Consider the following 144,179-nt stretch of genomic DNA (forward strand, 5'->3'; position numbering starts at 1 on the left):
AGCTCTCTACCACCGCTGTGCTGCCACATCAGGGCCATTACCCTTTCGCCAACATGCCTGAGCCATCACCACTGTGCCGCCACATCAGAGCCACTACCCTTGTGTCGACACGCCTGAGCCTTCACTGCTGTGCTGCCACATCTGTCATGACCTCTCTGCCACCATCTTTGTGCTGCTGCAACTATGTACTCCAATATTGGACATTAAGAAACTCTACCCGTCCTTAAGAGACTAGCTCCTCAGGTCCCTGGCTGCCGTGTATTTAGGCCTTCCGTTGGTGCACCACACAGTCCCTGTATAGGGGTTTGCTGCGGGTTGCACCTTCGGGGAGTCCAGTGCACAATCCAGTGGGTCCACCCCTGGACGCTCGTGGCCCCTCGATGACCATAACAGTTACTAAATAACATTTCCCACATGTCTATTTTACATCAGCAACATCTTTGAAACATCATTTTTTTTAGTTAGGAAGTTTAAAGGGTTCAAAGTTCATCAGCAATTTCTCATTTTTCCAACAAAATTTACAAAACCATTTTTTATAGACTATGAGAGGTCTAGGTGACAGAAAATACCCAAAAGTGACACCATTCTAAAAACTGCACCCCTCCCAGTGCTCAAAACCACTTCCAGGCAGTTTATTAACCCTTCAGGTGCTTCACAGGAAGTAATGCAAATTGGATTTAAAAAAAAATACATTTTACCTAAAAATGTTGCTATAGCCCAAATTTATTCACTTTTACAAAAAAAAGCATGATGAAATGGAAGCCAAAATTTGTTACCCGGTGTCATTTGAGAGTGTGGATACCCCACATGTGGTCAGAAACCTCTGTTTGGACAAACGGCGAAGTTCAGAAGGGAAGGAGTGTGGCGCCCCTGCGGTTTCAGTTGCCACAGGGTACTGCACCTCACTTACGGTGCAGAATTCATGTTGAGTAAAGGCTACTTTACACACTGCGATATCGGTCCCGATATCGCTAGTGTGGGTACCCGCCCCCATCTGTTGCGCGACACGGGCATATCGCTGCCCGTGCCGCACAACATCGCCCAGAGCCGTCACACATACTTACCTGTCCGGCGACGTCGCTGTGACCGGCGAACCGCCTCCTTTCTAAGGGGGCGGTCTGTGCGGCGTCACAGCGACGTCACTGAAACGTCACTGAACCGCCGCCCAATAGCAGCGGAGGGGCGGAGATGAGCGGGACGTAACATCCCGCCCACCTCATTCCTTCCGCATAGCGGCCGGGAGGCAGGTAAGGGGAGCTTCCTCGTTCCTGCGGCGTCAAACGCAGCGATGTGTGCTGCCGCAGGAACGAGGAACAACTTCGTTACTGCTGCAGTAACGATTTTTAAGAATGGACCCCCGTGTCGCCGATTAGCGATTTCGCACGTTTTTGCAACGATGCAAAATCGCTTATCGGTGTCACACGCAACGGCATCGCTAATGCGGCCGGATGTGCGTCACAAATTCCGTGACCCCAACGACTCCGCATTAGCGATGTCGCAGCGTGTAAAGCCCGCTTAAGGAGGAGGTACACCACCGATGTTTTCACATTTCACCTTACATACAGCTTAGGCACCCTCCCACTGGGGACTGGACTAGGGTAGGCTGGGGGGTGGCCATCCTGATGCATGGGACTTTCCCGGTCACTAGGACAACCACCTGGGGGGCGGGCACCACTTGGGGTAGAAGTAGGAGCAACTCTTTACACAAACTTCAGTCAAGTCAGGACTTCAGTTCTGGCAGCACGACACCACTTTCTTCTTTTTTCTTCACGGAGCCTGTGGCTTGGAACAGGAAGCTCAGCCCAGGTTCCTCACTTCTGGAGTGACATCCCTTGGGAGAGGACACTTTCAAATACCGGTGGCTACCTCTATCTTATCCGGGATCGGCTGGTGCCCAACACGACAGAGGCTGGTACTCCCGGGCAACCAAAGGACAGTGAGTAAAGACCTGGTACCGCAACTGCCATGTCCGTCCTTCATCGCCGGAGCTGGTGTCCCGCGCTTCGGCGCCAACGGCCATTACCATCCCTTATCATCTTTCCCAGGGCCCGCTCCACCTGTGGGGAGCAGAACCATCTTTGCTGCGACACCATCAGCCCCAGAGGCCATCACCTGCACCGGCGGCTAATCCCTGGGCGCATACCACAGGTGGCATCACGAGACAAACTTCGATCCCATTCTCAATCATCTTCCCCCTTTTATTGTACACCTTAGAGCCACGAAGCCGGGCAGGGCCACCTGTGACATCCCCAGATCCGACTTCACCGGCACAGCGATGAGTATATTTAACCCCTTGCCCCATGGGTGCTACAGGAGCACCAATTGAATTTTGGAACACAAATTTAGCTGAAATAGATAGCGGGCACCATGTCGCATTTGCAGGGCATGTAAGGTATCTAAATCACAGAAATTGCCCCACATGTGACCTCATTTTGGAAATTAGATATGTCAAGAATTTTATCAAGAGGTATAGTGAGCCTTTTGAATCTTCAGGTGCTTCACAGAATTTGATAAAATTAGGTTGTCTAATTAAAAATTTTAATTTTTTTTTTTACAAAAATGTTGCTTTAGCACCAAATTTCTCACTTTTCCAACAGGTATCAGCATAAAAGATCTCCACAGTTTGTAACCGTTTTTTTTATGAGCGCTTCAATAAATGGGATAAATGGGAAGGTATGGAACGGAAGAAGCAATATTTGGATTTTGGCAAGCAAATTTGGCTGAAATAGATTGCGGTCACCATGTTGCATTTGCAGGGCCCCTAAGATACCTAAACTGCAGAAACCCCCCATAAGTGACCCATAAGTGACCCCATTTTGTAAATTAAATCCTTAAAGATCTTTATCCAGGGGTATAGTGAGCATTTTGAGCCGATAGATACTTCAAAGAATTTGATAGCATTAGGTGCTGTCAGGCATGCCGCCGGCCGACATTGAGGAGCGGGGGGGGGGGGGGGAGGCAGGCAGTCTGTTCAGCACGTGAGAATTTAGAAGGCTGCAGTCACAGAGTGACACACAGGGTGACTGCAGACTCATCACAAATTTGGACAACCCCTTTAATGCTCCTAGCAACATAAATAAAAATATAGTAACCCTTAACTTGTCAGACGGCACAAGACTTTATTAAAGAGATTGTCCACAACTTTAACATTAATGACCTTTCCTTAGGATAGGTCACCAATGTCTGACTGGTCAGGGTCCGGCACCTGGCAACCCCGCCAATTCCATACTCCAGGTGCCGGTGGTGGCAGGTGGCCGGAAGTGCTCAGTTCTGGACTTGCTCCGTCTTCTGATAGTGGCAGCAGTCTCCTGTTAAAATCAAAGAGGCGGATGTGCAGTACCCGGCCTCGGACACCATCAGAGGACGGAGCAGATCCAGAAATAAGCATTTCCGGACACTTGCACCAAGAACAGCTGATCAGTGAGGGTCCCATTGCACTCACATCAGAAGCAATGGGCAAGTGGGATCAAGACCTAATGATAAGACATTGTCAGTATCACAAATAAACATTTACATTCAGGTACCTTATAGATGATATCATAACAGATTTCCAGAAAACCATACTAGTCATATACCCGGCGTCCCTGTCTATCCAGGGATCACACAGGTGGCACAAACTCCTAATTAAATCCAGGAAAGGAGAAACACGAGTTTTTGTAGTGCAAACAATACATAATTTATTTAGTGAATATGGTGACAAGGGCTTGAAAGAGTTAAGATGAACACTAAAAGCCGGATCAAAAATTAGATTTTACATGTACCGAATACAGTAGGTCCAATACATCCATAAGAAATGTCCCTCTGTTTACAACATATAAAAGTATACAAAACCGTATTCATATATAATCCAGAGGGAACATTAGTATACCCAAATCAATAATGGCTGTATCAGGGCCAATGGCAGGCAAGAGGGCATACAGTCAGATGGATGGGTCCAATACATCCCCAGGGAATGTCCCTCTGTTTAGGGCTATTTGGGGCCTCCTTTCCGGACCAAAAATCTTACTACAGTACCTGTTATCGGACGTGGGCCTGGCAGATAAGGGGTATGAGTTGTGGTCGGATATGTTTCCTGCATTTTGCTTATCACAACCCTGGACTTACTAGGAACGCTAATGATTGAATGTTATGAATGATCTGACTGCATGCTCCTGCATTTGTCATGGGCTCTGGTACATCCACTCTCTATTAGGGTATAATAATGTTCCCTCTGTACCATATGTGAATATGTTTTTGTACACTCTCATCTATATGTTGTAAACAGAGGGACATTCCCTGGGGATGTATTGGACCCATCCATCTGACTGTATGCCCTCTTGCCTGCCATTGGCCCTGATACAGCCATTATTGATTTGGGTATACTAATGTTCCCTCTGGATTATATATGAATACGGTTTTGTATACTTTTATATGTTGTAAACAGAGGGACATTTCTTATGGATGTATTGGACCTACTGTATTCGGTACATGTAAAATCTAATTTTTGATCCGGCTTTTAGTGTTCATCTTAACTCTTTCAAGCCCTTGTCACCATATTCACTAAATAAATTATGTATTGTTTGCACTACAAAAACTCGTGTTTCTCCTTTCCTGGACCTTATAGATGATGTTGTCTCTGGTCATTTCTTTCTATTCTTCATCTTGTCCTGACGCAATGATGACTTTTCACATTCACATCTCGTCTCTGCAGATTTCGCACTTCTCCGGTCTTCTGTAACACATCCCGACATGATGCCCCTAAAAGAAGCAGAATGATTATAATACTTCTACTTGAAAATATCTGCCCTACACTGTGCCCCAGAATACATAATGGCCCCTCACAGTATTCTCTGCACAAAATATGACCCACACTGTCCCTCTTATGGTACATGGCCTACATATTCCCTCTTTCCAAAGTGAGCCTACTGTTTACTGTGTCCCCTTATACTTCACAGTCTTTATACTGTGCCTTCATCACACTCCCCCTCCTTGCTATAACCTCAAACTGTCCTCCCATTCTGCCCTCTCTCCATACCACCCCCCTCCACTACCCAGTCTTTATTCTGTGCCCCTCACATTCTTCTCATCCCTTACTATCTCCTCACTACCTCCTGTGTGTCCATATACTTTTCTACCTCACTCCCCATCCTGCACACTTGCTCCTCATACCATGTCACTCTTTATTCTGTGTCCTCAAAATTTCTTTCCAGTTCGCTCCACATACTCTCTGTCCCCATGCATGAAACCTCATTCTCTCTGTCCCCATGCATCACCCCTCATCCTCTTTGTCCCCATTCATGAAACCTCATCCTCTCTGTCCCCATGCATCACCCCTCATCCTCTCTGTCCCCATGCATCACCCCTCATTCTCTCTGTCCCCATGCATGAAACCTCATCCTCTCTGTCCCCATGCAGGAAACCTCATCCTCTCTGTCCCCATGCATGAAACCTCATCCTCTTTGTCCCCATGCATCACCCCTCATCCTCTCTGTCCCCATGCATCACCCCTCATCCTTTCTGTCCCCATGCATCACCCCTCATCCTCTCTGTCCCCATGCATCACCCCTCATCCTCTCTGTCCACATGCATCACCTCTCATCCTCTCTGTCCCCATGCATGAAACCTCATCCTCTCTCTCTCCATGCATGAAATCTCATCCTCTCTCTCCCCATACATCACCCCTCATCATTTCTCTCCCCATGTATGAAACCTCATCCTCTCTCTCCCCATGCACGAAACCTCATCCTCTCTCTCCCCATGCATGAACCTCATCCTCTCTCTCCCCATGCATGAAACCTCATCCTCTGTCCCCATGGATCACCCCTCATCCTCTCAGTCCCCATGCATGAAACCTTATCCTCTCTCTCCCCATTCATGAAACCTCATCCTTTCTCTCCCCATAATGTGTCCAAAGATACTTCCCCCTCTCCATCCTCTCTTCCCACCATACTCTGTCCACAGATAGTTCCCTCCCCCACCCATACTGTGTATATACATATTGCCCCCTCCACACCCTCTGTCGCTATGTGTGTCCACAGATGGTTCCCATTCCCCAACCTTTGTCCCCCCCATAGTGTGTCCACAGATAGTTCCCTCCCCACCCTCTCTCCCCCATACTGTTTCATAAATACTCCCCTCTTACCCCATAATGTTCCTCCTCCATGTCTTCTTCAGCTCCACAATGGAGCACTTATCAGCGTGTCTCTGCCGCCTCCGCGCTGCAGCGCTGGCTTCCGGGTCAGCAGTCTGATCAGTTGACCTGATCACATGACAGCCGTTGTTCTGACTCGGAAGTCAGCGCCGGCGTCACCGCTTCAATTGTCCTCGCGTCTGACAGATGCAAGGACAACTGAGCAGTGGGAGCCGCGCGCTGCAGATTCTATGAGTGCGGCTGTCAGCGTGACAACCACGCTCAGAGAATAGCGGCTCCCACCCCGGCAGACTTCCACACCGCCGCATCAGGCAGCCCGACAGTGCCCCCTAGAGACGCCTATGGCTTGTGCCTCCGCTCCACATGGCTAATTTGTATAGTTTACAAATTAGCCATGTGGACAGAGCCAGAGGCGCTCTTCAGATTTTCTGGTACGCCGTATCGGCACGTTCCCCCGCAAAAAAAGCACTGCATAAAATGATAGGACACCGCTGGAACAGAGACCAAATGGAGTCCAAAGTGCCTCTCTCTGATTCCAAAGAGGGTCTTGTCCCAATTGAGTTTTTGGGGATTTACATGGAAACCTTGATGTCAATGCTCAGCAGAGAGTGCAGGATAAATGTCATCTGAGCCTTATTTTGATCTTTGTTTCTTCAACTCCCATTTATTCACTTAGGTATCGCTGTTGCGATTAAATCGGCCCCAAACGGTTACAAATCTGTTACCGGATAATGCATACAGATTTCAGCTGTCATGTCGATCTTTCACCAGCGGGATTTTCACTCATGGGGTGGCGCTATTTACTTATTCCTCAGCGCCACTTTTCAAGAGGCCCCTGAATGACTGCTTATTGACTAGAGTTTGGGAGGCTGAACCAACAGCTGATTGCTGGCTGATTTCTTTTTGAATCAGAGTTGTGTTTGAGAGACAATCACTTTACCCCTCATTGAGACCTCCATCAATTTACTGGAGTAGATTGCAACTATCGAGTTTGTTGTAATAGGACATTATAAATAATTATGCAAGTTGTCTCATTAGAGAAAAGAGGATTTTAACACTAGCGCCACCTATTGGAAGCAGCAATTCTAAAACTTGATATAGACTTAGAAATCAGTCTTACCACATGACTCAGGATAAAAGCACAACTACATTTGTAGACACAGTGTTTTGGGATGTTTACCGCTCATCAGTGCAAAGTAGGAGATCTGATTTGGCTAGGTGCTAAAAGATTATCACATAATACATAAAACAGCTATACAGCTTTGAATCAGTAGATAGTGGTAGTAGCTATATAGCTTTGAATCAGTGGATCAGTAGATTTTTTCTCCCCATTTTACAGAAGTGATAACAAGACATACAGACATATTGACTGTCATATGCATTAGCTTCTCATTGGGCCAGGATTGATTGTAAAGTGAATTCAAATATGGCTGCAATTCTTGTTGTCAGTTTTGCAGACATGGCAATATCGCTGTAAATAAAAAGAGCAAAAAACCAAAGTTTGTTTAGTGACAACCTCTGATTGACTAATATATGGCTAATTTATTATAATTCAGTGTAAAAAAGTCCAAAACATTTGATGTTTAAAATTTGAAGCAGAAAACTAGATGTCTACCACATTACATAATAATATTAAAGGGGTTATCCAGCTTATTTAGCTTATTTTACTTATTTTTTCTTATTTCACTATTTGGCTACATTGGGGCAGATAAGTAGATAGCATCTACCTACTTACCCTGCTGTCAGCCCCTCGCCTCCAGCTCAGAGCGGTCATGTGACTGCTCCTTCCGTGATTTTGCTGCTTCCTGTGATGATATGTCAACAGGGGCTGGACCTTGTTGACAGCATCACAGCCGACCTGGTTCAGTGTGATGAGCCCCCGCCCCTCTCATCCTTCCCCGCCCCCTCCCCACATTCCTACTCTCTCCCGCTCCCTGTACGCTGCTATCTGTGCCATGTATGTGCCCGGGTCCTGGACAAACAGGGCTGCCCTCTCTGTCTAGGACACTGTCAGCGATGTTTGCCACAGCTCATTGTGATCTATGAAGTCCAGGTCACTCTGTCCCCCCTCCCCTGTGTGCTGTCTCTCTCCTCACACTATGATGAATACAGCCAGGAGCAGAGAGCAGGGACGTCACCTGACACTAGCGAACAACAGCACTGAGCTCTGCATCACCTAACTGTAAGCAGGCTACTTATCACAGCACGGAGGAGAGGATAAAGCATGGGTGAGAGGGGGGGCAGAGAAGACAGTGCAGGGGGAGAGATGACAGTGCACGGGTGAGAGACAGAGGGGGCGGCAGAGAAGAGAGTGCAGGGGGAGAGAAGACAGTGCACGGGTGAGAGACAGAGCAGGGGGGAAGAGAATAGAGTGCATGGGGAGAAAACAGAGTGCACGGGTGAGAGACAGGGCGGAGGGAGGTGAGCGGCAGAGAAGAGAGTGCAGGGGGAGAGAAGAAGTGCACAGGTGAGAGACAGAGCGGGGGGGGGAGGGCTGAGAAGAGAGTGCAGGAGGAGAGAACAGATTGGACCGGTGAGACACAGAGCGGGGGAAGGGGCAGAGAAGAGAGTGCAGGGGGAGAGAAGATAGTGCACGGGTGAGAGACAGAGCGGGGGAGCAAAGAAGAGAGTGCAGGGGGAGAGAAGAGAGTGCACGGGTGAGAGAGAGCGGGGGGAGGGCAGAGAAGAGAGTGCAGGAGGAGAGAGCTGCTTGGACTGGTGAGAGACAGAGCGGGGGAGGGGGGCAGAGAAGAGAGTGCAGGGGGGAGAGAAGACAGTGCATGGGTGAGAGACAGAGCGGGGGGAGGGTGGAGAAGAGAGTGCAAGGGGAGACAGAGTGCACGGGTGAGAGAGAGGGGGTAGCAGACAGAGAAGAGAGTGCATGGGTGAGAGACAAAGCGGGGGGAGGGGGTGCAGCAGAGAAGAGTGCAGGGGGAGAGAACTGAATGCACGGGTGAGAGACAGAATGGGGGAAGGGGAGCAGAGAAGAGAGTGCAGGGGGAGAGAGAGTGAATGGGTGAGAGACAGGGTTGGGGGGGGGCAGCAGAGAAGAGAGTGCAGGGGGAGAGAAGACAGTGCACAGGTGAGATACAGAGCCGGGGCGGCAGAGAAGAGAGTGCGGGGGAGAGAAGACAGTGCACAGGTGAGAGACAGAATGGGGGGAGGGGGGGCGGCAGAGAAAAGAGTGCAGGGGCAGAGAAGACAGTGCACGGGTGAGAGACAGAGTGGGGGGCAGAGAACAGAGTGCACAGGTGAGAGACAGAGCTGAGAGAGGGGGCAGCAGAAAAGAGTGCAGGGGGAGAAAGAGTACACAGGTGAGAGAGCGGGGGGCAGCAGAGAAGAGAGTGCAGGGAGAGAGAAGACAGTACACGGGTGAGAGACAGAGCAGGGGGAGGGTGGCGGCAGAGGAGAGAGTGCAGGGGGAGAGTAGACAGTGCACAGGTGACAGATAGAGCGGGGTTAGGGCGGAGAAGAGAGTGCAGGGGAAGAAAGAGTGCACGGGTGAGAGACAGATCAGGGGCGCAGCAGAGAAGAGAGTGCAGGGGGAGAGAAGACAGTGCACGGGTGAGAGACAGAGCGGGGGGAGGGGGCGGCAGAGAAGAGAGTGCAGGGGGAGAGAAGACAGTGCACAGGTGAGATACAGAGCAGGGGGAGGGGGGGAGGCAGAGATGAGAGTGCAGGGGGAGAGAACAGAGTGTACGGGTGAGAGACAGAGCAGGGGGGCAGCAGAGAAGAGAGTGCAGGGGGAGACAACAGAGTGCATGGGTGAGAGACAGAGCAGGGAGGCAGAGAAGAGAGTTCAGGGCGAGAGAAGACAGTGTGTAGTGCCCCTGAAACCATCAGGGTGCTACAAGGTTCTGTATCCCCACAAGGATGCAGGGCCTACTCCCTTAGGGACCCAGAACCCCAGTGCCGGTACCAATAAAAACCCAGGTAATCCCAGTTTTCCCCTACAATCCCCTATACAATGGTACCCAGCTAGGGTGGGACCAATGGATGGCCGTCTAGAGGTGGAGCCAATCCAGTCCACTAGTTGACCATGAGAGAGGGGCAGACTGTGGAGAGTAGTCAGAACACATGAAGACAGTAGAGAGTACAGAGTACAGAGTACAGTGTAGAGTGAGAGAGGTGACAGAGGAGACGGTCTGACGCGTGTTAACGGTGACCTGGTACACAGGAGAAGTGGTTGCCGGTGGAGTACTCCCAGAACTACACACTGACGGGGTACAGGACTCTAGGACAGGAAAGAGTTCCAGGCCGACCTGTTAACACCTGCAGAGCAAGAGGACCATCAAGGACCTTGCTAATCCTAAAGAATCCGAATACTCAGTAGCAATGGGAGAACCAGGGACAGGACCAGAGACTCCAACCCCACAGAGTTCACGCTACCGTCAGGCGGACAGAAGTAGACAAACTACACAACAGGGACCCCCCCGTTGTTCCAAACCACGGGGACCCACTTAACAGAGACAGGTGTAGGGGAAGAAGGTACTATAGAACCAAACTGGCACTGGGATGAATGGGACCTGGAGGCAAATCCAGCTGGCCTTGGGCAACCAGTCAACATCTACCAGCAGTGAGTAAACCAGTTGCACTGAACACCTGTGTGGACTACCTTCTTTCGACGCCCACTGCAGCATACACCCTCTGGGGCAAAACCCTACTTGCGTATAGTCTACCACTCTAGCTGCCAATACCACCAGCCCCAGTAGAGACATTCTGCAGCGTCGGCTCCCTACACTCAGCTGCAACACCACAAGTGGCATCACTTGTGTACATTATCGTATTCTTCCCTGTAAATATCCCCATTACAAAAAGGGCCCAGGGCATGGAACTGGGTTACGGCCAACACCTGTACTGCCCAGAACCGAGTACACCATATCCCTGGGTGCTAAAAGTGCACGGGTGAGATGCAGAGCGGGGGGCAGGGGGCAGCAGAGAAGAGAGTGCAGGGAGAGAAAGAGTGCACAAGTGAGAAACTGAGCGGAAGGGCAGAGAAGAGAGTGCAGGTGGAGAGAAAACAGCGCATGGGTGAGAGACAGAGCGAGGGGGGAGGCAGAGAAGAGTGCAGGGGGAGAGAAGACAGTGCACGAGTGAGAGACAGAGCGGGGAGGGCGGCAGAGAAGAGAGTGCAGGGGGAGAAAGAGTGGACGGGTGAGAGACAGAGCGGAGGGGGTGGCAGAAAAGAGAGTGCAGTTGGAGAGAACAGAGTGTATGGGTAAGAGACAGAGCGGGGGGAGGGGGGCGGCAGAGAACAGAGTGTACGGGTGAGAGACAGAGAGGGGGAGGGGTGCTGGGGGTGCAGAGAAGAGAGTGCAAGGGGAGTGAACAGAGTGGATGGGTAAGAGACAGACCGGGGGGTGAGGGGGGGGCAGAGAAGAGACTGCAGGGGGAGAGAAAACAGTGCATGGGTGAGAGACAGATCGGGGGGAGGGGGGCGCTGGGGGCAGAGGAGACAGAGTCTATGAGGGGGGATTATATATATTATATAACTCTAGGTGTGTGGGTGTATGTGCGTGAGTATATGTGTATGTGTGTATATATCCTATAGACTCACATTGGGGGCTATGTATAGTCTTCATTACATGATATGCATTTTATCTGTCAGTTGCTGGGGCAGAATATTGACTGCCAATGGGTGTGCAGAGGGTGGGGCTGGACAGTGAGGTCGGGTGGTGCTAGTTTTGACTGTGAGGTTTGGCACAGGAAAATTTCATGTTTGGTTGAACTGCATGTAAACAAAGCTGCAGAGAATAAAGTGATAATTCAAAAGGAACAAAAGTTAGAAAACAAAAAAAAAATAATGTAGGGGTGATTTATATGACAATACAGCACAGATTAGCTTGAATTTTTTTTTGGCGTTTATGTGGGACAACGCCTTTCAGTATTGTAGTTTAAAGGCAGCATTCCTGACCATGACAGGTATTTGTCATATTTTGAAAAGATGAGTTTCAGAGGCGCCAGCTCTATGGCAGGATAAGGCAATATCGAGGTTATGCATTTATACCGCCATCTGCTGGACATTACACATCATAACATTTGCCATTTGTGAAGAGAAACCTTTTAATACTATTTCTGGCTCTCATCAATAATAGGCATCAATATGAAGTGTATGCAAATTATTGTGTCTCTAGTATTAGTTAACAGGTTCCCTTTACTTTAAAATAAATGTTAAAATATCTAATATAAAATATGTCAAACCTACATACAATCTTATCTAAATTTGTTGTAGAGGTAAAAAAATGAACATCTAGCAATGGTAAATAAATGATGTAGTTTTATTTAGATGACCTTAATGTGATGCTTAAATGGGTTGTCAACAAAAGCCTATAGTAACTCTCTGTGACTGCAGATTGTAAATTCTCACAGCGCGCACAGTGCTTGCTGTCAGGATTCTCTGTGGAGACCGTGTAGTCATGTGACCTTACGTTTTCACATGTATTGAGTGAGTCTGCGTACGTCTAGTCAGAATGTGTCAGAGAGTATGCATATTGTATACTTGTGGACATGTGACTGCCTGTTTAAGGCATCGGCACTGGACAATCCTGACAAAGCACACTGTGCACACTCTGAGGATTCATAAGTCTGGACTCCCATAAAGTGACTGTAGTCTTTCGTGAATGCCACTTTAATAAAGGGGTATTCAGTAAAAAAAAAAAACTCCTGTAAATGCTAGTTTACTAACATTAGCACTGAGTCATGATAGCAGAGATATGGTACGGTACCACAATGACCACTCACTGCCTGCACTGGTCACATGTTGACATCTTAGAAAAATGGCCAGAGTCCATCCAAACCTGGATCGGCAAGAGATTAAAGAACTGAGTACTTTTTGGGTTTGTTTTAAAGTATTTGCAGGACTTTTTTTTTAAATCTGGATTTAACCATTATTTGGAAAGGTACAGCTAGGTTCACACTTCTCTAAGATCCTCTGACAGGAGACTATCTCAACAGTTATCATTTTCACCAGCTAAAAAAGTAGAATGCTGTGCTTTTTTTTTATTACAATGAGGAATACTCTTAAGAGAAACCAACCTGACCCTATTATGATCAGTGGGGTCTGTAAGGCGCAGTTGTGTCTCTTATTTCGAGGATCCATTTTCCTTCATTAGTTTCTGTTCACGGTTTGTATAATGAAACAGAAGAATGGAACTGAGAACGCCACGGTATCCATAGCCAAAATTGATTAATATTGACTATAATTCAGATAGAACTTTTCATGAGTTGTCCCATATGGGGGAGACCTTGGGCGAAGTAGGTCACAGCGCCTTGCTTCTGGCAGATCCACTGCTGTTACTTGAATAACATCTTTTTGCTAGTAGTGCTGTAAGGGTTAATCAACCTTTCCTGCCTGGCTGCTGGCTGTAGTTTTCAATCTCAGGTGCTGTTCTTTGAGCTCACTCCCCTTCACTATTTAAGGTCATGTGCCTGACCAGCTGATGCCTGTGATAGAAACTGCATACTCATTTCTATGTGGTCCTCTTTGGAAGGAGCCTGCTCTGGAAGACATTTGTTGTGTTGTGTGCAGTCAGGGCCAGGGTCAGCACCCAGCACACCCGGGCAAATTCCGGGGCCCTCAAGAGCTGGGGGGCCCACTCGCCTTAGTCAGTTCTGCTGCCCCCAGTCCTCGGCAGGAATCTGCAGCTGCCATCCCTTTAAGGCGCACAGACAACAACGTTCGCTGCGTCCTCCTGGTTTGAACTTCATCTGTTGTCGGATTACCATGCGGCGTCTTGCTCAGTCCCACAGATGAAGGAGGCGCAGTGCCAGCAAGCGACCCCCAGCACAGCGCTTCCCTCCAGCGCTGTATGGACCCCCTCTCCACCGTGACCTGAGCGGTATGTGGTACACCCCTCCCCCTCCACTCGATCTGTATGTGCCCTCCCCGCCCCCCGATTTATGGGCCCTGGTGAGCTGTATGGGCTTCTCCCCCCGAGATGTATGCCCTGGCCCTCCCCCCCAGAGCCGTATATACTGGCCCCCCAGAGCCGCGTGTGTGGGCCCCCCTGAGCCGCGTGTGTGGGCCCCCCTGAGCCGCGTGTGTGGGCCCCCCTGAGCCGCGTGTGTGGGCCCCCCTGAGCCGCGTGTGTGGGCCCCCCTGAGCCGCGTGTGTGGGCCCCCCTGAGCCGCGTGTGTGGGCCCCCCTGAGCCGCGTGTGTGGGCCCCCCTGAGCCGCGTGTGTGGGCCCCCCTGAGCCGCGTGTGTGGGCCCCCAGAGCCGCGTGTGTGTGTCTGTATGTATGCAGCAGAGCAGTGTGTGTGTCTGTCTGTATGCATGCAGCAGAGCAGTGTGTGTTTGTATGTATGCAGCAGAGCAGTGTGTGTGTCTGTATGTATGCAGCAGAGCAGTGTGTGTGTCTGTATGTATGCAGCAGAGCAGTGTGTGTCTGTCTGTATGTATGCAGCAGAGCAGTGTGTGTTTGTCTGTATGTATGCAGCAGAGCAGTGTGTGTCTGTATGTATGCAGCAGAGCAGTGTGTGTCTGTCTGTATGTATGCAGCAGAGCAGTGTGTGTCTGTCTGTATGTATGCAGCAGGGCAGTGTGTGTCTGTATGTATGCAGCAGAGCAGTGTGTGTCTGTCTGTATGTATGCAGCAGAGCAGTGTGTGTCTGTCTATATGTATCTAGCAGAGCTGTGTGTGTCTGTATGTATGCAGCAGAGAAGTGTGTGTCTGTATGTATGCAGCAGAGCAGTGTGTGTGTCTGTCTGTATGTATGCAGCAGAGCAGTGTGTCTGTATGTATGCAGCAGAGCAGTGTGTGTCTGTATGTATCCAGCAGAGTTGTGTGTGTCTGCCTGTATGCATGTATGATGTGTATCTATGTATGTCAGTGTATATGACTGTATAGATTTGTCTGTTTATATATATATTTTTGTGAGTTTGTCTTTAAATATGTATATGTACATATCTGTGTATGTGTGTGTCTGCGTGTGGAGGTGGCCCACTGGGACTCTTCCGCCCGGGGCCCACAAAAACCTGGAGCCGGCCCTGTGTGCAGTGGTGGTGTTTGCTGCACTGAAGCTGTGTAGAGTGTTTTCCATTTTCTTATCTGTTTCCCCTGTTCGTTTTCCTACTGTTGTGTTTCTGTATTGTCGGCCTGCTCACTAGCCAGGGTGAGTTTAGAGCAAATGAGGGCTTAGAAATGTTGCCGGTGACGGGGTGAAAGAACCCGTATAGGGACGTCAGGGAGTGCAGGGTTCGGCCACGGGTGGGTGCAGGTGGTGACCCCGCTCTCTGGTGTCAGGGACCTCCCTAGCGCCAAGACTGTAACCCTTTTTGTTCAAATTAAGAAATTATGACTTATGTCATTTTACTTCACATCCTTTTAGTATTTGTAAGGTTAGGTGTCTTTATTCAGTGGGCTCATGCCCACAGCCCTGCTTTGTGGTTACCACTTTTGACTTGCAGCTCTGGGGTCCTGGATTCTAAACTGAGGAAAGGACATATCAATATGAAATTTGTAGGAATGTTCTCATCATAAAATTTTATCTGGATACTCCGGCTTACTACAAAACTTTAAAAACTATCTGAACACACTGGAGTATATATGTGTTGAAAGCTATTTGAAGACACTGACCCCTATTCATCAAGAATGTAATTTTTTTGTGTTTTTTAATGCATGACCAGAACACAAGAATTCTTACTCCAGTCTGGAAAAAGAGTAAAGGGTACTTTACACGCTGCGATCTCGCTAGCGAGCGTACCCGCCCCCGTCGGTTGTGCGTCACGGGCAAATTGCTGCCCATGGCGCACAACATCGCTAGGAACAGTCACATGTACTTACCTGCCTAGCGACGTCGCTGTGACCGGCGAACCGCCTCCTTTCTAAGGGGGTGGTTCGTTCGGCGTCATAGCGACGTCACTAAGCGGCAGCCCAATAGAAGCGGATGGGTGGAGATGAGCGAGACGTAACATCCCGCCCACCTCCTTTCTTCCTCATTGGCGGCGGTCGAAGGTACGAGGTTGTTCCTCGTTCCTGCGGTGTCACACATAGCGATGTGTGCTGCTGCAGGAACGACAAACAACCGCGTTACTGCACATACAACGATTTTTGGAAAATGAACGACCTCTCCAAAACGAACGATTTTTACCTCTTTTGCGATCGTTGAAGGTCGCTCCTTGGTGTCACATGCTGCGATCTCGCTAACGACGCCGGATGTGCGTCACAAACACCGTGACCCCGACGATAAATTGTTAGCGATGTCGCAGCGTGTAAATGGCCCTTAAGATCTCTAGCACATAAAACACTTTAGCTCGTCCTGAAATAGACATGATGAGGTGTCACCCCCATTCTCCTCCCGCCCCAACTTCTCCCATTTTGGTGGAGCTGAGATAAACTGGCATTAAAGCCCCAGAATTTAAAACATTTTTACGCATCTGCAAGTTTCACAAAATATGTTAACACTTTTCAAAGCAATTTATGCCAGAATTCTGGCTTTGATGAATCAGAGCAGCGCTGTTTAAAAAAAAAATGATCACTTAAAAACAAAATATAGACAATATTTTCAATAGAAAAAATAATTTTATTCGTAGTCAATACGTATGAGAACGGCTTTTTGGAAGACCAAGCAAGTTTTGAAGAATACATCATTCATGACATACATTATATACAGTTCTTTTCCCCTCCTCTACCAGCATCTATACATGCTGTCATCAATCAACGTGGCACATTGAAGTTTGGGGTATGAAATCTTGAATAAAACAATGGCATCCATACAACAGCGGACTGATTCTGCCATATGAAAGACCTGTATTCAGTAACATGTTTTAGGGGCAGAGTCTGCTAAAATATAAAAGTGTAAACACAAAGAAAATTATAAAGACATTAAAGTAGGTCATAACCACCATAATGTGTATAGTGGCCTCACAATGTGATCTTTTGGGGCACTTTGAATTTAACCACCCCTCATCCCCCACCCCTTGATTTTTGTGTTCTTATTGTTTGTCAGAGGAGTTGTCCTGGTGTGACCGAGCGTTCATGTGTATCAGTGAGGCAGAAAAAATGTCTGTTGGTTGAGTGAACATTACTCCGACAGCGATCCCTGGGTTATGCACACTTATTATTTTCTATTTTTACTATGGAGGTTGCTGTGAGGCCCCAGAGGTCCTATATCACACTCTATCCATCACATCAGTCATATTTGATAATATGGAAAGTAGTAAAGGGATTAAGTAGAGTTGCATATTTGTAGGATCCTGGTACAGCAGCCACAATGGAGACCATAGCCCAGAAAATATCCTCCTAACTGCAGATGTCCCTAGTGACCCTTCTGATTAGAAGGTCTGCCAACATCATGGGTGCGTTACTCTACGATTGCAAATCAGTAGAGGTTCTGAGGATGCTGGCAGATAGGAGGAGGTTTACAGGGCTCTGGATCACCAAATCTTTATGTGCTCCCTCAGTATCATCACGGTCTGCCATAAAGGTTGCGGTCACACGAATGTGTGACTCGCACAATTATCGGATCGCATCACCGGTACGGCTAGCTTCTCTCCTGACAGGATCAGGTCTGCTGCATGTATTTCTATGCAGCTGAAACGCTCCTGTTCAGAGAGTGTGCGGCCATTCCGGGTGATACTGATGCGAGACTCACCGAGTCACTTGCAAGTGTGACTCCGGCCAAAAAGTGATAATCAAGCTTGGCATGAGTGATTTTGTGGTAGTAATGTTAGGGCTTCAAGGGGATGTGCAGCCAGACAGCAAATTTCGACCAATCTCGTGGTCAAAAACACTTGCGCAACTTGTCTCTGACTTTCCTGTCGTGAGACTATTTAAAATTTATGCTTTGGCTGTTAAAAACAACAACAAAAAAAAGCAAAATCACAGACATGTCACCTGCAAGTTGCAGTCACATGCAGCTTATATTTATAGTGCATCCGTCATTTTAATTTTTATTTCAGAAATGAATAGTACACATGAAAATAAGGAACTTTGTAATATTTCTTATCAGACAAATCTGCTTCTTTCTCTGCCAGAATTGATCAGTCATTACCAAAATTCTCAATTCTGCGGTAAAATGTGTAGTTGGTGAAGACTTTCCCATTGCTGAGATAGGAGATGGAGGCTGTTACTGAGGAAATTCCTTGATGACAGGAGGAGGGAGGAGCTAGAGGGAGGAGCTAGAGGAAAAGGGAGGTGCTATATACAGGTGGAGGAGCTAGAGGAAAATGGAGGTGCTATATACAGAGGGAGGAGCTAGAGGAAAAGGGAGGTGCTATATACAGAGGGAGGAGCTAGAGGAAAAGGGAGGTGCTATATACAGAGGGAGGAGCTAGAGGAAAAGGGAGGTGCTATATACAGAGGGAGGAGCTAAAGTAAAAGTGAGGAGCTAGATGCAGAGGGAGGGGATAGAGGAAAATGGAGGAGCTAGATGCAGAAGGGGGGCTAGATGAAAAGGGAGGAGCTAGAGGCAAAGGGAGGAGCTAGAGGCAGAGCTGCACCCCTTCCTTCCTCTTCTATCTACATAGAATCTCATCAGCACCAACTGCCATCTCCCATCTCAGTAATGGGAAAGTCTTCACTGAATACAGATTGTACCTCAGAATTGAGAATTTTGATAATTCTCAATTCTCACAGAGACAGAAGGGAAATTGATAACAGACATGCGTGCATGAATAGTATAATATATATATATATTTATTATATTATGTGTGTGTGTAATGTGTGTATACAGTGCTAAGCATAAATATGTAAAATATAATCAACATCTTACTGAACACAAGAACAATTTTCAAAACTTTCACAAGACTGAGTTTCATAGAACATTTTTGTAACTCATAACATTAATATAAGATTAATAATAATATTTTCATTACAAAATCTTCAGTTTTACTCAAATTATTTGATGAAATAATGAATACACTCAACATCAAAAGCTACTACATTTAGTATTTTGTATGACTTCCATGATTTTTACGGAGAGCACATACTGTAAGTACAGCACAGCCACCACCATGTTTCACTGTAGGCACCAAGTATTTTGAAAAATGTAATTTGGAAATATTCCTCATGCCTACAGTGAAACATGGTAGTGTCAGTATCCTTAATGGGGTGCATAAGTGCTGCTGGTGTCGGGGAGCTACATTTAATTAATGGAATCATGAATTCACAGATGTACTGCTCTATATTGCAGGAGAAGATGCTGCCTTCACTCTGTGCCCTTGGTAGACGTGCACTTTTCCAACATGATAATAATCCAGAACATATATCTGGCATTTCTGAGGAAGAATAGGGTAAAAGTAATTCAGTGGCCAAGTGTCTCCTGACCTGAACTCCATCGAACACCTACGGGAAATCCTAAAGAGACAAGTTTAACATCACTCTCCAATCAACATCCAGGCTCTAAATGTGGTCGGTCTTGAAGAATTGAAAAAGATAGCTGTTGCAATATGTTGCCAGCCTGTTCACTCCATACCTAGAAGACTTGGTGCTCTCCTTAAAAATCATGACAGTCATGCAAAATACTTGATGTAGTAGTTTTCTATGTGGGTTGTAGTGATTTTTGCTCCAACTAATTTGAGTAAAACTGAAGATTTTGTAACAGAAATTACATTATTGACCTTACTTCCATGTCATGTGTTAAAAAATATTTTAAGAAAATCAGTCTTGTGAAAATGTTAGAAATAGTTCTTGTCTTCAGTGAGATATTGATTAAAGTCTAACTTTTCAATGGGTGTACTCATTTATGCTGAACACTGTATATATTTCCTGTTTAGCATCTTATTTTGTAGATGTTCTTCCTCTCAGTGTTGCTTACAAAACGTTTAAATGTTCTGCACAGAATTGGATGCTAGTAAAATGGGTCTGAAATTAGATAAAAGTTTTTGTTATTTTTGTTGCGTTAAAGAGGCAGACTACTTTTTTTTATTGATATCTATCCTTTGGATAGACTATTAATATCTGATTGATGGTGGTGAAACCCACTGATCAGCTGTTACCAATGCCGCTGGTGGCCAGACGTTCTTTGATACTGTCATGATCCAGGAGTGGTATTCTCCGCTCCAGAGTTTCTCAGATCCGGCCTGGTCATGTCAGGGGTAAACTCCCATCAGCCAGGTTTCAGGAGACATTATATCTGGTCTCTGCACTTGCATTTCTGTGCTGGTTATAGCTTTGCTCTGCAGCCGGTGATTGGCTTTAGTGAGATTTGCTGTTTGATCTGACTCCTTGTTACCATGCCCTGACCTGTACCCTCCCCCATTCATCTGTCTGTCCCGGTCCCTGACTTCCCGCTCTTGTCAATTGTTTGTGTTTCCCTCTGCATTCCTGATCTCCTGGCTTTCGACTCGGTTCTGTTTTCTGACTTGCTTTTGATCCTCCCTTTGCAGTGACTTGACTTTCCTGGCTAGACCTTGACTGTTTGACTACTCTATTGCCCCCTGGTGGTTCGTCTGTTATCTGCCTGCTGAAGTTACTCTGCTCGACTTCAGCTGCCTTTCTGTTACAGTGTTACTTTGACTCTCCTTCACTACTCTGCTGCCACCTAGTGGCGAATACACTGTACTACGTCTTACTAGCCCTTTGTACAGCGTGACAGATACTGCCAGAACACAGCCTTGGACAGGTACTACAGATCCATCCCCTGTTAATTTGAATAAGGAGTGGATCTGCAGTTCATTTAATTGGGTGTGAATTTGCAGTTAATTTAAATAAGAGGGGGGATCTGCAGTCATATCCACTGTCTAGTTAGGGGTCATGGCCGAAATAGAGGTGACGTAAATGCTCCGGCAACTTCTGGTGTTGGTAACAGCTGATTATTGGCGGTCCCGGTGTTCCACTCCAACTGATCAGACGTTGATGGCCTATCCTGACAGAAGTGTTCACGTATAGTACGGTAGAACAAACAGATTCTATGAGACAGAATCAGGGCTCATTACATGTAGGCCATTAGCACCAAGATACATAGTCCTTAGCTAGGGGTGAATCTCCATTACTTTACTTTTGGCCGAGGTTTGAATTTTAATGTGTTAAATGCTCCTTCTACAGCTTTCGGCAGGTAGATTGGATACCGCTCTATTCTCTTAATACTTGAGTTCCCCATGCTGCACCTCCAGGACTGGCTGTATATGGATGCTCTTAGGACTTCCTCCGTGCTTCTCCTTGGTGCTCTTAGAATCCAGTTTGAATGTAAACTATGTTCTCTGCTGCTGGTGGCCACTGAGGAGAAGGAGAAAATGAAGAATAGAGTGCAATGAAATGATGAAACAACTCTAAACACTAATAGGCTTAATAATACCTTTGCCAAGGAACAGATCTATATGTAATGATAAGAAACAGGTAGGTAAGGTTGTAACATCCATAAATCTGGCAAGTTTCATCTCAATAATCATAAAGCATAATTATATAATTACACATTAATCATACTGTGATAGATGCTCTTCTTTATGTCATATGGCCATGTTGCCTCATAATTACTCTCTGAATTTATGTAAATCCATTTAAGAAACAAGTTTTACATTACAATAAGGAAATCAATTGTTAAATGAAACCAAACCTCTAGTTTCTGCCTTCAAACTGATAGTGATTAAAGTGTTGTTTGAATTGTCTCTGTATTGTAATGGTGATACAATTAATACATAGCTACTTGTTTAAAGCAGACAGATGGTACTTGGATTTTTTTTGCTGTTTCTTTTTTGTGCAGAACATCTGAAATGGAAAAATAGCAGCTTTGTAGCCTGGATTAATAGTGCTAGGGACCTATGGAGTCTCGTTCTAAGATTGTCCTGAGAACGAGGCTCCTGAGGTCACTACCATGCAGAAAAACCACAAAGAACTATATCAAAAAAACACCAAAAAGGAGCCAAGACAAATGATATGTGCACACACAGAATCTGGTGAGCCTTCCTCATAAAGATGGCTGCAGCCAAGGTGCAAGATGCTGATGTCACAGCCACTCAACCTCCACACTAGAGGGGAGGGGCGGCTGCTTCGCATAAGACATGCACACTAATAAGGCTTGCACTGGGAGCCCATCATATAATGAGTGAAATGCACAGTGTCTGAACTGTAACCTATAAATGACGCCAGAAACCCAGGTCAGGCGGGCTAAACAGCACTATATAGGTGCATCTCGCACGGATACACGAGTCGCACAGTGTCTGAATAATGGCCTATAAATGACGCACAACACCAGGTCCAGGTGGGTCAGTTAGCACTATGAGTACATAACACATGACAGGCTCACCATTTAACCACCTGAATTCAAAAGGTCCACACACATCCTGCAAAAATGGATAAAATGTGCCATACCTCAAATAGTGAGATATTAGTTTATATTTTGGCCCAAAATATGTAAGCTCGCAATCCGTTCGTCAAGGATTCTCACACTTGTGAGTCCCTACACTGAATTAGTTAGAAAAACCACAAAGAACGGAAATTCTGGGTCTGCCACTGACCAGAAGTGACCTATGGAGCCTTGTTCTCAAAACAAAGCTCCATAAGAATCGATGGACGTCATGGGACATTACACTTTGGATTATGCTGAAACTTTCATACAGGTAAAATATATCTTTGTACCGTGTTAGCCAGTAGAGATAAAAAAATAGTTTAAAAGAACTGAGAGTCCTCAGTAGTTGATACTTTTTAATGGCTAACTGAAAAGATGGTAATAATAGCAAGCTTTTGAGACTACACAGGTCTCTTCTTCAGGCTCAGTGTAACACAAAATCTGAAGAGTCACATATTTATACACAACAGGACATAGAATGTCCTGTCTCCCCTAAATACAGACCCCAGTTGGACAACAGCTCATGACAAGGATGAATTCTCACCGCCACACAATTAAGGAAAAAAGAATAGATCTACCTGTGGCCAAACATTTTTGTAACCCAGGCCACAACATCATGGACATGAAATTGCTGGTATTGAAAGGAAATTTCAAGTTCCAGAGAGACAGAAGAGTATGGGAGTACAAACATATGATGACCTTTGACACATTCAGAGCAGGAATGAATGTGTCACATGGATTTATGTCTTTTTACATCAATTAAGAAGAGTTCTCCTCAGACCATCTGGGGGCATCCTAGCTCTGGACGAGACCCCAATCAGAAGACAATAAAACTTAAACACTGCTTATCTATAAACTGCAGCAATATTTATGGCCACAACAGTTTGTCCTCTTGCCATAGTGATAGTTCTGCTTCACATAACTTGTCTTATTTACTGCACTATTCTATAGGGTGCTTTACATGCTGCGACATCGCTAGCGATTGCTAGCGATGTCGCGAGCGATAGCACCCGCCCCCGTCGTTGATGCGATATGTGGTGATGGCTGCCGTAGCGAACATTATTGCTACGGCAGCGTCACACGCACACACCTGTTCTGCGACGTCGCTGTGCCCGCCGAACAATCCCTCCCTCAAGGGGGAGGTGCGTTCGGCGTCATAGCGATGTCACTAAGCGGCCGGCCAATAGAAGCGGATGGGCGGAGATGAGCGGGACGTAACATCCTGCCCACCTTCTTTCTTCCGCATTGCCAGTGGACGCAGGTAAGGAGATGTTCGTCGTTCCTGCGGTGTCACACATAGCGATGTGTGCTGCCGCAGGAAAGACGAACAACATCGTACCTGTGGCAGCAGCGATATTAAGGAAAGGAGCGACGTGTCAACGTGAACAATTTTGCGATCATTGATCGTCGCTCCTTGGTGTCACACGCTGCGATGTCGCTTCCGGCGCCGGATGTGCGTCACTAACGACGTGACCCCGACGATATATCGGTAGTGATGTTGCAGCGTGTAAAGTACCCTTAAGTCCTGTTGTGTATAAATATGTGACTCTTCAGATTTTGTGTTATACGGAGCCTGAAGAAAAGAGCAAGTCAAATGGTAATGAATGAACAAAAAAATCTTCAGCTCACCTGCTGCCCGGACTGATCAGCCTTGCGGGTGCCTGGGATCCTACGGTCTATCCTGACCGGTAGTAGAGATGTGGAAAAGGGAAAAAGAGGGAGCGATCCAGCACAATTCCTCCTTGGTTTAAAACATTCAGATCTTTATTGATACATCTTTAAAAACATGGTGAAGACCGAAAAATAACTAGCATGGTAAAGGCACAATTCATGAGGGCTTTACGCGTTTCGGACTGAAAATAAAACCAACTAGTCCTTAGTCACAGACGGACGGACGGATGTCTTCCGCTCTCCCACCCAAGCAACCTAGCCCTGATGCTGCCCCTAAGAAGTGGGCAGCACCCCTTTACCCCAGTCCAGGTTCAGGCTGCCCGAGCGGGAAGGGGTACGTCACTCGCACCCAACTGTCACTTCAGGGGACCCCACGTCCAAGGGGGACCCCTGACCCCCGGAGGATCGCCACCGGTTACGGTAGTGGCGGGCCTGGGCCATCACTTTCCTCCAGGCCCATCCTCCAAATCAGCCTCTCTGGAGGCAGCAACGGGATCCATCCCACAACATATTTACAAGCCCACAAGTTCGTGGGTGGCCTGCTAGTTCTCGGCCATGTTCATGAGTAGTTTCTCATGTGGGTATGGAGGTGGTTAACTGAACAGGGACAACTCCAGTCCCAACAGGGACGGTCTTCTTCTCGGACGGAATCAGGTGAATTTTCGGTCAGATTAGTTTTTTAACAGGAACAACGGTGCTGGGGGTCCCAACGGGGACAACTGTATGTAACGGCGGACCGCTGCCTATTCCACCTCTTCTTCTGAGGTGGCCTCGCCCTCCGCTGTCAATATTGCAAACATCCGGTGGCAGGCCTGGTGGGAGAGGGCCGCCCGGTATCCGTTCCCACTGCCGCGCGGGACATAGAAAGCTACTGGCGCACTGCCATTGAGACGACTCTCACCCGCTTCCTCGGACTCCGAGACCGGTTCTGTATCGGGGCCAGAGCTATCACTACCGGTCTCCACCCGATCAGACATCTCCTCTTGGGCCAGGCAGACTGCCGGGGCTCTCCTTCCCTCCGTGGCAGGCGGGTCAACACTAGCTGCAGCAGCATCCGGGCCTGCGGTCTCCTCAATCTCTCCGACCTTTGGACCTTCTGAAGTCAGCACTTCGGGTCCCGCCGCCATAGTACGGGACAGCGGGCCAGGCAGGTCAGCGCTGGCGGCTCCCATGGGTAACGGCAGGGACAGTACAAGGGCCAGGATCAGACCGGGTCTCCCAGCCGCAGCGGCTGGTCCCTGTGGGACATGGAGGCGTGGGTCACTCACCAGCTCCGTCACGTCGGCTCCCATTTCGTGCATCTGGGCAATCGCAGCCAGCGCCTCCACCTCGGCGGTCCACTGCTCCGCGAGGAGACGTATCTCATTCCGATGGCGTTGGTTAGACTCGGTTACTCAGGCCCTCATCCACACCGCAGTTCCGGGCGCGGGCTGCTGGGCGTCGGGCGGTGCAGGCGGGGTTGACATGGTGCTGCGGCTTCGGGGTTCCAGGAACCAGATGGTTTCCAGAGTCCTGGCGTCCCTGCTTTTATGGCCTCGGCTACATGCGGCCGGACGCCATCCTTCCCCCCTTGGTATTCCTCTGACACTCCCTCTTCAGGGGCGGGGCCCTGCTTTTCGCGCCTCCTCTGCTCGGAGGAGACACTCGAGCGGGAAAATCTTCGCGCCCAAGATGGCGGAATCTGAAATTTTTCGGCCAGACGCCGCCGGCGGGGACTGCAAGCTGCATTTCTACTGGTAAGTAGATCGGCACAATCCTGTTTGTGACGCCAAGTAGTCGCGGGTGGCGGGGCGCGGTGCTCGCCAACGCTCGGGTCCGGCACTGCTGCTGCTGCTCGGTGGCTCGAGCGGTGGGCCGGATCTGGGGACTCGAGCGGCGCTCCTCGCCCGTGAGTGAAAAGGGGGTTGTTTGTTTGGGGATTTAGTCCGTGACGCCACCCACGGGTTGTGGTGAAGATCGGCACCACCGCTGCTGGTGACAGGGATCCCAGGAGCAATGGTGGGGAGCAGTTGGGATGTTGTTTTCCCCCTCCGTGGGTAGGGGTTGGTGGTCCCGGGGCCCGGTGGTGTGACGGAGAGGCAGGGTTGGTGAGGTGCAGGGTTGCAGGGACAGCGCGGCGCGGTGCCGGATGGCACTGGTGTACTCACTCAGCATCAGATGCACACAGTCTCCGGTAAACCAAACGGCTGGATGGATGGGTCCCGCAGCCGGCTGCAGTGTCTCCCCCGGACAGGTGATAGCGGCTGTCTTTCCCTGCACCTTAGTACTGTGTTGGCTCCGATGGCTTCCCAACAGTAGCCCGCTCCCCGGTGTATGGATGCCGGAGGAGCCCGTTTTGCCCGCAGGCGCTGGCCCTTGGATCTCTAGCTTGTGGCGGTAGCTGTATATCCTTATGGTGCGGACGGTTGCCTTCCAACGGGACTTGATTGTTAGGAAACCCCTGGGGTTCCGGTCACTATCGGATTTGACCTTTGTCGGCGGCTCCAAGCCTGGTCGGGGTCCGAAGGCCCTGCCTGAGTTTGCTGGCTTCACTTCGCTCCCCGGTTTGGTACCGGCGGGCCACCGCCCGACCCCGGTCCTACGGTTCCGCGTTGATCCACCACTTTTGCAGACGGCCACCACCGTCTGCCAACCTTGCTGTCAGTGCCTGGGCCACAAACCCAGACACGGTCAGTTCACGTCTTTACACTTTCAGTTCCTAACCCTGTCTGCTCCTTTTCCCACCTCCAGGCCTGTGAACTCCTCTGTGGGCGGGGCCAACTGCCTGGCTCCGCCCCACCTGGTGTGGACATCAGACCCTGGAGTGAGGCAACAAGGATTTTGTGTCTGGCTAATGTAACTGTTCGGAGGTGGGGGTGTGTGAGTGTCTTACCTGTGACGACCTGGCTAGTCCAGGGCGCCACATACAGATTGTCAAATAAAACATTTATACTCAAGCATTAACACTTTATTCTTCTTGCATTTTTATACATTTTCTAGTTGCCTGTAGCCAGTAATGGGCAATTTGCTCTACCCTGGCTTCTGTCATATTTTCAATTGATAAAGTATATATATTCTATTCTAGTCCCTGTTAATACTGCTCTTATGTTGTGAAACTGAAATGACAAAGAAGGGGGGCACAAATGGTGTCTTATCCTGTGGTACCAGAAAGGATTTTAAGGGTGCACTAACCTGGTGTGGTTGTGTTAAAGACACAACCACTATAACCACGTGTTGAGGAAGGCTGCTGCAGAACCCAGGAAGATGGCGTTGGAGTAGATGGAAGAAAGGGATCTATCCTCTCTTAGCTGCATACCTCATTTAAAATGTGCAAGGCATGTGGTAAGGAACAGGGAAGTGAATGTCCCATTGATGGTGATGCACAGAGAGGCCATGGGCATGGGCCAGGGCCAAATGTGCCTGCTGCGGGAACAAAACAAACTGATCTAGACTTAGTTCCTTTCCAACTTTACAGGGAGGCGCAGAATACCACTGTTGAAGCCAAAATACTGCAAACAGGTGGTGGGGTGGATAACAGATGATGCTTCCAGTCTGCTTCCTATCACCACTAGAGATGAGCCACCCCCCCTGGCGTTCGAGTTTGATTTGGTTCGTCGAACGGAGGCTCTGTTCGACGAACGTTCGACAAACCGTTCGACGAACCACTCGAACCCCATTGAAAACAATGGCAGGCAAACACAAACATATACAAACACATAGAAAACACCTTCAAAGGTGTCCAAAAGGTGACAAACAACTCCCAAGACACCACAAACACATGGGAAAGTGACAAGGACATATACTCATGCGAAAACAAAAGAGCTGGACAAGTAAAAAGAGGAGGAGACACAGATATAGTCATGTCATGCCCTTCTAAAATCATGTAAAACACAGCAGAGGGGAGTCCAAGCAGAGTCACCCTTTTTTCCAAAAATTGGGCCACACACACCACTTAAGTGGCATCACTTGTGCCCCAGTTGCAAACTGGATGTGTTGATTTGCATCAAGCACATTCAAAAATACACCAGCCTTAACTGTCCCCAGGATGACACCGGGGTAGGAAACAAAGTCCTTGCTGAACCATGACTTGTTCATCTTGGCTCATTGTTAAAAACACAGCAAGGGGACTCCAAGCAGAGTCTCCCTTTTTTCTAAAAATTTGGCCACACAGACACCCCATCAGTGGCAGCACTTGTCCCCCAGTTGCAAACTTGACAGGTTGATTTGTATCAAGCACATTCCAAAATACGCCAGCCTTTACTCTCCCCAGGATGACACAGGGGTAGTAAAGTCCTTGCGGATCCATGACTTGTTCATCTTGCGCTCATCTGTCAGCACGCACCCAGAAGCACTGAAGACATGTTCCGAGACAACGCTGGCTGCGGGACACGACAAGATCTCCAAGGCGTAAGTGGCGAGCTCAGGCCATTTTTCAAGATTTGAAGCCCAAAATGAGCAAGGCTCCAGTTGCAGTCATGGCATCGATGTTCATTTGGAGATACTCCTGTATCATCCTCTCTAGCCGTTGACTATGTGTCAGACTTCTTGTCTCTTGTGGCCTTGCATTGGATGGTCTAAAAAAATTATGAAACTATTCCATAAAATTGCTGTTACCAGCACCAGATACGGTGTTGCTGGTACAGTTTGACTGATAATGACAAGACAGTCCCATGTTTGGCAAGTTACAACTGGGAGATTCACTCTGTGCACCACTGGTGTTTGGTGGAAAAGCCGAGCTAAGATTGCATAGCAGCTTCTGCTGATACTCCTGCATACGTGCGTCCCTTTCTATGGCTGGAATTATTTCGCCAAATTTGGACTTGTACCGGGGATCTAAGAGTGTGGCAACCCAGTAGTCATCATTACTTCTAATTCGGACAATCCGAGGGTCATGTTGTAGGTAGTGCAGCAAGAAGGCGCTCATGTGTCTTGTGCATCCCTGCGGACCAAGTCCTTGCTGTGTTTGTGGCGGCGAGGTGATAACCGTGCTTTCTTCCTATGACATCTCCCCCCAACCTCGAACAACCGAAATTTGACCAAGGTCTCCCTCATCTGCTGAGTCTTCCATGCCCATCGCTAGTTCATCCTCCATTTCTTCCTGGGCTCCTGCACCTTCCTCAACAGTTTGGCTGCTACCATGCGCCCTTGTTAATCCCTCTCCCCCACTGTCCCATGCCTGCCACCTTGGTGATGCAGAACGTCTAGACCTTACAGATTTTGGTAGCCCTTCCGCATATGAATCCTCCTGTGCTTCCTCCCCTTCCTCTTGTCCCACCCCCTGACTCCGAATAGTGTTTAGAGTGTGCTTCAGTATGTAAATGATTGGAATTGTCATAATGATAATGGCATTGTCAGCGCTAAACATATTCGTTGCCATTTCGAAACTGTGCAGAAAGGTGCATAGGTTTTGGATCTGAGACCACTCCAGCAGCATGATCTGCCCCACCTCTGCATCTCGTTGGCCCAGGCTATACATCATAACGTATTGCACCAGGGCTCGGCGATGCTGCCACAGTTGCTGCAACATGTGGAGAGTCGAATTCCAGCATGTCGGCATATCGCATTTTAGGCGATGAACCAGCAGGCCGAAAGACTTCTGAAGCAATGCAAGTCGGTCAGCTGCGCCGGTTGAACAGCGGAAGTGAGCAGAGAGTGACCATGCCCTGTGCAGAAGCCAATCTAGGCCGGGATAGTGGGTTAAAAATTGCTGGACAACAAGGTTCAACACGTGAGCCATACAAGGCACGTGTGTCACCTTACCCCGGCGTAGGGCCGCACCCAGGTTTTCAGCATTGTCGCTCACGGCCTTCCCTGGCTGCAGGTTGAGTGGAGACAACCATTTACTAAACTCGCTCTCCAGAGCTGACCACAACTCCTCAGCTGTGTGACTCTTATTTCCCAGACATTTCAACGTAAAGACCGCCTGATGCCGTTGAGCTCTGCTGCCAGCATAGTAAGGAGGTGTGCGGGATTCCTTGTGCGCAGTTAAAACGCAGGTGGCCTGACCAGGCAGGCTTGGGGCGGAGGTGGAGGACCCAGATGAGGTTGAGGAGGCAGAAGCAGTGGAGGAACTTCCACATACAGAGGATTGACGCACAAGTCGTGGGGACGACAAGACTTGTACAGCAGACCCTTCTCCACTTCGCCATCTCGCACCATAGTTACCCAGTGCCCAGTCAGTGACATGTAACGCCCCTGTCCATGCTTACTGGTCCAAGTATCATGGTGAAATGCACCCTGTCACACACAGAGTTTCTCAAGGAAGCGGTGATGTTGTGTGCGACATGCTGGTGTAGCGCAGGCACGCCTTTCTTGCAGAAGTAGTGGCGACTGGACATCTGGTACTGGGGCACTGCAATGGACATAAGGTCTGGAAAATCCTCTGTGTCCACCAGGCGGAAAGGCAGCATTTCTGTAGCCAACAGCTTGCAGAGGGTGAAAGTCAACCTTTTAGCTTTGTCATGGCTCGGAGGAAATAGCCTTTTAATTGTCCACATCTGAGGGACCGAGATCTGGCTGCTGTGCGGAGACGGTGTGGAGTAGGGTGTCCCTGGAAAACTGCTGGTCTGTGAGTAAAGTGCAGGCGGAGACATGATATTGCCTTCATCCAAAATTGGTGTTCTCGATGTCTGAGAGAGCTCTACAACAGCACCTATTTCCCCTCCCAAAACAACTGATGATGATCTGCCAAGCAAACTGCTTGTTGTGGTTAAAGAGGTGGAAGGTCTGTGTAGAAACACATGTGTGACAGCTGTCCCCACAGTCATAGAGGATGAAGAGCGCGCGAATGCACTTGAAGGGGCAGACAGTTTTTGACCCGCTCCGCTAGGCCGCATTGTAGCACACTGAGCTTCCCACTGGGACTTATGCTTGTTATTCATGTGACGGTTCATGAATGAAGTAGTCAAACTAGTGAGTTTTTGGCCTTTACTTACAGATTGGCGACAAAGCCTACAGATCACATGAGTTGGGTGATCCTTTGCGATGTCAAAAAAAGACCAGGCAATGCAACTATTAGAGCCCATGTGACCTGCAGAGCCACCCCGACTTGTGCTCAGAGGCAGAGGTGTGGCTGAGGATGCAGTTGTTGACGTGCTTCCAGTACTCCGTCTTTGTCCAGGAAGGCGCAAGCTAACCTCGTTGTCAGTCTCATCCTCCTCCACCGCCTCTGCTGACCTCCTCGAGTGCCTGACTGTGGGTTGACAGTAAGTGGGATCTAGAACTTCATCATCAACCGTTGTATTTGCACTACCCTCGCCCTCAGACCTAACCTCTTCCTGCCCTGACTGAATAGTTAAGTTGTCATTCCAATCAGTATCTGAGTCTCATCGTCATCAGTATGTTCCTCATTGTCTCCACCAAGAGGTGTTACAGTTTGTGAATAAGGGTCTACATTATGCTCAGAAACTTGGTCATCAGGGCCTGAATCAGACTCACAAAGCTTCTGGGCATCACTGCAGACCATTTCCTGGTCTGTACTCACTGTAGCTTTGGAGCAGACCTCTGATTCCCAGGCTAGAGTGTGACTGAACAGCTCTGCAGACTCACCCACCTCTGTTACACCATACTCTGCAGGGCGGGTGGAGACTTGAGAGCTGGGAGAAAGCAAGTGCGATTGGGGTGACAACTAAGAGGACTGTTGTTTTTTGGATGTTGAAGTTGAGGTGGAGGAGAGGCCACTTGTTGGAGCACTTGAGATCCATTCAAGCATGTTCTTTTTTTGTGCATCATCTACCTTTGTTACAGTAGTTCGGTTCCGTAAAAAAGGGAGCACATCAGATTGTCCACGAAAGTAGTAGACATCTTACTTTTGCTTGAAGATGGCCTTTCTTCAGCAGATGTTACTGTAGCTTTACCACCTCCCCCACGGACAAAAACTTTTTTCCCTTTCCAACACACCTTTTCCCCTTTCCAACAGCATCTGTTCTTTTGCCACTCATTTTGTTTGTGAGCAGATTGGACACTTAAAATGTCGTAGCAAAAATGGAGAGGTGGTGTACAATGCAGAGGTGGTCTAGCTTTATTGACAGCTGAAGAACCAACACTGACTATCCCAGACAATTTTAGTATGCTCCTAAAAGTGGCAGCACTGTTTGCTATAAAAATTGCGTAGTAAAAATGGGCAGGTGTGTACAATGCAGAGGTGGTGTACCTTTCTTGGCACTAGAGGAACACTAAGTTAGTATCCCAGACACTTTTAGCATGCCACTAAGTGTCAGCACTGTTTGCTATAAAAATTGCATAGCAAAAATGGGCAGGTGTGTAGAATGCAGAGGTGGTGTACCTTGCGTGGCACCAGAGGAACACTAAGTTAGTATCCTAGACACTTTTAGTATGCCACTAAGTGTCAGCACTGTTTGCTATAAAAATTGCGTAGCAAAAATGGGCAGGTGTGTACAATGCAGAGGTGGTGTACCTTGCTTGGCACCAGAGGAACACTAAGTTAGTATCCCTGACACTTTTAGTATGCCACTAAGTGTCAGCACTGTTTGCTATAAAAATTGCGTAGCAAAAATGGGTAGGTGTATAGAATGCAGAGGTGCTGTAGGTAGCAGGACAGCAAAGGAAACCTCAGTTTCCATCCCTGCCAATGAAAAAATGCAGCAAGGAATTGCCTGAGCTGATGTAGCCAGACGCTGTTATCTAAAGCCCTGCACAGCGTTGCACGGACCTGCCTAGCAACAATGCCTATGAACGGCTGTAATGCAGCCCTGAAAAGGGCTGAAATTACAAGTAGTCCCTAATCCCTAAAGCGCTGTGTAGATTGCACTGTATGTCTATAGCGCACACAGCAGCAGCAGCGGGAGCAGGAGCAGTGACTGTCACCCACCCGCAGCAGACAGATAATGGCGGTGACGGGGAAAATGGCCGGATCTTATAGAGCAAAGATGTGGGACATGCACAGCCTATGACAAATGCCGTTGCTTGTCTGGCAAAAATCCACTTTGCTGTGTGTGTGTCTGTGATTTGCTGACAGCCTGGCCCGCCCCACTGTACGCGCGGTTAAAAAAAAAAATGGTGATCGGCATTCTTTCAGCACTCTGCAGCAGCACTGATCTAAACCCTGTCCCCCCCGCACACTATATGCTGAGATTTGATAATATCATGATTCACAGTGACTCACACTATTACAGTGAGAAGCCAGCTAGTAACTAGCTATGTTTTTTGTTGATCGAACCGTTCTTGAACGTAACTCGAACTACCGAACTTTTGCCAAATCGTTCGAGTTCGTCGAACGACTCGAACACCCCCCAAATTCACTCAAACATGAAATTGGTGAACCTCGAACATCGCTCATCTCTAATCACCACTTTGTCTACCACAACGTCCAGTTTCACTAGCCAAGAATCTGGACCACATAATCCTCATCCTGATCCTCTTTCCTGTCATCATGGCAAGTTTCAGGAGACAAGTGATCCCACACTGGGACTCTCTGAGGAGCTCTTCACATGTATTGATTGTGGCCTCACACTCAGCACAATTCAACAGGGAGATGAGGAGATCATGTGCGGTGATGCCCAAATATGTGAGCATCCATGGTAAGAAAAAGATGATGGTGGGGAGCCAGGTGGATGATGATGAGACTCCATTGTTAAATGAACAAGTCAGGAGGAGGACTAAACTCCAGAAGTGGACTATAAAGTCACTGACCCAACTTGAGAAGGTGACATGGAGAGTGAGAACAGCATTGCAGAGGGGGTAGCAGGCAAGTAGAGGCTGTGGGGTGGACAGAAGGAGTAGGCGTTATACTGTTACCTATAGCGTACACACGCGGAAAGTTCCGTGGTTAATGGGTAGGTGTTTCCCAGTCTGGTGCTTTTTTTAAGAAACGTGTGGATAATAAAAAAATTATAATTTGCAACCTGTGCCATACTGTGCTACCTCATCACACCACTGTGGGTAACACAAAGCCACAGAGTTGGCAAAGACGCAATGGGGAATGGTAAGTGCTCCTTGGAGGAGCTGAAGACTGGGGTGGGACAATCACAGGGACTCCTGCCTTAGCTGGATGTGTGTCCAAGGGGCAGAAAGGACACTGCATAGGGTGGGAGCCTGGGAGGGTGAGTAAAATGATTTCTGTTTTTGTTTTTGTGTTAGAGACAAATCGGAGACATATTTACCAGGATAGGGACATGTATACCAAGAGGGGGACATTTATACCAAAAAGGAGACATATATATATATATATATATATATATATATATATATCAGGAAGAGCCCAGGGGGGGACATATATACCAGGAAAGGTCCAGGGTAGGGGGACATATATACCAGGAGGGGATATATACTAGGAGGGGGACATATATACCAGAAGGGGGACATATGTATCAAAAGGGGCCCTGGAGGCGCCATATATACCAAGAGGGGAACCTATATAATAGGAGGGGAACAAATAAACCAGGATGTGAAATATATAACAGGAGGAAGATATATATACCCCAAGGGGTCCAGGATGGAGACATATATACCAGGTGGAGGACATATATTCCAGGAGGGGCCCAGGATGGGGACATATATATATCAGGAGGGGGACATGTATACCAAAAAGGGACAGATAAACCAGGATGGGGACAGATGGGTCATACATACCAGGAGGGGCCCAGGAAGGGTACATACATATACAAGGAGTAGGACATATATACCAGAAAGGGGACAAATAAATCATTATAGGGACACATATACCAGGAAGAGCAAAGGAAGGGGGGGAATATACAGTATATACCACTAGGAACACATATATACCAGGAAGGGGACAAATAATTAAGGATGGGGACATACATACCAGGAGGGGCCCAGGAAGGAGACATATATACCAGGAGCAGGACATATATACTATATATACTAGGAAGGGTCAAACAAACCAGGATGGGAACATATATAACAGTATGGGCCCAGAAAGGGACATATATACCAGGAGGGGCCCAGGATGGAGACATATATTCCAGGAGGGGGACATATATACCAGAATGGGGACAAATAAACCAGTATGTGGATATATATATATATATATATATATATATTTCAGGAGGGGCCCAGGAGAGGGATATATATACCAGGATTGCACATATATACCAAAAGAGGCCCAGGATGGGAACATATATACCAGGAGGGGGACATATATACAAGAAGGGGCCAAGGATGGGGACATCTATACTAAGAAGTGGACACATATATCAGGATGGGGACATATGTACCAGGAGGGGAACATATATACTAGGAGGGGCCCAGGAAGGGGACATATAGACCAGATTGGGGAAATAGATTTCAGGAATGGGACAAATATTCAAGAAAGAGAACATATATACCAGTAGGGGAACAGAATGGGGACATTTATACCAGGAGGGGACATATATATTTATATATAAACTTGTCTTTTATTGATACAAAACATATAAAGCTGACATAAACAAAGGTTGAAAACATGACAAGAGAAAAAGAATGAATGAAATAGGGGAATGGATATAGTAATCCTGTACTTATCCCCAATTAAGTATCAGGGCACTGAAAATAGAATGCACAATAAGTATATAAACAAGGCAGTGGCCACAGATAAATAATATAATCCCAAAACACAATACCTGGCTGTAGAGCCTCACCTTAAAGGTAATGAGGCAGTAGGTCAAACTAATTATTAATATAATTGGAGTGAAAATTTTTCATTGCAACAGTAGGGCTGCATAACAACTTCCCATACAAAATGGTAAAATATTATTTTTATCAAGAATATATGCAATATTGCTGCAATTTTTACTTAGCCCCTTCCCTTTCATGCATTTTAGACCCAGTTATGTTGCACATTTATTTAACATGTTCTTGCTTTGTCAAAATATATGTATCTCCATGAATTTAATATTGGTTTTCAGAAGAAGCAGGGTATTGTTTGGATGATATCTGTTTTAGGTATTCTTTTTTTCCCCATAAATCTTACAAAAAAAGTACTAAAGTTATTTTCCGCATTTGCACATGCGACTTCTGCAACTACGTCTTCTTCCATAGTATCACAAGTAGTACAAAAGATTTTTAACTTTTTTTATTACATTTTTGTGTTTTTATATAGCTGCTACCCAGTCCAATGTCTAACCCTAATCCTTATCTTAGCAAGGGTTACAATAAGAGTGTACAAAACGCCAAAATTCATATATTGTGTGTTTTTGTTTTATTTTTTTTACAGTTGATACTTTTTTACACGTTCCACTGCACTCTTAGAAAGTCTGTGTCTCTAAGGTCACAAAATCTCAAGTGTAAAATAATGAAGAGAGCTGCTTCTTCATGTAAACTCAGCAAGACCAGCTGTAAAATAGTAATAGTAATAAGCTTATCACAGTGAAGACACCTACATACTCGTACATGCTAGACTCCATTCATTCTCTATGGGAATTCCAGAAAAATTAGTGCTGGTCTCAGGTATCTTCTCCTATCCCATAGAAAATGAGTGAAGAGCAAGTGCACACTCTGATGGAGAATTTCAAATAACCACTCTTGGGATAGGTTGCATCAGTCGGAGTTCCACCGATCTGCAGGTTATTCACCAGTCATTGGGAAAAGGGAAAACTTTTAATTTGCAAATAACTGTTTCATTGAACTAGTAATAATACTGTAAAAACACAAACCATCAAAGTCAACATCTGCATGCTTGAAATCACTTGGTACCGTCCTTATTCTCCTCTCCGTGTCTAGATCTGCAATTACTGAATCAAAATAAGCGATAGCGTCCATGATGTCTGAGTTGGTACTTGGCTTTTCATTATCCTTTGAAACCTGTGTAAACACAATGAACAAAATATTTCTAAAGTATTTGGACAACCCCTTCTCATTCCCCATATTTGGCGCCATTAAAATAACAAAGCTTATACTCACCACCAGTGCCTGTGCTTTTCCAGAAGTGTCGACGCAAGCATTCCCGAGGCTCACGGGAGGTTAGGCAATAGGCAATACAGGAGTACAAGGCAAAAGAAATCAAATAGCAGTTGACACATTTCACAGTGACACTTGACTGATCAAGTACATGCAATCACTGAAGGTTATTACTAAGGATAATCGAATACCTCAAATATTCGATTTCTTGAATTTCTGACGAATAGGTTGCCGCTATGCAAATATTCGATACGCAGTGTAAGTCTATGGGAAGCCCGAATAGTTCCGAACAGTTGTTATTCAGATTTCCCATAAACTTACATTGCGCACCGAATATTCGCAAATACTCGAATAGCGGCGACCTATTCGGCAAATATTCGCAAAGCCGAATATTTGAGGTAGTTGATCATTCCTAGTTATTACGAACAAATTCTCTTAACAATAAACCAACCAACCAGCTCTCAGCCATGTGAGACAGGAAGTGAGTCATGTGAGCTACAGGAGTCATCACATGACCCTGTGCTACCATGACAACCACCGGATCCATGTGATGACGTCACATAACTTCCGGTGTAGGGCGCTGAGTAAACGAACACCACGAACACTATTATAATCCAGCTGGGACAGTTTCACAGTAGCATTTAAGGGGTTAACAGGTGCGGGCAAATTGCGGATCTACTCGTAATTGATAGGCACACATGTCAGCTGTATAAATCAGCTAACGTGTGCGGATCCCCCTCCCCCTAACTGCTAGGATGTATCTTTACTGCTCCCGGTCTTTAAGGGGCTGGATTATGTGCCACCCCCGTGCCAGCAGCCAGGCTGCTGCTGCTCGGATCCGGATCCGCGGTGGCTCGAGGGGTCTCCGGACCCGGGGGTTGCATGGCCACTCGAATGAAAAAGGTGGAGTGTTATGCTCCGGAACCATGGAAGACCACCAAAAATCATTGGTAAAAGGTGACAAGAGCATTGGCAACTAATCTGGCCGCCATCCCCTTACTAACCATCAACACTAGAAGTAGCCGAGGGGTGAACTAACATACTGTGCACCGCGAACCCAGCCGGAGAACAAGCTATCCTAAAGGAAGGAAAGATGAATAACTCTCTGCCTCAGAAAATAGATAAAGAATAGCAAGCCCCCCACATTCAAAGACTGCGGTGATATAGGAAAACACAATACACAGATAGATGATAGGATGAGCAAAGGTGAGGCCCCCAATAACTAAATAGAACAGGATAGGAAAGGGACTGATGGTGGCCAGAGAAAAATCCTACAACAATCCAAGAACCTGATAGTACAAAAAGCCCTCAGATTGCTGGATCTGAACTCTGTCCTATACCAGGCGCTCTTGTCATACCAATGAACAGAAAGCAGGAAGAATCACAAATTCAAGAAGCAACAAACACAAGGACTAATAGGAGCAATACTCCAAACATAGCAGCAGGGAGTTTCCTAGCTAAGCAACAGAGAGGGAAGATCCCTGCATGCAAATAAACTGAAAACAACCACAGTGAATGACAAACTCAGATAAGAGTAAAATGAACCAAACAACAAATAAAGAGCCAAGCACTTATCTGGGGTAGATGTGGTCTGGAGCAGGAAGAAGCAGGCTGGTGAACAAAGAACAACTGACATCCGGCATAGCCTGCTATCAGACCAGGATTTAAATAGGCAGAGAGTTAGCAATGGAAACGCCCATTGCTCAACACACCTCTGTCTAAATCATTCCTGGCCACAAGAGGGAGCCTCACAGCAGCAAAAGCACAACTGACATTCACAACAGGGGGGATTATGTACAGGGGATTAGGAAAGTTCGTGACACCACCCACAGTGGTGGTAATGTGAGGGACCACCGCTGCCGCTGGGGAGCCCGGTGATGATGGTGTGGCAGCCTAATGTTTAACCCCTCCGTGGGTAGGGGGTTTGTGTCTCGGGGCCCGTTGTTGGTGAGATGGTAGTTGGGTGCCGTTGGGGATAGGAACAGGGGTTTTCAATGTACTCACTCAGCCCTGGAATAACTAAACTGACAGCTTGTAAACCAGAATTCTGAGCACCACTGTAGCTTGTAGGGCTCACGCTTGGGTCCGTGCCCTTAGTGTTGCTGTTAGTCTGTGGCCCTGTCCTTGGCACCTTCATCTCTGTTGGACCCGTGGGTATAAAACTCTTCGGGTCCTGCTCACCCGTATGGCTAACGGAGTGAGCTTGCTCTCAGGGTTCACGTGTAGGATTTCTTTGGACTGTAGTGGGAAAGTCCTATGCCGATTTTGGAGTGGGTTGGGGATGATACTTGAAGTCTTCACCCCCATCGGGTAAATTACCGGAACGCATGAAGCTACTTTCCGGCCTGGGGTCCACGTACGCCATTGTGCCCTGGCCCCTGCCCGGTGATAGCTCCTACCAGGCCCAGACCAACGTCTGCCACCTAGTACACAGGAGCTCTCCTCCGTGACCTCTCCCTCTCGGAGAGTCACTTCACCTCCTCTCCTTTCACTTTACTCGACTCGACTGTCTCTACTCAACTGTCACTTTCCTCACTTTCCCCTCACCAACCCCCCATGTGGGCAGCCCTATTCCCTTCAGGTCCCCCAATGGTGTGTCTGGTAGGTTAAAGTGGGAAGTGTTCCTAGGATTTTGATTGGCTAAGCTGTTAGCAACACCAAAGGACCAGGACCCGTAACCAAGGAGGGTGGATACTGTGCAGAAGGGCAGATTGCAGAATACCCTGTGACGACCTGATAGGCCAGGGCGTCACAATTATCCTTAGCAAGGCTAAATTCCCAGAAACGTATTGTCGGTCCCTATGCTGTCCGTATGTGGTCCATTTTACATACGGAATGAAAATACGTCAGGCTGTCAGTCTGTGTACCTATATGAGGGCTTATGTTTGCGATATGAGTTGTAGTTTTGAATGACATCATTAATTTTATCATACATTGTAACAGAAAACCTGGCAATAGGATTCTCCAAGACAGTACAATTACGGCGATATCAAAGTTGTCCAGTTTTTTATTGTTTTAGAGTTAAAAAAAATTCTGAAATAAAAAATAGTTTTTGACACCATTTTATGAGACAAGTACCTTTTTTTCCATTGGTAGAGCTGTGTGAGATTTTGTTTTTTTGTGCCTAGAGCTGGTGTTTTTATTGGTACCATTTTGGGCTACGTATGACATTGTGATTGCTTTTTGTTTCACTTGTTTGAGAACGCACAGCAACTGAAAAATGGCAATTCTCAAATAATTTAATATTTTGACACATTGGACTTTTTTCAGAAACGCTGCTATCAAATATAGTTTGTTATTTTTTTATTTTGTTTTCATAACTTTATTTTTGAAGGGTGATAAGGGGGGGTGATTTCAACTTTTACATATTTTTTTAAAGAAAAATTTGAAAAACTTTTTATTTCTTTCATCACTACTCCCCTAAGAGGACTTGAACTATACCACAATATTGCAGTGTATAGTGAAACTGTAGTTCTCCAGTTGAGCACAGCCAATGGCCGAGCTGCAAAGGATAACCAAGATGGCACATAAATAGAGCTTTAGCAGGCCTTCAGCTAGCATAGTAAACCAGTTGTTTCCCACAATCAGCTTGCAAAGGGTTGATGGGGGCCAATATACACACGTGGCGGCAATGGAAACATTTAAATGCTACTATCAGAGACTGAAAGGGAAATTTAATGAGAACCTAAGAGCTGATGAATGGTGTCCGAACCACAGGAAGACTGTATCAGACACTGGCTAAATTGTTTCAGCCATGTACAGTGGTGTGAAAATGTGTTTGCCCCTTTTCTGATTTCTTACTCCTTTGCATGTTTGTCACATTTAAATGTTTCAGATCACCAAAGAAATTTAAATATTAGATAAAGATAACTCAAGTAAACACAAAATGTAGTTTATAAATGAAGGTATTTATTATTGAGGGAAAATGAAATCCAAACCTATACGGCCATGTGTGAAAACATAATTGCCCCCTTAAAACATAAATTAACTGTGGTTTATCCCATCTTTGGAAAGTTGAGTTCATTTTCCCTAGCCACACTCAGGCCTGATTACTGCCACACCTGTTCTCAATCAAGAAATCACTTAAATAGGACATGGCTGACAAAGTGACATGTACAAAAGATCCTCAAAAGCTAGCCATCCTGCTGCAGTCCAAAGAAAATCAGGAACAAATGAGAGAAAAAAATAATTGAGATCTGTCAATCTGGAAAAGATTATAAATCCATTTCTAAAGTGTTGGGGCTCCAGCAAACCACAGTGAGAACCATTATTCACAAATAGCGTTAACATGGAACAATGGTGAACCTTCCCAGGAGAGGCTGGCTGACCAAAATTACCCCAAGAGTGCAACAATGACTCATCAAAGAGATCACAAAAGACCCCACAACAACATCCAAAGAAGTGCAGGCCTCACTTTTCTCAGCTAAGGTGAGTTTTCATGACTCTAAGAAAGAAAGTGGACAAAAATGGCCTGCAAGGAAGAGTTCAAAGATGAAAACCACTGCTGAGGAAAAAGAACATAAAGGCTCATCTCAGTTTTGCCAGAAAACATCTTAATGATCCCCAACACTTTTGGGAGAATACTCTGTGGACTGACAAGACAAAAGTAGAACTTTTTGGAAGGTGTATGTCCCATTACATCTGACATAGAAGTAACACAGCATTCCAAAAAAGGAACATCATACCAACAGTAAAATATGGTGGTGGTAGTGTAATTGTCTGGGCTGTTTTGCTGCTTCAGGACCTGGAAGACTTGCTATGGTAAATGGGACAATGAATTCTGGTGTCTACCAAAAAATCCTAAAGGAGAGCATCCAGCCATCGGTTCATGACCTCAAGCTGAAGAGCATTTAGATTATGCAGCAAGTCCACTTCTGCAACACACCAGCAAGTCCACCTCTGAATAGCTTAAGAAAATCAAAATTAAGACTTTGGAGTGGCCTAGTCAAAGTCCTGTTCTTACTCCAATTGAGATGCTGTGGCATGACATTAAAAAGGTGGTTCATGTTTGGAACCCCTCCAATGAAGTAGAATTACAACAATTATGCAAGGTGAATAAGCCAAAATTGCTCGAGTGTTGTAAAAGACTGATTGCCAGTTATTGCAAACTCTTGATTGCAGTGGTTGCTGCTAGAGGTGGCCCAATCAGTTATTAAGTTTAGGGGGCAATCACTTTTTCACACAGGGCCCTGAAGGTTTGGATTTATTTTTCACCTAAAGGATAGAGATCTTCATTTATAAACTGCATTTTTTGCTTACCTTTCTAATCTTTGTCTAATATTTAAATTTGTTTGGTGATCTACAACATTTAAGTGTGCCAAACATGCAAAAGAATAAGAAATCAAAAAGTGGCAAACACTTTTTCATACCACTGTATGTTTGACTCTGAAACACTGCACCATATTTTAAAACAGTGTTCCCCAACTCCGGTCTTCAAGAGCCTCCAACAGTGCATATTTTTAGGATTTCTGTAGTATTGCTCAAGTGATGGAATGTTCACGTGGGAATACTTAGGAAATACTAAAAACATGCACTGTTGATGGCTCCTGATGACTGGAGTAGGTCATGCTCTATATGCTTTTGCCCGCCTGCTGACAATGAATGACAGGTGTATCTATATACATGCTCAAATGGAGCTGGTGGGAAAAAGCCGCCAAGGGGCCAGAGTTTTCATCTACTCTCCCATGCAGATTGGTTCCCTGTGGCTTTGAAAGTTTTTTCTTTTTTGATACACTGCAGAAATTTTCAGCATCTGCCTGGTATGAAGCAGTGTCAATTCCTGAGCTGTGATCATACTTTGCTTAAAGAACTACAGTGGAACCTTGGATTAAGAGTAACTTAATTTGAGAGCGTTTTGCAAGACAAGCAAAGCTTTCTAAAAATGTGTAACTTGGTTTAAGATCAATGCTTTGCAATAAGAGTGTAGTGCCCCTAAGACTGGTCGCTATAGGGTATATCATTATATCCTTCCCTGGCAGGTCAAGATGCTAATCTAGTAAGTTCTACACACACCTCACACCACCATACAGCAGGGAGAAGCACTCACTAGGAAAGGGTTAATAATGTTTCTACAGACACAGGAAGTTACTCAGTCAGTTCTTAGCCAGCCCAGGTTGCCATAGCAACTTGAGAAAGTGGTGGGGGCATGAGTAGTTAGGGGTAGAAAATAGATAGTTTCACTTTAGCTAGGCAGAATAGCTTGGACACAAGACAGAGCAGATATGTGCTGCTCCCTGAAGGGAAGCTATCAGGCCTTCAGGGAGGCAGAGCAGAGCTGTCTGGATTTAACACCGAGCAGATAGCACTACCAAGCTGGGGGCCAGTAACATCTATAGAGACAGAACCCGGTACCTGTAATCATGGAAAAGAAGAGACTAGTCGCCAGAGAAAGGGACTGAGCACAAGAGAGAGCTACAGAGCCCTAGTCATGGTGGCCGCGGCAAAAGGGATAGGAGTAGAGTTGAGCGCGGTTCGCGGTTCGAGGTTCTCCAGTTCTAGGCTCGAGTGATTTTGGGGCCTGTTCTAGATCGAACTAGAACTCGAGCTTTTTGCAAAAGCTCGATAGTTCTAGATACGTTCGAGAACGGTTCTAGCAGCAAAAAAACAGCTAATTCCTAGCTGGATTTCCGCTGTAATAGTGTAAGTCACTCTGTGACTCACACTATTATGAAATTTCAGTGTATAGTGTGCGGGAACAGCGCATTCAGATCACTGCTGTTTGTATAATGGCGATCGCCATTTTTTTTTTTCCTTGTCTTCCTTCCCTAAGCGCGCGCGTGTAGTGGGGCGGGCCAGCATGTCAGCCAATCCTAGACACACACACAGCTAAGTGGACTTTTAGCCAGAGAAGCAACGGCATGTGTGATAGGATGTCCATGTCACATGTCCCTGCATTATAAAACCGGACATTTTCCTCCAGCACGCCATTATCTGCCTTCTGCGTCCTTGGTGTCAGACATCACTGGCGCAGCTCCTATCGCCGATATTGCTATATTACGCTCCATACACAGCGCTGTACAGCATAGGGATAGCACTTTCTATCAGTCCTTTTAAGGGCTCGTACCGGCAGGGTCAGAGCCATAGGTGACAGGTCCTGAAAACAGAGACAGCGTCTGTGTAGCTAAGGTCAGGGATTTCCTCGCTGCATTTCCCCATTAGGAGGGAATAGAAAGGCAGGCTTCCTTTCCTCTACCCAGAGCCCCACAATCCTGGCACTGTACCCTCCTGTCCTCTGCACACTCCAACTCATTATAACTAAGCCATTATACTAGCAAACACTGAGTGTACCTAGTGGCATCCTAAACGTGGCTATTGGACTTTTGTCTAGTCCCACTAGTGCAAAGATATTTGCAGCACGTCTGCCTGCATTGCACACTCAAACTCATTATAACTAAGCCATTATACTAGCAAACACTGAGTGTACCTAGTGGCATCCTAAACGTGGCTATTGGACTTTTGTATAGTCCCACTAGTGCAAAGATATTTGCAGCACGTCCGCCTGCATTGCACACTCAAACTTATTGTTACTAAGCCCTTATACTAGCAAACACTGAGCGTACCTAGTGGCATCCTAAACGTGGCTATTGGACTTTTGTATAGTCCCACTAGTGCAAAGATATTTGCAGCACGTCTGCCTGCATTGCACAGTCAAACTCATTGTTACTTACTAAGACGTTATAATACCAAAAATTGAGTAAACTTAGTGGCATCATAGAACTGGCTGTTGTATTCCATTAGTGCCCCACTGGTGGCAAGCTATTTCTAGCACCTGTGCAGGACACCCTCCTGCTCTGTTTTTAATAAGCTATAATGATAGCAAAAAATACTGCCATTTAGTGGCATCATAGAACTGTTTGTTGTATTCCATTAGTGCCCCACTGGTGCCAAGCTATGTGCAGCACCTCTGCATGACACCCTCCTGCTCTGTTTTTAATAAGCTATAATGATAGCAAAAAATACTGCCATTTAGTGGCATACAAAAAATGGCTGTAGGACTCCTTTATTGTGCCACTTGTGCCAAGCAATCTCAAGCACCTCTGCATTCTACCCTCATGCACATTTTGCTATGCTAATTTTATAGCAAACTCAGGGAATTCCTTGCTGCATTTGATCATTAGGAGGGATAGAAAGTGATGCTTCCTTTACTGTCCTGGTACCCACAGAACACGGCCACTGTACCCATCTGTCCACTTTTGCCACGCTATTTAATTTTCCCAAAGAGCTGACTCTTTTTCTGCCATCCTAAAATTGTCTGGAATACTAAGTTAGTGTTCCTTTGCTGCCAAGCAAGGTGCAACACATGTGCATTCTACACTCCTTTCCATTTCTGGAATGCAATTATTAACTGCAGGTAGTCCAGCCAATCTGTGACGAAGGTGCAGGCGTGGATATAATGTAGCCTGCATCCAATGATGGTTCTCAACAATACCTTCTGTTTCCACTTCCAAAACAAGTGATGACCTGCCAATCACATTCCCTGTTGCGGGTAAAGGAGTGGAAAACCATGTGTGACTGCTGTCCCCACAGTCACAGAGGATGAAAAGCACGCAGATGCACTTGATGGGGCAGGCGGTGGTTGCACAGGCACGCTAGGCTGCATTGTAGCACAGTGAAATTCACATTGCGACTTATGCTTCATTTTAAGTTGTGTACAGGGTGGGCTCCCCAGTATGCAGCAAAACCAGGCAACAGGAAAAGGACTCTAGGCAGTTGGGTTGATAAATGATTGTTTAACTTTACCAAAACAAACAATAAGAACCATGCATACAATTTAAATAATTGAACAATCTATTCTGTTGCCTACTACCTGCTAATCCCTCTGCGTAGCAGTAATTGTGTGTTTGTGCGTGTGTGTGTGTGTGTGTGTGTGTGTGAACACGACTTACCAGTGGTGCATCACAAGAGCTTCCAAGTTATCTACCTAAACATAGTCAAAACACATTACCCCCCCTGAATACCCTTGTTAGCTGAAGCCTCACAGATAATGCAGATGATAACAGTGTGAATGCAAACCACACAGCTCTGCAACACAGTCATGGAAATCTTGAAAAGCAACAGTCAATGCAAACATGTGTTGCTGTCCCTCTATGATTTAAACTGTATGTGACAATTTGACAGTGCAGAGGCAGCAAGTCTTATTGTCTATATAGTTGGCCTACCCAGAACAGATATGTGTTTTGCTAATAAAACAAAGTGTTGCGTGCCCGCATTATTGTCTGGGCACAGCCTACCGTACCCGGGTACTGTGATGTCCAGTTTCCAGAAATACAGACTTTACGCTCCTCTCACGGTAAACAGTATAGACAGCACTGTAAGAATGTTGGTCTGTGGCTCAGGATGCTGCTCACTGGCATTACGGGGCTCATCATCAAAGTACAACATGACTCCCCTCACAATTCAACAAAGTGTTTCCGCGGTGGCTCCTTGCTGTAACACACATCTTTAGCTTTTCCTTCTGTTCATAGACAGCATCTCCAAGTCCACATCCGAAGAGCAATTTGATATTGCTATAGTGACCAAACCAAGGCAGATCCAAAAAAACAGCAGCCCCTTGTGTGTAGTCTGCAACAATGCATGCAATGGCAAATAAGCATGTTGCATTGACAGTGGCTAAAGCTGAGCAATACACCTTCACGCTATCAATTCATATCCATGTGACACTTCAAGGAGGAACAACTCAAAGGTGTGAGTTTTTGCCTTCTACTTACAGATTGTTGACAAATCTTACAGATTCCATGACTTGGGTGATCCTTTGCGATGTCCATAAATTCACAGGCTAGGCAAGGCTTACAGCCCATGCGACCTGCATAGCCAACACGACTTCTGCTCAGAGTCAAAGTTGTGGTCCAGAATTCAGTTGTTGACTTGCTTCCAGTACTTTGTCTCTGGCCAGGAAGACGCAACGTAACCTCGTCGTCAGTAGCATCCTCCTCCACCTCGTCCGCTGACCTCATCGACTGGCTGACTTTGGTTTGACAGTAAGTGTGGTCTCCAACCTCATCAATAACCCTGTGTGTTTTCATTCCCCTCGTCCTGAGTCCTCCGAGAAAACCTCTTCCTGCCCTGACCGAATAGTAAAGTTGTCATTCCAATCAGGTATCTGTGCTCCTCATCATGTTCCCCATTGTCTCCACCAGGAGGATTGACTTTTTGGAAATGAGGGTGTAGATTAGGCTCAGCACCTTCTTCATCGGGGCCTGGATCCCACTCACAAAGCTTCTGGCCATCTGCGCAGATCATTTCCCCTGTCTCATGGAACTCGCTACCTCAACACGTCAGATTATCTGCTACACCCGCAAGCTTCAAACTGAATCTGAAAACTCATCTGTTCAGAAATGACTATAACCTTCAATGAAACCACCACCATACGTACTTGACGCTCAACCTACACCACTCCTACTGTCTCCTCCCAAAAATCCTTTAGAATGTAATCCCGCAAGCGCAGGTCCCTCTTCCCTCTGTACCAGTCTGTCTATAGTTACTTGTATATGTATTCTGCATGTAACCCCCTTCTCATGTACAGCACCATGGAATCAATGGTGCTCTATAAATCAATCTATAATAATAATTATACTATAAATCAATAATAATAAAAATAATAACTTCCTTGTCTGTACTCATTGCAGCTTTGGAGCTGACCTCTGATTCGCAGGCTATAGTGCGACTGAACAGCTATGCAAACTCAACCATCTCTGTTACCCCATACTCAGCAGGGCTGGTGGAAACTTGAGAGCTGGTAGGAAGCAAGTGCGATTGGATTGACACCACAGAGGAATGGAGTATTTGGGATCTTGAAATTGGGGTGGAGGAGAGGCCACTTTATGGAGCACTTCAGATCCATTGAAGCAGCTGCTGTTTTGGCCTCATCTACATTTGTTAGCGATGGTTGTGTCCGTGAAAAAAAGGATCATATCAGATTATCCATGGGAAGAAGTACACCTGTTCTTTTGGATGGTATTTGTTGTTACAAAACCTGTAACCTGAAGCCTGCTGCGGTTTCATTTGTGCCCAGGCGTCAGCTGCCATTTAGGGCTGGGCCTTGGGTTGTCCAGCTGGCTGCTTTCTCCTCTACGTCTAAGTGTGGAGAGGCAGCTAGTGCGCATGCGTGTGCCGATTTACCCCAGCCGCAGCCTAACTACAGTGTTTCGCCTAGTGAGTATGCTCAGCCTGACTGTGCCATTGCTGAGGCTAAGTCTTCATTTCGGGATACAGCGCATGCTCCCACACTTAGTGCGAAAAGCCTCTTTGCACAGGTACTTGCACTCCGTGCCGGGTCTAGGTCCTGTGTTGTGCCTAGACACCATAAAGCTGATAGTCTTTTTTCAGACACTGTATTTCATGCTACTGAGCATGCTCAGGCACTTACTGCATCAGAGACGATGTCCGGTAATGAACTCTTTGGCCCTGCCCCTGATGTGGGGGTCCCATATAGACCACAGGGCATCAGGTGTCCTGACAATGTGGCCAGGCCACTCCCAAATGGCTTGCAGAGGCCCGCCCCTATGACTTGTCACCGCATTATTGATGGTCAGACGATGACTGGTGAGGTGTTTGGGTCATGGCAGCCATGAGGTCATCATTGAAGTTGCGGTTCCAAATAGGACGCTAGTTATGCCATTCATGACATGTCACTCTGCTTTTGTCTCCAGGAGGTGCATTGTGGTCCACCCTGGTTTGGGGCAGACCCAGGTTATAAAACGGGCTGGAGCCAACAAGGAGGTGCGCAGTCTTCTATTATGCTCCAAAAGAGCACACCTCCATGTGTTGAACCCATTGCGGCTTTAGGCCAGAGGTAGGCAGGGATAGGGTGTCGATGCAGGCCACCACCACAGTTGGTAACGCAGAACGGTTAAGACCAGCTCCTGTCCTACCAGTCCTGCTTGTGCAGCCCAGTGGCATTAACAGGCCTGCTGCTGCTGATGCACCTGCTGTCCACAGGTGTGGCCCCTACACACACGGTCAGCGGTACTCAATGGCCCCTGTGTTGTTAACAGGGAGTTCCTGGGCTGGGTGGGCATGTGGACCCTGTGACGCTAACAGGGCTCCCAGTCTCCAGATCCGAATGGCGTCTAACTCGGTTCAGGCTACTATTAGTTTCATAGCCACACAGCTCTGTATCCTCCACCAAACCTTCCAGTTGCCAACCTCTCCTTTTCCATCTGGGAGCACGGTGGACACTGACTGCTGATGGGGATATATACCTTTCTCTTTCTTTTCTTAATAATTTTCGGTATATAGCGGTAACATAGTATATACCACCTTATCCAAATCTGCCAGTCCCACTGTAACAGATGGTGTTTCTTCAGCAAATGTTACTGTTGCTTAACCACCAAATCCACGGACAAAAACTTTTTTCCCCTTTCCAACACACCAGTTCCCCTTTCCACCAGCATCTGTCCTTTTTCAACTCATTTTGTATATGACCAAAAGTGCAACTCTGCAGGGACACCGTACTCAACGCCATCTCAGCACAGCAGCCAGCCCTCGGTCCCTCAGATGTGGACAAGTAAAAGACCATTTCCTCCTATCCATGACAAAGCGTTGAGATTCACTCTGTGCAGCACTGGTGTTTAGTGGAAAAGCAGATCTAAGATTGCGTACCACCTTCTGCAGATACTCCTGTATACATGTGTGAAGCCCCACAGGTGTTGTGTCGGTGCATTACCTTCAGGGACTCCACTCGGCTGGATCTGGTCACAGGTAGGAGATCTTCTTCTCGTCGTGACGCCACTCTCAGTATTGCGGCCAGTAGGGACCGCCACTGCAGGTTGAGGGACGCCTGGGGCTGATGGTGAGTGCAGTTAGTTGGAATAGCCTCCTGAGAGTGAGGCAAGCCCCAGGGCCCTGTGTAGGTGCGTAGAACCACAAGGCGCAGAATAACTCCACACAGGCAGAATGTCTTTCAGGGTTTTTACTCACTTCAGGTGGCAGGGTGAGTAACCCGGGCGTAGCTGGGATGAACCAGGCGGGAACCAGGTATCCTTCAGGCTGACTTCTGATGGTGACTACCAACTCGCCTTCCTTAGCCCTTGGTGGTTTGGGGTGACCCCGACTTTTAGTCCCTATGGGGGTCACCCAGGGAAGTTGCTGAAGCCTCACTCCCCTTCGTTTGCCGTTTGCTTGTGGCCTGGACCAGCTCACACCAGCTGCTTGCCTCCTGTGAGCTATGGGCCCTAACTGTGGCTACGTGGCTGCGGCTTTTGTGGTGTTGTGGTGTGGGCTTTGAGGGCCCCACACCGGCAGGTTTAGCAGGGAAAGGTGGATCTATCCCCACTCCGGGATCTGCCGCCCGTTTGGGCCTGGTTCTCCCTAGCAGTCTTCTTACTTCCCACTCTGTGCTCTCTCTCTAGCTGGAGATGGGTTTCGGATAGCCCTCCTAGGTGACCGTTCTCCCCCGTCGGTAGCCACTGCGCGGACGCTGTCAGACTACAGCAGCCCAGGGGAAGGGGTCAGCTCCTCTCGGAGCTCCCTGGACTCTGCTCTGAACCGGCTCACATCTGGGACCTTCACTGCTGCTCCTGTCAGAGCTTCACTTTCCTGCTCCTCACTCCTCCACACTCTGCTGCAGACTGTTTACTCCTCCTTCTCTTTTCCCTTTTGTGCCTGCCTACGCCACCTAGCAACCAGATTCTCTTACCACACCCCTTGAGAGGAGATGGAGGCTTTTGGCCCCCTCCACTATTCCAGTGGAGGTGAAGGCTTTTCCCCCTCCTGGGATCCCCAGGGGTCCTCTCAAAGGTACATGTGTGAGACCTGATCACTATGCGCCTGTGTAGTCACACCTCGGTCAGCCTTCTGGATTACCTGTATTGTACTGTCCCCAGCATGGGTGCAGTACTCAGTGGTGCCTGACCAGGTCAGGGGCGCCACACATGCGTCCATTTCTATGGCAGGAATTATTTTGCCAAATTTTGTCTTGTACCGGGGATCTAACAGTGTGGCAACCCAGTAGTCAGGATTACTTTGAATTCGTACAATCCGAGGGTCATAGTATATATAATCAAAAAATATATTGTCCAAGTGGATTCAATATCACTTTTATTAATTTAATTATTTTTTATTATTTTTTTGGATACACAAAGTGCAAAAAGTGCAGCATAAAAACAAAATATACGTTTGGCTAAACAGAAAAACAGGACAGTGCGACCCAAGGAACAGGCAATAATCAACATAATTTGTATAATGATCTTTTGCGCAGCATTCACAAGAGCAATATAAATATATATACATATAGATGTACCCAGGAGATATGCAACCCCAGATTAAAGTGCTTATTTATAGTGCTGAATTGTCAAATGACATATTTCATCTTATTGCACTTCAATCATATTGCACATATCCCATCATGTGCAATATACAAAACATATATAGAGGAATGGTTTGGATACAACACTTAACTATAGTATACGTATAGCTATTATGAACATATTGCACATTTCCCATTGATCAAAAGGTAGATCTTCATTGGGCAAAACCCATGGTACAAAATTGTACTGTACACCATGCTCATTATAAATGGTAAACACTGTGGCTGAAAAAAACAGCAGGGTGGAAAGATTATATATGGTTGCACAGCACTGTTAACATTTTATGCCTGGCCCACCAATCATATTGCACATATCCCATCATGTGCAATATACAAAACATATATAGAGGAATGGTTTGGATACAACACTTAACTATAGTATACGTATAGCTATTATGAACATATTGCACATTTACCATTGATCAAAAGGTAGATCTTCATTGGGCAAAACCCATGGTACAAAATTGTATAAACAGCAGGGTGGAAAGATTATATATGGTTGCACAGCACTGTTAACATTTTATGCCTGGCCCACCAAGTGGTGGGCCAGGCATAAAATGTTAACAGTGCTGTGCAACCATATATAATCTTTCCACCCTGCTGTTTTTTTCAGCCACAGTGTTTACCATTTATAATGAGCATGGTGTACAGTACAATTTTGTACCATGGGTTTTGCCCAATGAAGATCTACCTTTTGATCAATGGTAAATGTGCAATATGTTCATAATAGCTATACGTATACTATAGTTAAGTGTTGTATCCAAACCATTCCTCTATATATGTTTTGTATATTGCACATGATGGGATATGTGCAATATGATTGAAGTGCAATAAGATGAAATATGTCATTTGACAATTCAGCACTATAAATAAGCACTTTAATCTGGGGTTGCATATCTCCTGGGTACATCTATATGTATATATATTTATATTGCTCTTGTGAATGCTGCGCAAAAGATCATTATACAAATTATGTTGATTATTGCCTGTTCCTTGGGTCGCACTGTCCTGTTTTTCTGTTTACCCAAACGTATATTTTGTTTTTATGCTGCACTTTTTGCACTTTGTGTATCCAAAAAAATAATAAAAAATAATTAAATTAATAAAAGTGATATTGAATCCACTTGGACAATATATTTTTTGATTATATATACTATGAGTCGTTTGTAGGATTATTGTAAGTTTTGGGAACCATAGTATAGAAATAGCAATGTTATAAAAACGGTATGGATCTGTTAATTCTAATTCTGAGGTTTTTGTTTTTTAATCCGAGGGTCATGTTGTAGGTAATGCAGCAAGAAGGCGCTCATGTGTCTTGTGCATCCAGGAGGACCAAGTCCTTGGTGTGTTGGTGGCAGAATGGTGAGAATCGTGCCTCCTTCCTCTGCCCTCTCCCCACAACCTCGCACAACCAAAATGTGAGCAATCTCTCACTCATCTGCTGAGTCTTCCATGCCCATCGCCAGTTCGTCCTCCATTTCTTCATGGGCTCCTGCACCTTCCTCAACACTTTTTGCTGATACTATGCGCCCTTGTTAATCCCTCTCCCTCACCATGACTGCCGTCTAGGTGCCGCTGACCATCTGGACCTCGTAGATCTTGTTATCACTTCCGCATATGACTCCTCCTGTACTTCCTCCCCTTCCTCTTGTCCCAACACCTGACTCCGAATAATAATTACAGTGTGCTCCATCATGTAGATGACCAGAATTGTCATGCTGAGAATGGCATCGCCAGTGCTAAACATCTTCGTCGACATTTGTAAACTGTGTAGAAGGGTGCATAGGTCCTTGATCTGACACCACTCCAGCAGCGTGATCTGCACCACCTCTGGATCAAGTTATCCCAGGCTATATGTCATAACGTATTGCAGCAGGGTTCGGCGGTGCTGCCACAAACGCTGCAACATGTGCAGATTCCAATTCCTGCGTGTCGGAACATCGCATTTCAGGCGTTTAACCACCAGACCTAAAGACTTCTGTAGCGACGAAAGTTGTTGAGCTGCTGTGTGCGCACGATGGAAGTGAGCACATAGCGAGCGTGCCCGCTGCACAAGGCCATGTAGGCCGGGATGGTGTTTTAAAAATTGCTGGAGAATTAGGTTCAACACGTGAGCCATACAAGGCACGTGTCTCACATTGCCCTGACGATGGCCCGCAGCCAGGTTTGCATCATTGCCGCACACGGCTGTTAAGTCACCAACGGAGTCCGCTCCGTCAATTTGTACTCCGGTCGCCAGGCGACAACGTGTTCCTTTCATGCATAGTGCTGATGATGGGAGAGGAGTCGATGCCAGCGGCGCAGGTGGACGCAGGTTATGCTCACCCACTGGGCTGCATTATCTTGACAGATGCAGAATCTCTGGCTGAATGTAGCTGGTGGGTATCTCACAGATGAAGTACCATCATTCAGCTACAACCAATGGGAAGACACCACACCGTTTTTTATGCCCATCCTGTCTGCAGACCACTGCCAGACATAGCTATGAACCTCTGGTTACTTTTACCCCCAGTTCAGTTTTATGATTTTGTGTGCTTGTTACCTGACTACTTTTCCTGCTTGCTGTTTATGTACCTTGTTGGCCGATCCGCATTTCACCTCTGCTTGTTTTCTGATTAAGTCCTGGCCGTCCCATTCTGTTCCTGCTACTCAATTAATGTTTTGACCCTGCCTGACTATTATTCTCTGGAACTGCAGCCTTCCACAGGTATCGATCACCTTGGGCCCTGTGTAATTCCTAATCCCTGTATAGGGTGTGAGGTAGCACGGTCGGCTGCGCAGCAGAAGACACGGGATCCAGGCATTAAGGTTCACAGCACACGGTTTAATGTCCAAACAAAAGTCCACAACAATATACATGTGCCTCTCCAGCAGAGAACTCAGGGAGTTCTGTTCACTCCCTCACACCCGGCACACCTGCCCTCGTTCCTGTTTCCATTTAATCCTTCCTTCAGCCTGTAGGGAAACAGCATTAACCCTGGAGTGGATCTACTTTCTATCATGGAGTGAGCACAACCGGGGCGAGACATACCGGCCGTCATAGATAACCCCGGTCACAGTCTCACATACCCCCCCCCCTCAGTTCAAGCGTGCGGGGTTGAACTCCTGCCATCAAACACGGGCCGCGGGACAAGACATCGGCGTTGCCCTGCAACCTACCGGCCCGGTGTTCAACCGTAAACCGGAAGTTCTGCAGAGAAAGGAACCACCGGGTAACCCGGGCATTCCGTTCCTTGGCGGACCTCATCCAGACCAGTGGAGAGTGATCCGTCACCAAGCGAAACTGACGTCCCAGCAGGTAATAGCGTAGGGACTCCAAGGCCCACTTGATCGCCAGGCACTCCTTTTCCACTACGCTATAATTCCGCTCAGGAGGGGTGAGCTTCCTACTCAAGAAGGTGACGGGGTGTTCCTCCCCCTGAACCACCTGAGACAGCACTGCCCCCAGGCCGACCTCCGAGTCGTCAGTCTGTACTATGAACTCCTTCCGGAAATCAGGGTTGACCAGAACGGGCTGTCCGCACAGGACCCCCTTCAGGGCCCGGAAGGAGTCCTCGGCTTGCGGAGTCCAGCGCACCATGACGGACTTCTTGCCTTTGAGAAGGTCCGTCAAGGGGGCTGATAGTCCCTCAAAATCTTTTACAAACCTCCTGTAGTACCCCACGATACCCAGGAAGGCCCTAACCTGCTTCGTGGTCAGGGGTCTAGGCCACTTCTGGATCGCCTCAACCTTGTTAATTTGGGGCTTAATCACTCCTTGGCCTATTACGTAGCCCAAGTAGCGGGCTTCCGTGAGCCCCAACGCACATTTCTTTGGATTGGCTGTCAATCCAGCTGTTCGAAGCGCGTCCACCACCGCTTGTACCTGTTCCAAGTGGGTCTGCCAATCGGAGCTGTAAATAATGATGTCATCAAGGTACGCTGATGCATACGCCTGGTGGGGTTCCAGCACTAAGTCCATCAACCTCTGGAACGTGGCTGGAGCGCCATGTAACCCAAAAGGCAAGACAACATAGTGGAAGAGACCCTCCGGCGTAACAAAAGCGGTTTTCTCCTTGGCGGACTCCGTCAGTGGCACCTGCCAGTACCCCTTGGTCAGGTCGAGCGTGGTAAAATATTGCGCCTGTCCCAGCCTATCAATCAGCTCATCCACCCGGGGCATGGGGTAGAGATCGAACTTGGATATTTCGTTCAATCTCCTAAAGTCATTGCAGAACCTTAAGGAGCCATCGGGTTTTGGTATTAGGACAATCGGACTAGCCCATTCACTCCGGGATTTTTCGATGACCCCCAGGCGTAACATTGTCTTTACTTCCTCCGATATGGCTTGTCGTCGAGCCTCCGGTACCCGGTATGACTTCAGGCGTACCTTCAGGTGGGGCTCGGTGACAATATCATGTCGTATCAGACTGGTCCTACCGGGCAGCTCGGAGAAGACATCGGGGTTCTGCTGAACCAACCGTCTGGCCTCTCGCCTCTGAGTCTTGGTGAGAGCTTCTCCAATCCTTACTTCCGGTTCGTCCTCTCCGGAGTTCGCTGGAGCCGGATGTGAACGACCCGAAGAGGAGGGAGATGGGGAAAAAACAGCCATCAGGCTTTCCCGTTCCTGCCAAGGTTTTAATAGGTTGACATGGTATATTTGTTCAGGTTTCCGCCTACCGGTATCTCGTAGGGGCCTTGCCACTGAGCCAGGAATTTACTCTCCGCCGTGGGAATTAATACCAACACCCGATCCCCGGGTTTAAAGGTCCGCACGGTGGCTTGTCTATTGTAGTGGCCGCTTTGCGTGGCCTGAGCCTCCTGTAAATGCTCCTTCACAATTGGCATGACCGCGCTTATGCGGTTCTGCATACCCAAAATGTGTTCAATCACACTTTTATGGGGGGTGGGCTCTTGCTCCCATGTTTCCTTTGCCAGGTCCAACAATCCCCGGGGATGTCGCCCGTATAACAATTCAAAAGGCGAAAACCCCGTGGATGCCTGTGGCACCTCTCGTATGGCAAACATCAAATAGGGAAGCATCATATCCCAGTCTTTCCCGTCTTTTGAAATCACCCTTTTGAGCATGGTTTTCAGGGTTTTATTGAAACGCTCGACTAAACCGTCCGTTTGAGGATGATACACAGACGTACGCAACTGCTTGATCTGGAGTAGCCGGCATAGCTCTTTGGTCACTTTAGACATGAACGGGGTCCCCTGATCCGTAAGGATCTCCTTGGGCAACCCCACCCGGCAGAACACAGCAAACAACTCCCGAGCTATAAGCTTTGCTGCAGTATGTCTGAGAGGTATCGCCTCGGGATACCGGGTGGCATAGTCAACGATCACTAGGATGTGTTGGTGCCCTCGAGCGGACTTTACGAGGGGCCCCACCAGATCCATCCCTATCCGTTCAAAAGGGACTTCTATAATGGGTAACGGTACCAACGGACTGCGAAAATGGGTCAGGGGTGCAGTAAGCTGACACTCCGGGCAGGTTTCGCAGAACCATTTTACCTCCCCAAAGACCCCGGGCCAATAGAACCTTTGCAATATTCACTCCTGCGTTTTCTTGACCCCTAGGTGGCCACTCATCAGGTGTTTATGAGCCAAGTCGAGGACCCGCCGGCGATGCGGCTGGGGCACCACCAACTGTTCTACCCCCACGCCCCGTATTTCATCTACCCGGTAGAGTAAATCTTGCTTAAGAGCGAAATGGGGGTACCTTACCTGGGCACCGGGCAGCTGTGCCACCCCGTCAACTACTGTCACCCGACTCCGGGCATGTATTAACGTAGGGTCCTGGAGTTGGGCTGTCCCAAACGTATCCGGGGACGCCTCCAACTCCGGGATGGGCTCGACCATCTCAGCCTCTCCTGCCAATACCTCTAGGGGTAACCTATCGGGTTCACACTCTGTCCCTATCATGGTGACCCCTACGGCAGGCGTCCCGGATTCAGGATTGTAGGGCTCAGGTCCCGGACTGACCAATATCTGAGGGGACTTAGGGGGTCCCCTCCATAAAGTCCAAAAATAGGGCAGGATCACGTCATAAGGAAGAGTGTTAAGAAGTCCCACCTCATGTTGCACCTGACCGCAAGGTGCTGTGATGGTGACAATCCCCGTGGGATAGTCTCGGCGGTCCCCATGTATGCAAACCACCCCCACGGTACGTCCGGTGGCCTTTATTTTAGCCCTTAGGGTTGATCGCACAAGGGTCACTAAGCTTCCGGAATCCAACAATCCTGTAACCGGACATCCATTCACCTGTATTTGACACAAGTGGGGCTCTGTCTCTGGGGAGACCAGGTCAGCGGTACACACCACCTGAGCATACATTGAACCCCGCCGGGTAACCCCACAATCTATGGGCTCCGTGGTGAGTGGACACTGGGCTTCCATATGTCCCACCCGCTGGCACCGCCAACATCTAATGGGGACGGAAACCCCCTTGACGGGTTGTCGTTTAGGGTACAGAACCTTCCGGACCTCAGGAATGGCGGGCGCGGCCTCAGACGGGACGGTAGGGGACTCCTGCACCGTTGTCAGCGGTGGGTCCTTGGCCCTAGGCTTGGAGGGGCTGGACCGACGGGCGGTACGCAAAGTCTCAGTGTCCCGTATCAAGTCCTGCGTAGCCACATGCCGCTCTACCAGGGACACTAATTGGTCGAGGGTACTCGGGTCACCCTGTTCTACCCACCGTTGAACGGTGATGGGTAAAGTGCGCACAAAACGATCCACTACTACCCTTTTCACCATTTGCGCCGGGCTCAGAGTGTCAGGCTGCAACCACTTTTTTACAAGATGCAACAAGTCATAGGCCTGGGAGCGTACGGGTTTGGCTTCGTCATAGAACCACTGATTTACCCGCTGAGCCCGTACATAGGTATTCACCCCCAACCGAGCCAGTATTTCGGCTTTCAGGGTCACATAGTCAATGGCGTCCTCAGTACAGAGGTCCAGGTACGCTTTTTGGGGTTCCCCCGTCAGATAGGGTGACAATACCTCAGCCCACTGGGGGGTCGGCAGCTTTTCCCGCTCGGCCACTCGCTCAAACACCGCCAGGAACGCTTCCACATCATCCCCCGGGGTCATCTTTTGCAACGCTTGTCTCACCGCTTTCCGGACGCTGCCGTCGTCACCCGGTCCCGGGGTTGTTGCTGCCGGTCCGGCACGGATCGACTTGGCCAGGAGGACCATCTGTTCTTGGTGCCTCTGTTCCTGCAATTTCAAGGATTGCTGGTGCTGTTGCTGCTGACGATCCAACTTCCGGATCAGGTGTGTATTCATCTGTTGTTGCTGTGCAGTAGCCTGAGCCAGCTGCTTTAGTATGTCCTCCATGGCGTCACCGGGTTTGGGCTGTAGTATAGCCGCTCGAATCCAGGACATGTGCTGCTGGGTCACCAGGGATGGATGCTACAGCTCACCGGTTGTCATGCCCGCTGATTCTCCACCATATGTGAGGTAGCACGGTCGGCTGCGCAGCAGAAGACACGGGATCCAGGCATTAAGGTTCACAGCACACGGTTTAATGTCCAAACAAAAGTCCACAACAATATACATGTGCCTCTCCAGCAGAGAACTCAGGGATTTCTGTTCACTCCCTCACACCCGGCACACCTGCCCTCGTTCCTGTTTCCATTTAACCCTTCCTTCAGCCTGTAGGGAAACAGCATTAACCCTGGAGTGGATCTACTTTCTATCATGGAGTGAGCACAACCGGGGCGAGACATACCGGCCGTCATAGATAACCCCGGTCACAGTCTCACAAGGGGTTAAAGGGTTTCAGGGTTCTAGGGGTCCTGCTTGGTGAGTGGCTTCCCTCTAGCCTATCATTTACAGCCCATCTGAGTGTGTGGATCAAGGAAGGCGTTACACCGTGCTCTCTGCAGAAGGCCATGTGGGCCAGGATAGTGCTTTAAAAATTGCTGGACAACCAGGTTCAACACGTGAGCCACACAAGGCACGTGTGTCACATTGTCACAGCGAAGGGCCGCACCCTTGTTTGCATCATTGTCGCACCCGGCCTTCCCTGGCTGCTGGTTGAGTGGAGACAACCATTGATGAAACTCGGTCTCCAGAGCTAACCGTCCACAACTTCTCAGCGGTGTGACTCACATTTCCCATACATTTCAAAGTAAACCTTTGACCGCCTGATGGCATTGAGCTCTGCTGCCAGCATAGTAAGGAGGTGTGTGGTATTCCTTGTGCGCAGTTACAAGGAAGGGTGGCCTGACCACACAGGGTTTGGGCCAAGGTGGAGGACCCACACGAGGTTGAAGAGGCAGAAGCAGTGTATTAACTTCTACATACAGAAGGATTGACACAACTCGTGGGGACGGCAAGACTTGTACAGCAGACCCTTCTCCATCTCTCCCCACAGTAACCCATTGCCCAGTCAGTGACATGTAATGCCCCTGTCCATGCTTACTGGGCCAATTATCTGTGGTGAAATGCTCCCTGTCACACACAGTTTCTCAAGGAATCAGTGATGTTTAGTGCGACATGCTGGTGTAGCGCGTGCACGCCTTTGTTGGAGAAGGAGTGGCGCCTGGGCATCGACTCTTGGGGCACTGCGATAAGCATAAGGTCTCGAAAATCCTCGGTTAAAAAGGTTGGAAAGGCAGCCTTTTGGTAGCCAACAGTTTGCAGATGCTGAAAGTCAACCTCCAAGCCACGTCATGCCCTTCTAAAAGCATGTAAAACACAGCGAGGGGACTCCAACCACAGTCTCCCTCGTTTCCACTAACTGGGCCACACACACCCCACTTGACTGGCATCGGTTGACCCAATTTTCAAGATGAAAAAGATGCTTTGCATGAAGCACTCTCAAAAATACGCGTGCCTTTCCCGTCCCCTGGCTGACCCAGGGAAAGAAAACTCCTCTTAGAGCCATGACTTGTTCATCTTGGTTTTTTTAGAAACACAGCGAGGGGACTCCAACCACAGTCTCCCTCGTTGCCACTAATTGGGCCACACACACCCCACTTGACTGGCATCGGTTGACCCCCCTTTTGAAAAAGAAAAAGATGCTTTGCATGAAGCACTCTCAAAAATACGCGTACCTTTCCCGTCCCCTGGCTGACCCAGGGGAAGAAAAGTCCTCTGAGAGCCATGTCCACATTGTCAGTGGACAGACACGTGTGCTTATCTGCCAGCAGACCCCCAGCAGCACTGAAGACAGGTTCCGAGAGAACGCTGGCTGCAGGACACGACAAGATCCCCAAGGCGTACGTGTCGAGCTCAGGCAATTTATCCAGATTGGAAGCCTAAAATGAGCAGGGCTCAAGTTGCACAGTAATGGCATCGATGTTTCCTTGCATATACTCATATATCTGTGTGTCCTCCTCTTTTTCCTTGTCCAGCTCTTTTGTTTTCGCATGAGTATATGTCCTTGTCACTTTCCCATGTGTTTGTGTTGTGTTGTGAGTTGTTTATCACCTTTTGGACACATTTGAGGGTGTTTTCTAGGTGTTTTTATGTGTTTGTGATTGCCTGCCATTGTTTCCTATGCAGTTCGAGTTCGGTTCGTCGAACGTTCGACGAGCCGAACTCGAACGGGAGCTCCGTTCGGCGAACCGACCTCGAGCCGAACCGGGACCGGTTCGCTCATCTCTAGATAGGAGTCCGACCCACGAGAGGCCCAGGCTGCCTGCCGTTTGGGCCAGGACAGGGGGAGAGTACAGAGTTGTGCATGGAGGAGAGAGGTCACAGATTATCAACCCGGATCCAGCCTCTGACCTGCCCGGGAAGCGACCGGAGTCTCTGATGGCGAGGAGCAGCACCCGGGGTGCGATACCACCTGAGCCAGTAAATAAAGTGACTGGAACCCGCATCTGGTGACTCTGTGAGTAACTGCTGCTGCCCTGTGCTCCGGCGCTCCTGAGTACTGCAGCCCCCATTCTCATCAACCTCCCGGGGTACCCCACTCCGTCCATGGGGAGCGATACCATCCCGGCTGCACATAACACCTGCCCCGGAGAGAGACTGTCCAGCGACTGCTAGTTTCTGGCCGCATACCGTGGGTGGCGCTGCAAAGCATCCCCATTCCCCATCCAGTACTGCCCCTGGGAGAGGACTAGTCGCAGGAAGGGTCGACGGGGGAGGAGGTCGAGACCCCAGTCACCGCTGAAACCGGTGACACGCTTCCCAGGGGCCCGTCACCCTACTTCCATCCCCATCTGTATTTGACACTTGTCCGTTTGCCGTTCTTATTTAACATGTAGCCGATGGGGTCACGGAACCGGGTCAGGCCAGTCACAGCTACCCCAAGGAACCACTGGCCCAGTGACGAGTACCCTAAGGCATGGTGGTACGCTACAAGAGCAAATACTCACCGTGCACACTTCCGGTTCCGTCCTTTCACCGCGCTCTGACCCGCTCTAGAGGTAACTTTCTGTACATATGTACTGTATACTGTACACAGTATACCATTCTACAGTACAGTATATACTATATAACATGATTATGAATTTGCATTTGTGCATGCAGTATTGTACTTTCTTTCTGCTAACCAGTAGGGCACATTGCTTATACTGTACCTCAAGCACACCAACAATTCTATTGTAAGCTAATGTGCAGTTGAATTTGTGTTATATGTTTTTTTACTGTACTGCACAGTATTTTGTATTAGTATATGGTAATAATTTTATATGAATACAGTACATTATTTTGTATTACTGTAATAAGTTTGTATAAATACAGTAAATATTTTTGGGTTGTGGAGTGAATTGTCTGTGTTTCAATTATTTACTATGGAAAAATTTGCTTTGACTCCTGGAACCAATTATGCTCGTATTCCAAGGTTCCATTGTATAGTGAAAATGTAAGTTATAGGTTGTTAACCAGATAAAATAGCATTTTCCACTCTCTGGGTGGGACCATGGATAGGCATCGTTACAAAATAAGGTGAATTTGTCACTCAAGAGTCTAAGTGGCCATACCTGTGGAAACTGATATGCAGTTATAAAATCCTCAAAGTATCTATCACCCAGACCTCTTTCACACGTCCATGCAAAACACAAACATTTTGCACGGTCTGTGGTGTAGGTGCGTATGTGTGTGTGTTTGTGTGTCCGTGTGTGTGTTCAGTGTGTGCTGTCAGTATGCTATCCGTGTGACATCCACATAGCACACGGACAGCATGAACTTCGATACTCACCTGTTCCCACTGCTGCTGTCTCCGGCGGCGCTGCTGCTTCATGGTCCACAGTGTAATGAATATGCATGAGCATAATGAGCGGGCCCAGAAGCAAGTGACAGTAGCCCAGGAAAAAGCATTGCTGGAGACAGGTGAGTATAGAAGATAATTTTATTTCAAAGACACCTGTTTTTTCCAGTACATGTCTCACTGATGTCACACGGATCACATCAGTGCATGGTCAGTATGACATCAGTGCTGCCAGAGAAAAACGGACATGTCGCTGTGTGGAGCATGTAAAAACACGGAGTGCACACCCATTGATTTTAATGGATCTACGTGTACTCCGGTACATTTGAAAACGAAAGTCCCACGTACCGAAAACACGGACGTGGGAAAGAGGCCTAAGGCTGCATTCACACATTCTTTGTACACGTCCATATTCTGTCTATTTTTTTTAAACAGACAGCACACTGACCCATAGACTTTTATTGATCCATACACACATCAGATTTAAAAATGGATCTGCGTCTCCGGTTTGTGAGATTTATGTCTTATCCATTTGGCAGACCAAATGTGGCGATTAAAGTTCAAACTAATCAGTCAGATTAAAATGTAAACATGGAAGACATACTTTGTATTTCAGAGTTCCATTTATGTTCCATCTGTTTTTAACTAATCAATTGATAAGGGTCAATGGATAAATTAAGGGGGCTTTACACGGTAGCGATATCGCTAGCAAATTCTAGTGATAGCGAGCGTGTAAGTACCCGCCCCTGTCGCGCATGTGAATGTTAGTGATCGCTGCCGTAACGAACATTATCGCTACGCAGCGTCACACATACTTACCTGGTCGGCGGCGTTGCTGTGACTGCCGAACAATCCCTCCTTCAAGGGGGAGGGACGTTCGGCATCACAGCGACGTCACTGCAACGTCACTAAGTGGTTGGCCAATGAAAGCGGAGGGGCGGAGCTGAGCGTGATGTAAACATCCCGCCCACCTCTTCCTTCTGCATTGCGGCCGGCGGCAGGTAAGGAGACGTTCCTCGCTCATGCTCGTGTCACACATAGCGATGTGTGCTGCCGCATGAGCGATGAACCACAACGCTCAACAACCCTTACCGATTTTTGAGTTTGGGACGACCTCTCCATGGTGAACGATTTTCACCATTTTTGAGGTCGCCTAAGGTCGCTGGTAAGTATTACACGCTGCGATATTGGTAATGACCCCGGATATGCGTCACTAACAATGTGACCCCGACGATAAAACATTAACGATATGGTAGCGTGTAAAGCCCCCTTAAGAGTTTGGACAGTCTACCTGCTTCAGTTTTTTAAAGGACATGAGGAATAGCGGATGAAACACAGAGGGAACTATGGTCTCTTTTACATGGCTGTATGATGATAATGTCTGTAAAGCATTGGGCAATATGATGGCACTATATAAGTAATCAAAACAGAAAAATAATATAGACATGGATGTGTGAATGTAGCCTAAGAAAGACTAACTATGTTTGTTAATTACTTGACTTATGTCAGCATCCTCTTACCTTTCCGTCACCCGTCTCGTGTGGTGATGATTTTTTTCCGGTTTTGGATGACTTGGTTGATACTGGTGAATATTCAGCTGCTCCCGTTATGCACCTTAAATTATGTAGACTAGCCAGATATTTTTTCCTGAGAGCTAATAGATCCTGGAGGTATTGGAGAAAATCCTGGGTCTTGGCAAACAACCACGCAGAGTCCTCGTCTTTGTAGTAGCAGCATCCTGACGACTCAATATTTGTGGTGCTTTTATACTTTTTTAAAGACTCACCATTAGTTGGTCTTCCTCCTCCAACTACATACATTGAGGTGCTGCGGACCAGACGAACAGGCGAAATTGTGCCATTATAAGTGCTGCTGCTCTCTGTAAGGTCGTGACTGCAAGAGTTTGGATGAAGAGCCGACTGAAGTTTTCTCAGCATGATTTCTTCTGAACAAATATGCTTAACAACTTCAATATACATGTGAATTGTTGTGTCCTCGATAAGGTAAGACCCAAAGCCTCGTAGACCAGAACTTTCTTGGACTTCCGACTGACTTTCGATAATGAGATTGACCTTGGACCAAGAACTTCTTGCAGAGAACTTAATTTTTAACGCTAAATATTTCGATGTACCAGCATTTTACAAAAGAAAATTTCTTCATTCTTTATCCCAGCCTTCAGGTCTGGACACAAAGCCTCATCACCGATACAGACGGTAACAGAGGATCTCATGTGTTTTCCCCATGGTAACAGAAAAGCATATGGGTATCTGGTGTCTGTTCATTGTTAAGAAAATGGAGGAGTCCGATAACCAGATGCCATGTATACTGCATGAAGGAGTCTGGACAGGAAATGGTCGACAACAGCTAATTTATTCTACACAAATATTGGAATCACTTGTAGGAAAATTAAGTCTTCATATTGCAGTTTTATTTTTTTTTTCCGTAAAAGCAAAATTACTTCTTAGTTGAGGAGCTTCTAGACACTGCCAAGGAACAAAATCAAATACAGTGCCGTGAAAAAGTTTTCATACCACATGAATAGTGATGGGCGAGCGTGCTTGGCACTGCTTGCTACTCGATCAAGCATTGAGGTACTTAAGATGCTTGATACTTGATTGAGTATCCTACTCCTTTGTCGCAATGCTCAAGTCTCCACCCTGCATATTTCACTGCTTTTTTCCAGCCAATAAACATGCGAGATTGCATGCCAATCAGGGTAATGCCGTAGCCATGTTGGCTACTACCATTACTGTGATTGGCTGGAAGCATAGTGCCATCGCGTCTATATAAGATCCGATGAAGCCATTGTGACGCCTTGAATTAGCCAGGTAGTCACAGGTAGTGCCCTGCATAACACCGGTCCCCTATAAAGGAGTCTACAGCCAACCACAGAAACCCTAGTCACCCCTCTCAGGGCTTGATGGACACACCAGGGGGGCGGAGCCAGGTGGTTGGCCATGCCCTCCGAGGAGTGCAGAGAGCCTGAGGCGGGAAACAAGTCAGTTGAGTTGAGTAGTAGTTAGGAGGAGTTGTTAGTGGAGGGGAGACGGAGTGACAGATGTGAGGGTCATAGCCTGAACACCTTGGCTAGGAGGCAAGCAGTGGCCTCAGCCTGCAGGAGCTAGGAAGACTGCTCCGTGGAACCGTGGTGGACCGGGACAGGGTAGTGGCCCGCTGGTACCGATCCGGGGCACCGACTCGGAAACCGGAGCACACAGGGGGCCTGAAGAGCTGGACATCCTTTCTTCTTTCATGATTTACCGGGCTGTGGCAGTGCCTGCCCGTGTTCCAGGACGAAACCAGGACTGAGCCTTACACGGTGAGCTGATACATTCATTTGGACACAGGGGGGTACTCAGACCCAGAATCCTCTGGACTGAATTAATTAACTGATTGCGGTCTGGACTATAGGTCCTTTCCCACCCAAGTCCCGACTGAAGACAACAGCCCACCGAGGGGGGATAGAAAGCCACCGCACCGGTAGAGAGATCCCACGGGCCAGCGTCTGCGAGCAAACGGGCTCTCCCGACATACACAAAGCCGGGGAACGGACTCCCGTCGCTGAAGCGCAGGCAGTCTTCAGCTACACAACACGGTGCATGAGAAAGGCAGAGACCACCATCCGGGCTGGGGACCCGACCGCAGCCGGCTGTGGGCACCGACCACCATCATCTTGGTTTACCAGAGACTTGCGTGTGTTACTGAGTACAACAGTGCCCTCCGGCTGCGCACATCGCCCTGCACCGCCCACCTATCCCCAACGGGCCCCGGGGCCACCATCCTTGCCCACGGAGGGGTTAACAACTTGCTGCATAATATCTCCCCTGGGTGCCCCGTAACTGCAGCAATGGTGTCTACCTTCACCACATCCCATGGGTGGCGTCACGAACTCAAGCGCGGCTCTGGCCGTGCACCTACATAACCCCCACTAAAAGCACCAGCATCCCCTTTCAGAGCGAAGTGACCCCGGGTCCGGAGGCGCTCGAGCCACCCACCAACGAGCCCAGATCCGAGCGGCTCAGCTGCGGCCGAGCGCGGGGCGGTACACATCGACTCTTCTGGCGTCACGAACAGGATTCGAACAGGATTTGAACCCATTCAGTTACCTAGTGAAGTGAAGTCAGCGGTGATCCGTTGCAAAGTTTTCACAATCCGCCATCTTTTGGCGCTAAGATTCCCGCCAGAGTCTTCTTCCCCGCAGAAAGGGCACGAAAGCCGAAGCCCCACCCCCTGGGAACACGGTCAGGAAAATGAGACTACTCAGCAAAAGAAGGGAGTGCCATGAAAAGACCAAGGGGGGGGGGGCGGGTGAAGATTCAGCGACATGTGACCCAGCTGATAAAGGGCAGGGACTCCAGGACCCTGCCACCCTTTGGGTTCTTGTATCCCGAGCGAGCGACATGGCTGACCCGTCCAGCAAGCCCGGAGCCCGCGCCCGGAACAGCGGCGTGGGTAGAAGCCCGGACCACACAGATGTGTTGCCGTCTGCAAGCCCAGGTGCACTTCTTAATGGAGCGGTGGATGGCCGAGATGGAGGAGGTAGCTGTGGCCATGCGGGTATGTGAAGTAGAGGCAATTTTGGAGGAGCAGGTAAGCGACCCACGCCCCTATGTCCCAGAGGGACCGGCCGATGCAGCCCATGCCCTCCATGTTGCCTCCCTCACCGCCTGTACCAGTTGCCGCTGCTTCCCCACTCGGTCCGCTGCCCCCCGACACCGGCAGCGGAGCCCGTCCTATCCGCCCGTGAGGACCCGCTTGTGGAAGCAGCCCGCGGACGGCCAATCATCAGACCAGCACCAATCCCGCTCCCGTGGAAGATTCACCCCCGGAAGATGCCCGTTCCCGGTGTGGAACCGCCAGTCCCGGAAGTGGCTGCGCCCAAAGAGATCCAGGCCCCGGCAGTCCACCCGGCCAAGATGGAGGTGGATGCAGACCGGAAGAGGGCCCAGCAAGTAAAGCTGGGTGTTCCCAGGTTCCAGGCCTCGGCTGAGGCGTCGCGGGGTTGCCGCTGCGAGGCAGCAGTGCAGGCCGCGTCACAGCGGAGTTCCCCAGTGCAACAAGTGCCGGTCGTAGCCGGCATGGGGGATCTCCAACTGGGTCAGACCCCCGCGCAGAGGGAACTAGAGCATGAGGACGCTCCGTATTGGGAGTGGCAGCAGCGCCAGCTGGGCCGGGAGATCACGGCCCGGGAAAAGAAGGCAGAGGTGCTGGCCTGGACCATCAGGGAGAAGGAGAATCTCCGCAGTGCCACCTATCGGGTGCGGGGCCCGACCCATGAAGGTCAAGTCCGGCAGTTTGACCCCCGGCATGGATAGGGGTTCATCTTTGAACCGGGCCTGGAGGCGGAGATATTCGTATCTCGGCGGGACGTCAACTCCCACCTTCCGATGGGTCACCCGGACCGTGACCTGGAGCCCGGGAGCTCGTGAACTACACCCGGCATTGCGGGGAGAGGGGCTGGTTCGCCCCTTGATGTGAAGAGGAGGGTGAGCCGCAGTGCCCGGAGGCACACCCAGTCCCCTTCCCCACCATACAGTCCTGAGGAGGATGAAGAAGAATGTTGAGCTAGGTAGCGGATCCCGGCTACCAGACTGCCCGTTGGGACTTGTTTGATTCCCGCTACAGTTGATCCCCTGTTATTGCCCGTTAAAATGAACATGGCCGAGAACTTGCAGGTCACCCAATAACTTTTGGGTTTGTAAATAGTCGCGGACCACCTTTCCCATCCTATGGTCTCCGGAGAGGCTGGTTGGAGGAAAGGCCTGCGGCGGAGTAGGCCGGGGTCCCGTCACCAGTGAGACCGGTGACAACCCTCCGGACAGGGCGTGGGGCCTCTGAGAGACTGCTGGGTAAGGAACTTTTTACCCGGCCCGTGTGGGCAATACCCGGACCTGAACCCGATTCCTGGACTGGGGAAAAGGGGTGCTGACCTGGTTTTAGAGGCAGCATAAAGGTGCAGGTTTGCTTGGGTGGGCAAATGGAAGGACCCGTCCCGTTCCCGGTTTAATGAAAATGTTCCGTAACGTTTAAGCAAAATGCCTCCCGTCAAGGCATGAATCCTAAACCTTCATAATGTAAATATGTTATTATATTTATAAATGTTCTAAAACTTTTATCTTTTCCAGTTACAAAATAAACGGTGGTGGTCGGACAGGCCGTGGATGGTCTGTGGTTAACCAAAGGGGAGTGTGACTCCCTGGACTAGCCAGGTAGTCACAGGTAGTGCCCCGCATAACACCGGTCCCCTAAAAAGGAGTCATAAGCCAACCACAAAAACCCTAGTCATCCCTCTCAGGACTTGATGGACACACCAGGGGGCGGAACCAGGCGGTTGGCCACGCCCTCCGAGGAGTGCAGAGAGCCTGAGGCGGGAAATAAGTCAGTTGAGTTGAGTAGTAGTTAGGAGGAGTTGTTAGTGGAGGGGAGACGGAGGGACAGGTGTGAGGGTTGTAGCCCGAACACCTTGGCTAGGAGGCAAGCGGTGGCCTCAGCCTGCAGGAGCCAGGAAGACGGCTCGGTGGAACTGTGGTGGACCGGGACAGGGTAGTGGCCTGCCGGTACCGATCCGGGGAACCGACTCGGAAACCGGGGCACACAGGGGGGTACTCAGACCCTGAAACGAGGTCCAGAATCCACTGGACTGAGTTAATTAGCTGATTGCGGTCTGGACTATAGGTCCTTTCCCACCCAAGTCCCGACTGAAGACAACAGCCCACCGAGGGGGATAGAAAGCCACCGCACAGGCAGAGAGATCCCACGGGCCAGCGTCTGTGGGCAAACGGGCTCTCCCGACATACACAAAGCTGGGGAACGGACTCCCGTCGCTGAAGCGCAGGCAGTCTACAGCTACACAACACGGTGCAGGAGAAAGGCAGAGACCACCATCCGGGTTGGGGACCCGACCGCAGCCGGCTGCGGGCACCGACCACCATCATCTTGGTTTACAAGAGACTTGCGTGTGTTACTAATCATGAGTACAACAGTGCCCTCCGGCTGCGCACATCACCCTGCACCACCCAGCTATCCCCAACAGGCCCCGGGCCACCATCCCTGCCCACGGAGGGGTTAACAACTTGCTGCATAACATCTCCCCCGGATGCCCCGTAACTGCAGCAGTGGTGTCTACCTTCACCACATCCCGTGAGTGGCGTCACGAACTCAAGCGCGGCTCCGGCCGTGCACCTACATAACCCCCACCAAAAGTGCCAGCATCCCCTTTCAGAGCGAAGTGACCCCGGGTCCGGAGGCGCTCAAGCCACCCACCAACGAGCCCAGATCCGAGCGGCTCGGCTGCGGCCGAGCGCTGGGCGGTACACCATGCTCAGCGCATTGTACCTGAAAATAGTGTAGGGAGAGTTTCTTGTGCAGAAGAGACAGTGTGTTATAGCATCAGGTCGAGGACTCCAGCTGTGGCCGCGGGTCACCTGAGTGACGGCACCGCTGATCACGCTGCTCACTTAAGTCACTCAGGGGATTTGCGGTCACCGGTGAGTTCTTCATGTGTGACTGCAAATCAGGCTGTGACACAGAGAGAGAGAGAGACGCGCGATGTCAGTGAACTCGGGTGAAGCTCTGACGTCACTGCTGCGGACTCCTGTGTCCTTGAACTGACCTTGGAGGTTCATCTGAGTTCATGACAGCACATAGAGACAGAGCCGCGGGATGACAATGAAGTCGGGTGAAGTTCATTCGAGTTCATTCTCATCGCGTGACTCTGTCTGTGTCTGCTGTCAGCTGGCATGTAGCAGAGCTGAATTGCCAGGGGACCGCACTGACAAAAATGCATCCAAAACACATGTAAAATGCATGCAAAATGCATTCAAAATACATGCTTCATGCATTCTTTTTGTTAAAACGCAGCGTCAAGTCTGCCAGAGGGTGCATTTATTTCTGCACTGGTCAGGACGCAACGTGCGCATGAGCTCTTAGAAAGATTCCCCTCTCATTGCACTCATAAAGTATGATTCTTTCACAGGACCCTCTATACAGTATGAGGACCCCTCTGTACCTACCCTCAACATCCCCGGCAAAGTATAGTGACCCCAACACAGTCATCCATATAGTATAATGGACCTACAAACATGCCCCTCACAACTCTTGGACCTATTTAAAGTAGAACAGCACCTTTCTATTTTACCATTAGAATAGTGATTCTAATCTAAGTTCCCTGACCCTAGTCTTATATCTAATTGCTGCCATCTTCACCTTTAATCACCACTGCTCCCATTGGTCTTCAGCAGGTTGTGATCTGCCGGATCTCTCCAGTGTTTGCTGGAGCCAGCCGGAGCTTACTTTTCAATGCAAGTGCATGAGAGCCTCATTCTCTCTCTTAAAAACTTATATTGAGTGCTTGTAACTCTTACCTCTGACATCGGGCAGTCAGAAGTTGTGGTCACATGATGGCGCTTTGGGACCAGAGCGACACTGATAAAAAAGGGAAGATGTTGGCGCGTGAGTATAATACTTTGGTCAAGGGCTTTAAGTTGCAAGTACTACCCCAGCACTGAAAAAAAAAAAACACTGGAGTGGTACTTTAAAGGAAATCTTTCCGCAGGTTTTCGCCTTGTAAGCTGAGGACAGCATGCTGTAAGAGTTAAAACACAAAAAGCAACTGTGCTTCTCTTATCAGTGTGTGTGCAATTGTTTACTAAAGGTTTTATTATCCTTTGATTACCATTACAGTGCTAGAAACTCCTGCAGTCCAACACACCCCTGCTGTGATTGACACACTTCCCAGTCAATGCACAATTTCTATTGAGAGCCTGGTGTCTGCAGAACAGCTCTGCTGTGTTTCTGAATCTAAATTGTGTGATTGTTTCAGAATGACTTTAGCCAGTAATCTATGTGTTAGATCGTTGGATTAAGAATCTCCTTTCCTACATTATGTTGCTTTCAGATTAGGTAGAAAAACCTGCTGACAGATTCCCTTTAAATAAATAAACATGTAAGCTAAGGGTGTGGTCATACGAGTATATATTATCTCTGCTAGAGAATCGTTTAAAATATCTAAAATGACACTCCTATCACACTCTGATCTGTGTGTCAGTTTAGTGTGATCCATTTCTCTCGAAAGAAAGAATAGTATCACAAGTGAGGAGTAGATGGAAATCAAAATTTCTCCATCTTCTCCATTCTAAGAACCGCGGTAATCGGATTGTATTTGGATGCCATCCAAATCGGCATGAGAAAAGAAGCACTGATCAGCGCTGCCCCATAATTTAACCTTGATTTGAGTGCCATCCGATAAAACATTTGATAGCACACGTCCATTGTATACGAACCATAACAATCATTTTCCTGAAAGTGGCTGATGATAGATAATAACAATTGTAATTCTGCATTTTATAAATACTAAAGTAATAAATGTAAAGTAAGAAGAAACATTTCATATATCTGACTGATAAATTATGTTTCAAATGCTATTGATAAAGTTCCCATGGATATCCACTAGATGGTGACATAATCTACTTATTGATCCATCTCAACTAGGCTCTCACAGTCCGACAATCCAATGAAACTGGAAATTTGCTGCAGTAGAGTTTGATGTGTTCTTTGGTTACAATAAAGCCTAAGGGACTTGAGACGAGTTTATTTTCACCTTGAGAGCTGCCCATAAAAAAACTATTACCAATGTTATTCAATGGGGTATTATTTATTTTTACTGACCGAATCTGCATAAGAAAAAAAAATGCAGCATACACTATTTTTTTCCATGAGTTAGGTCAGACTAGCCCATTCCACTCTATAGCGGGCTTTACATGCAGCGATATCGCTAGCGAGCGTACCTGCCCCCGTCGTTTGTGCGTCACGGGCAAATCACCGTCACACATACTTACCTGCCTAGCGATGTCGCTGTGGCCGGCGAACCGCCTCCTTTCTAAGGGGGGCGGTTCGTGCGGCGTCACAGCGACGTCACTAAGTGGCCGCCCAATAGAAGCAGAGGGAAGGAGATGAGCGGGCCGAACATCCCGCCCACCTCCTTCCTTCCTCATTGTGGGCGGCCGCAGGTACGGTGATGTTGCTTGTTCCTGCGGTGTCACACATAGCGATGTGTGCTGCCGCAGGAACGACGAACAACCTGCGTCCTTCAAAAGCAGCGATAATCGGGATAGGAACGACGTGTCAACGGTCAACGATTAGGTAAGTAATTTTGATCGTTAACGGTCGTTCCTGCGTTTCACACGCAACGACGTCGCTGACGAGGCCGGATGTGCGTTACGAATTCCGTGACCCCAACGACATGTCGTTAGCGATGTCGTTGCGTGTAAAGCCCGCTTATGTGTGTGCAGAAAAAGACAAATTCAATACGGAACATTCGTAAAACAACTGTATTTTTAATGAATATATTGCAATTTTTTAACACAGAAAGCTGTAAATGGTCTTGCAAATTATTAATAGTTGCTGCAATAGAATGGATGCAACATGGATTATATATGGATGAAAAGTGAGAGATAAAATCATCTACTTTTTTGGATGAAACTGCTCCAAACTAGGCACTTCCCAATGAAAAGGTGACAAAGAACATCTCTGGAAAAAGAAAGTCTGCAAAACTCCTCTGAAAACTTCTAAAAAAAAGCTCCTGTATCTTGATGAAGAGTCTGCTTGAAAAACTTATTATATTTGAACACCTCAAAGAACTCTGTGTACACATAACTGGAGGTATACATTTAAGGAATTTTTTAACATATCACTTAAACATCTGGTACTTGGGTTCCAGAGGCAAAATCCTCTTGTGTCTCTATTGTCTAGTCGCTGTGTATTGATATGGCAAAAGTGGGGTATTGTATGAAAACAATGTTTAAGGGGTTGTCCACTACAAGGACAACTGCTACTCATTCCACATGCTTCCCCCAAATAAAATAAAAAAGTCTATACTCACTATCTGTAGTGGTACCATGATTAATGATCAAAAAGTGAGTGGACAACCGAAGCTCCCACTTCCTGTTGATTAATCATTTGTCTTGTCCAAAGGAAGGGAGAGAGAATCGCGGGGCTTGCGTTACATCACAACCTCATGTAAGCCGTGGTAACACGAGAGCCGGCACAGCTGGTATGGTGCCAGCACAGGAGGTGAGTATGTTTTTTTTTTAGTTACAGTTTATTTTTATTTTAATTGGGGGAAACTTGCGGAAACTTGCGGAATGAGAAAGAGATGTCCCAGTAGTGGACAAGCCCTTTAACAACCTTAGTACTCGATAGGGTTTTAAATAAAGTCTGTCAACTAATTAATGTAAATTAATATATATTCTTATATCAATACCTATTTATAGAGTTGATAAAAATATTCTGGTATTTCCTATTGTGATATTTCTTAATTTATTACAATTTACTGTATATATCATTATTTCTTTATTATTATTTTTATTACTATTATTATTATTATAGTGCCATTTATTCCATAGCGCTTTACATGTGAAAGGGCTACACATAATAGGGACTAGAACAATAATCATAAACAAAACAAGGCACAAACTGGTACAGGAGGAGAGAGGACCCTGCCTACGAGGGCTCACAGTCTATACTATCTAGACTATTATGTACTTGAGATTACTTCTATGCAGTTATTAGCTTTGTGTTTGATACACTGTACTTAGATATATATCATTATTCTATAGTCTCTTTTAAGGCTAGGCTGAACATCAAGCAAATCTGGAAAATGCCAAATGGGTCACACTTCTCTTTTCCTGCTCTATGTAGAAAAAGAAAGTCACTTTTCTCTGAATGAGTCATCACCCTCTTCAACTCCTGACCCAGCTGCTCTGTTCCTACCCCCTGTTAGGACTTTTGCAGGGACTAATGAGAAAAGAGACTTCCTGTTTGTACACAGCGCTTAGAAGGATTCAGGTAGTCTGTTTTAAATCACATGATGTTGTACCGCCCTGCGGGCTTGGCTGCGACCGCCGAGCCGCTTGGATCCGTGCTCGTACGGTGGGTGGTGGCTCGAGCTCCTCACGGACCCGGGGGTCACGTCCCTCTGCAAGGGGGGTTGGCGCTACACGCAGGGACTTCAGTGGGGGCAGTTCCACGGCCGGGGCCGCGGCGGTTTATAAGGGATGAAAGTTCGTGACACCACCCACAGGTTGTGGTGAATACATGGACACCACCGCTGCCGTTAACTAGGCTTCCCGGGGACGGTGTTGCGCAATTTGGTGTTGACCCCTCCGTAGGTAGGGGAGTGATGGTCCCGGGGACCCGAGGGAGGTGCTGAGGCGAGGGAGCGGGTGCAGGCGTATGCTGGTGCGGTGCGGCGCGGTGGACGGCCCAAAGGCACTGGTGTACTCACTATGACACAATACACTGGAGTCTTTGGTAAACCAAACGGGATGATGAACGGGGCCCACAGCCGGCTGCAGCTTCTCCCTGAACGGGTTGGTGGTTTCCGCCTATTTCTGCACCTCTTTATATGAATGTTTGACACCTATGCCTAAGCAACGGTAGTCTTCTCCCCAGCTTGCTGGTTGCCGGTAGAGCCCTGTTTGCCCGCAGATGCTGGCCCTTTGGGTTTCTATGCCTTGGCGGTGGTTTTACCCTGTATGGTTGGGCTGTTGTCTTCTAACGGGTTTTGTGTAGGATAGGTCCTTAAGTCCAGTCCTCAATCAGTTGATTTGACTCGGCCCTGTCGGTTCGGGGCTTTGTACTGGGTCTGAGTACCCCTCCTGGTGCTCCGGTTTCCAATCAGTTCCCCGGTTCGGTACCGGCGGGCCACCACCCGACCCCGGTCCCTACAGTTCCACTGGCTGTAATCCCAGCATCTGCAGGCGGCCACCACCGTCTGCCTCCTTGCCAAAGGTGACTGGGCTCCAGGGCGTCACAATGTCATAGTCATAGACCTAATGGAAAAGAGAAGAATTATCTAGGTAGAAAGGTAAAAATGAGCAATTGTAAGTACACAGTGTTATATAATATGATGACTGTTATATATTAAGAGGAGTGCTTCTTTAATTATCAATTACGTACCAGCCCCGCTCCACGCAATGCCGGCAATATGAAATCAGGTCACCCGGTTCCAGATTTCGATCAGGGTGCCCCTTTGGAAGGTGCTCTGCCACATCCCTCCTTGAGACAAACACCCCAGCAGCAAGGCCCGACTCTTTATTGAACTCCCACCCCTTAATGGGGCCAAAGCGCTCCACTTGGCCATGGTACCGTGGTCCTCGGACCCGGAAGGTGGTCTTCCTCAAATGCTCCTTCTCTCTGTTGGTGCGTGCGGCAAGCTACCTCTGGTGCTGCTCTCGAACAGATATTTCAGTATGCAGCTGTTGCTGCTGTCTTTTGCAATAGGGGGCGCTGACTTCAGGTTCCGCCTCCTGCATGGGAACTGGCTGTAATCTAATTCCTGCGGCCCCGGCGGCAATCGGGAAACCGCTCGACAGTGGGACCGGCAAGCCTGCAGGTCGCTCTTCTGCAGCTGTAGGTAAAGAAACCGTCTGTTCCGCAGCCAGGATAGCAGAGTCCGGGTGCTCCATACCGAGGTACAGGCCTGGTGATGCGGCCGGGTCTGGTCTGGCCAATGGTGGGACCGGAGGCGTTACGGCCTGCTTGCCTTCTGCGGGGGCTGGAGATTCCGCTGTCGGTGTTGGGGGCTCAGCTTCCGCCGAGGGTAGAGGAGGTGGCATGGCAGTCGCTATGGCCGGGGGCAGACCGGATTCCGTGGCCGGGTAGGCCGGTTCAACCGGAACTGGGTAGCTGCTTACCCGCTCCACGCGCAGGGCTTCCATCTCGCGGGCCCGTACCACCGCAGCCACGCTCCTCATCTCGACTCTCCAGTGGTCCAGCATGAAAAGGAACTGCATATGCATCCTCCTGCAGAGCTGCTCCGTCTCCTCCTCAATCCAGGTAGCGGTTCCGGGAGCAGCACACTCCGGTGACCAGTCCTTTGCTGCCGACATCCTTCTGCAGGTTCCAGGAACTTTATGAGCAGAGTCCTGGCATCCCTGCGCCACTTCCACTCTCAGATCCCATTACGCCCCCTTGGTTTTCGTCACCAAGCTTTCCAGCTTCCGTCTGCGCTCTCAGGATGAGGGGCGGAGCTTTGGATTTGCGCTGTTTTGGTGGGGAAGGGGGCGTAGTTGTCCTTTTTGGGCACCAAAATGGCAGAAAATGGCAGAAACAAAATTTTAGCACCACAGTTCAGGTTTTTCAAGGCGCACGTCACCCAGGTTAGTGGGCCCAGCCCGATCCTGTTCGTGATGCCAAAGATCGAGGTGTGCCGCCCCTGGAGCAGGCGAACTGCTTGGATCCGGGATTACTGTGGCTCAAGGGTCCCCGGATCCGGGGGCTAGAAGTCACTTAATGAAGGAGGTATTTACAAGGAAGTAATGTTCGTGACGCCACCTGCGGGTTGCGGTAATGGGAGTACCGCCGCTGCTGTGAGGAGGACCGGGGCAGATGGTGTGAAGCAGCAAGGTGTCAGTCCCTCCACAGGTAGGGAAGGCCCCGAGCTCAGGGGGAATAATAACGGAGACCAGTCCATGGATTGTATTGTTTGGAGCTGGCGTTACAATGCAGTGTGCCGGCAATGATTCAGTCCACTCAAGTGCTGCAGTTGATGTCACTTTACTCACGGTAAAAGGTGCAGCTGCCTGGTACTGTCTTCTACCAAGGTGGAATCCAGGGAATCTCTTCTTCTTAGACTCCCATGCCGGTACTGTGTGAGATGAACCCTTCCTGCATCTTTAGTTTCACCAGCGGTTAACAGACTTAGCCTGGGCTGAACTCAGTTACCAGCCCCAGGCTTCACACAGGTACTCAAGCAGCTTCGGGCCCTGCCAGCTCCAACTGGCCTCTCTAGCCCCTCACTGCTCTCTTGTCCTCTGCTTATTTCTGACTGCTCCTCTTGTCCACCCGACAGCGGTGGCCAGGCTGGACCCCAATCCTCACATCACCCAGACCGCGGGTCCCACAGAACTCTCCTTTCTCTTTTCTGTCACAGACTTAACGCTGACTCACTTCCTGCCAACTCCCATCTACAACATCACTGTCCCCTCCCCCCTGCTGGGTCTCTCCCTCCCCAGTTTGCTGCCTGTCATCTCAGTGCCCAGCCCTGTCACCTGGTGCTAAGGGAGCCTCCCAGCCTGGTTTTGGGATGTATGTGTGTACCTGATAGTGCTGGTGTGTTGTTAGTGGCTTTTATCGGCACAGGAGTCCTTAGAATCCAGGATGGGTATCAAACCTCCAAGAGATGCATTACCCTGTGGCACGCTGGAGTCTCAGGGTTGCCACACTATGACGTCATGAAGGTCCTGCAAAGTCACTGCTGGTTACCGGCGGCACAGTCATGATTGCACTCAGAAGCAGGAGCGGGCGGGAGTCTGCAGGACGCGTCGCAGGACCTGTAAGTATAATGACAATGTTTTCTAATAATGTGCTTTTTTTTTTTACAGCCCATGACCCGATCTGGACCCGATCTGGACCCGATCTGTAACACAAGCTTCCCAGGAAAGCTCGTGGTTGGGATCATGTACATGATCACTATATGATCGGTATGATCCCCGATCTTTACAGATCGGGATCGCCCATCCCTAGTTAGTAGTTACTAGCCCGGGCAACGCCAGGTACTACAGCTAGTAACAATATTGTGAGAGAATACAAGCTGTTTTGTATTGTTTAGAATCCATCTTGTCTTATAACTGAATGATGTCATAGGGCTCAGCTAACACTGATGGGCGGGGACGTTTCACATTTGTACACACACCCCTGCGGCTCCTATTGGTGCATAATTATTTCTTTGTTTGGGATACTATATAAGCTGGTCACATGATGTAATAAAACAGAAACTGTCAGTACACCACAAGTGTGTGTGCTGTCTTGATTTCTCCAAGCGCTTGTGTGCCGCCCCCGTGCCAGCAGCCGGGATGCTCGGGTCCGGATCCGCAGTGTGGCTCGAGGGATTCTATCGGACCCGGGGGTCGCATGGACACTTCAAATAAAAGGGGACGTATTTGTACGGGATTTGCCGTAAACTGTTTGTGACGCCACCCACGGTGTGTGGTGAAGCGTGGCACCACCGCTGCTGTTGTGGGACTTTGGTTGGGACAGGACCTATAATCCTGCCCTCAATTGGTTAATTAGCTAGGCCGTTGGTTCCGGTCCTGGCTTCAGGGTCCAAGTACCCCGTCTGTGCACGTTTTCCAGGTCGGTTCTCAGTGTCGGTACCGGCGGTCTCCAACCCTGTCCCGGTCCACCTCGGATCTCCGGCAGCCATTTTCCCATCTCCTGCTAGATATGGACCACCATCTGCCACCTATCCAGCACGCCGGGGCTCCAACCCTGACGACTTTCCACTCTGGCTTCGCACTTCACTGGAGCTACACTGCTCCCCTTGAACTTCAACTCTCCATTCTCAACTCTTAACTCCCCTCCACTCAACTCAACTGCACTCTCTTCCCGCCCCGGGATCTCTAGACCCCTAGGTGGGCATTTCTCATCCGCCTGCTCCGGTCCACTGGTGTTCAAAACAGATCAAAACAAGCTCCGATTATACCAGGTTTATCTGTTCATTACACAGTTCAGGACCTGGTAATTACTTCCTTCTGTACATTCTTATGTGACTCTTGGGCTAATTTTCCACCTTCAATTTCTGTAGAGAGGGGATTTCTGTACACAAGATGAGACCAATGAGATCTGGTCCCCCATTCTGATAGGGCCCCATGGCTCACACATAGTCTGCTTCTATTACACTCCTAATCCATGGAAAATTAAAAACTCTACTGTGTGTGAGAGCAGAGCTGGAAATGCTGAGTTGTCATTCAATAGCTGATCTCATTTTATTTTAGCTGCTTGTTTCCCTGTTGCTGTGTAATCTCGGAGGATTGCAGGACCTTGGGGAAACATGAAACAAGCAAACAAATGAGGTCATCCATAATCCTTCATATTTCTTACTATTATTTGACATACAGTAGAATCTACCATTGGAATTAAATGGAGTCATCCTAACAGTCATTACTGCAATTCTTATGGGCCATCCATGATAATGTTCTACAGGGGTAGAATGGACATCCACCTGATGAAGTTGATGTATTTAGATAAGCATCTAGATGTAAAACTTCTCATGATTTTAAAGCAGACAATGCTAAATCAATCCTAAGTAGTCTTGCACAAAGTCGCGGACAATCTGATGGGCCGCTAATCTGAACCTCAAACTGTCTTAGAGCAAATCTCCCTCCTTACTGAGGCTCATTTGCCTCTGGCAATCACCTAATGATTTTAGGTTTACTGGTGATGTGTAATCAATCTGTCTTTGCATAATGAAAGTAATCTCCCTATGTAACCTCGTCTGTGGAATTTGTAAATTTGATGGATGTAGTAATAGACTGTAGACAAGAAAAGCGCAATAGGGTTTTAACCGATAAATCACTTTAAGAATAAATGAAGTGTACTCACCTATAGTGGTTGTGCCAGTCACAACCACTATATTAGCCGGATTGCAGTGGTTAGCTGCAACTCCCCAAAATATCCGATAGCATGAGTTCTGAAGAAAGGGATTTATGCCGTGGCATAAATCCCTTTCTTCAGAACACATGCTATCGTAAATTTGATGGATGTCACAGCATAACGCAGCTGTGCAGCTGGAAAGATGGAATGTTTCTTTAAGAAGAGAGACTAATTGGTAATGTTTCCTTTTGTGAAAAGCACCGAGCCAACAAGGAGACTTATAGGCCATGCAACGCTCCCCTGAAAATTAAATATGCAAATTGCCACTCCAGAGAGGAACACGACTGGAACTCTAGTGTCAGCTATGCTCGTTAAAGGGTCACTTTTGACTTTTAGGATTGCTACTTCTGTGTCGCCCTGGACAAGCCAGGGGCCACAGGTAACAACACACACACCCCCCCACCCCCAGCAGTTCACGGCAAACATTCCCAGTGAAACCTGATTCCTTCCCTCGGGTTCAGACAGACACACTAGGTGGGCGGAGTCAAGCAGATAGGCACGCCCACCGAAGAGTCTAGCTGGCCTGAGGCAGGAAGCAGGTCCAGACAAGTCTAGGAGAGGAAGAGAGTGGAGGTCTGCAGGGAGACAGAAGCAGACAGGGGCCTAGGTTGGAACCTAGGACCCTCGGGTAGAGAGTGAGGCAGACGGTAGTGGCCGTCTGCAGGGAGCCGGGAAGACAGTTGGTGGAACCATAGGTAGCCGGGGCTGGGCAGTGGCCCACCGGTACCGAACCGGGGAGCCAGCTGGAAACCGGAGCGCAGGAGGAGCGTGCACGGAGGCGAAAGAAAGGACTTACACTACCAACCAGGGTCAGGGGAAAAACACTGCAGCCACCTGTGTGGCCCGTACATCCAGCCGTTTGTTTCAGCAGAGACTCTGTGTGCATCATTGGGCTGAGTAAGTACCACCGTGCCGTGCGGCACAGCGCTGCCCCCGCAACCCTGCACCTCGCCAGGCCCCGTAACCCGCCTGCCATTCATCCCTACCCCATCACCGGGCCCCGGGACAACCAACCCCCTACCCACGGAGGGGAGAAATAACAACCAAGCTGCTCCCTGTCACCGCTCCCGGGATTCCCGTCCAGAGCAGCGGTGGTGTCACCATTATCACCACAACCGTGGGTGGTGTCACGGACAATAAATCCCCACAATCAAATCCCCCTTTTCACTCACGGACGAGGAGCGCCGCTCGAGTCCCCGGGATCCGGCCCACCGCTCGAGCCACCACCGAGCAGCAGCACCCGCGGCCGGACCCGAGCAGTGGGAGAGCGCAGCGTCCCCTCCTCTGCCCGCGACACTTCCAATTGGTGGCACTAGAGTTTGTCTCCTCCCTCCCTGAAGAGACAATTTGAATATTTCCCAGAGAAACATTGCAGCTATAAGACTCCTCACTGACAGCCAGATTGGTTTGTCAGTCTCCGCAAGAAGAATTTTTTTTCCCTTAGACCCCAGTAGAGCTTCTCATACAGCCAGATCAGATCTCATACTTTGCACTGACGAGGGACAATCATTCCGAAACATCGTGTCTGCAAATTGAGGTTCTGATCTGGTATAAATCCTAGGTCATATGAATAGGCTCGTTAAAGGGCCACTTTTGACTTTTAGGGTTGCTATTTCCAATAGGTGGCACTCGGGTTTGTCTCCTTCCTCTCCGAAGAGATAATTTACCTATTGGGATAGAAATCCTAAAAGTCACTATTGACCCTTTAACCCCCGCACACCATGGCCATTTTCCATTCTTGAACTTTTGTTCTTTCCTTCATTTCTTCCAAAAGCCATAACGTTTTTTATTTTTCCATCAATAAAGCTGTATCAGGGCTTTTTTTTGTGGGACGACTTGTACTTTTGAATGACACCATTCATTTTACCATATAGTGTACTGGAAAACAGGCACAAAATTCCAAGTACATTGAAACTGCAAAAAAGAGCAATTTCACAATTATTTTTTTTTGTTTTATTTATCATGTTCACTATATGTTAAAACTGACCTGGTAGTATGATTCTCCAGGTCAGTACGTGTACATACCAAAAATGTATAGTATTTTTATATTTTTTTATTTAAGTGGTGAAAACATATTCAGAAGTTTGTAAAAAAAAAATTTGCTTTTGCCGCCATTTTCCAAGAACCGTAACATTTTTATTTTGGGGGGTCTAGAGCTAAGTGATGGCTTATTTTTTGCGCCCTGGGCTGATGTTTTTACTGATACCATTTTTGGATAGATATAATGCTTTAATCGTCTCTTATTGTATTTTATTATAACTTTATGGCGGCCCAAAGAACATAATTCTGGCATCTTTAATTTTTTTTTCATTACTCTCAGATTAATTATTTTTTTTTATAAATTATTATTTTTTGATAGACCACACATACTCAGTGATACAAAATATGTGTTTATCTGTTTTATAATTGTCTTATTTTTAATGGGGCAAAAGGGGGGATTTGAACTTTTGTGGAGGGGTGTTCATATTTTTAACTTTTTTTTTTAATTTTTTATTATTTTCACTAGTGCCCTTAGGGGACTTCAAGCTACGGTTGTCTGATTACCTATGCTATATAGAGCAGTGCATCAGCACTGCTTTCTATAGCAGAAATCACGGTCTCCTATGAACGCCGACTCACGGCCAGCGTTCATAGGATCATTGGTATGACACTAGCTGACAACCGGCTGTCATGAGAACCCATTGGCACCCTGAAATAGGAGTGCCAATGGGAACAGGGAAAGACTTGGGATAAGAGGCCTAATCAGGAACCCCATTTAAAGATATGTGTTTGAGGTTGTTTGGCTGGTAGAACTACCACTAGCTATTTTCATATTTAAAGGAAACCTGTTGTGTGCAAAAATTATATTTAACTCCAGATGCAGTTGAAACCAGAAGTTTACATACACTGTCTATAAAGACACATCTGCATGTTTTTCTCACTATCTGACATGAAATCAGAATAAACCTTTCCCGTTTTAGGTCAATTAGGAACCAAAATTATTTATATTTGCCAAATGCCCTAATAATATAAGAGAGAATGTTTTAAGGCATTTTTATTACTTTCTGCGATTACATTTCATTAGTATTTGGTACCGTTGCCTTTACACTGTATGACTTGGGTCAAACATTTTGGATCTCCTTCCACAAGCTTCTCACAATAGTTGGTAGGAATTTGGCCCCATTCCTTCTGACAGAACTGGTGTAACTGAGCCATGTTTGTAGGCAGCATTGCTCGCACCGGCCTTTTCAGCTTTGCCCATAAACTTTCAATAGGATTGAGATGAGGGTTTTGTGGCCACGCCAAAACATTGACTTTGTTATCCTTAACCCCTTCCCCAGTGATTTTTCATGTTTCGTTTATTCTTCCCTTTTTTGTAAGAGCCATAACTTTTTTATTTTTCCGTCAATTTTGCCATATGAGGGCTTGTTTCTTGCAAGACAAGTTGTACTTTTGAAAGAAACCATTATTTTTACCAAATAAGGTACTTGAAACCGGGAAAAAAAATTACAAGTGCAGTGAAATTGCAAAAAAAAGTACAATTGATTTGGGGGTCTTTTATTTACCCTGTTCACTATATGGTAAAACTAACATGTCAGTATGATGCCTCAGGTTCGTACGAGTTCGTAGATGCTAAACATATATACTTTTAGTTTTATCTAAGGGGTTAAAAAAAATTCTGAAGTGTATCCAAAAAAAGAATTGCGTTGTTGTCGCCATTTTACGAAACCTGTAGCGTTCTCATTTTTCAGATCTAGGGCTCAGTTATGGCTTATTTTTTGCGTCTTGAGCTGATGTTTTTTAATGATACCATTTTTGTGTAGATGTGAAGTTTTGATCACCTGTTATTACATTTTAAGGCAATATTGCAACGACCGAAAAACTTAATTTTGGCGTTTGGAATTTTTTTCTTGCCACGCCATGTACCGATCAGATAAATTGATTTTATATTTTGATAGATCGGGCATTTCTGATATCAGCGATACCAGATAAGTGTATATTGTTTATTTTTTATTATTTTATTTTCAATGGAGCAAAGGGTTAACCCGCGCTACCATGTGGAATGAGGAGATCACTCGGGAATAGCAAAAGCTTAGTGATTTTATTATTCAAAACATTTCAGAGTATTAAGAACTACTTCCTCAGGAATCAAAATCACCGATGTTATACTGATGACTATAACTGGTCCCTGCACCACATATATGACTGAATCAAGTGGCTCCCAGGACAATATAAGTTAATTTCTTCCCTGTAGCTGTGCTTTCAGTTAGATTGCCAGAAAGCAGGGGCGGACACTGACAACTTGAGGCCAATGTGGAAGAAATTGTGCCTGGGCCCCCCCTTTCTTTAACCTTTTCATGCTGGAGCCTGTTTTTGCCTTCGTGACCGGGCCAATTTTTTAATTTCTGACCAGTGTCACTTTGACAGGTTATAACTGTCAATGGATCCTGGTGATTCTGAGAATGTTTTTTCATGATATATTATACTTCAGGATATCTTCTGCATTTATTTGTGAAAATGTCAGAAATGTGGCGAAAATTTAGAAAATTTTGAAAATTGTAATTATTCTACCCTTAGGGGGGCTTTACACGTTATGACATCGCTACTGATATATCGTTGGGGTCACGTCGTTAGTGATGCACATCTAACGCCGGTAGCGACATCGCACTGTGTAAAGCCTAGGTGTGACGATGAACGAGCACAAAAGTGACAAAAATCGCTGATTTGTGTCATGTTGTTCATTTTCATAATGTCGCTCCTGCTGCAGGTACGATGTTGTTTGTCGTTCTTGCGGCAGCACACATCGCTGTGTGTGAAGAACACAAACATCTCCTTACCTGCATCCACCAGCTATGCGGAAGGAAGGAGGTGGGCGGGATGTTATGTCCCACTCATCTCCGCCCCTCCGCTGCTATTGGCCGGCCGTTTGGTGACGTCGCAATGACGTTGCTGTGACGCCGAACGCACCTCCCCCTTGAAGGAGGCATTGTTCGGCAGTCACAGCGACGTCGCCGACCAGGTATGTGTGTGTAAAGCTGCCGTAGCGATAATGTTCGCTACGGCAGCAAACACCATATATCACATGTACGATGGGGGTGTGTGCTATCGCGCTGGACATCACTAGCCGATGCTAGTGATGTCACAGCGTGTAAAGCCCGCCTTAATCCAGAGAGTTATGTCACACAGAATAGCTACTAAATAACATTTCCTACATGTCTACTTTACATCAGTGAAATTTTTGAAACATAACTTTTTTTTTTCTTAGAAGTGTTCAAAGTTCACCAGCAATTTCTCATTTTGCCAACAAAATTTACAAAACCATTTTTTTAGGAACTACGTCACATTTGAAGTGACTTTAAGAGGCCTAGGTGACAGAAAATACCCAAAAGTGACACCATTCTAAAAACTGCACCCCTCACACTACTCAAAACCACATACAAAACAAAACTCAGACACACTGAAAACTCACAAGAACAAACAGTAAGAAACAAAGGATAAAAGCAAGATAAGTAAGGTAGCAACAAAAGGACAACAAGGGTTAACACCATAACTGCTCACAGTAATGAAGAACTAAAACCACCAGTGTGTCTGGATCACAACACTTCACTAGACCAGTATAGAGAAGTTATAGCTGGTATTAAATGAAACGTCCAGCCAGTATATATAGGAGGGGAGCGAATGTGATTGGATCCCCCACAGCATGTGATCAAAGAAGACTAATAAGCAGCCAACAGAAATTAACTCTTGCTAGACTGCCTATTAACTACAAGTCTGTGGTTCAATTCCTGAGTTTGCCTGTGCTGATTAGAGACATCAGAGAAGTTGGTAGGTATAGTGCCATAATCTGTAGTCTCCACAGATCCTGATGCCACCATGACAGTCATCGATGTTTGTAAAAACCTCCTTGTGACACAGGAAATACTAGTATAAGGAAAGTCTTTAAAGCAGCACCCTATAGATGATTGGGCAGGCCTTCGAGTAAATGAATACACCTGTCACCCTGATAGAGTAAAAGCAAATATAACAAAAACTAAACAGCCAAAGAAAAGGTAGATCTGCTTAGAACTAGCGCACACAAAAGCCAACCACAGAACACAGACTCAAGTGGTAAAATCCAAAAGCATGACAAAAACATATTAATTACAAAATACAAGAATTGACGACACTTCCTAATCTTATAGTCTGAACTGGTGAAAACTGAACATAGCATACATTATCAAAAATAGCAGCTGCATTCAAGTAGAGGGAAGGAGAAAAAAGAAAGATGTATATGGTGAACATTGAAATGTTAAAATGCTTTACTGCAAAGAAAACATGAAACATTTGAAAAAAACTTTTGGGAAAAAAATGAGTTATTTTGCAAATAAAATTGGCCAAGTTTACTCGAGCCCAGTTATCACGCCAAGGTTTTTTTTAATAAAACATATTAATGATATTGGATCCAAGGTGTGGAAACTTAAAGCACGTGCACAAAGGGGGAAAAAGAAGAATAATAAATAAAAGCAAGGGAAACCAACCTTCAGACTAATTGAGCACAAAGAAAAGGCATTGGTAAGATAAATGAGCAAACACAGAACATTAACACAACTGGTCTCTGCCTAGCCGGCAAAATCCCTTACCTGGAGTGCTGGAACTCCTTAGTTGTAATCTACCTAGAAATTTAACCAGCAAAGAAGGATTGAGCAAGGTGAGTATAAAAAGCTCCACCTAAGCAGAGACAAAATGGGAAAGAGAGAAACATCTGACTAGCAGTAAAGCAAGGGAAGAAAATAAAAGAGAACCATCAGCAGTTGGACAGAGACTGACCAGGCTGTGGCTCTGCAGGGAAGGAATCCAACCACACAGCAAGAGGTCACTGGATCAAGTCCAGAAACCAAGGCATTACAGATGCTCCTTTAGATAACTAAGTGAACCTTCTTATTTATCTATATACCAGAAATGAAATTCAAGGGGACTAGCTTGGATGTCAAAATCTGCAGTCAATCCACCCACTTTAAAGAGGATAGATGATAAATCTGTGATTACTGGAGCTCTCATCACTGGAATCAACATCCAATTACTAGAATGATGGCGGCAATATCCCATTTTTGTAGGACAGCATGGTCAAGTACGTGCAATGCTGCTCTAATCATTGTCTATGGATGGAACTAACAGAGACAGGAGAGCCAGAGAAGCTATTCTCCTAAATTGGGAATGAAAGCAAAAACTGTAGAACCTAAAGGGGGCTGTACACGCAGCGACGTCGCTGGTGAAAGCACCCGCCCCCGTCGGTTGTGCGTCACGGGCAAATTCCTGCCCGTGGCGCACAACATCGTTAGGACCCGTCACACGGACTTACCTGCCTAGCGACGTCGCTGTGGCCGGCGAACTGCCTCCTTCCTAAGGGGGCGGTTTGTGCGGCGTCACAGCGACGTCACATGGCAGGCGGTCAATAGAAGCGGAGGGGTGGAGAGCTGCCACAGGAAAGTTACGCCCACCTCATTGCCGGAGGACGCAGGTAAGCTGTTGTTCGTCGTTCCCGGGGTGTCACACATAGCGATGTGTGTGTGACACCCTGGACAAGCCAGATAGAGCCCCGCACAACACCAGTCCCCTCACTAGGTAACACCAGCCAACCACATAACACCCTAATCACCTCGCTCAGGGCTGGATAAACACACCAGGGGGCGGATCCAGGTGGTTGGCCACGCCCACTGAGAAGTTCAGAGAGCCTGAGGGAGGAAAAACAAGACAGTTCACAAACAGTTTGTTTTGAGAGTTGAGTGGAGGAGGACAGGCCTGTAGGTCAGCCCTGTGACAGACTGACAGGTGCCAGGGTTGGAGCCCAAGCACCTTTGGCTAGGAGGCATACGGAGGCTTCTGTCTGCAGGAGCCGGGAAGACGGCTCGGTGGAACCGTGGTGGATCGGGACATGGTAGTGGCCCGCCGGTACCGACCCGGGGAACCGACTCAGAAACCGGAGCACAAGAGGGTGTACTCAGATCCTGAAACGAGGTCTAGAAACTACTGGACTGAGTTAATTAACTGATTGCGGTCTGGACTTTAGGTCCTTTCCCACCCAAAGTTCCTCATAGAAAACAACAGCCAAATGAGGGGGATAGAAAGCCACCGCCAAGGCTCAGAGATCCCACAGGCCAGTGTCTGCAGGCAAACGGGCTCTTCCGATATCCACAAGCCGGGGAGTGGACTCCTGACGCTGCAAGCGCAGGTAGTCCAACAACTCAAACATGTGCAGGAGAAAGGCAGAGACCACCAACCTGGTGGGGGAACCCAACTGCAGCCGGCTGCGGGCACCGACCACCATCATCTTGGTTTACCAGAGACTCTAGTGTTTCATTCTATTAGTGAGTTCAACCTCCGGCCGCCCATCTCCCTGCACCGCCAAAACACCCCCGAACGGGTCCCGGGGCCACCATCCCTGCCCACGGAGAGGTTAACAACTTGCTGCATACCATCTCCCCCGGGTGCCCCGTAACTGCAGCGGTGGTGTCCACCTTCACCACATCCCGTGGGTGGTGTCACGAACTTAAAACACAGCTCCGGCCGTACACCTACATCCCCAAACCGCCAACCCCTTTTTGGTCGGAGTGACCGCAGGACCCACGGGTCCGGAGACCCTCGAGCCACCCACTGAAGGTCTGGACCCGGGCGGCTCGGTTGTAGCCAAGCACAGGGCGGCACATTTGCTGCCTCAGGAACGACGAACAACCTGCGTGCACAACGACCAACGAGATTTTGAAAATGAACGACGTGTCAACGATCAACGATGAGGTGAGCATTTTTGATCGTTAACACTCGCTCGGAGCTGTTACACGCAACGACGTCGCTAACGACGCCGGATGTGAGTCACGAATTCCATGACCTCGATGACATATCGTTAGATATGTCGTTGCGTGTAACAGGGCCTTAAGTGTTTAACATTGCTCCTCAATGCTAACATTTTTACTCAACAATAGGACTATTATCTTTGCGCACTTTACAGCTCGACCTTGTAGGACACTCAGATTTCTACCATGAGCATTATAAAGCTGCTAAAGCAAAATTGATAGAACCAGCATTACATGTTATTATTCTCAATATCCAGTGTCAGAAAGTAAAAGAATGACAAACACAGTGAAACAAGAGAAAGTTAAGATGTGCAAAGAACGTGTCGAGAGCTCATAAAAAAATCCCTGACAGCCCTGCTCATCATTCATTTATGGACAGGCTTCTGGTAGCCCTATAAACAAGTCACCCGCTGCTTTCCAATAGTCCCTGTCAGAAGAACTCATAATTGATGCTGGGGAATGTGGCTTTAGCAGGAAAAGAACATGCAGAGAACTCAACATGGCAGCGCACCGAGGGGACCCATCCTGCCCATCGAGTCTCCTCATTGAAATTCTGAGCCCTAATAAAATAAATTCCTTATGCTTTAACATTCCTTATGTCTGCTCGGGTTATTTCTCCATAAACTAAGCAACACGGCTTGGTCATTATTTTATCAGAGGACATACATAAGACATCTATCAGCACAAATACCATTCATCAGCACAGATCAATGAGCCACTTAAGTAAGAAAGAAGACTTTCACTGAACCTAAACTAATAGGACCCCGCAGGCACAGTTCTCAGGGTTTCCTTCAAATATCTATGCATTGTGGATTTATGATATAACACGTGTGTGGTCTGAGAAAAGGAGACATGAAGTGAACAGTAGAGACCCTTATTATCTGATGCAATGGTCTCATGAGTGTGTGGGGGACAGTTTGGGGACAAATATGCAAAAAATATGCAAATACATTGATAAATTTGGGGTAGTGTCAAGAGGATGTAGACAATTTTTGGGGCACCGTGGTGGTTTTGTGATTAGCGCTGTTGCTTTGCCCCACTGGGGGTCTTGGGTTCTCACCATGTTTATGTGGGGTTCCTCCTACGCTTCAAAAGACATACTGATAAGGAATTATCGATTGAGATCCCTAATGGGGACATTGATTATGAGATCTGTGTAAAGTGCTCTGGAAATTAATGGTGCTTAATAAGCGAGTAAAATAAATAAATTTGGAAACATACATTTCCAATTGACATGACTGAACCAGAAGGGTTGTCATGAGGACATAATAGTACAGCTCCTGAAAGTTTTCTCATTGTAACTATTCTCAGGTCCTTAGATTTTAATGTGTGTTTATTTATATTTCAGATATATTCAAAGGTGTATTCCCAGCTGCAAGATCGTATCCCAATATGTAGAAGTTGTAGTAATAATAATATTAGCAAATACAGTGTTTCCTTGAAAATAAGTGTGACACCCCTGAGGCTCAGTCATCTGACTTAAGGTGCAATACTCATTCTGGGTAAGGAAGAGGTTAACCACTGGTTTTCACTTACACAATACACACAGCTCAGGTGCTTTCCCACTGGAATTGGGCTAAAGGTGGCCACCATAGCAATGGGACTTCCCCAGCACTAGTGAGTAATCAGGAAGGTGAGGGCAGCACAGGGGAAGTGAGAGAACACTCAGTTTTTACCTCAAATTAGTCTGGGAACTGGAACAAAACAGTCACTGGGGTGAGTGTTTTGGAGCTTCCCCAGAAAGACCAACCAAGGAGAGTTCTTTAGAGCTTCCTTGAAGGGAGGACAAGAAGACTATAACATTCAGGCACTCGCAGAAACATGGCAGCTAAGGAGAGTGCTTCAGAGCTTCCTTAGTAAGGACTGGACAGACTGGAAGAAGCAGGAGTTTACCGGGTGAGCTGGAGAGAAAGAGTAGCAACACGGTAGCTAAAGGGTGAGCCCCAACAACCCCTTCAAGACCGGCGCAGTCAGGGTGCAGAACCCTAGGGTGGCGTACACTCCACATTGCGCCATCGGAATCTGTAGATAAGGAAGATTTCATGTCCCATTGCCCACCACAAAGGTTCCGGGGCACAGTAGCACATAGACTCAGGAGTCAAGACCACGGTCGGCTCCACATCTGATTTGAGCTGCCTGCGGATAGGAACTAAACCCAAGGACACTCAGGTCCCTAAGTAGCTTCACGCCACGGGGATCCACACTACAGAGCACAAGGGAGGAAGGTCTTACAGCTTCACAACATCGGTGGTGGCCTCTGAATCATCCGGTATTGACTGGGGCCCATCACGGCGGAATCCGGCACTCCAAGGGTGACGACCCGAGAGTGAGAAAAAAGAACTTTGTCTGCAGTCCTGGTGTCATCCTGTCATTGTCGTCGTCTTGCAGCGCTCCGGCGCCAATGGCCGCTACCCCTCACAATCGTCCTTCCTAGGGCCGAGCTCTACCTCTGGGGAGCTGGACCATCTGTGCTGCGTTACCACTCGCCGCGGAGGAGAGCAACATTTCGCAGCGGCGGCTGATTGTTGGCCGCATACCACTGGTGGCTCTTCAAAGCAGACCCCCATCATCCCTCTATACCGGTCACCTTGCATTCTTTAATTGACACAGACGGGGTCACGGAGCCGGGTCAGGCCATTCACAGCAACCCCAAATACCATTGGATTGGTGACGAGTAGCCCTGAGGCCCTGAGGGCACGTCATAATCCCTAGCAGGGGTTTTCAGCATTTTCGGCATAAAGGCCCCGTTACATGCAACGACGGACCGAACGATATATCGCCGGTGTCACGGATTCCGTGACGCACATCCGGCATCGTTAGCGATGTTGTTGCATGTGACAGCAAGGAACGGCGGTTAACGATGGAAAATACTCACTTATCGTCCATCGTTGACACGTCGTTCCTTTTTAAAAAAAATTGATTGTTGAGCACGCAGGTTGTTTGTCGTTCCCGAGGCAGCACACATCGCTACGTGTGACACCTCGGGAACGACGAACTGCAGCTTACCTGCGGCCGCCGGCAATGCGGAAGAAAGGAGATGGGTGGGATGTTACGTCCCGCTCATCTCCGCCCCTCCGCTTCTATTGGACAGCCGCTTAGTGATGCCACTGTGACGCCGCACGAACCGCCCCCTTAGAAAGGAGGCGGTTCGCTGGCAACAGCAACGTCGCCAGGGAGGTAAGTACGTGTGACGGCTCTAAACGATTTTGTGCGCCACGGGCAGCGATTTGCCCGTGACACACAACCCACTGGGGCGTGTGCTTTCACCAGCGATATCGCTAGCGATATCGCTGCATGTAACACCCCCTTTAGGCTTAAATATAAGTCCTACCCCAAAAATAAGCCCAAGTCGCGGTTCAATAATGAAGTGTTTATGCAGCTTTAAAAATTAAGGAATATGGGTGTGCGATCTGATGTGTGTGGGTGATCTGATGCGTGTGAATGTGCGATCTGATGTGTGTGAATGTGCGATCTGATGTGTGTGAATGTACGATCTGATGTGTGTGGTTGTGTGATCTGATGTGTGTGGGTGTGCGATCTGATGTGTGTGGGTGATCTGATGTGTGTGAATGTGCGATCTGATGTGTGTGAATGTGCGATCTGATGTGTGTGGTTGTGTGATCTGATGTGTGTGGGTGTGCGATCTGATGTGTGTGGATGTATATGAGTGTGCATGAGTGTGGGTGTGCACAATCTGATGTGTGTGATTGTGTCGGCCGGAGGTGGGAGGACGGCGTGCAGCCTACCTGCTGGGAGCGCCTGCCGAGGATCGCAGGAGGAAGTGGACATCCGGGTCTGGTAAGTGTGAGTCTCCTGGGAAAGGAGGGGGATCTGCATTTTTTGAGGGGTAAACTTTTACCCAACCATGTTTCCCCGAGAATAAGCCCTTCCCTCGAAAATAAACCCTAGCGCATTTTCAGGGGCAAAAAAATTTGTTGGACAGTTTATTACTTTTGGAGAAAAATGGTACCACCAATTACAAATGTAGTATAGTTCTTCTGATTAGCAATGTTGCTTACCACATGTGAAGGGCATTACAGCTTAGTTATACATGGTTACCACTAGCAACTAACTAACTGTCTCTATATGAGTGGTCGTAACCATGGCTATCTAAGGTACTGCAATGCCCTGCACATGAGGTGAGAGACATATCTAAACTAGAGAATATTACAATATTTCCAATTGGAGGTATTTACAAATATTATTCTTATTACATCTACTACATATTAGGATAGGATTTTGGAGATGGAAACATCCTCTTCCTGAAGGGGGAGGGACTTTCGGCATCACAGCGACGTCACACAGCGGTTGCCCAATAGAAGAGGAGGGGCGGAGATGAGCGGGACGTAACATCCCGCCCACCTCCTTCCTTCCTCATTGCCGGCGGGACGCAGGTAAGCTGTGTTCGTTGTTCCCAAGGTGTCACACGGAGCGATGTGTGCTGCCTCAGGAACGATGACCAACCAGCATCCATGAATGTGACCAATACTTTGAAAATGAACGACGTGTCAACGAGCAACGATAAAGTGAGTATTTTTGCTCGTTAACAGTCGCTCGTCGTAGCTGTCACACGCTACGATATGTCAAACAATGCCGGATGTGCGGCACGGAATCCGTGACAACGACGACATATCGCCCGATATATCGTAGCGTGTAACAGGGCCTTTAGACATAAACCTCTCCTTCTTTGAGGATTCCGATAGTCTCTAGTTTGATCGTAATTCTTCTCTAGGTACTTGAGTAATCTGAAATATTGTCATAAATGATGTTATAGGTCGGTCATACTGTAGCTTATTTCATCCTGATTGCATCTTCTTTTACAAAGTGAAATAAAAAAGAAAAGAAAATTACATTCATCCAAATATATATAGAATGTAGAACAGTTGTACACTTTTATACTTTTATTGATGGAATATTCACATACGCAAAAGAGCTTGTTCAGACCACTATATTTTCTGTCAGAAAACGGCACACTGATCCAATAATAACCAGTGTGCCTGTGCATATGTGACACCCCAGGGCTGTTGGGTACTCGGTCCCTGGCATGTGGTGCGCAGGGGGAAACAGTCATGGTCGCGGCCGAGGCCCGGTTCCGTGACCCTGGGGGTTGGTCCGATAAAAAGGGGTGAAATATGGGGGAAAAATAAAATAAAAGAAAAGTTTTTCGACTACGCCACTTGCGGTGTGCGGCCAGGTTATTGAGGCCGCCGCTGCAGTGTCCTGCTGGGGCTGGTGGAGTAATGCAGCTTAGGTGTTTTGGGCCCTCTGCAAGCAAGTCCAGGCCCCAACAGTGGATGATGAGGGGCAATGATAGTGGACAGTCAGTGTGTGCGTACGGAGGCGAGAAGGAAACAGTCCACACCAGTATTGCAGTTTCAATTTGCCTTGCTTTACTTCATGCTTTGTACCTGGACCCACTGGTGCTGGTTCCAGGTGTTCCCGCTCCCCTTGTTCTCCATGCCAGTTGTGACCCGGGGTAGCAGTCCTCCGTGCACTCTCATTTGTATTGGGCTCCTGTAGCTTAGAGCTTCTGGGGGAGCCCCACTGTTTCAGTCTTGGTCCTATTGCAGGCAGCCTGGACTATTTAAGGGGTTCAGTCCCCAGTCCCCTCTTTGCTGCTGATGCTTCAGACTCTTTGGGTGGTGAGGGACCCTGGAGATCCCCTCACCTGGCAGAATTAACAGTTGACCATAAAGTGTCCCGCTGTCCTAGGGTCTGCACCCCGCCTTCTGCTGAGTCCTGTGAGCCTTGGTTCCAGACTTCCACAGGCGTCCCGCGATTCCTGGAGTATTACACTTCCACAGGTAACCGACGGTCCCTGGAGTCCTGGTTCCTTACTCCACAGTCACTCACTCCTATTACAGCACTCCTTTGTTACTTCAGATCTCTTTCACTTTTCTTTACTTCACTCCTCACTCTCTACTACTACTTCTCTCTTCTTTCTCTCTACTCACTCTACTCTCAACTAAACACTTCCTCCCGCCAACTTCCCAATTGACCACTGACCCCTCCCCTTGCTGGGTCTCCCCCTACAGATTGGGTGGCAACTATCCAATAAGTGCCCATCCCATTTACCTGTTGCTAGGCAGTCTCCCAGTCTGGAATTGGGGTTATGTGTGTGGCCTGAAGGTACTGGTGTGTTGACTGGCACGGATATTCCGTGGTTTGGGTTTCCACAGGTTACATTTTGTGGCACCTGGTACCTCAGGGGTGCTACACATACTAACATATTTTCATAAAGAGGAGAACAAGAGTTTTTAAAGTGCAACAATACAATTTTTCTTTATTTAGACAAAGTGGGGATATGCATCCCATGAGGTTAAAAACATGATTAAAATAACGTAGCGGATTTAACCCCGTACATCAAGATGACAAAGGCAGTGGTATACATGTTCAGGACACACAAGCAAAACATGATCCTAGCAGAAAAACGAATAGGCCAGTGGGCATCTACATATTACTGAGCTGACTCAGCAGCAATCATGCCGCCCGTAGGTGACAACAAGTAATGTGAAATGCAGTCCCAATTCAGTTAATGGCCCCACTAAGGGTTCTACAATACTAAGCATGAGCGGTGCCTGTGTGAATATTGTTACCACATATCAGCCAACCAGGATAAAGCAGAAGGGGGAATCCGTGGAAAGGAGCCTCAAAACATCCACAATCTACGTACGTTTCGATTTTCTTAAGCTGTCAAAATCTTCATCAGGGAGGAGGCATCTCGCACCATATTTTCATATAGACCTATGATCTGTGTGAAAAATGTAACACTCTGTGCCAGTTTGATCCAATTTATGGGCCATGCATGTCAATAACAGGTAGCTCATGAGTTCATTCACTACGCTGCACACGGAGCCAGTTACAACCACAATTTCTGAACGTGACTAGACCTAATTTTAGCACCTACATTTGGACCTGGCCTAAGGTTATGATCACATAATGCGATCTTACTATATTATTTTGCTGTGATCTTCCAAAACTGCAGTGAAACCACTATGTTTTTGTGGATATTTTTGAAAATTGTCATAAAAATGATGTGTCCGATGCAAAAACCTGCAGTGCAATCCCATTGTGTGAACAAGCTTTAAAATATGTGTCACGCTAGGTACAGGGAAGTATCAAGCGAATGGTGTAAGGGAAAGGAAAGGAAACCCTGTGTGTAGGGAAGGGAAAAATGGTGACTCCTGACCAAACCTACTGCTGGGCCCTGGAGTCCCTCACCGCTCTAGATAGGTTCCTCACCAGTCCGCCGTGCCGGATACCTGACCCTATGCTGACCCCGATATAGACCCTAGGTAGGGACCGGATGGAAGAAGCTCTTCATCAACCCCACTAGGCACTAAAGGACATACAGGGATAACAAACAAGGGAAAACAACAAACAACTTATCTCTAGACGACTCCGTAAGAAGTTTAGCAAAGAGCAGTAACGATCTACTGATGAGTACAAGACACCTGCTTGCACCCTGAGCTTGTGAAGGAACTGAATATCACCAGCACAAGTCCAGGGAAAATGAGAGTATTTAAACCCAAGGGGAAATACAGATGATTAGCAGCTGAAGGGAAAGAGCTCCTCATGGTGCTAAAGGGAAAAAGATGAAAACCCAGCAGAGGAGAAACCTATTAAACTGACAGCAGGAATAATAGAAAGTCAGGTAGTATTTTTTGCAGCCAAATGCTGTGACCTTCTATTGCTGGACACCACATGACTGTTTATCACATGTGACACACCTGTGACAACATGCAAATTTTTTGGCACTATACATAAAAAATAAACATTACATTTGGTAATGTTAATTAATTAATGCACTTGGAAGCAGAGGAACCCAATCCATTATTATGCCTCCATCAGAGGTCCATTATGTGTTAGCTTTAAGAATGGAATACATTTTTAGTATTTTATGATACAATAATGAGTTTAGGACAGATAATCCACAGGATGAGTGACCATGAGACGTCCTCATTCAGAGCTTACACAATTCTATGGATTTGTTGCTGGCACCGCACAGGACACAAGCTTTGATATTGATACAATACATCTGCGTGTCTGATGAGTTCACTTTAGTACAGTTGTCTCATGGTAACAATTCTGACTATTGCTTTGTCTCACTTACATTACACAAAATGGCATTGAATGGAGAATGTTCCAGCCTTTGTGTCATTTCTCCGACTGGCACACACTAGCCCTGCAGAACTATAATATACATAAGTTTGTGTGGCTTTTATCAGTCTGTAGAATGAATGACAACATACGCACGGCACCACTATGTATAATCAGGGACTTGGTTCATTGTAGACAAAGCAAACAAAAGCATATAGCTGTTTGGATGTAAAACTTCACCACTTTATTAGTACAGATTAAAATGTTCCAGGTACATTAAAAGTATTGCATAATAGCAAATACCGACGCGTTTCGGACATAGAACTCTCCTTAGACCATGAATAAATACTTGGGTTTATTCATTGCATTTTTCTTACATGCGATGTTATGTGTTTTTGACTGTTTTTTGTTGTCTCTTTTATAGTGTCGTGTCTTTAATAAAGCTGCTTTGCTTATGAGACTTCCTGGTATTTGACTTTGACAAAACTTTTTTAATACAGTCCTGTGCAGATTAAATTGTTTTTTACATGTGATTTTCCACAGTTAATGTACCGTATTTTTCGCTTTATAAGATGCACCGGATTATAAGACGCACCCCAAACTTAGACATGAAAAAAGGTAAAAAAAAAAAAGAAAAATGGGGTCCGTCTTATAATCCGGTGTTCTCTTACCGGAGGGGGGCAGCAGTGGTGGTGAAGCGCGGTCACAGGAGGCAGAGGTTGTGCTGGCAGGCACGGCGGGTCAGTGGCAGTGGGATCCGTGGTGGCAGGTGGTGTCCGGGGTGGCAGGAGCCGAGGGACCCGTGGTGGCAGGAGCCGCGGGGCCCATGGTAGTGGCGGCAGCAGCAGCGTCGGCGACGGCGGGTGAGTCATGCAGCAGGCCGGTGCAGTGAGTGTCCCAGTGTCCGCGGTCCCGGTTCAAATAATGGTGCCTGCGCAGATGGAGCTCTCATTCAAGAGCTCCATCTGCGCACGCGCCCGCTGCCATCATTTGAAACTGGGACCGCGGACAAACTGGGTAACTTGCTGCACAGCCACCCGCCCCGCACGCATAGAGTGGCAGCCAGCAGGTTGCCCACCCTGCATGCAAGCGGCCGGGTACCTGTGCTTGCGTGCGGGCGGCAGCCATCTGGTGCCGCCCGCACTGCCCGCACACAGCACCCAGCCGCTGCCCGCACACAGCACCCACCCGCCGCCCGCACACAGCATCCGGCCACCGCCCGCACACAGCACCCGGCCGCCGCCCGCACACAGCACCCGGCCGCCGGCCACTGCCCGCACACAGCACCCGGCCGCCGCCCGCACACAGCGCCCGGCCGCCGCCTGCACACAGCTCCCGGCCGCTGCCCGCACACAGCACCCGGCCGCCGGCCGCAGCCCGCACAAAGCACCCGACTTCCGCCCGCACGCAGCCACGGGTACCCGGCTGCCACCGCACTCAAGCACAGGTACCCGGCCACTTGCACGCAACCATAGGCACCCGGCCGCCCGATCACCGCACAGACAGGACCCCCAGGTACCGCTATATTCACTTTATAAGACGCACCCCCCATTTTCCTCTCAAATTTTTGGGAGGAAAAGTGCGTCTTATAAAGAGAAAATTACTGTAATTCTTTATAATTTGTACATTTCTATAAATCTCATCTCATTTGCTGGAACTGTAAGGCTATGTGCGCACGTGTGCGTAATTCATGCAGTTACGCTGCGCTTTGTAGCGCAGCGTAACTGCATGCGTCCTGCGTCCCCTGCACAATCTATGGAGATTGTGCAGGGGCCGTGCGCACGTGGCATATTAGAACGCAGCGATTCGGCTGCTGCCCGAATCGCTGCATTCTAAGATGTGACATGTCACTTCTTCCGTGCGCTTTGTCGGCAGCCCCTGCTCTGTCTATGGCAGGAGCTGCAGGCAGAGCGCACGTTCTCGCCGGAACCATGCGCTTCAGAACGGAGCTTTTCAGCTGCGCTCTGAAGCGCACCTTTTAGGTGCAGTGCAGAGCGCACACGTGCACACATAGCCTTAGATGTTGTGTTTTTTGCACAAATGAATATATGAAACATCAAAAACTCATCGTAGGAACTTAACCTAAGGGTTCTCTCACACTGGCGTATAAAATGGACGAGAGTAATGGGATAAAAAATATCACATTGAGCTGGGACCAATGTTAGTCAATGAGGTCGAGCAGATCTGTAAGTTTTTCTGCAGCTCAAATTGGACTAAGAAAAAAAATTTCAGCACGCTGTTATTGCACTTATCTATTGGACACAACTTGTTAAAGGGAACCTGTCATCAGAAATTTTGCACTAAACCTAAAAGATTCCCCCTCTGCAGCTCCTGGGCTGCATTCTAGCAATGTTCCTGTTGTTTATGTGCCCCCTTTCTGACCAAAATAAAGACTTTGTAAAGTGGTACCTTTTTGTATTCAGATCTTGATAATGGTACACGGGGGTCCGTTAGTCTGCCTCCCTGTCGCTTTAGGCCGTCCCCCATCGCGCAAATTTCAAAGAGGTGACGTGAGGTAAGCCGGCCAGCGCATGCGCAGAACGGTGGAGGCGGCGGTGAAAGCACGACCACGAGATTATGGGCGGGTACTTGCTGATGAAAGTCACAGCGCCGCCCATAATCACGCGCATGTCCAACACGTCACCAGCGGTCACACTGTGCACATTGCACAGTCCCGCAAGGGTGATTGTGTGATATGGGAGAAGGACTCCGTCACAACTGGAGGCAGTGGTGGGACTAACAGAGCCCAGCCCAATGGAGATCAACCCACAGAGTGAGAACAGAAACTGGACTGCATCCAGCCTAAAGGAGAGAGCCAGAGATCTGGGCCTGAGCTACCAGGGACTGAGTAAAGAAGCCTTAATTGATCTTCTGGTGGGTGCAAGCCTCCTCCCAGATGTCTGATGGACAAACACTGGGGATAGGGATCCCTGCCCCAAAAAGCCAGTGGGTGGTGTGGTTCGAAGAAGAGAAGGCAGCTCTTGGCCCCGGTGTATCTCAGGAATATAAGGAGCAGGCTACTCGCCGAGCACAGAGTAGACAAGAAGCAATGGAGTCCGACAGAGGGAGTAATGTGAGTTGGAGTGTAAACCCAGTGATCTTGGATCCTGTACAGATCACCTGGGCAGACTTAAAGCCATTTGATGAAGCTTCCGGAGATATGGAAGGGTTCTTCAAGGACTTTGAGCAGCAGTGTGCCGTGATGGAGCACATGCCATGCACCTTGGATAGAGCTGCAGCCGTGGCTGATGAGGCCCTTACTATACGACCGCAATGGAGGAGTCTTATGGACAATAAGCCACATTCTGATCCTCATGCGCCTTGGCTCTCCCCAGTTAGATCTGCCCCTCCACCCAGCTGCAGGCCGATGACATCTACGTCTTACAATTCTGGGCCCCAACAGTTCCGACAACGCCCTGGGTGAATCACAGAGAGGAGATGTTATGGGTGCGGGCAACCTGGGCTCCTGCAATCCAGTTGTCCCGCAAGGATCCGGAGGGCCCCCCATGCACCTACATCTTGTCCGATGCATTTTGTGCAGTCCATTCCTCCTGAGGAAGAGTTACTACCACCTCCACCGGAGTGTACCACTGACCCCTGCACCAAAGATGCCCCTGTTGGAGTGTATGGTCTCCGGCCTTTGTCACAAGGTTCTACTGCCTTCTCCAGAATGGACACTGGAAGGAGTACAACTTAGAGGAGATGTTATCGATGTGGATAGCCTGGGCACTTGCAAAACACTTGCCCTGTTGGTCGATTGAGGAATGACCTTGCACCAAATCAACCTGTTCATTCACTACAGCCGAAAACAATTCGGGAAGCGTTCTCACCCCTTCAAGTTAACTTGCCTAATGATTCAGACACTCATGGTCGTCCACTAGGGGTTTATCGGGTGCGAGCCACAGCCCCGATTTCCTCTTACCATCAAAGTAAGCACTTACAGGAGGTTGTGCTGGATGGACAGAGAGTCATTGGATTTTGTGACTCCGGGGCATTTCTCACAATAGCTAATCCCCAAGTGGTTCGGCGATAGGTGATACATCATGGACCAGGGATTGTGATTGAATTGGCTGGAGGACAAAGTAGGAATATCCCAAAGGCAACTGTAGATCTGGACTTTGGCTTTGGGGTTAAGCAATGTGTGGTTGGGGTGATGAGCGGCCTGCCTGCAGATATTCTCCTAGGAAATGATGTGGGAGATCTACAATGTCAATTTGTGGGTGCAGGAAACACAGTTTGAGTGAAGGAGGACAAAAAGGGAAGCTTGTCCTTCCAACCCTACAGCTGTACAAGGGACTATCTACAGCTTCTCCATCCAATACAAGCATGGAAGCCAGCACCAGAATGCTGATGGACTGTCCCGGCAAGAAGAACCATAGACTATCCACAGCTGAGCAACATGGACTTAAGTGAGATGGCCAGAGGTCTGTGTAGACCTCATGTCATACTCACTTATTCAGAAGGAGGGAGAGGTTGTGATGGTGGGATATGGTGGGAGATGTATCATGTTTTGTAGATTTGTATTTTAAGCTTGGTTCATTGTCCATTATTTTTACTGCTTGTGTGTACATTGTATTGTCTGTAGGTAATCACCCCCTGTAGTGTTCCTGTTCCTAAGTTTGGGGGAAGGGGCCTGGGATCCACCCAACCTCTTTGATTATCTGGGAGATTCAGTCAGTGTGTTTGAGAACTTGAAGAGAGAAGGATTAATCCTCTGGGAGAAACTGGCTTCTCAAAGAGACCTGGACATTTATCGCTTACCGGACTATATTTGTGTTACTGGACTAATTTTACCCTCTGTTTTGTGGATTATGTTATGGACCAATTTGATTTGCTTGGAATAAATGCTCTTTGGATTGTACAGCCATCTCTCACTCTGTTGATTGTGTGATATGGAAGAAGGACCCCGTCACAATTTAAAAAATAAAAAAAATATTCACCTCTCCTCTTTCCACCGCTACTCCGGTCTTAGCAAGGAGCATTCTGAAGCTCTTCACTGCTCGACACAGTGGGTGTGATGGAGTGATGTCATCTCATCCGCTGCGCTGACACATTAGGTATCAGACGCAGCAGGAGAATGATGATGGGACAGCTTCCTTTTTAATCATTGCTTTGCACTGTATCTTTATTCAGGCACCAAGTCCCCCGACTGTTGGGCCCCATAACGGTCACATGGCCTGCTGCCATTGGTTGTATGTCACTTGCCCATTGGAATAGAGTGGCATGTTTGACTCGACAACTGATGTATTAATTCACTCAGTGGCTGCCGAGTGCAAGGCTTGGCTTTTTCTGTAGCCCCAAAGAGAATGATTGGAACTGTGGTCTGAAATCTGACCTGCCACTCTATTTTAACCCCTTCATGACTAAAAACATACTAGTAAATCCTTGGCCATGTCTGTGTCGTTACCATGGCTCCTGCGGTGAGGCCGCTGTAACCCCTGCCCATGTCTGCTTTTTATGGTCATGGTGATCGTAGGGGTTCAGTAACTATACCCCCACAATCACCGATGGGTCTCTGGCTGATTTCAGCTGGGACCTGGCTCTCACTGCACAGAGTGGCGCTTGTGCTGCTCCCGGCTGTTTAACCCCCTGATTGCTGCGATCAGTGTGATCATAGCATTCAGGAGGCAGGGAGAGGAATCGTTTACCTCTCCCTGGCGATCGGGTCCCTGTAATGTGATCACAGGGACACGACTGCTGCCATAGTTACACTGGCTCATCACCATGATGACCCTGGGTTACTGAGCTGTATGCATGGTGTGTGAGGCGAAGTGATGCACTATAATCTACTGTAGTAATAAAGCATTGCAGGGGATAATAGAAATGCAGGAAATAAACACAGAAACAATTGACATGCTGCTTCTTTTTTTCAGCAACAAAATCTGCAAGAACAAAGAAGCAGAGTGTGCACAGCAAGTCACTATTCTCATAGAGTTTGTTGGGATGCTTTTTTTCTTGTTTTAATTTGATTAAAATCTGCAAGGAAAAACATGAAAAAACACAAAAAAAGCCACATGTGCACATAACCTTATTCTTACCACCTTCAACCATTTCTTCAGCACTTCTTCTTTGAACCTGTCCTATTTTATTCATGTTATACCCTGCTGTATGGACATACATAAAAAGTTAAACTATTCTCATGCAGTGAAAATCTATTTTCCAGAGTAGGGTTTTGATATATACGATATTACAGAGTTAAATCATACTAATAGTAGATCTTCATTAACCTTCTCTTTTCTTTAAATAGATCATATAATTAGTAAGACTAATGCCAAAAGAAACCACTATACTTTCTAATACAGGAGTTATTTATCTTTTAGTAAATAATACTGAGGAGCCATTGAGGATCTGTGATCTCCAGACCCAGGCTGAACAGTTCACCATTTATCCCGGGGAACGTCTTTTTCTAATTCTTTTTAATCCCTATTAAATTCAATCTGATAACTTAATTGATAGGATTTGGATTAGTGCACAGCACATCGCTGTATATATCAGTACACCTCTCTACATCTTCACGCCATAAACAGATGTCACCATAAAACATTTATTTATGAATTAAATCTAATCACTCTTCCAAGAGTCGTTCTACTCACTGTTATCAGTCATTATCAGAACAAGATGAGAAAGTGATCCAAATATGAGCTAAGGCATGCTACAAGGTTATAATTATAAAAAGAGGAAACTTCTACATCTGGGTGAAGAGCTTCTACAACTAAAGGCTGCTTTACATGGTACGATCGATTGTGCGATTTCACAATCGATCGTACCCGCCCCCGTCCTTTTTGCGTCACGGGAAAATCGCTGCCCGTGTCGCACAAAGTCAGTAACCCCCGTCACACGTACTTACCTCTCGTGCGACCTCGCTGTGGGCGGCGAACGTCCACTTCCTGGAGTGGGAGGGACGTTCGGCGTCACAGCGACGTCACACGGCCGCCGGCCAATGGAAGCGGAGGGGCGGAGATGAGCAGGACGTAAACATCCCGCCCACCTCCTTCCTTCACATAGCCGGCGGCGGCCGCATGACACAGGTGAGCTGCTGTTCATCGTTCCCGTGGTGTCACACGGAGCGACGTGTGCTACCCCGGAAACGATGAACAACTAAATTAAACGATATTATGGAACCTAGCGAGCAGTACACGACTCACGATTTGTGAGCGATACTGCGTCGCTAGGATGCCGGATGTGCGTCACAAAAACCGTGACCCCGACAATCTATCGCACGATAGATTGTCTGGTGTAAAGCAGCCTTTAGGCCTGTTTCACACGTCAGTGATTCTGGTACGTTTGTGCTTTTTTTTAAACGTACCAGAATCACTGACATACGCAGACCCATTATAATGACTGGGTCTGCTCACACGTCAGTGATTTTTCACTGACCATGTCTCCGTGCAGCGGTCACGCGTGTCCGTGATTGCCGCACGGAGACATGTCCATTTTTTTCTGGCATCACTGATGTCCCACGGACCACGCAGTGGTGTGGTCCTTGAAACACGTGCCAGAAAAAAACGTCCTTTTAAAATAAAAATCATTTTTACTCACCCGGCTCCAGCGATGTCCTCTGCAGCCCGTGCAGCTTGCTGCTTCTGAGCTGGCTCATTACTGTCGCGCATATTCATGATGCACGACACAGCCGACCCGGAAGCAGCTGCTGCGGGGGTCAGCGCCGGCCGGATGCTGCACCGCGGGAGCGTTCAGCACCATGGAGAGCGGGAGCGCGCACAGGTGAGTTAATCTCTAAGTGCAATCACGGGCCACTGAGAACGGAGCTCGGATTGCACTTAGACAACCCACGGAGGGACATGTGCGTGTTTTACACGCCAGTGAAAAATGTCAGTGTTTTTCACTGACGTGTGAAACGGGCCTAACATAGAGTCAGGATTCTTTACTGTTAGAGCAGTAAAGCGGGCTTTACACGCTACGATATTGCTAGCAATTGCTAGTGATATCGTACGCAAAAGCACCCGCCCCCATCGTGCATGCGATTTCGTGTGATCGCTGCCACAGCGAACATTATTGCTACGGCAGCGTCACACGCACTTACCTGGTCGGCGGCGGCGCTGTGACTGCCGAACAATCCCTCCCTCAAAGGGGAGGGACGTTCGGCATCACAGCGACGTCACCGCGACGTCACTAAGTGGCCAGCCAATCAAAGCGGAGGGGCGTAGATGAGCGGGACGCAACATCCCGCCCACCTCCTTCCTTCCGCATTGCGGCCGGCGGCAGGTAAGGGGACGTTCCTCGCTCCTGCGGTGTCACACACAGCGATGTGTGCTGCCGCAGGAGCAACGGACAACATCGATAATCAACCATTACCGATTTTTGGTTTTGGGACGACCTCTCTATGGAGAACGATTGTCACCATTTTTGAGGTCGCTTAAGGTCGCTGGTAAGTGTCACACGCTGCGATATCGTTAATGATGCCAGGTGTGCGTCACTAACAACATGACCCCGACGATAAAACATTAACGATATCGTAGCGTGTAAAGCCCCCTTAAGACTATGAAATTCTTGGGAGGCTGTCCAGGTTAATTAATTGAAAAAGTTCAAAAGTGGTCTTGATGCCTATCCTGAGTGTAATGATATTCTAACCCTAAGGGGTACTTTGCACGCTGCGACATCGCAAGCCGATGCTGCGATGTCGAGCGCGATAGTCCCCGCCCCCGTCGCAGCAGCGATATCTTGTGATTGCTGTCGTAGCGAACATTATCGCTACGGCAGCTTCACATGCACTTACCTGCCCTGCGACGTCGCTCTGGCCAGCGACCCGCCTCCTTATTAAGGGGGCGGGTCATGTGGCGTCATAGCGACGTCACACAGCAGGTAGCCAATAGAAGCGGAGGGGCGGAGATGAGCGGGACGTAAACATCCCGCCCACCTCCCTCCCCTCCACAGAGCCGGCGTTAGACGCAGTGACGCAGGTAGGAGATGTTCCTCGCTCCTGCGGCTTCTCACACAGCGATGTGTGCTGCCGCAGGAACGAGGAACAACATCGTACCTGTCACTGCTGGCAAATTATGGAAATGTCGGACCCTACACCGATGATACGATAAAGACGCTTTTGCTCTCGTTAATCGTATCAAAAAGGATTTACACACTACGATATCGACTGCGACGCCGGATGTGCGTCACTTTCGATTTGACCCCACCCGCACCTGCGATGTCGTAGTGTGCAAAGCCCGCCTAAGAATGGACCAGATTGATAGAAATGTGTTGTTGATCTTTGAGATTTATTCTGATTGACGCATTTGAAGTAGGGAAGAATTTATCCACTTGTAGAGAAAAAAAAGTTCTTCTTCCTCTGGATCAGCAGAGTGAGATATGTTGTACACCTTTCCTCATGCCTGCACCGAAGGTAATCTAATCAACTTTGACCCGGAGCCCGAACTGGGAGCTTGGGGTGGCGATTCCCCGGGTATGACGTGGGGGGATCGCTACGCTGAGCTAGAATCTCTGTCCCCGGAAAGAGGACAGAGACTAGGCCATTTGCCAGGCCACCCTCTCCCAGCTGGCCGAAAAGGAGAGGGTACGCCAGGAGCGGCTAGCAGCCACGGAAACCCGGAACCTTGCTGCTAAGCAACGGCTCCGGAAGAGTCACCCGTTGGTCCGCGGCCCAATATGGAACGGAGTGGTCTCCCGGTTTGATCTACAGTGGGGGTGGGGCTTCATCGCGGAGAAGGGACTCTCAGAGGAAGTGTTTGTTTCCCGCTGTGATGTGGCCTCCTGCCTCCATAGGGGCCACCCTGGACAAGACTTGTTTGCCGGAGACCTAGTGACGTATACTCAGCACAAGGGAGAGTGGAGCTGGTACGCGCTGGACGTGGAACTGTGTCCACAAGAGGAGGTAGCTGCAAAGCCGGTCTCCCAAGCAGCGGAGCGTCCAGTGCTAGTCCCCACTACCTCTCAACCTTCAAAGCAACCGGGTACCAGGAACATCAGCACCTAACCTTGGGAGTGGACCTCTTGCCACAGGTGGGTAAGGAGTAGACCCTCAGCACCAATCTTGTAATTTAATGTCTGGTTGATTTTTCCGCGGTTAATTTTTGCGTTTAATATGAACAACCGGGCCACAGGATTGACAGTGGTCGGAACTCATTGTAAATAGTTGCACCTGTTGTGCACTCTACCAGAATTAGGGTGACTTGAACATTTTGCACTTAAAAAGGAAAGTTTGTTGACCGGGAGCGGTGCACTGACCAGTGGCACAAACGGACTCCAGCAGTTGCCATTCTTTATTGTGTTTTACATTAAAAGTTTTATATTGATGCCAGGAATGTTTAAAATGCCTGATACTTGCACTAGTTTTATATTGCCAATGGTTTATGACAATGCATGCTGCTATAACCAGTACTTGGTAATGTTTTGACACTGTTTTGATATTGCTTTTACCTGAAATATTTTGACAATGCTTTTGATACTGATACAGATTTGCCTTGTTAGTAACCTTTAATAATGGTGCCTTCCATAAAGGGAAGAATGTTATTTGTTTAATGCATACAAAATTATTGCGGTGTACCAATTTTAAATGGTTGTGGCCTGGGAGTGCCACCATTTGCATTGGGGGAGTGTGGCGCCCCTGAGGCTTCAGTCGCCACAGAGTATTGCACACAATTTTGGGTGTAATGCTAAACCTTGATCCTGAGAAGGTTAGTCCTGGTGTCACCACTTACACATTCAAATACACACCAGGTTGCCCCTGTTCCCACTGGGGACTGGGCTAGGGTAGGGTAATAAAGGGGTTGCCTACAGAGTGGCATTTACAGGATGCGCTCACACAGGGGCCCCAGTCCCACTAGCTTAGGACCTATGAGGGGGTAGGTGCAGCTAGCAGGGGGAGTCAGGAACCCCCACAACAGTTAGAGAGTTCTCCAGCAGGAGAGGAACAGAGCAGTCACATCTCACAAGTGCTCCGGTGGGAAGGAGGAGAAGTTAACATGGTTGCCGTGGGGAGAGGGAGTCTGCTCCCCTCGGAACCAGCGCCACACAGGGTGGCAGAACCCTAGGGAAGATCATACGCCATGTTGGTTTTCCAGAATCTGCCTGGACGGGGAAAGTTTCAAGCTTCCCTGGCCACACAGTGCCCTAGAGCGAAGTGCCATATAGGATCCAGGGCCTTGGATGACTTCAGACCCCACAGCGAAACCGCGGCACCTGCATATAGGGACAAGATTTCTACTCGTGAAACCCAGGGTCCCCTTGTAGCTTCAAGCCAGGTGATCCACAGTACAGGCGCTACAAGAAGGGAACCCACCAAAAACCACACCGGACTGATCTCTAAAAGGAATCGGGTTTGACAGAGCCCATCATAGCAAGTGACTGGTATTACCCGGGTGAGCAGCACAGCACAAAGAATGAGTCAACAACCTGGAACCGCAGCTATATACTAGAGTTGAGCGCGGTTCGTGGTTCGTGTTTCTCCAGTTCGCGGTTCGGGTGATTTTGGGGGCTGTTCTAGATCAAACTAGAACTCGAGCTTTTTGCTAAAAGCTCGATAGTTCTAGTTACGTTTGAGAACGGATCTAGCAGCAAAAAAACCAGCTAATTCCTAGCTGGCTTTCCGCTGTAATAGTGTAAGTCACTCTGTGACTCACACTATTATGAAATTTCAGTGTATAGTGTGCGGGAACAGCGCATTCAGATCACTGCTGTATGGATAATGGCGATCGACAATTTTTCTTTTTTTTTTCCTTGTCTTCCTGCCCTAAGCGCGCGCGTGTAGTGGGGCGGGCCAGCATGTCAGCCAAGCCCAGACACACACACAGCTAAGTGGACTTTTAGCCAGAGAAGCAACGGCATGTGTGACAGGATGTCCATGTCACATGTCCCTGCATTATAAAACCGGACATTTTCCTCCAGCACGCCATTATCTGCCTTCTGCGTCCTTGGTGTCAGACATCACTGGCGCAGCTCCTATCGCCGATACTGCTGTAATACGCTCCATACACAGCGCTGTACAGCTTAGGGATAGCACTTTCTATCAGTCCTTTTAAGGGCTCATACCGTTAGGGTCAGAGCCATAGGTGACAGGTCCGTGAAAACAGAGTTTAACAGCTACACAAGATGACAGCGTCTGTGTAGCTAAGGTCAGGGATTTCCTCGCTGCATTTCCCCATTAGGAGGGATAGAAAGGCAGGCTTCCTTTCCTCTACCCAGAGACCCACAACCCTGGCACTGTACCCTCCTGCCCTTTGCACACTCCAACTCATTGTTACTAAGCCATTATACTAGCAAACACTGAGTGAACTTAGTGGCATCCCAAACGTGGCTATTGGACTTCTGTATAGTCCCAGTAGTGCAAAGATATTTGCAGCACGTCTGCCTGCATTGAACACTCAAACTCATTATAACTAAGCCATTATACTAGCAAACACTGAGTGAACTTAGTGGCATCCTAAACGTGGCTATTGGACTTCTGTATAGTCCCACTAGTGCAAAGATATTTGCAGCACATCTGCCTGCATTGCACACTCAAACTCATTATAACTAAGCCATTATACTAGCAAACACTGAGTGAACTTAGTGGCATCCTAAACGTGGCTATTGGACTTCTGTATAGTCCCACTAGTGCAAAGATATTTGCAGCACGTCTGCCTGCATTGCACACTCAAACTCATTGTTACTAAGCCATTATAGTAGCAAACACTGGGTGAACTTAGTGGCATCCTAAACGTGGCTGTTGGCCTTTTGTATTGTCCCAGTAGTGCAAAGATATTTGCAGCACGTCTGTCTGCATTGCACACTCCAACTCATTGTAACTAAGCCATTATACTAGCAAACACTGAGTGAACCTAGTGGCATCCTAAACGTGGCTATTGGACTTCTGTTTAGTCCCACTAGTGCAAAGATATTTGCAGCACGTCTGCCTGCATTGCACACTGAAACTCATTGTAACTAAGCCATTATACTAGCAAACACTGAGTGAACCTAGTGGCATCCTAAACGTGGCTATTGGACTTCTGTATAGTCCCACTAGTGCAAAGATATTTGCAGCACGTCTGCCTGCATTGCACACTCAAACTCATTATAACTAAGCCATTATACTAGCAAACACTGAGTGAACTTAGTGGCATCCTAAACGTGGCTATTGGACTTCTGTATAGTCCCACTAGTGCAAAGATATTTGCAGCACATCTGCCTGCATTGCACACTCAAACTCATTGTTACTAAGCCATTATACTAGCAAACACTGAGTGAACTTAGTGGCATCCTAAACGTGGCTGTTGGACTTCTGTATAGTCCCACTAGTGCAAAGATATTTGCAGCACGTCTGCCTGCATTGCACACTCAAACTCATTGTAACTAAGCCATTATACTAGCAAACACTGAGTGAACCTAGTGGCATCCTAAACGTGGCTATTGGACTTCTGTATAGTCCCACTAGTGCAAAGATATTTGCAGCACGTCTGCCTGCATTGCACACTCAAACTCATTATAACTAAGCCATTATACTAGCAAACACTGAGTGAACTTAGTGGCATCCTAAACGTGGCTATTGGACTTCTGTATAGTCCCACTAGTGCAAAGATATTTGCAGCATGTCTGCCTGCATTGCACACTCAAACTCATTATAACTAAGCCATTATACTAGCAAACACTGAGTGAACTTAGTGGCATCCTAAACGTGGCTATTGGACTTCTGTATAGTCCCACTAGTGCAAAGATATTTGCAGCACGTCTGCCTGCATTGCACACTGAAACTCATTATAACTAAGCCATTATACTAGCAGACACTGAGTGAACTTAGTGGCATCCTAAACATGGCTAGTGGACTTCTGTATAGTCCCACTAGTGCAAAGATATTTGCAGCACGTCTGCCTGCATTGCACACTCAAACTCATTGTTACTAAGCCATTATACTAGCAATTTATGCTGCTAGTTTAAGGGCTGTAGTTGCATTGTCAGGGATATTTATTCTTTATTATTCTGCTGTTAATAAAGCTAGACCACCGCTGCAATCTACACCACCTCTCAATTTTTACTACCACATTTTCAGTGCACAATCTTGTCGCAATCAACATGAGTGGCAAAATGACAGATGCTGGTGGAAAGGGGAAGAGGCGTGGTGGAAAAGGAAAAAAAGGGTTTGTCCGTGGGGAAGGTGGCAAAGCTCCATTAACATCTGCTGAAGATAGACCATCTACCAGCAAAAGTAAGATGTCTACTACTTACCGTGGACAATCCAATGTGCTCCCTTTTTTACGGGCACAAACAACAGGAACAAAGGTAGATGATGGCCAAAAAAGGAAAATGCTTGAATGGATCTCAAGTGGTCCAACAAGTGCCCTCTCAGCCACCTCAAGTACCGCATCCAAAAAACACCAGTCCTCTGAGTTGTCATCCCAATCACACTTGCTTTCTCCTAACTCTGAAGTCTCCATCAGCCCTGCACAGTATGGTGGAACTGAGATGGCTGAGTCTGCAGAGCTGTTCAGTCACACTATAGCCTGGGAATCAGAGGTCTACTCCCAAGCTACAGTGAGTACAGACCAGGAAATGGTCTGCAGTGATGCCCAGAACCTTTGTGACTCTGATTCAGGCCGTGAGGACCAAGTTTCTGAGCATAATGTTGACCCTTTGTCACAAACTGTAACACCTGTGGTTATAGACAATGAGGAACATACTGATGACGATGAGACGCAGATACCAGATTGGGATGACAACTTAAATATTCGGTCAGGGCAAGAAGAGGCTCGGTCTGAGGGTGAGGGGAGTGCAAACACAACAATTGATGATGAAGTTCTAGATCCCACCTACTGTCAACCCACAGTGAGGCACTCGAGGAGGTCAACAGAGGCGGTGGAGGAGGATGCAACCAACGACGAAGTTACCTTGCGCCTTCCTGGACACAGTCGGAGCACTGGTAGCACGTCTACAACTGCATCATCAGCCACCACTCTGCCTCTGAGCACTAGTCGGGGGGGGCTCAGCAGGTCGCATGCCCTCTAAGCCTTGCCTAGCCTGGTCCTTTTTTGACATAGAAAAAGATCGCCCAAATTATGTGATGTGTAAAATTTGTCGTGATTCTGTTAGTAGAGGTCAAAACCTCAGCAGTTTGACAACTTCTTCCATGAATCGTCACATGAATAAATATCATAGGTCCCAGTGGGAAGCTCACCGTGCTGCAATGCGGCCTAGCGGAGCGAACCATCCACGGCCTGCCCCTTCCAGTGCATCCGCGCGCTCTTCATCTTCTAGGACTGTGGGGACAGCTGTCACACCTGGTTTTCCACGCACAACTTCCACCACTGTAACCGCAACAGGCAGTTTGCTTGGTAGGTCGTCAGTTGGTTTGGAAGGGGAAACAAGTGCGTGTGTACAGCTCTCTCAGACATCGATAGCACCAACGTTGGATGAAGGCAACATCATGTCTACGCCTGCACTTTCCTCACAAACCTGCATTTTTCCAGGGACACCCTACTCAACACCGTCTACACACAGCAGCCAGATCTCTGTCCCTCAGATGTGGACAAATAAAAGGCCATTTCCTGCGACCCATGACAAAGCTAAGAGGTTGACTTTATCCCTCTGTAAGCTCTTGGCTACCGAAATGCTGCCTTTCCGCCTGGTGGACACACAGGATTTTAGAGACCTTATGTCTGTCGCTGTGCCCCAGTACCAGATGCCCAGTCGCCACTACTTTTCTAAGAAAGGTGTGCCCGCGCTACACCAGCATGTCGCACACAACATCACCGCTTCCTTGAGAAACTCTGTGTGTGAACGGGTGCATTTCACCACCGATACTTGGACCAGTAAGCATGGACAGGGACGTTACATGTCGCTGACTGGGCACTGGGTAACTATGGTGATAGATGGTGAAGGGTCTGCTACTCAAGTCTTGCCGTCCCCACGACTTGTGTGTCAATCCTCTGTCTGTCCAAGTTCCGCCACTGCTTCTGCCTCCTCCACCTCGTCTGTGTCATCCACCGCCGCCCCAAGCCTGCCTGGTCAGGCCACCAGCGTTCTCACTGCGCAGAAGGAATCACGCACCCCTCATTACTATGCTGGCAGCAGAGCGCAAAGGCATCAGGCGGTCTTTAGCTTGACATGTCTTGGGAATAGGAGTCACACAGCTGAGGAGTTGTGGTCAGCTCTGCGGTCCGAGTTTAATAAATGGTTGTCTCCACTCAACCTGCAGCCTGGTAAGGCCGTGTGCGACAATGCTGCAAACCGGGGTGCGGCCCTTCGCCTGGGCAAGGTGACACACGTGCCTTGTATGGCTCACGTGTTGAATCTTGTTGTCCAGCAATTTTTAACACACTATCCCGGCCTAGATGGCCTTCTGACCAGGGCACGAAAACTGTCTGCTCACTTCCGCCGTTCAACCGCCGCAGCTGAGCGACTTGCATCGCTCCAGAAGTCTTTCGGCCTGCCGGTTCATCGCCTGAAATGCGATATGGCGACATGCTGGAATTCTACTCTCCACATGTTACAGCGACTGTGGCAACACCGCCGAGCCCTGGTGCAATACGTCATGACGTATAGCCTGGGCCAACGAGATGCAGAGGTGGGGCAGATCACCCTGATGGAGTGGTCTCAGATCAAGCACCCTTCTGCACAGTTTCGACATGGCGACGAATATGTTTAGCGCTGACAATGCCATTATCAGCATGACAATTCCAGTCATTTACATGCTGGAGCACACGCTAAACACTATTCGGAGTCAGGGTGTGGGACAACAGGAAGGGGAGGAACTACAGGAGGATTCATATGCGCAAGGGACAACAACATCACCAAGGTCCAGACGTTTATCATCACCAACGCGGCAGGCATGGGACCATGGGGGACAGGGATGAACAAGGGCGCACGGTAGCAGGCGAAATGTTGAGGAAGGTGCAGGAGAACATGAAGAAATGGAGGACGAACTGTCCATGGACATGGAAGACTCAGCGGATGAGGGAGACCTTGGTCAAATTTCAGTTGAAAGAGGTTGGGGGGAGATGTCAGAGGAAGAAAGAACGGTTAGCACCTCTATGCCACAAACACAGCGTGGACTTGGTCCGCATGGCTGCGCAAGACACATGAGTGCCTTCTTGTTGCACTACCTCCAACATGACCTTCGTATTGTCAAAATTAGAAGTGATGATGACTACTGGCTTGCCACACTATTAGATCCCTGGTACAAGTCCAAATTTTGTGAAATAATTCCAGCCATAGAAAGGGACGCACGTATGCAGGAGTATCAGCAGAAGCTGTTACTCGATCTTAGCTCAGCTTTTCCACCAAACAACCGTGCAGGTGCAGGGAGTGAATCTCCCAGTTGTAACTTGACAAACATGGGACGGTCTCGTCATCTCCAACAGTCTACCCGTACCAGTAGCACCGTATCTGGTGCTGGTAACAGCAATTTTATTGAATCTTTTCATAATTTTTTTAGACCCTCCTTTGCAAGGCCACCAGAGACAACAAGTCTGACACATAGTCAACGGCTGGAGAGGATGATACAGGAGTATCTCCAAATGAACATCGATTGCATGACTTTGCAAATGGAGCCTTGCTCATTTTGGGCTTCAAATCTTGAAAAATGGCCAGAGCTCTCCAGTTACGCCTTGGAGATTTTGTCGTGTCCAGCTGCCAGCGTTGTCTCTGAACGTGTCTTCAGTGCTGCTGGGTGTGTGCTGACAGATAAGCGCACGCGTCTGTCCAGTGACAATGTGGACAGACTAACGTTCATCAAAATGAACAAGTCATGGATCCACAAGGAATTTACTACCCTTGTGTCATCCTGGGGAGAGTAATTGCTTGTGGATTTGGAATGTGCTTGATGCAAATCAAAACATCCTGTTTGCAACTAGGGCACAAGTGCTGCCACTGATGGGGTGTCTGTGGGGCACAATTTTTGGAAAAAAGGGAGACTCCGCTTGGAATAACCCTTACTTACAGTGTTTTTAAAAATGATCCAAGATGAACAAAGCTGGGATCAGCAAAGACTTTGCTACCTACCCCGGTGTCATCCTGGGGACGGTTAAGAATGGCGTATTTTTGAATGTGCTTGATGCAAATCTAGCTGTGAAGTGTACAACTAGGGCACAAGTGCTGCCACTGAATGGGTGGGTGTGTGTGGGGCACAATTTTTGGAAAAAAAGGGAGACTCTGCTTGGAGTAACCGTTGCTTCCTGTGTTTTTTAAAAGGAGCCAAGATGAACAAGTCATGATTCAACAAAGACTTTGCTACCTACCCCGGTGTCATCCTGGGGACGGTTAAGAATGGCATATTTTTGAATGTGCTTGATGCAAATCTAGCTGTGAAGTGTACAACTGGGGCACAACTGAAAACACTGAAGGGGTGGGTGTGTGTGTGGCGCAATTTTTGGAAAAAAGGGAGACTCCGCTTGGAGTAATCCTTGCTTTCAGTGTTTTTAAAAAGGAGCCAAGATGAACAGAGCTGGGATCAGGAAAGACTTTGCTACCTACCCCGGTGTCATCCTGGGGACGGTTAAGAATGGCGTATTTTTGAATGTGCTTGATGCAAATCTAGCTGTGAAGTGTACAACTAGGGCACAAGTGCTGCCACTGAATGGGTGGGTGTGTGTGGGGCACAATTTTTGGAAAAAAGGGACACTCCGCTTGGAGTAATCCTTGCTTACATTGTTTTAAAAAATGATCCAAGATGAACAGAGCTGGGATCAGCAAAGACTTTGCTACCTACCCCGGTGTAATCCTGGGGACGGTTAAGAATGGCGTATTTTTGAATGTGCTTGATGCAAATCTAGCTGTGAAGTGTACAACTGGGGCACAACTGAAAACACTGAAGGGGTGGGTGTGTGTGTGGCCCAATTTTTGGAAAAAAGGGAGACTCCGCTTGGAGTAACCCTTGCTTACAGTGTTTTTAAAAAATGATCCAAGATGCATACAGCTGGGATCAGGAAAGACTTTGCTACCTACCCCGGTGTCATCCTGGGGACGGTTAAGAATGGCGTATTTTTGAATGTGCTTGATGCAAATCTAGCTGTGAAGTGTACAACTGGGGCACAACTGAAAACACTGAAGGGGTGGGTGTGTGTGTGGCCGAATTTTTGGAAAAAAGGGAGACTCCTCTTGGAGTAACCCTTGCTTACAGTGTTTTTAAAAAGGAGCCAAGATGAACAGAGCTGGGATCAGGAAAGACTTTGCTACCTACCCCGGTGTCATCCTGGGGATGGTTAACAATGGTGTATTTTTGAATGTGCTTGATGCAAATCTAGCTGTGAAGTGTACAACTAGGGCACAAGTGCTGCCACTGAATGGGTGGGTGTGTGTGGGGCACAATTTTTGGAAAAAAAGGGAGACTCTGCTTGGAGTAACCGTTGCTTGCTGTGTTTTTTAAAAGGAGCCAAGATGAACAAGTCATGGTTCAGCAAAGACTTTGCTACCTACCCCGGTGTCATCCTGGGGACGGTTAAGAATGGCATATTTTTGAATGTGCTTGATGCAAATCTAGCTGTGAAGTGTACAACTGGGGCACAACTGAAAACACTGAAGGGGTGGGTGTGTGTGTGGCCCAATTTTTGGAAAAAAGGGAGACTCCGCTTGGAGTAACCCTTGCTTACAGTGTTTTTAAAAAATGATCCAAGATGCATACAGCTGGGATCAGGAAAGACTTTGCTACCTACCCCGGTGTCATCCTGGGGACGGTTAAGAATGGCGTATTTTTGAATGTGCTTGATGCAAATCTAGCTGTGAAGTGTACAACTGGGGCACAACTGAAAACACTGAAGGGGTGGGTGTGTGTGTGGCCCAATTTTTGGAAAAAAGGGAGACTCCGCTTGGAGTAACCCTTGCTTACAGTGTTTTTAAAAAGGAGCCAAGATGAACAGAGCTGGGATCAGGAAAGACTTTGCTACCTACCCCGGTGTCATCCTGGGGACGGTTAAGAATGGCGTATTTTTGAATGTGCTTGATGCAAATCTAGCTGTGAAGTGTACAACTAGGGCACAAGTGCTGCCAATGAATGGGTGGGTGTGTGTGGGGCACAATTTTTGGAAAAAAAGGGAGACTCTGCTTGGAGTAACTGTTGCTTGCTGTGTTTTTTAAAAGGTGCCAAGATGAACAAGTCATGGTTCAGCAAAGACTTTGCTACCTACCCCGGTGTCATCCTGGGGACGGTTAAGAATGGCATATTTTTGAATGTGCTTGATGCAAATCTAGCTGTGAAGTGTACAACTGGGGCACAACTGAAAACACTGAAGGGGTGTGTGTGTGTGTGGCCCAATTTTTGGAAAAAAGGGAGACTCCGCTTGGAGTAACCCTTGCTTACAGTGTTTTTCAAAAATGATCCAAGATGCATACAGCTGGGATCAGGAAAGACTTTGCTACCTACCCCGGTGTCATCCTGGGGACGGTTAAGTATGGCGTATTTTTGAATGTGCTTGATGCAAATCTAGCTGTGAAGTGTACAACTGGGGCACAAGTGCTGCCACTGAAGGGGTGGGTGTGTGTGTGGCCCAATTTTTAGAAAAAAGGAAGACTCCGCTTGGAGTCACCTTGCGGTGTTTTACATGATTTTAGAAGGGCGTGCCATGCCTATATCTGTGTCTCCTCCTCTTTTTCCTTGTCCAGCTCTTTTGTTTTCGCATGAGTATATGTCCTTGTCACTTTCCCATGTGTTTGTGTTGTGTTGTGAGTTGTTTGTCACCTTTTGGACACCTTTGAGGGTGTTTTCTAGGTGTTTTTATGTGTTTGTGATTGCCTGCAATTGTTTCCTATGCAGTTCGAGTTCGGTTCGTCGAACGTTCGATGAACCGAACTCGAACGGGACCTCCGTTCGGCGAACCGACCTCGAGCCAAACCGCGACCGGTTCGCTCATCTATACTATATACTCTGTCTCTTGACTCCCAGCGCCGCCGCCCTGTGCCTCGGCGCCCACCATTACTACTCCTCTCATCATCCTCCCCGGGGCCCACTCCACCCGTGGGGAGTGATACCATCCCTAGCTTCTACCACCATCCGCCCTGGAGGACAGCAGCGGTGGCTCATTCCCTGGCCGCGTACCACAGGTGGTGTCACGACATTCATCCTACTACTACCCCCATCATCCTTCCCTAGCCATCTTCTGTACGTCTCGGGGCAATGGAGCCGGGCTAGGCCGCCCGTGACCGCGACAGTCGACGGCCCGGCAACGAGTAGGTTAACCACCTGCCCCGTGGGGCGCTACACAAATCTCAATGTTTATATATTATGTACTATTTATCACTGTACAACTTACTATAATGTTATAAGTGTAGTACTGTACATATAAGTCAGGTGAGAAACACAATGTGGGTTTACTGGTCCTCCTTACTAGTGTTGAGCCACCCCCTAGTGTTCGAGTTCGGTTCAGGTCGTCGAACGGCGGGTGTGTTCGGCGAACGTTCGACGAACGTTCAACGAACAGCTTTGAACCCCATTGAAAACAATGGCAGGCAAACACAAACACATACAAACACATTATACATGTACACATACAGTTAATAAACATTGCCATTATACTTACAGGTCCCCACGACGCGTTCTGCACTCTGTCTCCCACCGCTTTTCCTTCCGATCATCGTTGTGCCCTCCCAGTAACCAGCACTGATGATAGGACCTTCCATAACGTCGTCATAGCATGTGACCAGTCATGTGTGTATTATCTCATTGGCTACAGACTGGTCACATGGCTATGACATCATGCTAGGTCCTGTTAGTGCATCTCTCCGGTACGTGGTGCTCTGATTTGATTGATTGATTTGATTTAAGTATCTCCGTGTACCGGCCAGCTGCTCTGGCACATGGTCGGCTCCCTGTACCTGCATGTCGGCGCTCTTTACAGAGTCAGCACACATGCAAGGACTGGATGCCACAGACGGTGAATAGCGACAGTGGGAATTAGGTGATCTGAGATCACCGTTGCTATAGTAACCCGCCTGTCAGATTACTATTACAATGTGGCAGCAGTGACGTCACCGCTTACAGCCCGCAGCCTCTGCTCACTCTCACTGAGTGATTAGACTGCACGGGAGCAGCAGCGTCTTCCTCCCATGCAGTGCTGTCTGATGTAGCAGAGCTGCATGGGTTGAAGGAGAAAGAAGACAAGACCAGGATCGTGGAGGGGTGAGAGGGAGTAATAAACATGGAGTTTCTAAGTGTGTCTGTGTATTTATTTCTATTAAAGTATTTTTTCTCTGTGTGGTGTCTTTTTTTAACCTTTTATTGGAGATTTTTAATGGCCGGGTCAAACTTGCCTGACATTAAGAATCTCTGGCTTAATACTAGCTAGTAAAACAAAGTTAGTATTAACCCATTATTACCCAACGAGCCACCCGTCACCAGGGCAGCTGGAAGAGTTGGATACAGCAACAGATGATGGCGCTTCTATGAAAGCGCCATTTTCTGGGGCGGCTGCGGACTGCAATTCACAGCAGAGGGGCCCAAAAACCTCGGGCCAACCTGTGCTGTGGATTCCGATCCCCATCTGCCTAGTTGTACCTGGCTGGACACAAAAATGGGGCGAAGCCCATGTCGTTTTTTTTTTTTTTTAATTATTTCATGAAATTCATGAAATAATTAAAAAAAGGGCTTCCCTATATTTTTAGTTCCCAGCCGGGTACAAATAGGCAGCTGTGGGTTGGGGGTAGCTGTAACTGCCTGCTGTACCTGGCTAGCATACAAAAATATGGCGAAGCCCATGTCATTTTTTTGGTTGGCAAAAAACTCCTGCATACAGTCCTGGATGGAGTATGCTGAGCCTTGTAGTTCTGCAGCTGCTGTCTGCTCTCCTGCATAGACTAGTGAATGGAGCATGCTGAGGCTTGTAGTTCTGCTCCCCGTCTCTCCCTCCAGCATACAGTCCTGGATGCAGCATGCTGAGCCTTGTAGTTCTGCAGCTGCTGTCTGCTCTCCTGCATACACTAGTGAAGTATGCTGAGCCTTGCAGATGTGCTCCCTCTGCCTCTCCCACCAGCATACAGTCCTGGATGGAGGATGCTGAGCCTTGTAGTTCTGCAGCTGCTGTCTCCTATCCTCCATACAGACAGACAGCAGCTGCAGAACTACAAGGCTCAGCATACTCCATCCAGGATTGTATGCAGGAGTTTTCTGCCCCCCCAAAATATTACATGGGCTTCGCCATATTTTTGTTTGCTAGCCAGGTACAGCAGGCAGCTACGGGCTGCCCCCAAACCCCAGCTGCCTATTTGTACCTGGCTGGGAACCAAAAATATAGGGAAGCCCTTTTTTTTTTTTTTAATTCTTTCACGAATTTCATGAAATAATTAAAAAAAAAATGATGTGGGCTTCGCCCAAATTTTGTGTCCAGCCAGGTACAACTAGGCAGCTGGGGATTGGAATCCGCAGCGCAGGGCGCCCAAGCTTTATGGGCACCCCTGTTGCGAATTGCAGTCCGCAGCCGCCCCAGAAAATGGCGCTTTCATAGAACCACCATCTTCTGGCGCTGTATCCAACTCTTCCAGGTGCCCTGGTGACGGGTGTGGCTCGCTGGGTAATAATTGGGTTAGGGCTAGCTGTATATTATCAACTGGCCCTAAGCCCGAAATTCATGGTGTCACGCCAATATTAGACATGGCCACCATGAATTTCTAGTAAAGATAAAAAAACACAACACACAGAAAAATATTTTTATTAGAAATAAAACACAATACAATTAGTGACTCCATCTTTATTGAAATAAAGAACCCCCCTCCACAGTAATCCTGGGTCAAGAGTCCTGCGCCGTCCAATCCGGATGCAATATCATCTGATCGGTTTGCTGGGAGGCAAAGTGATTAGATGATGTGTCAGGTTCAAGGGCCTGAATCACATGAGACAGCAGCTGATTGTATAAATGGCTTTTATACAATCAGCTGATGCATCAGTGCAAAAAAATAAAAAAAATACAAACTTCTGTGCAGTCTCCTGTCCGACAGCATCAGCTGATAGTTTAGCCGGCCGGGCAGTAAAAAGCCGGCCTCACCGCTCGACTCATAGTGTCAACTGATTCCGTCAGGTGACCGCATAAGCTGATCATCGCCAGGTCTGAGAGAGGAGAGAGAGAGAGAGGAGAGAGAGGGAGGAGAGAGAGAGAGAGTGAGGAGAGAGAGAGAGAGAAGAGATAGAGAGGAGAGAGAGAGAAGAGAGAGAGAAGAGAGAAGAGAGAGAGAGACGCAGGCACTACCGCACCCATCATCCTCATCCTCGCACACACAAGCACTACCGCACTCATCATCCTCATCCTCGCACACACAAGCACTACCGCACTTATCATCCTCATCCTCGCACACACAAGCACTACCGCAGTCATCATCCTCATCCTCGCACACACAAGCACTACCGCACTCATCATCATCATCCTCACACACACAAGCACTACCGCCCCCATCATCCTCATCCTCGCACACACAAGCACTACCGCACTCATCATCCTCATTCTCGCACACACATGCACTACCGCACTCATCATCCTCATCCTCGCACACACAAGCACTACCACCCCATCATCCTCATCCTCGCACACACAAGCACTACCGCCCCCTCCATCATCCTCATCCTCGCACACACATGCACTACCGCAGTCATCATCCTCATCCTCGCACACACATGCACTACCGCACTCATCATCATTCTCGCACACACAAGCACTACCGCACTCATCATCCTCATCCTCGCACACACATGCACTACCGCACTCATCATCATCCTCGCACACACAAGCACTACCGCACTCATCATCCTCATCCTCGCACACACAAGCACTACCGCACTTATCATCCTCATCCTCGCACACACAAGCACTACCGCAGTCATCATCCTCATCCTCGCACACACAAGCACTACCGCACTCATCATCAATCATCATCATCCTCACACACACAAGCACTACCGCCCCCATCATCCTCATCCTCGCACACACAAGCACTACCGCACTCATCATCCTCATCCTCACACACACAAGCACTACCGCCCCCATCATTCTCATCCTCGCACACACAAGCACTACCGCCCCATCATCCTCATCCTCGCACACACAAGCACTACCGCCCCCTCCATCATCCTCATCCTCGCACACACATGCACTACCGCAGTCATCATCCTCATCCTCGCACACACATGCACTACCGCACTCATCATCATCCTCGCACACACAAGCACTACCGCACTCATCATCCTCATCCTCGCACACACATGCACTACCGCACTCATCATCATCCTCGCACACACAAGCACTACCGCACTCATCATCCTCATCCTCGCACACACAACCACTACCGCACTCATCATCATCATCCTCGCACACACAAGTAGAGATGAGCGAACCAGTCGTGGTTCGGCTCGAGTTCGGTTCGTCGAACGGAGGTCTCGTTCGAGTTCAGTTCGTCGAACGTTCGACGAACCGAACTCGAACCGCATAGGAAACAATGGCAGGCAATCACAAACACATAAAAACACCTAGAAAACACCCTCAAAGGTGTCCAAAAGGTGACAAACAACTCACAACACAACACAAACACATGGGAAAGTGACAAGGACATATACTCATGCAAAAACAAAAGAGCTGGACAAGGAAAAAGAGGAGGAGACACAGATATAGGCATGGCACGCCCTTCTAAAATCATGTAAAACACCGCAAGGTGACTCCAAGCGGAGTCTCCCTTTTTTCCAAAAATTGGGCCCCACAGACACTAACCCCTTCAGTGGCAGCAGTTGTGCCCCAGTTGTACACTTCACAGCTAGATCTGCATCAAGCACATTCAAAAATACGCCATCCTTAACCGTCCCCAGGATGACGCCGGGGTAGGTAGCTAAGTCTTTCCTGATCCCAGCTCTGCTCATCTTGGCTCCTTTTTAAAAACACTGTAAGCAAGGGTTACCCCAAGCGGAGTCTCCCTTTTTTCCGAAAATTGGGCCCCACACACACCCACCCCTTCAGTGGCAGCAGTTGTGCCCCAGTTGTACACTTCACAGCTAGATTTGCATCAAGCACATTCAAAAATACGCCATTCTTAACCGTTCCCAGGATGACACCGGGGTAGGTAGCAAAGTCTTTCCTGATTCCAGCTCTGTTCATCTTGGCTCCTTTAAAAACACTGTAAGCAAGGGTTACTCCAAGCGGAGTCTCCCTTTTTTCCAAATATTGGGCCCCACAGACACCCCATCAGTGGCAGCAGTTGTGCCCTAGTTGCAAACAGGATGTTTTGATTTGCATCAAGCACATTCCAAATCCACAAGCATTTACTCTCCCCAGGATGACACAGGGGTAGTAAATTCCTTGTGGATCCATGACTTGTTCATTTTGATGAACGTTAGTCTGTCCACATTGTCACTGGACAGACACGTGCGCTTATCTGTCAGCACACACCCAGCAGCACTGAAGACACGTTCAGAGACAACGCTGGCAGCTGGACACGACAAAATCTCCAAGGCGTAAGTTGAGAGCTCTGGCCATTTTTCAAGATTTGAAGCCCAAAATGAGCAAGGCTCCATTTGCAAAGTCATGGCATCAGTGTTCATTTGGAGATACTCCTGTATCATCCTCTCCAGCCGTTGACTATGTGTCACTATGGGGAGATAAGGTATGCACACCAGTGACTATGTAAGGGGAATACATGAAATAGCAGAAACTGCTGTGTGAATACTGACTTGAAAAATCCAATAGCTATATGCAAGAGTGAATATGTGAAAAATGGAATCTGCATTACTGCCATGAACATATGAATCAAGAGAAATTTAGCTACTGAATCGATCAATGCAATAGAGACCCAACACTACGCCAAAGTATTTCTCTACGTTGGGGTCCCTAGCTTGTGTGTGTCCTCTCATGCAGTTAAAAAACCTACCGTGTATGGGAAGCTGAGACCCAGGCTATTTATGCGTATGACATGGATTGGCAATAGGTGTTGTTGAGGAGGGTTCACAAACGAAAAAATACTAACAATACTACTCACTCTTGCATATAGCTATTGGATTTTTCAAGTCAGTATTCACACAGCAGTTTCTGCTATTTCATGTATTCCCCTTACATAGTCACTGGTGTGCATACCTTATCTCCCCATAGTGATGTTTTTTTAGGTTTTTGCACCCAGTTCGGACTTAGAATGGTGTTCCAAACGTTATTCCTATTTGTTAGTATTTTTTCGTTTGTGAACCCTCCCCAACCACGCCTATTGCCAATCCATATCATACGCATAAATAGCCTGGGTCTCAGCTTCCCATACACAGTAGGTTTTTTAACTGCATGAGAGGACACACACAAGCTAGGGACCCCAACGTAGAGAAATACTTTGGCGTAGTGTTGGGGCTCTATTGCATTGATCAATTAGGTAGCTAAATTTCTCTTGATTCATATGTTCATGGCAGTAATGCAGATTCCATTTTTCACATATTCACTCTTGCATATAGCTATTGGATTTTTCAAGTCAGTATTCACACAGCAGTTTCTGCTATTTCATGTATTCCCCTTACATAGTCACTGGTGTGCATACCTTATCTCCCCATAGTGATGTTTTTTTAGTTTTTTTAGGTTTTTGCACCCAGTTCGGACTTAGAATGGTGTTCCAAACGTTATTCCTATTTGTTAGTATTTTTTCGTTTGTGAACCCTCCCCAACCACACCTATTGCCAATCCATATCATACGCATAAATAGCCTGGGTCTCAGCTTCCCATACACGGTAGGTTTTTTAACTGCATGAGAGGACACACACAAGCTAGGGACCCCAACGTAGAGAAATACTTTGGCGTAGTGTTGGGGCTCTATTGCATTGATCAATTCAGTAGCTAAATTTCTCTTGATTCATATGTTCATGGCAGTAATGCAGATTCCATTTTTCACATATTCACTCTTGCATATAGCTATTGGATTTTTCAAGTCAGTATTCACACAGCAGTTTCTGCTATTTCATGTATTCCCCTTACATAGTCACTGGTGTGCATACCTTATCTCCCCATAGTGATGTTTTTTTAGGTTTTTGCACCCAGTTCGGACTTAGAATGGTGTTCCAAACGTTATTCCTATTTGTTAGTATTTTTTCGTTTGTGAACCCTCCCCAACCACACCTATTGCCAATCCATATCATACGCATAAATAGCCTGGATCTCAGCTTCCCATACACGGTAGGTTTTTTAACTGCATGAGAGGACACACACAAGCTAGGGACCCCAACGTAGAGAAATACTTTGGCGTAGTGTTGGGGCTCTATTGCATTGATCAATTCAGTAGCTAAATTTCTCTTGATTCATATGTTCATGGCAGTAATGCAGATTCCATTTTTCACATATTCACTCTTGCATATAGCTATTGGATTTTTCAAGTCAGTATTCACACAGCAGTTTCTGCTATTTCATGTATTCCCCTTACATAGTCACTGGTGTGCATACCTTATCTCCCCATAGTGATGTTTTTTTAGGTTTTTGCACCCAGTTCGGACTTAGAATGGTGTTCGAAACGTTATTCCTATTTGTTAGTATTTTTTCGTTTGTGAACCCTCCCCAACCACGCCTATTGCCAATCCATATCATACGCATAAATAGCCTGGGTCTCAGCTTCCCATACACGGTAGGTTTTTTTAACTGCATGTGAGTCACAAAGGTTCTGGGCATCACTGCAGACCATTTCCTGGTCTGTACTCACTGTAGCTTGGGAGCAGACCTCTGATTCCCAGGCTATAGTGTGACTGAACAGCTCTGCAGACTCAGCCATCTCAGTTCCACCATACTGTGCAGGGCGGATGGAGACTTCAGAGCTGGGAGAAAGCAAGTTTGATTGGGATGACAACTCAGAGGACTGGTGTTTTTTGGATGCGGTAGTTGAGGTGGCGGAGAGGGCACTTGTTGGACCACTTGAAATCCATTCAAGCATTTTCCTTTTTTGGCCATCATCTACCTTTGTTCCAGTTGTTCGTGTCCGTAAAAAAGGGAGCACATCGGATTGTCCACGGTAAGTAGTAGACATCTTACTTTTGCTGGAAGATGGTCTATCTTCAGCAGATATTAATGGAGCTTTGCCACCTTCCCCACAGACAAACCCTTTTTTTCCTTTTCCAACACGCCTCTTCCCCTTTCCACCAGCATCTGTCATTTTGCCACTCATTTTGATTGCGACAAGATTGTGCACTTAAAATGTGGTTGTAAAAATTGAGAGGTGGTGTAGATTGCAGCGGTGGTCTAGCTTTATTAACAGCAGAATAAACAACAATAATTATCCCTTTTAATGCAACTACGGCCCTTAAACTGGCAGCAGTGTTTGCTAGTATAATGGCTTAGTAACAATGAGTTTGAGTGTGCAATGCAGGCAGACGTGCTGCAAATATCTTTGCACTAGTGGGACAATACAGAAGTCCAACAGCCACTTTTATGATGCCACTAAGTTCACTCAGTGTTTGCTAGTATAATGGCTTAGTAACAATGAGTTTGAGTGTGCAATGCAGGCAGACGTGCTGCAAATATCTTTGCACTAGTGGGACAATACAGAAGTCCAACAGCCACGTTTAGGATGCCACTAAGTTCACTCAGTGTTTGCTAGTATAATGGCTTAGTAACAATGAGTTTGAGTGTGCAATGCAGGCAGACGTGCTGCAAATATCTTTGCACTAGTGGGACAATACAGAAGTCCAACAGCCACGTTTAGGATGCCACTAAGTTCACTCAGTGTTTGCTAGTATAATGGCTTAGTAACAATGAGTTTGAGTGTGCAATGCAGGCAGACGTGCTGCAAATATCTTTGCACTAGTGGGACAATACAGAAGTCCAACAGCCACGTTTAGGATGCCACTAAGTTCACTCAGTGTTTGCTAGTATAATGGCTTAGTAACAATGCGTTTGAGTGTGCAATGCAGGCAGACGTGCTGCAAATATCTTTGCACTAGTGGGACAATACAGAAGTCCAACAGCCACGTTTAGGATGCCACTAAGGCTAAGTTCACATTTCCGTTGTTTTGTATCAGTCACATGCGTCGCTTGACGCATGTGACTGATGCGCTGTTCAACGCTGTACAACGGATGACAAAGAACAGAATTCTTTGTCGGATTCCGTTGTGTGCGGGAGGCGGAGTTCGGGGGGGAGGGGAGCCGAGCGGGGCCGTGACACTGAGGACTTCAGTGCCGCAGGGACTGCAGGACAGGTGAGTGTGTGTGTGAGTGTGTGAGTGTGTGTATACACATGCTGAATGTGGGAGGGGGCGGAGCCGAGCGGGGGGTGGGGCCAGGCGCTGAGGATGTCAGTGGCAGTGCCGCGGTCTGCATGGCTGGGGACAGGTGAGTGTATGTGTGAGTGTGTGTGTGTGTGTGTGTGTGTGTACACACATGTGCGGAGTGCAGGAGGGGGCGGGGCCGAGCGGGGAAGTGTCGGCCTCCCTGCACACGTAACCAGACTAAATATCGGGTAGCAAAGCACCCGATGTTTACCTTGGTTACCCGATATTTACCTTGGTTACGGGCCTACACCGCTTAGCGCTGGCTCCTTGCACCGTAACCAGGGTAAATATCGGGTAACCAACCAAAGCTGGTGACGTGTGCAGGGAGCCAGAGAGCATGCGCAGCGAAATCCGACGGATCGCGCTGCTCAAAAAACGTTACATGCTGCGTTCCTCCCGCCCGGCGGTCAGTCGTTCCACGACTGATCAGTCGGGCGGAGGGTGCAACACAGCATCATCAGTCACAATCCGCTGCTCATACAAGTCTATAGGAGCAACGGAATCCGCTAAACGGATTCCGTTGTTTACAAGAGCAGCGGATTGTGACTGATACATTTTAGCGGAAATGTGAACTTAGCCTAAGTTCACTCAGTGTTTGCTAGTATAATGGCTTAGTAACAATGAGTTTGAGTGTGCAAGGGCAGGAGGGTACAGTGGCAGGGTTGTGGGTCTCTGGGTAGAGGAAAGGAAGCCTGCCTTTCTATCCCTCCTAATGGGGAAATGCAGCGAGGAAATCCCTGACCTTAGCTACACAGACGCTGTCATCTTGTGTAGCTGTTAAACTCTGTTTTCACGGACCTGTCACCTATGGCTCTGACCCTGCCGGTATTAGCCCTTAAAAGGACTGATAGAAAGTGCTATCCCTATTCTGTACAGCGCTGTGTATGGAGCATACACAGCAGTATCGGAGATAGGAGCTGCGCCAGCGGTGACTGACACCAAGGACGCAGAAGAGATAATGGCGTGCTGGAGGAAAATGTCCGTTTTTATAATGCAGGGACATGTGACATGGACATCCTATCACACATGCCGTTGCTTCTCTGGCTAAAAGTCCACTTAGCTGTGTGTGTGTCTGGGATTGGCTGACATGCTGGCCCGCCCCACTACACGTGCGCGCTTAGGGAAGGAAGAAAAGGAAAAAAAAAAAATGGCGATCGCCATTATCCATACAGCAGTGATCTGAATGCGCTGTTCCCGCACACTATACACTGAAATGTCATAATAGTGTGAGTCACAGAGTGACTTACACTATTACAGCGGAAAGCCAGCTAGGAATTAGCTTGTCTTTTTGCTGCTAGAACCGTTCTCGAACGTATCTAGAACTATCGAGCTTTTAGCAAAAAGCTCGAGTTCTAGTTCTATCTAGAACAGCCCCCAAAATCACTCGAGCCGCGAACTGGAGAACCGCGAACCGCGCTCAACTCTACACACAAGCACTACCGCACTCATCATCATCCTCGCACACACAAGCACTACTGCACTCATCATCATTCTCGCACACACAAGCACTACCGCACTCATCATCATCCTCGCACACACAAGCACTACCGCACTCATCATCATCCTCGCACACACAAGCACTACCGCACTCATCATCCTCATCCTCGCACACACAAGCACTACCGCACTCATCATCATCATCCTCACACACACAAGCACTACCGCCCCATCATCCTCATCCTCGCACACACAAGCACTATCGCACTCATCATCCTCATCCTTGCACACACAAGCACTACCGCACTCATCATCCTCATCCTCGCACACACATGCACTACCACACTCATCATCCTCATCCTCGCACACACAAGCACTACCGCCCCATCATCCTCATCCTCGCACACACAAGCACTACCGCCCCCCTCCATCATCCTCATCCTCGCACACACATGCACTACCGCAGTCATCATCCTCATCCTCGCACACACATGCACTACCGCACTCATCATCATCCTCGCACACACAAGCACTACCGCACTCATCATCCTCATCCTCGCACACACAAGCACTACTGCACTCATCATCATCCTCGCACATACATGCACTTCCGCACTCATCATCATCATCCTCGCATACACAAGCACTACCGCACTCATCATCCTCGCACACACAAGCACTACTGCACTCATCATAATCCTCGCACACACAAGCACTACCGCACTCATCATCATCCTCGCACACACAAGCAATACCGCACTCATCATCCTCATCCTCGCACACACATGCACTACCGCCCCCATCATCATCATCCTCGCACACACAAGCACTACCGCTCTCATCATCCTCATCCTCACACACACCACGGACGGTGTCCAGGTGACCCGTGATTCCTAGCATCTTTGCCATTGAGCAACAGCCTTGAAAAAGGTGTCAAAACCGAAACGTCGAGTGTTGCTTCTGTTTTATGGTTTACATTTTTGCAGTTTGTCAATAAAAAACACTTTGCATACATTCTCCCTCTCTTCATCATTTCAGTGTGTGGGTTTTACTTATATTTTGTGTGGCTTTATCCTGGCTGGTATCAAAATTGGGGGGAACCGCAGTTATTTTTTTTTGTAATTATTTATTTATTTATTGTACTGCATGATATAGACCCGCCCGCCGGCGGCTGTGATTGGTTGCAGTGAGACAGCTGTCACTCATCGTGGGGGCGTGTCTGACTACAACCAATCATGGGCGCCGGTGGGCGGGGAAAGCAGGGAATACCAGATTGAATAATGAGCAGCAGCCATTTTCAAAAGAGGAAAAGCCGCCTGAGCTTTGTGACAGCCGTGCAGCGCCGCGCCCGTGATCGGTGAGTAGAAAAGAGAGAGGGATTGTGCTGGGGACGCAGGACGCATGCAAATACACAACGTGCGCACATAGCCTTACTGTGAAAAGCCACGCTTTTGGTGATCGAACCGTTATCGAACGGTAACTCGAATGGCCGAACTTGAAGCAAATCGTTCGAGTTCGTCGAATGACTTGAACACCGCCCAAAATCACTCGAATTTGAAATTGGTGAACGGTTCGATTCGAACATCGCTCATCTCTACTCCTTACCTCTCATTAAAGAGAATCTCTCACCACATTGACCTTTTTTAACCTATTAATCTGGGCATACAGGTTATAGAATACTGACAAAGTCATACCTATCTGCCTTATATCAGATGCCTTGTTGTTGAAATATCATCTTTTATATCTTTATGTAAATGAGCTCTTCCATGTTATGGGGCGGACGGTGCCTGGAAGATAACTCCGCCTCCAGAGATTATTTTAAATAACAGGGGCGTTACCAGTGTGATGTGTGACGGCTGCTCTCTGCTCTCACTGCAGAGCTGTGTGATTATAACTGACACTTCTGCAGATGCCTCTCAGCTTCAGCCTCCAGCTCACAAGCAGACATATTGCAACATTGCACGGAGCTGCAAAAAATGTGTTTGCGAGAAGTCAAATTTAATTTCTCCTGTTCTGTGTCAGTTACTTGTCTCGAACTGGTAACGCTTCTTTTATTTAAAATAATCTCTGGAGGCGGAGTTATCTTCCAGGCAGCATCCGCCCCATAGTCTGGAAGAGCTCATTTACATAAAGTGATAAAAAATTATTTTTCCACAACAAGGCATTTTATATGAGACATACAGGTATGACATTTTTCAACCATTGTGCTTTTTTATTATTGATTAATGCAGATCATTTGATTCTGTGTATATTGGTATCTGTCTCTGCCCTTTTTGTCAGACTGATATTATCATCTCAATTTGACTATATAAAAGTGTATCCATCATTGGCTCCACTATATATATATATATATATATATATATATATATATAATATATATATATATATATATTTATACAATTTTTGTATCTCCTGCATATATGATACTCACCTGAATTTTCTGTGAGCTGACTTTGGAACAAGGACCTTCTAGATCTATAACTGCCTATGTACCCTTGTTGCCACCTTGCACTTTTAATAAAGCATTACCACTTTTCTACCTTTGCAAATTGATGTCTGATCGCATTCTTTTCTCTCCTCTTGTTTTGCCCTATGGCGATCTGTCCGTAGTCCCATTTCTGCATGTATACTACTTTGTCTCAACATGCGCTATTAACTCATATAATTATAGTCATGTACCGTTTAGCGTTGAATCTTAGGTACTAACACTCACCTAAGGCTGATCCCTGCACTACCTAACATCCATGGACAGGTCCTTCCTCCCATGCCCCGTCACGTGCCCAAGGCCCTTGTTGGCCCTGAACTGACCCTGACTAGTGAAGGCCAAAAAGACGCTAGTCTTGCCAACGCAATAAAACAACATGAGGTAGATTAGACTAACAGGTGTGGAAAGAAACAACAAATATCACTCCAACAGGAACTTCTCAGCTGCAACAGAACCTTCAAAGTGGACAGCATAGGTATGAGCTACAGCCGGCATAATAAGGAGTTAGAAGCGGATATTTTTAGCAGAAAGGAGTGGCTGAAGCTGAAGTTACAATTACCAGTTAGATGACTGCAGTACAGAAATGAACCTCAACCCCTTCAGTACCGGATAGAATTAAAGGGGTTATCCGACTTCTTTTGACTTTTTTTTTTTATTACCCTATTGGGCTACATTGGGGCAGGTAAGTAGATAGTGAGCACTTACCTGCCCTGCTGTCAGTCCCTCTGCCCCGGCTCAGAGTGGTCATGTGACCGCTCCTGCCGCGATTTTGCTGCTTCCGGTCATTTCATGTCAACATGGGCAGGGCCATGTTGACATGCAAATCTGGAACAGCATGTCGCCTCCCTGCTGGGCAGGTACAGTACGTGGAGTCCCCGCCCCCTTCCCTGCACCCTCCCACACATTCCCCCGCACCCCTTTCTCTCTCCGCAACCTCCCCCTGCACTGCTGTGGGGTCCGTGACCTGGAGGCGGGGCCTGGCGGCGGCTGCCGTGGTGTCAGCGCCAGCACCGGACCCCCTGCTCAGGATCGCACATTCAAATGTACCGGCATCACAGATCACAGATGCCGGTACATTTGAAAGTGCTGATGAGAAGGAGCGCAGCTTCTCATCACTGCCCGGCTGTCTGTGCTCTCTTCAGCACAGCAGTGACGTCACTACTGTGCTGATATGTCCAGAGCACAGACAGCGCACGAACGTGCAGGAGCGGCGGGGACCGAGGACGGGTGAGTATGCACTCCTTACATGTGTTCCCTATGGGGATTGGGGATGGGGGATGGGGGATGGGGGGGTCGGTGCAGAGCCCTGTCTGTGTGCGGTGCAGAGCCCTGTCTGTGTGCAGTGCAGAGCCCTGTCTGTGTGCGGTGCAGAGCCCTGTCTGTGTGCAGTGCAGAGCCCTGTCTGTGCGCGGTGCAGAGCCCTGTCTGTGCGCGTGCGGTTCAGAGCCCTGTCTGTGCGCGTGCGGTTCAGAGCCCTGTCTGTGCGCGTTCGGTGCAGAGCCATATGTGTGCGCGTGCGGTGCAGAGCCATATATGTGCGGTGCAGAGCCATATGTGTGCGGTGCAGAGCCATATGTGTGCGCGTGCGGTGCAGAGCCATATGTGTGCGCGTGCGGTGCAGAGCCATATGTGTGCGGTGCAGAGCCATATGTGTGCGTGTGCGGTGCAGAGCCATATGTGTGCGGTGCAGAGCCATATGTGTGCGTGTGCGGTGCAGAGCCCGATGTGGGGCTGTTATTTGCAATGCTGTAGTGATAACAGGTCAGTGCTGAGGCTGAATACTGACAGCGAATGTGTGCAGTGGGCGGGCAGGGGGCGAGGCTGGACAGTGAGGGCAGGCAGGGGGCGAGGCTGGACACTGAGGCTGGGCGGTGCCAGCTCTGACTGAGGTTTTGCACAGGAAGTGGTCAGTTTGCTAGATCTGAATGTAAACAAGGAGCTGCAGAGAATAAAGGGTGAATTCAAGAGGAACAAAAGTTAGGAAACAAAAAATAACAATGTAGGGGTGTTTTATATGACAATACAGCACAGATTAGCTAAACAAAAATTTTTGAGTTTATGTCTAACAACTCCTTTAAATAAGCTCCAATTCAGGGTAAACCATGAGCAATCAACAATCTGCTTTGACCTTCTGATCCCAGAACTCCCCGAGATCACATCACCCATGACACTGCCTGAAAATCGCTAAAAATAATGAACATATGCACTGGAATGTAAAAATGACTTGCTGTTCATGTGCTCAGTTTTTTTAGCTTCTTTTAACCACTTTAGGTTTCTGAAGACGTAAAGATGTTAAAAGAAGAGATCAGATCACTCTTCAAGTGGCTTCAGCTAGGAGGCCACTCAATGAAATATTGAAAAAAAACAGCGCCAAAGACGTAGCAAAAAATGACCAAAAAGATGCAAAAAAAAAAAAAGACGCTGGCGTGCACATTACCCTTATCTCATAAAGTTATTTTTCACCTTCCAGCACCCAACTTTCCCATGCTATGATATCCTTCTTTCTCAAGCTTCAGCCCTTAATGAGCATTTGGTTGTTAAAGAAATTAAAATTCTTCTCTCACACAGAAAAGCCTCCCCTCCTGGGACATGCAGGGCTCGTCTGATCACATGACCCGATCTGTCCATTCACAGTCATTCACTTTGAATATTTTGTATTTAACCTTTCACCAGTGAACAAATATTTAACTTTTTATCACCTATTTATTTTGAATGATGTCATCTACAACATTTTATATTTATGTTGTATGTGTTTTTAGTGTATCCTGTGGGAGTTTTTAGATGTTTTTTATAGCACTTTTATTTTGGTTAATTTTTAGTGAGGTCAGAGGTTGCTGCATTGGCACAATGCTTCAGTGTTGTAACGCGTTGCATGAACTTTATGTCTCTAACTTTATACCTGTATGTTGCTTTTTAAACTTTTGAGTATTATTTAAAAACAAAGTACCGATTGAGTCTACATCGCGGTGGATCCACTTTGTGTTCATTCTGGCCGTCACCAACCATGTGTGCTCCAGGCTCAGTACTGGTTTCCAGGCTTGTTATTAAAGGGAACCTGTCATGTGTTCTAACCTAGAAGCAGGGTGACGTTTGGCCTAGAAACCCTTTCCTACCCATCCCTGTGTTGTAATATTGTGTAATATGTTTAATCTTTCTTTATTAAAGTAAACAAGAGAATTTACAGGAAGGAAAAAAAAAAAGAAGATTCAAATACGTGATTACTTCATGTCAACTTACAGAGAAGAGTATAAGCCACATCCTAACTAACACCTCTTCTCTTACTATCATAAGGCACGCATACGACATGTAACCACCTTTTATAATACAGACAATCTCCTTCCAATTGAGAACCACACCTCAAACAAAGTGAGGCTACTGCCGAAAACAAAAAAGAAAAGGAAAAAAATTGAAGATTTAACGAGAACTAGAGAGAAAGGAAAGTAGCAAGGGGGAAAGATAAGGAAAAGAAGAGAAGGAAAAGGGGGAGAGAAGAGCAACAGAAAGAGAGGGTGGGAAGGCATGGTAGGGATTACCTCCCCAGTACTCGGGCCGCTACATTGGACTGACGTAACACGCGTCATGCGTTACCAATAAGGTTCTGAAATGGTAGAGAATCAAGAGCCAGGGTCCAGGGGGTCCAGATCCTAAGAAATTTATCCACTGAGTCATTGGTTTCTGCCGTTAGGGACGCCATCCTGTGGATGATGGCCATCTCCGCAAACCACTCCCTCACAGATGGCACCCCAGTCGATTTCCAGTATCTCGGGATCACCATGCGTGCCGCCGTAAGACAGTATCTCAGAAGGCCCGCTTTCTGTGATTTAAGCGATCCCGGGAGAATTGAAAGCAGCGCCATCTGAGGGGAACCCACCAACTGCTCTCCGCAAATCACAGCGTATGCTTTGAACACGGACCTCCAGAAAGGTTGTATCAATGGGCAGTCCCACCAGATATGCAGCATTGTCCCCCTTCCCCTTCCGCACCTCCAGCAGCTATCTGAGACCCCGGGAAATATTGCGTGTAGAGTATCCGGGCACCTGTACCAACGGGTCAGAATCTTATCATTTTTTTCCTGTGCTGCACAGGCGATGGAAAATTTATGAGTGAGGATAAAGGACTTTTTCCAGTCCTCCTCAGGAATGAAAGTCCCCAAATCTCTATTCCACTTCTTGATATATTTAAGGTCTCCCATGTCCGCCTCTGTAATCAGGAAGGAGTAAACCAGAGACAAGAGATGCCCGGGAGAATCCTCCCGCAAAAACAATTGTTCAAATTTTGTGGGCTGAGCCGCAAAAAGCCCAAGTCTGTTGTCAACCATCAAGAAGGACCTAAGTTGAAGGTATTCCAGCCAAGCCGTTGGATGCCGACCCTCTGGGAGCAAAAGGGCCGAAAAGGGTGGTACTTCCAAACCGTGCAAAGTCTGGGCTATCCGTGTGTCCTCACCCCTCCTCCAACCTAAGAAACGCTCGACTCCCATCTCTGGGGGGAACTCCGGGTTAGAGAAAAGCGGTGAGAGTGGACCAGGACCCCTAGAGAGAGATCCCCGCCTGCACTCAACGTCCCAGACCCTCAGGGATGCCCTGAGAAACTCCGCCTCTCCATCTATCCGTCCCCTCCGCAGCGGTGTGATCCACGGGAGGAACCGCAGGGGCGTTTCGGACCAAACCTGCTCCAGACTCACCCATTGTTTAGTGCTCCTATTAAATTGCCAATCCATTAGTCTCAGCAGAAGAGACGCCATGTGGTACTTTTTAAAGTCTGGCAACCCTGCCCCCTCCTCTCCCTTACCTCTACTCAACATTCTCCTCCCCACCCGAGAGCTCCTCCCTCCCCACACAAATTTGTCAATAATTGACTGTATTCTGGTGAAGAAAAACGATGGTAGTGCTATAGGGGCCGTTTGAAAGATATATAGAAAACGAGGGAGAACATCCATCTTGATGACATTAATACGTCCAAACCAGGACAGTTTCTGTCTATCGATTTGTTTAAAGTGAACCTGTCATCAGAAATTTAGCTATAAACCTAAAAGTTCCCCCCTCTGCAGCTCCTGGGCTGCATTCTAGGAAGCTTCCTATAGTTTTTGTGGCCCCTTTTATTCCAAAATAAATACTTTACAAACTTGTACCTTTTCGTATGCAAATTTCTTAAATCTTCCATGGGGGCGGGCTGCCTGATGTACGTTGCTGTCCTCCTGCCGATTTACGCCGCCCCCGAACGCTGAATTTCAAACCTCAGGACGCCGCCCCTGGGCGCCCGTGGTCCCGCGCATGCGCTGTGCTACTGTAGCGGTGCCGTGCACTGCGTGCACGTGTGACCGCTGGTGACGCTTTTGCAGGGCGTCACACTTACTGTGTATTTCTATGGCAAAATGCTACTTATGTGACTTTTGTTGGCAGAATAGGGCACTTCAACAATAAATAATGACAGGTTTGTTAGCATTTTATCAGTTACCTTTTGTCACCCATTGAATTTTTACTGCAATGAGTTTCATATGTCACAGAACCGCTTGTGCGCCTTCTGTGTATCTCATAGTCACAGCAGAAAAGCTGCTTATCCCATTCCCCAGCCTTCGTCCTGCTGTGATGTAGTCCCCGTTGTGCAGTTATGCTGATTACACATGCAGGTATTTGTTCAGTAGCCCAAATCTTCATGTTGCGCCCCTCCTCCACAATGGATTCCTATATAATTGCTTCTCAATATTCTTATACGGTCTCTAGATTCCAGTTTTATAGATTCCTGGCATTCCTTATGTCTGGAAAAGTCATTATTTTTCACTACGGTATAACAGCAAAAAATTTCAGTTTTTACAACAGAATCTTTTAGTTTAGCCTTAAGGGTGCTTTACACGCTGCGACATCGCTAACGATATATCGTCGGGGTCACGTCGTTAGTGACGCACATCCGGCGTCGTTAGCGACATCGCAGCGTGTGACACCAAGGAGCAACGATCAACGATCGCAAAAAAGTCAAAAATCATTGATTGTTGACACGTCGCTCCTTTTCATAATATCGTTGGTGGTGCATGCCGCTGGTTGTTCGTCGTTCCTGCGGCGTCACACATCGCTATGTGTGACGCCGCAGGACCGACAAACATCTCCTTACCTGCGTCCACCGGCAATGAGGAAGGAAGGAGTTGGGCGGCATGTTCCGGCAGCTCATCTCCGCCCGTCCTCTGCTATTGGGCGGCCGCTTAGTGACGCCGCGGTGACGACGCTATGACGCCGAACGTACCTCCCCCTTGAAGGAGGGATTGTTCGGCGGTCACAGTGACGTCGCTGAAAAGGTATGTGCGTATGCTGTAGCGATAATGTTTGCTATGGCAGCGATCACCAAATGTCGCACGAACGACGGCGGCGGGTGCTGTCGCGCACAACATCGCTAGATATCGCTAGCGATGTCGCAGCGTGTAAAGCACCCTTTAGGAGTGAACACCCACTGACTTACTGCATGGATAAGATTAACATGCACAGTCATATGAAAAAGTTTGGGCACCCCTATTAATGTTAACCTTTTTTCTTTATAACATTTTGGGTTTTTGCAACAGCTATTTCAGTTTCATATATCTAATAACTGATGGACTAAGTAATATTTCTGTATTGAAATGAGGTTTATTGTACTAACAGAAAATGTGCAATCCGCATTTAAACAAAATTTGACCGGTGCAAAAGTATGGGCACCTCAATATAAAAGTGACATTAATATTTTGTAGATCCTCCTTTTGAAAAAATAACAGCCTCTAGTCGCTTCCTGTAGCTTTTAATGAGTTCCTGGATATATATAGGTAATTATATTTGACTATTCCTGTTTACAAAACAATTCCAGTTCAGTTAAGTTTGATGGTCGCCGAGCATGGACAGCACGCTTCAAATCATCCCACAGATTTTCAATGATATTCAGGTCTGGGGACTGGGATGGCCATTCCGGAACATTGTAATTGTTCCTCTGCATGAATGCCTGAGTAGATTGGAGCGGTGTTTTGGATCATTGTCTTGCTGAAATATCCATCCCCTGCGTAACTTCAACTTCGTCACTGATTCTTGCACATTATTGTCTAAATTCTGCTGATACTGAGTTGAATCCATGCGACCTTCAAATTTAACAAGATTCCCGGTGTCGGCATTGGCCACACAGCCCCAAAGCATGATGGAACCTCCACCAAATATTACTGTGGGTAGCAAATGCTTTTCTTGGAATGCCGTGTTTTTTTGCCTCCATGCATAATGCCTTTTTGTATGACCAAACAACTCAATCTTTGTTTCATCAGTCCACAGGACCTTCTTACAAAATGTAACTGGCTTGTCCAAATGTGCTTTTGCATACCTCAGGTGACTCTGTTTGTGGCGTGCTTGCAGAAACGGCTTCTTTTGCATCACTCTCCCATACAGATTCTCCTTGTCCAACGTGCGCTGTATTGTTGACCGATGCACATTGACACCATCTGCAGCAAGATGAAGCTGCAGGTCTTTGGAGGTGGTCTGTGGATTGTCCTTGACTGTTCTCACTATTCTTTTTCTCTGCCTTTCTGATATTTTTCTTGGCCTGCCACTTCTGGGCTTAACAAGAACTGTACCTGTGTTCTTCCATTTCCTTACTATGTTCCTCACAGTGGAAGCTGACAGTTTAAATCGCTGAGACAACTTTTTGTATCCTTGCCCTGAACAACTATGTTGAATAATCTTTGTTTTCAGATCATTTGAGAGTTGTTTTGAGGAGCCCATGATGCCACTCTTCATAGGAGATTCAAATAGGAGAACAACTTGCAAGTGGCCACCTTAAATACCTTTTCTCATGATTGGATACACCTGCTTATGAAGCTTAAAGTTCAATGAGGTTACAAAACCAATTTAGTGCCTTAGTAAGTCAGTAAAAAGTAGTTAGGAGTGTTCAAATAAAGAAATTGATAAGGGTGCCCATACTTTTGCACCGGTCAAATTTTGTTTAAATGTGAATTGCACATTTTCTGTTAGTACAATAAACCTCATTTCAATGCAGAAATATTACTCAGTCCATCAGTTATTAGATATATGAAACTGAAATAGCTGTTGCAAAACCCCAAATTGTTACAAAGAAGAAAGGTTAACATTAATAGGGGTGCCCAAACTTTTTCATATGACTGTATGTAACATGCTTGGATACATTTACCAATGTTCTAGGATGGATTTCAGTACTGGAAGTTAGATATTTCTTGTTAAGGTTCGCCCACACTGGCGTATAACACGACCTTGGGCTATCAGATGTGTTAATGGATAGTCCTCGGCCCAATGTTATACTATGGAGCAATGCTGCCCAGCACTTTTTTTCTCATGGAGAGATGGTATGAGAAAAAAAAAATCACTGCATGATGCTCCCGCTGGCAGTCATGTGACTGATCGGACTGTCATCCAAGTGCAGTCCGATATAACTGACCCAGACAATGGAGAAGATGGAAAAATTAATTTCTCCTTCTCCGATTCTCGCATGCGACGGAATCAGATCCCAATAAATGACACTTGGCTCACGCTCGCAGAAGAGTTTGAGCCGAGTGTCATTTGCATAATGCATTCAATTCTTTCACATGAGAGACTCATGGCCAGTGTGAGCGAGCCCTTAACCCCTTAACTCCCTGGCGATTTTCTATTTTTCTTTTTTGCTCCCCTTATTCCCAGAGCCGAAACTTTTTTATTTTTCCGTCAATCTTGCCATATGAGGACTTGCTTTTTGCAGGACAAGTTGTACTTTTAAATGAAGCCATGAGTTTTAGCATATAGTGTACTGGGAAAAAATTCCAAGTGCACAATAATTGCAAAACAAAGTGTGATTGCACAATGGTTTTTGGGATATTTTATTCACCGTGTTCACTATATGGTAAAACTGATGTGTCGCTGTGATGCCTCAGGTCAGTACGAGTTCGTAGATACCAAACATGTATAGGCTTACTTTTATCTAACGGGTTAAAAAAATTCAGACGTTTATCCAAAAAAAGTGGCACACTTTTGTGCCATTTCCATTACCCATAGCATTATCATTTTTTGGGATATGGGGCTCATTGATGGCTTATTTTTTTGCATTTTCAGCTGACGTTTTTAATTGTACCATTTTTGCACAGATGCTATGTTTTGATCGCCTGTTATTGCATTTTGCGCAAAATTTGCAACGGCCAAAAAACGTAATTTGGGCGTTTGGAATTTTTTTTCCGCTACGCCATTTACCAATCAGATTAATTGATTTTATATTTTGAAATATCGTGCAATTCTGAATGCGGCAATACCAAATATGTGTATATTTTTTATTTTTTTAACTCTTTAATTTTCAATGGGGCGAATGGGGGTGATTTGAACTTTTAATTTTTTTTATTTTTTTTATCATTTTTTTTGTATAATCTTTCTTTATTGAATAGAAAAGAAAAATAAGAGAAGCATGGAGAAAACATACAAACAAACAAGGTTATTCAGAATCATTGCGTATGATCCCACAATTTGGATAACATTCCCATAACATGTGTCTCCTGATGACTGAGAATCGTTCAAACACTGTAATAATAACAATATACTCCTCATGTCCACCTTTCCTCTTTTCATTGGCGAGAACTCGATAACTAAACTTCCCGTATAACCTTGAACTCCATCCTAGCTCTACTCATTATGTCTTAATCATTAAGTTTAAAAGGAAAATGAGGATAAAACTGAAAATTAAAAGAAAAATAATAAGAAAAACAACCTAAGGAGATGAACAAAGAAGAGAAATAAATAGTCATGTATGAAATAGAAAAGAAAGCTGAAAAATCAGGGAAAGAGAAGGGGGGAACCTTTTAAGGGTTAGGAGGGCGGGGGGAGGCCACACACAGGTCCTGCCCTAGCCCTTCTACTATCTCTCCTCATACCGCACCTATTGAGCTTTCAAAATAACGTATGGTAATCGTCTGAACTTTTAAATATTATCCATGGCGTCCAGATTCTCAGGTATCTTTCAGTATGCCCCTCTGCCTCAGCCATTAGTTCCTCCATATGATGTTTTTATCATTTTTTAAAACTTTTTTCTTTTAATTTATTTTACTAGTTTCCCTAGGGGGCTATAAGGATCAGCAGTCTGATTGTTCATTTCTCCTGATCAGAGCTGCACAGCTCAGACCAGCAGAGATGTTCTCTGCTGGCTGTAACAGGAAGTGAGTTATGATAGTGACAGGAGCCATCACATGACCCTGTGCTACAATGGCAACCATTGGCTCCCCGTGATCACATCACGGGGCTTTTGATGGCGGCGGGTAAGTGCGCGTTACCCGCTGCTGCCACATTTTGAGAGTGCGGGACTCACTGCCGGCTCACCGCAGCAGCCGGCACTGATTATACCAACATGAGCTAGGACGTACCCAGTACGTCCAATGTCGGTAAGAGGTTAAAGGGGGTTTCTCTCAAAGTTAATTTTAATATTAATTTTAATCAATAGACCTTGGAATAATAATAAGTTTCACAATTGAATTTGATTAAAAAATAATGTTCCTGTGCTGAGATAATCTTATATATGTGCCTCTGTTTTGTACTGTGTAATGGCCGTGTCTGACTGTACAGGGTCATGGTCTTATCATACCACCGCTCCTGGGCCGGGGAGAACGCAAAATAATATAAAGACATTACAACATTAAGGATCACAACTGATTCTTTTTGTGAGGTAAAACATTTCACTGCCTGTTTTTAAAAAATGTTTTACCTCAAAGAAAGAATAATTTTTGATCCCGCGCTGTAATGTCTGCATACTTTTTTATTTCCTTCTCTGCCCTGTAGCTGTGTTATAATTAGACCATTCTCCTGTCAGACATAGCCATTACACAGTATAGGGTCACATATATAAGATTATCTCAGCACAAGAAAAAAAATTAAAACACATCCAATTGTGAAACTTACTATTGGTGTTTCAAGATCTATTGATTAAATTTAACTTTCTTTGTGGGAGAACCCCTTTAAGGCCCTGTGTGTACACTGCATTTTTTGCTACGGATTTGCCATAGTTTTTGCTGCAGAAAAGGTGCGCTTTTTGTTCATAATCTTTCTGCAGTCCTTCCCCAGCAAAATCTATGGGAAAACCAAAATGCTGTGCGCACACTGCGTTTTTTTTCCTATAGGTTTTGCTGCAGAATTTCTGCAGCTTTTCTGCAGGAAAAATAAGTAGCATGTCACTTCTTTTCTGCAGGTACCTGTGATTTGCCGTAGATAGTGGTAAAAAAACGCAGGGACCAACCCGCGGAAAAAACGCGGCAAAACTACAGCAAACCGAGGCAAAACCGCGGGTGCATTTTTACCGCTGTTTTTGCCGCAGGTGCAGAATTCTGCCAGAGAGTGCGGATTTTTCTTAAGAAAAAGTCATTTCCCAGCTCGCAAAAGGCCTAAGGCCTAGTTCACGAGTTTATTGCAGGGCCTGAAAAAGGACAGCAATGCTTGGTTTGGTGGCTGGTATCCCAGTCCAAACTTACAACCTCATAGACACATAAGAGGCTGTAAGTTTGGCTTAAAAGACCCCAGGTGGTCCGTGCATTGCATTATAGCCTGTATTAATTGCATCTGTTTGAAATTATTACCTGTATGTAAGACACCTGTCCACACACTCAATCAATCACACTCAAACCTCTCCACGATGGCCAAGACCAAAGAGCTGTCTAAGGACACCAGGGACAAAATTGTAGACTTGAACAAGGCTGGGATGGCCTACAGGACAAGAGCTTGGTGAGAAGGCAACAACTGTTGGCGCAATTATTAGTAAATGGAAGAAACACAAGATGACGTCAATCTTACTGGGTTTGGGGTTTCATGCAAGATCTTGCCTTGTGTGGTAAGGATGATTTTGAGAAAGGTAAGGAATCAGCTCAGAACTGGTCAATGACCTGAAGAGAGCTGGGACCACAGTCTCAACGATTACCGTTAGTAACACACTACGCCGTCATGGATTAAAAAGCTGCAGGGCACGCAAGATCCGTCTGTTCACGCCAGCACATGTGCAGTTTGAAGTTCATTGATGGCCAACTCGATGATCCAGAGGAGGAATGGGAGAAAGTCATGTGGACAGATAAGACCAAAATAAAACTTTTTAGTATTAACGCCACTCATCGTTTTTGGAGGAAGAAGGAGGATGAGTACAATCCCAGGAACACCGTCCCAACCGTGAAACATGAGGGTGAAAAGATCATACTTTGAGGATGTTTTTCTGCAAATGGGACAGGACAGCTGCACTGTATTGAAGAGAGGAAGGATGGGGTCATGTATTGTGGGCTTTTGGCCAACAACCTCCTTCCCTCAGAAAGAGAGTGAAGATGGATCATGGCTGGGTCTTCCAGCATGACAATGACCCGAAACACACAGCCAGGGCAACTAAGGAGCTGCTCCGTAAGAAGCATTTCAAGGTGGCCTAGCCAGTCTCCAGACCTGTACCCAATAGAAAATCTTTGATGGGAGCTGAAACTCAATGTTGCTCAGTGACAGCCCCGAAACCTGAGAGATGTGGAGAAGATCTGTATGCAAGCTTGGTCAAGAACTACTGGAAACGTCTGACCTCTTTAACGGCAAACAAAGGTTTCTACCAAATATTCAGTTCTGTTTTTCTATTGTATCAAATACTTATTTCATGCAATAAAATGCTAATTGATTAGTTAAAAATCATTCAATGTAATTTTCTGTATTTTTTTTTTACTCTGTCACAGTTGAAGTGTACCTACGATAAAAATTACTGATCTCTCCATTCTTTGTAGGTGGGAAAACTTGCAAAAATGGCAGAGTATCAAATACCTAATTTCTCCAATGTATTTCTAGACCGGGTCCTTCACATTGGTAGTGGGAAAAATAGTCTTAATTTTCATTAATTTGTTTGGATCCACCTCAGTACTAACAGCAGCGCATAACAGCCATGTTTACAAGGAAGATGAAGATCACATTGGTGGGACCTGCATCTACAATCCAGTTATGGCACATCCTCTACTATAAATGTTTGGAATGGGAATTCCTTTTAAAGTTACTTTCCCACAATGAATATTTGGTGAGTTTTTGGAGTTACAGATAGTTTGCATCTACAGTGGAACCTTGGATTAAGAGTAACTTGGTTTGAGAGCGTTTTCCAAGACAAGCAAAGCTTTTTACAAATTTGTAACTTGGTTTAAGAGCAATGCTTTGAAATAAGAGCAAATTCCCACCGTGCACACTTCCGGTTCCAACCTTTCACCGCGCTCTGGCCCGCTCTGGGGGTAACTATCAATTTCCATTTGTGGATACAGTATTGTACTTATTGATAACCAGTACAGCACATTGCTTGTATTGTACCTTCCACACTCCAACAATTCTATTGTAAGCTAATGTCCAATTTAATTTGCTTTATATGTTTTTTACTGTACTGTACAGTATTTTGCATTAGTGTACTGTAATAATTTTATATTAATACAGTACATTATTTTATATTACTCTAATAAGTTTATATAAATGCTGTAAATATTTTTAGGTTGTGGATCGAATTGTCTGCATTTCAATTAT

At 47.4% G+C, this 144,179-nt stretch overlaps 1 protein-coding gene across 1 annotated transcript; it reads right to left on the minus strand.

Moving 5' to 3' along the window:
• Positions 1-21,060: 21,060 nt before the first annotated feature.
• C2H13orf42 (chromosome 2 C13orf42 homolog) lies at positions 21,061-64,252 on the minus strand. Its single transcript, XM_075334577.1, has 3 exons — positions 63,836-64,252; positions 36,618-36,765; positions 21,061-21,287 (listed from the first exon to the last, which is right to left on the minus strand). Exons 1-3 carry the CDS (start codon positions 64,250-64,252, stop codon positions 21,061-21,063), a joined length of 792 nt encoding a protein of 263 aa, XP_075190692.1.
• Between the last annotated feature and the right edge of the window lie 79,927 nt (positions 64,253-144,179).

This window comes from Anomaloglossus baeobatrachus, chromosome 2 (assembly GCF_048569485.1).
Source record: "Anomaloglossus baeobatrachus isolate aAnoBae1 chromosome 2, aAnoBae1.hap1, whole genome shotgun sequence".
NCBI classification, from domain to species: Eukaryota; Metazoa; Chordata; class Amphibia; order Anura; family Aromobatidae; genus Anomaloglossus; species Anomaloglossus baeobatrachus.

Bases quoted from the DNA above. Each gene is read 5' to 3' on its own strand.
- C2H13orf42 (XM_075334577.1), bottom strand. From the start codon at position 64,252: ATGCTGAGAAAACTTCAGTCGGCTCTTCATCCAAACTCTTGCAGTCAC. The intron at 36,766-63,835 runs GTAAGAGGATGC...GTGTTTACACAG, and splicing joins ACGAGACGGGTGACGGAAAG to GTTTCAAAGGATAATGAAAA. The intron at 21,288-36,617 runs GTTTGTGTTTTT...CCTTCTCCTCAG, and splicing joins TGCAGATGTTGACTTTGATG to TGGCCACCAGCAGCAGAGAA.